At 43.7% G+C, this 141,688-nt stretch overlaps 5 protein-coding genes and 3 long non-coding RNA genes across 11 annotated transcripts in view; 3 read left to right on the forward strand and 5 right to left on the reverse strand.

Annotated features, from left to right (window-relative positions):
* Positions 1–6,893: 6,893 nt before the first annotated feature.
* Positions 6,894–10,036, reverse strand: LOC140002161 (uncharacterized). The gene is made up of 2 exons (XR_011808287.1): positions 8,635–10,036; positions 6,894–7,247 (listed from the first exon to the last, which is right to left on the reverse strand). It is a non-coding gene; the product is annotated as an uncharacterized lncRNA (long non-coding RNA).
* Positions 10,037–11,531: 1,495 nt separating this feature from the next.
* On the reverse strand, positions 11,532–13,856 carry ACTA1 (actin alpha 1, skeletal muscle). The gene is made up of 7 exons (XM_027454169.3): positions 13,711–13,856; positions 13,481–13,621; positions 13,067–13,391; positions 12,780–12,941; positions 12,357–12,548; positions 12,061–12,242; positions 11,532–11,942 (listed from the first exon to the last, which is right to left on the reverse strand). Exons 2-7 carry the CDS (start codon positions 13,607–13,609, stop codon positions 11,799–11,801), a joined length of 1,134 nt encoding a protein of 377 aa, XP_027309970.1. The 5' UTR covers positions 13,610–13,621; positions 13,711–13,856; the 3' UTR covers positions 11,532–11,798.
* On the forward strand, positions 13,801–14,661 carry LOC113843184 (uncharacterized). Its single transcript, XR_005264711.2, has 2 exons — positions 13,801–13,939; positions 14,432–14,661. It is a non-coding gene; the product is annotated as an uncharacterized lncRNA (long non-coding RNA).
* Positions 14,662–17,540: 2,879 nt separating this feature from the next.
* Positions 17,541–50,269, reverse strand: NUP133 (nucleoporin 133). 3 transcript variants are annotated; one of them, XM_072035795.1, is made up of 26 exons: positions 49,403–50,269; positions 45,087–45,205; positions 44,279–44,382; positions 43,127–43,234; positions 41,274–41,405; positions 39,970–40,140; positions 39,187–39,342; positions 38,986–39,056; positions 38,240–38,387; positions 37,236–37,383; positions 36,413–36,570; positions 35,231–35,322; positions 34,272–34,435; positions 32,624–32,718; positions 32,276–32,500; positions 32,021–32,143; positions 31,527–31,626; positions 30,917–31,159; positions 29,650–29,783; positions 27,890–28,048; positions 26,521–26,656; positions 24,606–24,724; positions 23,071–23,151; positions 20,880–20,944; positions 18,828–18,916; positions 17,541–17,795 (listed from the first exon to the last, which is right to left on the reverse strand). In XM_072035795.1, exons 2-26 carry the CDS (start codon positions 45,109–45,111, stop codon positions 17,659–17,661), a joined length of 3,183 nt encoding a protein of 1,060 aa, XP_071891896.1. In that variant the 5' UTR covers positions 45,112–45,205; positions 49,403–50,269; the 3' UTR covers positions 17,541–17,658. The 3 variants fall into 3 exon arrangements, with proteins under 3 accessions (XP_071891896.1, XP_027309972.2, XP_071891895.1); XM_027454171.3 differs by lacking the exon at positions 49,403–50,269 and adding an exon at positions 46,196–46,474; XM_072035794.1 differs by lacking the exon at positions 49,403–50,269 and adding an exon at positions 45,896–46,132.
* A 152-nt stretch (positions 50,270–50,421) lies between these two features.
* ABCB10 (ATP binding cassette subfamily B member 10) lies at positions 50,422–77,164 on the reverse strand. Its single transcript, XM_027454174.3, has 13 exons — positions 76,649–77,164; positions 66,821–67,021; positions 66,281–66,483; positions 64,404–64,538; positions 63,244–63,390; positions 62,304–62,439; positions 59,301–59,396; positions 54,560–54,769; positions 54,183–54,262; positions 52,890–53,070; positions 52,593–52,636; positions 51,633–51,667; positions 50,422–51,029 (listed from the first exon to the last, which is right to left on the reverse strand). The coding sequence occupies exons 1-13, from the start codon at positions 76,971–76,973 to the stop codon at positions 50,726–50,728; spliced, it is 2,097 nt and encodes a 698-aa protein (XP_027309975.3). The 5' UTR covers positions 76,974–77,164; the 3' UTR covers positions 50,422–50,725.
* Positions 77,165–82,851: 5,687 nt separating this feature from the next.
* TAF5L (TATA-box binding protein associated factor 5 like) lies at positions 82,852–101,200 on the reverse strand. Of its 2 annotated transcripts, none has more exons than XM_027454177.3 (5): positions 100,957–101,200; positions 96,749–96,893; positions 92,565–92,669; positions 90,195–90,919; positions 82,852–84,869 (listed from the first exon to the last, which is right to left on the reverse strand). In XM_027454177.3, the coding sequence occupies exons 2-5, from the start codon at positions 96,888–96,890 to the stop codon at positions 84,072–84,074; spliced, it is 1,770 nt and encodes a 589-aa protein (XP_027309978.1). In that variant the 5' UTR covers positions 96,891–96,893; positions 100,957–101,200; the 3' UTR covers positions 82,852–84,071. The 2 variants fall into 2 exon arrangements, with proteins under 2 accessions (XP_027309978.1, XP_027309979.1); XM_027454178.3 differs by lacking the exon at positions 100,957–101,200 and adding an exon at positions 98,018–98,131.
* Positions 101,201–101,280: 80 nt separating this feature from the next.
* On the forward strand, positions 101,281–119,142 carry URB2 (URB2 ribosome biogenesis homolog). Its single transcript, XM_027454175.3, has 9 exons — positions 101,281–101,473; positions 102,595–102,771; positions 104,708–108,092; positions 109,153–109,313; positions 110,590–110,700; positions 111,630–111,872; positions 112,622–112,712; positions 114,058–114,197; positions 118,421–119,142. The coding sequence occupies exons 1-9, from the start codon at positions 101,348–101,350 to the stop codon at positions 118,616–118,618; spliced, it is 4,632 nt and encodes a 1,543-aa protein (XP_027309976.3). The 5' UTR covers positions 101,281–101,347; the 3' UTR covers positions 118,619–119,142.
* A 537-nt stretch (positions 119,143–119,679) lies between these two features.
* Positions 119,680–141,688, forward strand: part of LOC119716534 (uncharacterized) — a 22,248-nt gene continuing 239 nt past the window's right edge. Inside the window, exons 1-2 of the long non-coding RNA XR_005264712.2 lie at positions 119,680–119,920; positions 139,485–141,688. The exon at positions 139,485–141,688 is cut by the window's right edge and continues 239 nt beyond it. This is a non-coding gene — a long non-coding RNA (uncharacterized lncRNA). The remainder of the gene's footprint in view (positions 119,921–139,484) is intronic.

Raw genomic sequence — 141,688 nt, forward strand, 5'->3', positions numbered from 1 at the left:
GCCTTCCGCAAGCCCGTGTGGGCGCCAGGGGTCAGCTCCGAGCAACGTTTGTGCACTGAATTTTTCCTTATTCCTCCCCAAAAAGGCTCTGTCCCCAGTTGAGGCAAGCACAGCTGCGTCAGAGCCGAGCTCCCCACAAGGCTGCCCCCAGCCATTAACACAGTGCCTCATACACAAAACACCAGAACTCAAGCTCCCATCTTCTGCGTTTTCTCCCCAAACTGCGCCCTTCAGAGCTGCTCCTCATACCGGCCCACGGGATGTTAGCTCATCATAAGCAACACAGGGTTGTCAGCTGCCCCCGCCCCTCCCTCCATTGTACCAGCCTTGTTTTGGGGCCATTTGCCCTTGCTGGCATGAAAACAAGCACCCAGCCACATGTATGCCATGAGGTAAGCCCTGTCCTCACGCTCCCGCCCCGCTTTCAGCACATCCCTTTCATTCCTCGCACACACACCCCGCAGTGATGGGCAGATTGGCCGCAGCCAGACTTGGGGAAATAACCCCGGACGATTTGTATCAAAAGACCTGTAACAGAAGCTTGTGGAGACACCCAACAACACCGAAGCCAAAAGCCACACCTTACCCAAGGCACATCCTGCACGGCTTGCCGCTATCAATCTTCAGGCCTTAGCACTGCAGAAGCCACCAGGCAATAGGGCCCGGTGTCCCTCCAGGCAGCCCCCATCCAAAACCAGCCCTGGAGCACATCCAGTGGCTCTGGGGGAGGATGCTGAACCTGTGCTGGATGAAGGAGGCGAAGGACAGCTCTTCCTAGGGCTGGAGCTGAACAGCTCCATGTGCCCCAGCCAGGAATCGCTCCCAGTCCTCAGCACAGCAGCTCTGGATGATCTCAGCGTAGCTATATAAACATTTACTTTTTTAATCCTAATGAGTTTTGGCTTCAGCACATCAGGGCAGAGACCTCCATGGGCTGAGAGTAGCCAGTCATTAAGCAACTGCAGCTCCACAGATGCCTGAATGAGGAACTACAATATTTACAAGCCTGAGAATTTCCTCCCTTACAAATTTTGCTGTTTATTTTGCTGTTTTTTTTTTTTTCCTTCATTAAAAAAAACAAGTAAAGACACTATTCAAACCAAAACAGAAATTTGAATCCTGCTTTTAAATCCCTTTTCTCCCGAGGATCTTATTTCTGCCTCTTAATCCTTATTATTGTTCTCCTGCAGGTAGCACACCAGGTGGCCAGGTAAGTCAGGAGTTTCACACCAGATCAATGGCACAGCTGGAACCAAGCCCCAGAGCCCTGATTTCTTCCACCTCTCCGTGGCAGTAGGCACCAGGGGAGGAGAGGTGGAAGCAGGGCTGGAAAATTACATGTCAACATTGCTTTCACATCAGCAGGCTGACTCCCAGCCGAAACAGGAGCAGTCATCATCTGAAATGGGGCTGCTGAGAGACCTCTTGGGTAAAGTCTGAGGGAGGGAGGAAACAGGGAAAAGAAAGAAGCATTTTCTTATAAATGAATGTAATTTTTAAAGTATTTAACAGCATAAAATCCAAATCAGCAAGGCTTCCCCTGCCAGAGAAAGAAAATAACACTCTGACACAGGCTTCCTAGGTCTGTATCTGCTGGTGAAACTGCCAAGTCCTGGGGGTGGCTGTCCCAGCCACCTCACAAAACAAGCCCCCACGCTGCTCACAGAAGCCTGCTTAATCCAGCAGATGCAGGGGCTTTGGTTTCACAGGCTATTATCCCTTTTAGGTTTGTACCAGCTGCCCCCAGAATAAAGCCATCACGGAGAAGGATCAGAAGCCCCAGCAGCTCCCCTGCAGAGCATCCCCCAGGCTGAGGGGCTCCCCAGAACCAGGTGCCATCAAATTAAACACCGAGTCAGACACTCTGAGGGTGCAAATCACCGCGCATGGAGACACAGACCACAACGCAGTCAATTGCAATATGTGCAAGGCGTTTTTGAGCTCGTGGTCCCGAGAACATGTGTAGGAGGCCACTGCAAGGAGCCAGCAGCAGCAGCACGCCGGGGGCCGGGTGACGGCTCCCCCTTCCCTCCCTGCTGCCTCTTCGCTTGTTGTCACCTCCACCTAATGGGGAAGAGCGTCGGCGGGGAGGATTAGCGGCTGGCCACTAATCCCCAGTGGCCACGATGCCCTGGGCACGCGTCTCGCCTGCTCCACTGCCCTGGCTACGTCTTTAAGCCAGCACAGAGGGGACCTCGCGGAGAGCCCTGCTGGGGGGACGCCAATGGGGGCACGCGGCCGGGGTTTGGTGAGCGGTGTCCCTAATATGGTCTCAGCCACGCTGACTGGCTGGGGGCTCCCCCGGGAGGAATGCAGCCCCTTATAAAAGCCCCCACGAAGGCAAACCCTCCCGGGTTTTAGTGCAGAGAGAGCGAGGCGGGTTCAATATGGGAATTTCGCCTGCCTCCTGGAGACCGTCCAGGCTCTATTGGGTTTCACGCGGTGCGCAGCGGCTGCCTGGGCTGGGTAAGACCCGACAGCGACCGGGACGTGGTGGACATCAGCAGAAAAAGCCCGTTTTCGTGCAGCGTTGCTTGGGGAGGGGACACCTGCCCCCAGCCAGCCCCCTGCCCTGAGCTCCCTGCTCCACTCCAGCCACAGAAGCAGCATGGCCACACTGGACTCCCAGCCTGTGCTCTGCTCTGACTGCTTTTCTGTTAAATCCTTGCTTTATTACGCCTGCCAGCTTTGTTCTGCTCCTAGTTTCTGTTGTCTTCTGCTGGCAAAACTGGAAAAAAAAAAAGACAGAGGAAGAGAAGTCCCCCACAAAGTCTCTGCAGAAGTGGGCACTCAGGCAAGGAGCTTTGTCCCTCTCTGTGTGGTGGGGAAGGGGCTCTCTGAATTCATCCCTCTTCGCATTTCCCACATCTGTCAGCTTGCCTGCCCCTTCCCTCCTCCCCCCTTCCCCCTTAAGCACAGAAGGGTCAGCAGCAGCCTCCCCAGAGCATGCAGGGGGCTGCCATGGTGCCAGCCCCTTCCTCCAACAACCTCAGCTGCTCCCCGCCGCGGCAGGACCCACAGCACCACTGCTTCAGTTTTTCATCTTCTACATCCACCCAAGTGTTACATTCATCCCTTTAACCCATCCTCATCCCAAACAGCCTCCCCTGCCCCACAAACTGTGGGTCCAGACCCAGCTGTTCTCTCGGGCACAGCTCCTCCTGCACAGGACACGCTCGCTGGGACATCCCAGGAAGCAAACGGTAAGAAAGGCGGACGCTCGGAGTAATGCACGTGCTGGTAGGAGAGATGGTGCTCCTCTGAACAAACCAAACCAGCACCGAGGTTAGAAAAAAATGAAGAAGAAAAGCAATGGGAAGTGTTTTACCCATTCCAACGACCAAGCCCCCGTTTTGCTGAGAAACACAAAAAGGATCGCCAGCTGCTGACCGTGCGCCGGGGCAGCCACCGCCCCGGCAGTGGCAGAGAGAGCCACAAACATGTGAGCAAACATGTTGTAGCGCTCAGTTTAGAACAAGGCACGTAGATGGCGAATGCACTCCTGGTGAAATAATACTTCAGAGGGGAGCTAGCCCAGATAGCCATAGTTTAAAAAAAAAAAACAAAAAAAAAAAAACACATACAACCCTGCCTTGAACAAAATGTCACCACTGTGAAGGCATTTTCTCAGGTCTCACACGGGAGTATGAGAATGGAAATGCATGAAAAGCATGGCACACCTCTAAATGGACATGAAACGAGCCATCAGCAGGGGGGGGGTTATTTTTAACCCCTCAGAACCTGCGGATGTGCAAATCCCATCTGTGCAAGTCTCTGCAGCTAGCGAGAGGCACGTAATCGGCCGCTTGGCTATTGGGCTGGAAAATGCCAGTGCAGTCAGGGTTAATTTAGCCTCCAGATAGGAGGGAGATTAAAGTCTTAGGGTGTCTCTTCCTTTGGCTTCCTAGCAATCCCAGCCAGCAGCCTGAATGCACACACATGTGCTAAGCGCTGCCGACCGCACAGCAGCTTTGCAGTTTGGGCAGAGCCTGGCCCGGCTCGCAGCCTCTGCTCCAAACGGGACAGAGCTGGTACAGCCACAAGGAGCATGGTGCTGCCCTGCGGCTCAGCCCCTCTGTTAGCATCACGGCACTGGGTGCCGGCCCTCGCACATGGGCAGCAGGCAGCATGGACCCAGAGCTCTGGGCTTGCTCCATCCCCAAAACTGTCTGCAGCCTCTCACGCCACTCAGCATTTAATTGGAGATTTCCCATCGGGTCTTAAAGGCTTCCTGGAGGATTGCTGCTCAGCGAAGCACAGTGCCTGTTTTAAATAAAAGCAATCATTACAGTGAGTTTCTCCAGTTTAAGTTGTCAATACATTTGTCTCTGGATGCCTTTTTGCCCTCTCCAGTACTCTCTATCCTAAAATCCTCCACCAAAGTAGCCTTCTTACACAGGCAGTCACCAAAAAGTCCAGCCACTCTCAAACAGCAGCTACAGACACAGCAGCATCCTTACAAAAAGAGTATTTCAGATCCATAACCAGACAGGTTGGTGCTGGGATTTTGATTTTCGGAGAAAGGGGACCAAGCACAGCCGTGCACCTGGTGACAAAAGCCAGCATGTGAAGCACCGCATCCCCGTGGAGCACCAGCAATTATCCCCAGAACGGTTTTGACAAATGGGTGTCCATGAAAAAAAACGCACACCACTTGTGAGTGCCTCGCTCAGAGAGCGTTGACATCTGCACGCATTGTTTACAATGGATTATCTGCTCGGCGCGAGGGACCTGTTGGCTCTGGAAAGCGCTGTTCAGATGACTTTCATCTCCCGAGCTCACTGGTTTCCATCCAGAACCAGCTGCCAGCGAACCAAAGCCCACACAGATCGTGCCCCGAGTGCACGGTGGCACAGGGCAGGGGGCAGGCAGCTGCCCCACCTTGTCCCCGTGCCCCGCACAAAGCCAGCATCAGTTCAGCTTGCAGGGAAGCTGGGCACCAGCTTCACACTCACTGAGAGGAAACACCAGCATGACCCACAAGCCCTGTGTTTTGCTAGCAGTTGCTGACCAGCTGGGTAGCTTTATGCTGGAGAGAGAAAAGAGGGATTTGGGGACTCTGGGTGGTGATCCCACAGTCAGGTGGGCATCCCTGCCTTCCCCATACTGCTGTTCCCACCATCCACCCGAGGGCAGAGCCACCTCTTCCTCAGGCTGGGAAACACTTGTTTATTTGCAGCAGCACCATTCAGCCTGGCCAGCCTCACATGGCTGCTCCTTATGCTGTCCTGGCAGGGCTCAGAGCTCTCTGCCCTGCGAAGGAGAACTGCAGGTGATGCTGGATGGACACTACTGCACCCTGCCTTGCTATGCTGGGCCAGAGAGAAATTGCCTTTCTGTAAAGTCCTTCAGTATCAATGTCCATCAAAGAGCAGTTAGCTCCGTGTGACACGCAGAAAAAGGCAAACAGGAATAAAATCAGTCACTTTCATCACAAATGTGTGGCAGCTCTGCTTTCCAAGGAAGATTATGAACACGCCAGACTTGCCTACACTGATACTCTTAATTTTACAGCCAAGGAAGATGGGCAGGTAGGTCTCCCTGTCAGGATCAAGGGTACACAAACCCCAGACTCTCCCCACCCATGTCCCAGGGGACAGGTTTGGCCAAGAAATAAAAGTAGGAGACACCATTAAATATAGCAAACAGTGAGTGTCCTTTCCCAAAGCATAGCAGCTGTGCAAAGGCAGAGCTCTGTGGTCAACAGGCAGAGTGGCGCTGAGCCTGGCTACCTGTGTGTGCCCACACCCAGCCCTGGCCTCATTTGCCCAGTCCACCAGCAGACTGGAAGGCCACCACTTAAAAATAACCAAAAGGGAAAAAGATGATCGTGCACTCATCCAAACCACTCTTTAAAAACTCTTTGAATGCCTTTGTCCCTCTTTGCCCTTTGCCTGTGAAGAGGAGACAGGCAGAAAGGGTCAGGATCCTTCTCCTGTATCCCAGAGGGCTGGAGATGTTTTCTTGGTTTCTGGCGGAGAAACTACAACGCCAGGCATCTGACAAATCCCACAGAGAAACATTCCTTCAATGTGCTACCATGCTTTCCTTCGTGAAGAAGGTATTTGCTCCTAACTCATCGAGGTTTCCCTTCAAGGAAGGTGTAAAACCATTTAAATAAAAATGTTTTGGACAGAGCCAAACAGCAGATCATGGCCTGGAAATTTGCTGTAGGAGGACAACCCTAAAACCCTTATATTTGCTTACTTATCTATGAAAGCTGATCTAAAAATAATAATAAATAGTAATAATTCAATAGATAAGCCAACTCAAAGCCTTAATTTAGTTTGTCATTTTAATCAAAAAAATCTTTCTGGAAAATCCATTTTTCCATCTTTTTTTTTTTAGATTTTTCATCCCCAAGTCAACTTTGTCCGTTCACCTCTATTTCTTTAGATTGTTTAAGGTGCCTGGATGTTAAGGTCACAGCGACTTCACCTCACGGCAGCCTGCTTTCCCTTCCAGACCCAATGCTGTCTCTCCCTGTTCTGTGTAAAATAGAGTCAGAGAAATTGGTGAGAAAGTGTCTGAGGGGATATGAAGCGCAGTGTTCCCAAAATAATACTGGGTAATACCAGGGTTTGCAGCCCCCTGCCTCTGCTGGTCTCTGCCCACCCTGCACCCAGCAGGCCGGGGCCACCACGCGTGCCCTCCCCTCGCTCCTCTGAATTATTGCCTGCGTCCCATAGTACGCCCCCAGAATCCCTTCCGCAGTTTGGAAGGGTTATTTAGCGAGTCAGATATAGCAAGGCATGAACTTATAAATAGAGAAGGGGCATGGCTGGGGACTGTGCAACGTGACCCACGGCTCAAACTGACAGCGAAGAACTTATCAGACATTTGCTTTAAATATTCATTTAGCAACACCAGCCCCTGCTCACGGTTACACTTACCATATAAAAACGCCGTGCCCATGTGTGGCCGGTGTATCTGCGGCCATTTCTCCAAAACGGGCCTCTTGCTGGCCAGGGGCAAACCAGGGTCCCAAAGGGAAAAGCCACCGCAGGCCCGCAGCGCGCCCAGAGCCCAACCTCAGCACGGCCAGGGCAAAGCCGATGTGACCGCTGAGAGTGTCGGACCCTACGGTTGTGTCACGACACATTTCTCTCCTTAAATGCTTCTTTTCCACCCGTGTATCTTAATTGCTAAAGCTGCTGCTTCTGAGGAATATCTGCGCTCCGGACGTAGGCCTCGCTGCTGTGGATTTCCTTCTACACCCCTCATCTCTTCCTCAGCTCGGACTGATTCTTCCACACAAAATGGTGAAAAATAAGTGTCAGTCATGAAATCAGCAATACAACACCCTACAGAACAGGCAATAGGTTAAATACATTCACTTTACAATTTTCAGGAACATATAAATATATATATATATATATATATATATTAACGGTTTACTTCCAGCCAGTGATTTCATAGTCTCAAGCCATTTTTCTGGACTTTCAGAAATAAAATTAATTGTTCTCTCTCTCCCTTTCAGATTCCTCATGTTATTGCCTTTATTGTTATGGCTTTGTTTCTTAATCTGGGACCGCATTGTGCCAACACTTAGACTTTAACCAAATCCCTTGTCCTCTCAGTGGCTTCAGTGAGGATCACTTGCATAAGTCAATTCCAGCACGTCTGCCAAAAGTTAAACTGAGAGTTTGTCTAACCCAGTGTCTGAGACCTGATAAATGGGCAGACATTTTGCTGCAAGGTGTGATCAGGCAAATCTAACCTGCACAGATGGTCGAAATTGAGTGCCATGTCAATACAGGGCCCCTGGGAGCCCGCATTAATTTGTATTAATCTGGGATCACATCATTAATGCGATCATCTCAGATGATCCCATACGATCACCCCAGCCCCCATCTCCTTCCATGGCCACCCCTCCACGTCCACAGCTTCCACTGCTTGCTCTGTCCCTGCCCGGAGACCCCTGCCCCGGCAAGAGCACTCTCCACGCCATGTGCTGACCCTGCAATATTTTCCGTGTTATTCTTTGCTCTCCCCTCTCAGCAACCTACTCCTTTTATTTTTAAACAATGATGCACGTCCAGCAGGTGTGCCCCATGGGCTGCCTGCGCTTCTGGGTCAGCCTTTGCCCATGCAAGCTGCCGACTGTAACGAAACCCACCATTGCCAGTTTGGGCAGAGCTACGCTTGGTTTCTGGAGCCTGGTCAGGATTTGACAGGAGTTATCACAGGATCACAGAGTGGCTGAGGTGGGCAGGGCCCTCTGGAGCCCACCAGGCCCAACCCCTGCTCCAGCAGGGACACCCAGAGCAGGCTGCCCAGCCCCACGTCCAGGCGGCTTTTGGAGATCTCCCAGGAGGAGACCCCACAGCCTCTCTGGGCAGCCTGTGCCAGGGCTCTGTTACTCCACAGCACAGAAGTGAGAGCCATGGCACAACATCACCACGGAGTTGCTTCAGGTTGCTGGTGCCTCCTGCCCGCAGCAGGAGAGCGGAGGCAGAGCAGCACAGCCCGTGGCACCGGCATCTCTGGTGGCCACCACAGCCTCCGGGCTGCGGCCACGCTTGGAAGACGTTCAGACTTCAAGACTTTCTCTGGTATTTGTGCCAGGAAACTGGATTGCATGACTTTCAGAGCTAAATTTAGGATCCCAAGTATTTCCCGTTCCCCGAATACCTTCGATGACAACACCTCAAAACCCTCCACGAACACTAGCTGTTCCTCATCATCTTCCCCTGAGGCAGAAAACAGAAAAGCCACTTTGCTGGTAACAAACAGAGCCATGACCTGTTCATGGTCACAGGGCAAAAGCATGATGGGCTTGGGGTGGGAGAGGAAAAGAGGGAGAGAAAAGCAATGCACCTGTGCAACCACTCCCTCCCTGCATGAAACACGATGCATCACCTGGAGCAGGGCTGCTTGGACTGGGGTGAAGCAGCACCACCACTGGTTGGGATCAGGGCATTGTGGAAGCTTTCTGTTGTTTTGTTTTGCTTACATATCCTTCAACAAAAGAAAAACATATAGTCATAAAGCTGGTTATTAAAATACAGGCTCAATGTGGGGGTGCCCAGGAAAGCAGCATCCCATTCTGCAGCTTTCTGGCTGGTTAGTGGCAATGTAAAGCGGTCGTACTTTGCACACAGGTAGACGAGGTGACCTCTGTGTCTGGGCTGAGGGATCAGGAGGTGTCATTTGAAGGCATGTTCACCTCCACAGGTACAGCTCAGGCCCTCAGGGAGAAGCTGCTGGAAGCTGAGAGCGAGGCAGCAGGGGACAGGGCAGGCGGGCTTGCAGGGTATTACGGGCTGCAGGGGTGTGCCAAGGAGGAAAGCTGCTTCCAGGGATCTATATATACGCAGCTCTGCGAGGTGGGGTTACAGAAGAGCCTCATTCCCTGGCCGCCTGAGGCATTCCCTGAGCAGCCGGGGCCATGGCAGCCTCCAGGCCACCGGCATCAGCTTCAGAGCACGGCCGGGACAAGAGCCTGGCTGCAGTCCCTGCAAGCACTTCAGGATAAGCTACATGGGGTGGCCGGTGCTAGAAGTCTGGGCGTCACTGGCCCCAGCTCTGCTTCTGGCTGTGGGCTTTTGAGGCTGATGATGAGCCCTGCATGGGGAAGGAGGAAATCCATGGGGACATCAAGTGTTCCTCCAAGTGTCCACTTGGCCCTATTACACACAGTGTGCCTGCGATACCCCTGGCTTCCCCCAATGCACAGAGATCAGAAGCTTTTTTATTTTTCAGGTGCTGAAAAGCCAAAAACCAGGGTCTCCTACAGATCTGCAGCTGCTCATTTTGGGCAGCCACAGCATGGGAGATGCCTGCAGGTAGACAGGGCTGCCCCACTGCTGGCCAGGCAGCACTGCGCTTACCCGCTCCCTGTGCCCCCACCCCAAAGAGGGGAGCGTATCCCTGCACTCAGCACTGGGCAACAGGTGGTGGTCACCCTGATGTGCTCCTTTTCCAGCCCCAGGAGACGTACTATGGAAATCTATACATCTGAACAGTTATTTCAGCTGGTTTTTAAATTAAAAAAAATGCCTGTTCCATTCAAAAACAAAGAAAGAAACCCTAGCAGGCAATGTTCCATTTGTTTATTTTATTTTTTTTCCCTGAGGATTAGTTAATAGATGCAGCAAATCTGTAAGATATCCAGAATTTTGAACAACTGTGTTTTGAAGGCATCCTGGGAGAAAAAAGTAATTTGCAAGCAAGCTCTATTTATCCTTTTACTCAATCTTTACTCCTCCCTGGTCAGATTTAATGCTTTCCCTCTCTCAAAACAGAGGATGCTTGTCCTGACAATCCATAGCCTCCTGCCAACAACAGAGGGGGACAATGAAATTCTTGTTAGATGCACAATGAGGACCAGACCCAGGCTGGTGTCACTGTGAATTTTCACCCATGTGAAAACGCAGCTCTGCTGTTTCCAAACAATCTTTGTCTGCGATTTCTGAAAATCCCAAGCCCGGGTGAAAGGCTAGTTTCAGGTCAAAGAAAGTGTTGTGTTTTGAAACCTGGAAAGGTGAGGTTTTAGGTTGGGTTGGGTTGGGTTAGGTTGGCACTGCTCCCCCCCAGCCCCTCTTGTTGGGGGATTAGGACCCTGACTGCGATGACAGATGTGGAGGAGCTGTGCCCCTACCCCACAGCAAGCACTAATCCATGAGGCTGCTTTTCCAACTTTTATCTGCACTTCCAGAGCAGCCTTTTCATCAAGTAAACAGAAGCAGGCCCTAAAATCCATCTCATAGCACCACTTAAGCCACGCCTGAACCCTGGATCGGGGGTCAAGCAGTGAGGATTTGCCGTGGGGCGAGCAGCTCCCCACATCCCGCAGTGCTGCCGGCGAGGCACGTGCCGCCACAGCAGCCTGTAAACACGGCAAGTGCAAGGTCACCGACTGCCTCCTGCTTGTATTTTTTTTGTCTCCAAGACCCTGGGATCTTCCTCAGGGCTCGCACGGAGCAGGGAAGCCCCCTAGGAGGCATCCAGCCCCACGAGGGGCTGAGGTTGCAGGCAGACCCCAGCGCATGAGCAGGGGAAGGGCGAGGGTGTCAGGCAGGGTGAGGAAGTGGCCCTGGGTGCCCTCAGCCCCCCGGGGATGGGGTGAGCCGGGCGGGTTTCCCATAAGCGGAGTGGAAAGCTCTTTATTTAACCTGCACCCGCCACCTGCCCTCAGCCCCAGCCTTGCCTCTGTCCATCAGGGCTTGGGGCTGCGAAGGCATGCCTGGGCTACTTCTGCCGCAGGCCGAGCCAAATAAAATCCTCCGCGAGCCACCGCGGGTGAGGAAAGCTCCAGGGTTGGAAAGCTCCAGGTAACCCTTTCCCCCTGGGGCTGGGAGGAGCACGGTGCAGCGCAGCAAGCACCCACCCTGCAGCAGCACGCAGCCACCCCAGGGCTGCTCTCTGCACAATTGAGCTTTTTGTGACCCAAAATTGGACCAGGGGGTCCTGCCAGCGCTTGGAGAGCCCCCAGCCCACCGCCCCCCCGCCCTGCTCCCACCCCCGAGGTGCCACGGCGGCGAGCGATGGAAGAAGCCAAGGAAATGACGACAGAACTGCGTTAGGGGTATGACAGAATGACTGATGATTTAATGCTTCTTGAAGTTTTTTGTTTCCTTCCACAGGGCATTGGTTTTAAAAACAAACAAAACGAGGTAAAATAAATTAATTTATGTACACTTTACATACACTGTGTCACATGGAGCTTTGCAGCAACAGTAACCAGAAATTGTTACAAAATAGGAAGTTACATGGCTGGTGCAGGTCCTCAGCAGGCTGGAACCTACAAGGTTGTCATCCTGAGAGTGGTTGGCAAAGTGATCATGTAAACATGTTTAGAAGCATTTACGGTGGACAATGGATGGGCCAGCTTCATCATACTCCTGCTTTGTGATCCACATCTGCTGGAAGGTGGACAGGGAGGCCAGGATGGAGCCACCGATCCAGACGGAGTACTTGCGCTCAGGCGGGGCAATGATCTAGAAAAAGCCGAGAGAGATGAGATCAGTGCACGTAAATGCTGCAGGCGCTGCAGGAAGGCAAAAAGAAGGCTGTGCTCGGAGACCTGTGCCTGGATCCGTTATGCTGTAGCCTTACCTTGATCTTCATTGTGCTGGGGGCCAGGGCTGTGATCTCCTTTTGCATGCGGTCAGCAATACCTGGGTACATGGTGGTACCCCCAGACATGACGTTGTTGGCGTACAGGTCCTTCCTGATGTCAATGTCGCACTTCATGATGCTGTTGTAGGTCGTCTCATGGATGCCCGCGGACTCCATGCCTGGGGGCAGGGTGAAGAGCAGGGACAAGGTCAGCGCCAAGCAGGAGCTCTGTGCCAGGGCTCAGCAGAGAGGGGGGAGCTGCTGGGGAGGGGAGAGGGAAGGGGGGCACGCACCGATGAAGGAAGGCTGGAAGAGGGTTTCTGGGCAACGGAAACGTTCATTGCCGATGGTGATGACCTGCCCATCAGGCAACTCGTAGCTCTTCTCGAGGGAGGAGGAGGAGGCGGCAGTGGCCATCTCGTTCTCAAAGTCCAGCGCCACATAGCACAGCTTCTCCTTGATGTCACGGACAATCTCACGTTCAGCTGTCAGGGGGAGCAAAGGCATCAGTGATTGCAACAAAGGGAGAAACAGAAGAGAAACAGAACACCTGCAGCTCCTACACGGGTCTGCTGGGTCTCCAGACCCCTAACCACACGCAAATGCCCAACAGGGAGCACTCCCCGGGCTTGCAACGGGGCAAGAGGCTACAGCATCCCCAGAGGTGCAAGGGCTGGAAACGAGGGAGGACGTTTTTGGGCAGGAGCGGTGCTTACCCGTGGTGACGAAGGAATAGCCACGCTCAGTCAGGATCTTCATCAGGTAGTCAGTGAGGTCGCGGCCGGCCAGATCCAAGCGCATGATGGCATGGGGCAGGGCGTACCCTTCATAGATGGGGACGTTGTGTGTCACACCATCGCCGGAGTCCAGCACGATACCTGGGAACACAAAGAGCAGACACCTGAGACACGGCCCGGGAACAGCCCTGAGCCGGGGGGCAGCCACAGGGGACACGTCCTGGGTGTCCCTGGGGACGAGGGGCCATCGGGGCGCTGGCACTCACCAGTGGTACGGCCGGAGGCATACAGGGAGAGCACAGCCTGGATGGCCACGTACATGGCGGGCACGTTGAAGGTCTCAAACATGATCTGGGTCATCTTCTCACGGTTGGCCTTGGGGTTGAGGGGGGCCTCGGTGAGCAGGGTGGGGTGCTCCTCGGGGGCCACGCGCAGCTCGTTGTAGAAGGTGTGGTGCCAGATCTTCTCCATGTCGTCCCAGTTGGTGATGATGCCGTGCTCGATGGGGTACTTCAGGGTCAGGATACCCCTCTTGCTCTGGGCCTCGTCTCCTACGTAGGAGTCCTTCTGACCCATACCCACCATCACGCCCTGCGGGGGAAGGAAGAAAGGGGCTCAGTGACCTCAAAACGCCTCCACACACAGGGTCCAAGGGCCAGCTGCGGGACCCCTCACGATACCTGGTGGCGCGGGCGGCCCACGATGGAGGGGAACACGGCCCTGGGGGCGTCATCCCCGGCGAATCCAGCCTTCACCAGGCCGGAGCCGTTGTCGCACACGAGCGCGGTGGTCTCGTCCTCGTCGCACATGGCGGGGGCGGGCTGCGGGGGCGGGCAGGGCACGGCTCAGCCTCAGCCTCACGCCTCAGCCGTGCGGGGCCGGCTGCCGCCCCGAGCCCTCCCCGACTTACCGGTGGTGCTGGCTGCGGGCGGTGCTGCGCGTGGGGCGGCGGAGAAGCCTCCCGGGGGCCGTGCCGGGGCCGGGGCTGCGCTGTGCCGGGTGGGCGCCCCGCCGCCCCGCCGCCCTTTTATCGCGGCGCTGAGGAATGCGGCCCCGGCCGTCGCCATATTTGGGCCGCGGGGCCCGGCGCGGCCCCGGCCCGGCGCTGCCCAAAGAAGGCGCTGCTGGACGCGGCCCAGGTGAGCCCGGCCCGGCCGTAAAAGGAGCGGCCGCAGGGGGCTCCCCCCCGGCCGGCACCGGGCTCCGAGCAGCCCCCGGGGACGGCACCGGGCAGGGCAGGGCAGGGCGGTGGCGAGGAGGTGGCACCCGGGGGGAGCCGCCTCAGGGCTGAGGGTGAGGGTGCTGCGCCGGGAGCAGCGCCTCAGCGCCACGTTGAATTAATGTTTGGGCAGAGATTGCCTGCGAGGCTTCACAGAGCGGCTCTGCTCTTCGCTGGTGGCCAGTGAGGCCACACAGATCACAGAATTATCACAGAATTATCACAGAATTATCACAGAATTATCTAGGTTGGAAGAGACCTCAAGATCATCGAGCCCAACCTCTGACCTAACGCTAACAGTCCCCACTAAACCATATCCCTGAGCTCTCAAAACTGTGCTCTAAAGGCACAACTTGCCAAGGCAAATCCTAAACCCTTCTAAATTCTAAAATCCCTTTACACTCTAACACAGGGGAGGCAGGAGAGGAGGAAGAAAGAGTAAACCAGAAGTGTTCCCATTGTGAGGAGTCGCCTGAAAGCAAGGCAGTGCTGGAGTTACTGCCTCCCCTGCGATGCAGCACGAGAAGGGTCAGTGCAGAAGCGAGCAGCTCTTCGTCTCCGTGCCCGCATCCTCTGGCTTGGCAGCGTGCTTTACCTCTGGCAGCTCCCTGTCTCCTTCTGCTATACATTTTCATTCCCTGTCATGTTATTGTGTTAAATTATACGGGGGATAAAAGATGCTGTTCCCTCACGCTATTTTTCAACTCGCGTTATTATTCTTCAGTTCTGTCATCTACAGCTGGCAGTACACAAACCAGAAGCCCGGAAGCACTTAAGGGAATCACAGCCATCACATTTATTTGCAGAGCTGTGAGACTCCCGGCTTCCAAAATACAGTCAGTCGTGTTGATTAGGCTGTGACTCTGAAATCAAGTTGTGTTTGTAACAGAAATCCCGCCTAAAACATTAACGCTGCTGAAAGATAAACATTCTCAATGGTCCTTCAGGGAAAGCGGACACAAGCCTAAACTTACTCTTTACCCGTGGTTTCTCTTTATTTTCTCTTTACCTAAATACAGTTCAAAGCAAAACAGTGGAAGTGTTGGCCTCACTAAATCAATCTGATTTAGGCTGTGAGTCAGAAAACATTTTAGTTTCCGAAAGAGAGCACAAAGAAAACCATTGTACACAACGACCAACTAATAAAACCTACCACAAATGGCAATTGCCAAACTTTCCTGCTACTCTTATGACAACAGAGGATAGAAGCATGAGCATTTTGTACCGTGTGTATTGCCCATCAATGAAGAAGTAACTATTTAAGAAACAAAACACACCACCTTATTCTAAAGGAGCTGTCCACACTCCTTTAGCTGTTTCAGTCAAAAACTGCTGTTTTACGTTCCAGCTTTCCTAATTGTTTCCAAGTGTGGCAAAACCAGAGCTCCTGCATGACCTTTGATATGCAGTGGTAAATGAAGGCATCCTCCCCATACAGTAACCCGAGACAAGAGTTCTGTGTAAGAGCGACTTATTACATAATGAAACGGGGCTATTCCTCCTTGCCATTTCCAAATCCCCGACTTTTCAAGCTCCTTAACACAACAGCGAACCAATTTAACATTCCTAGCACGAGAGAACACTTAACTTCAGTTTAGGCATGGAAGTTATTTTAATGAGGTTTTATTTAAGTAAACCCATTGCCCGTAGCCTTCTGTTTTGGCAATAGACAGATGAAAGGCATTGTACAAATGCCAAATACCTCCTAACCCTGCAGTAGAATAAAACATTAATTGTGAAGACTACATGGCTGATCGCTTCCTGAGAACTTGCAGAGTGCTTTTACACCAACCGGAATAAACACATCTCACAAAGGAAGCCAAGAGCTTTGAAGCAGACTGATAGCTACGGGTGGACAGAAACGCGTCCTTCTCGAGGAAGCTTTCCTGGGCTTACCCTGTCAGTCCTAACAGAATACAGGCAGCCGACAGTCTAGGAAGGCATGACATATCCCTGAAGGATTTTACTGCGGACAGTCAATTAAAGAAATTCCTCCTCAAGCAAAACGTGTCTAGTAAAAGTTCAGGTAGAACATATTTCAGCAGGGGATGTCAATCATCTGTTACAGTATTCCCTTTCCCTTAAAACGTTACGTTTATCAATAACATGAAACCACCTTTAAAGTGATATTTAAACAAAGAGGTGGGATTTTTCTAATGGCTTAAATGACCCACTTCCTTGAAACCACAGCTAGGAGCTGGACCCACACTTCATAATCAACCACGTAAGACAGCAGAAGAGCAGAGTTCGTTTCTTAGAACAATCTTAGAAGATGACTGCTAATGCATTTCTTTCCCATATTAGTTAGAACCTCTCTAGATAAAGCTATTCTTCCAAACATGTTCAGACTCTCAGCCCAGCTTACTGTATTAGTACAGGGAGGAGGGGAAGCAACGGAAGGGGAGCTGCGCTTTTAAAACTAGAAACTGGATTCTCTTCAACCGATTTAACTTCTGACCTTCTCAGCTGTTGGATCAAGTTGTTGCAGCAGGCATCTCGCCAGACAAGTAAAACATAAGGGCATGCAACTTGCTCTGCATTCATTCTCTTCATGTTAAGCTACTTGCAAAGGAAAGGTGCAACGTGACAGATTAAAGTAACACTGATTTAATTTAAAAATTAAAATCTGCTACCACCCAGAATAACGAAAATGGATTTATTGATTTTGTCCTCCCACATTAGAGATAACAGGGACAATGTGGTGGTAAAAAAAAAAGAAAAAAGAAAAAAAAAAAAAAGAAAAAAAGGAGACTCTCAGTAGCATCAACTAGTAAGAAACAAGTCGCCGAGTAAGGACAATCATGCTGGACTCTCACTTCCATTAACTGCTCTCTAGGTTTCTTGCCAGTCGAGCCGTTACAGTGAATGACTGCCCGGTGAGCTCTTAAATTTCATTTTTAACATGTGTTCTAGAAATACAGATATAATTTATGTGAAAGTTGCAAGGTTTTTATCCATCCGTTTTTTTCAAAACACTGTAAAAAATATTATAAAACATAAAACCAGGAATACTGAAAGAAAGGCATTCCTACTGGAGCAGGGGATTTCCAATGAGAACTGTGCTTTATGGCTGTCACTGACAAGCTGAGTGACAAACGACAAGCCAGCTTTCCTTACAGTAATCTTGCAAAATTGAAATTACCTAGTTTCTACAGCAGAAGGTGTATCCACACATTGCACAATGCACAAAGAGTGTTGGGAATAAAGCTATTTTATATAATTGTCGCTTCAGCAAGCTATACAGTCATCCAGTGTTAATGTTTTCAGTATGTTTTCTGAACTGAAATCGCAGCCCCTGTGAAGTGAGAGCAAGAGTTAACACCTCCTTCGGTGGGTTCCACATTTCACCCCGCGTGCCTGTGTATCTGACTGTCAGGTAGGACTCATGCTAATCAAGATATAAAATGAAATAGCAAGTTTACAAGATGTATGGAAAATGAAAACTTTATTTTTCTTTTGCCTGAAAATGCACCCCTGCCTCTCCTGAGTGATGTGTCAATGTTTATAAAACTAAGACCAAGTATATTACTCTCCATAGCCTTTATTACAAAGTTTTAGCAAAATAACAGAATGTAAAAAAAAACGTAGACATGAATTCGACAGTACTTTAGAAAAAAATATTTTTAAAAGTGTCAATCATCATGCTTGCCCCTGAACGTAGAGTTCATAGTTTGCCTTTAACACAAACGCAAAGTAAGGATTATTTTTCAAGTGGTCAAGTTCGTTTGCTTGCAGGAAGTCCTTCACCTCTGGTAAATATTCACTTAGCTGAACTCCTGCAAAACAAAACCTTAAGTTACCGAACTGATAAAAGTACTTTGCAGTAGCATTTAAGATCATTTTAAGTAAACACCCACTTCTGCCTTTTTTGGGATTGGGAGGATCAAATTCTAGCATGCACGTTAAGAAATGCAATAACAATTAGGTATCTTGTAAAACTAAGTCCAAAAAATACTTCCTGCTCAAACAGAGCTCCCCAGTGATTTTCTCCCTAAATTCATTAATAAACCTAAAATTCTTAAACATGAAATCTACATCATTACGTATCATTTCACAAAGGAAATAAAAAAATCAGTCATCTAATAAATACTTCCAGTTAACATTTCAGCCCAAGCTGTAAGAATCTCACAAGAAGGGTAGAAATTGATAGGATTGAACTGTTCTGAAGAACATAATTCTTGTATTTCTGGTGTGGTGCTTTCTTGAATCTGGAAAGAGGGCATTTGTAGTAGTATTAAAATCTGATTTATTTATTTTTAAAACTTTAAAGTTGCTTATTCCTTGTCCTCCCTGCCATTCCCTCCCCAAAGCTGTAACTTCTATGACCATAGCTTCCTATGGGCATTTTTAGCTTAATGGCCATCATGGTGGCACGCATCTTGATTTTGCTTTTTGGAAGAAATACATGAAAAACATTTAAGCTAAAATAGTTCACACTCTTCCAAGTGACAGATGATTAAATATTAATCCTTTATCTTACAGAAGATACGCATTTGACTGCAGAAGATAAGCTTTACTATGCAATAAAAAACCATGCAAAATCTGACAGCTGCCCTACTAAGCCAATAATTTGAGGGCACTGAAATTGTAACCAAGAAATTAGCTCATCTCTTTCATGTCCTCAGCATTTCACAGACAGAATTATAATAATACGGGAATTAGTTATCTAGTGGAATGCATATGGAGGTTTGTATTACTCTAAGAATCCACTTATGCTACTTTTCATATAGCGTTCATTTTAAGTAGTTTTTGAAACACTAAATTTCAAGAAGTTAATCTTTTCAAGTTCACACTGAAGTACTCTTTACCTTCTTTCAATAGTTTTTGTAATATTTTCACAAATATACTATCTTTAGATGCTTCAATTGGATCATCTCTACCTTCTGAGCTGGACCATCTGCAAGTCAAAGAATAATTTGTTAAGAGAATTGCATAGGTAAAAATCAAATGCAAATAAGAAAAAATATACAGGAAATCCATGCAGTCCTGTAACAGCAGGCAAACAAGAATACGAGTTTCATTTGTGATTAAATGCGAAAAACTTACAAATGCAAGTCTCATCTGTGATAAGAAAGCTCCAAACGTTTTTCTAAGAGAAACATTATTTCAAGGAACACGTTCATTTTTACAGAGCTCTACATGTACCAGCTTTAAGTCAACATTGACTTCACTTCCTTTTCTGTGGTTCTGCCCTTTCAGTTGTTAAAACTCCTTGTTCCCTGTGTTAAACCACCACATGAGAACAGTCATGTCAGTTCCTAAACTAACATGGATTTTCCTTTGGCTAAGAGAACATGGCTCGGATGTGGACCTGTCTCCCAGACTCTCACTGCCAAATCCTCCGTACTTCACTGACACCACAGTTTTACCCTGGCTGTCACTTTCACTCCAATATTTCTACATCTTCATCATTAACTCTACTGGGAAGAGTCTGAGGGAAGGAGGCAGCGAAGGGGAAAAGGGTGATGACGGTTTCCTTCTCCTAGGCACTGAGGAGGAGGGATAATGAGAGCCCTACCAGAACAGCAGGAACACGTTCAACCAAGGCCCTCCATTCCACCCAAGAAACTTATCACCATTTTTGGTTGTTATGGTAGAAAACAGATGCTGCCCTTAAAGGAAGGTTCTGTAATACATCAAATACTTCATTTCAGACACTAATGAAAATTAACAGTGCCTCTTTTGAAACAGTGACTGACCTCTTTGTAAGACTTTGTGAGCCTTGCTGGGCAGGAAACTCAACTGGGAGATCAAGCTTTCCAAACACTAACTAGTACAAAGTGATCTCAAATTGTACCTGTTTAGCTAGAGGAGCAGGCAACATGTTGTCAGCACTGTACATAATTTGAATGGTTTGAATATTGCATCCAAATCTGTTCTTGGTTCAGGGTAGACAGGACACAAACCAATTACTGGCTTGGTGCCATGCAGGGATTCTAGATACCTCTGTCTTGAAATTAACAGGAAAGAATTTACAGGAAAGGAAGAAAACAGAATAGCATAAACCTATTTCTGCATATGTTTGTGTGGTGTGACAATAACTTAGTCATGCAGCTATGAGTTTATTTTCTACAGACAACTGTCCTTTGGAATCTATCCTATGTATACGTGTGAATGTAAATGGTGCTTATTTCCACGCCCATCACAAATAGCTCAGTGCATTTGGAATGTGTTGTCCCCTCATCTTTTCTTCCTAAGAACATGGATGGGAGTTAGTAAAGCTGAATAGTTTCTGGAAATTAGTAAAGAAGGGGAGGGAATACCATTTGAATTATTTACCCTAGGAAAGAACAGTTGCATTGCTTGATGAGAAGATTTTTCTGACCAGTTGGACACAGCCTGTATTCAGTGCTGGAGACCCAGAAGAATGGCTTTTAAGCAGTATCTGGGGCTTTGGTCTCTTAGGGTTAAGAATGCAGCTTAATATAAAAAAGTCATGAAATTGACAAAGTGGTTCAGCGGTCAAAAATAAGTGAAATAGAAATTTGTAGAAGTAATATCTGCACGTGTTGCTCTTAAAAAGCTTGATCTTGAGATGCTTCAAAGGGGACAAAAAGTTTCAGCATTGATCGCTGCTTTTACTTTTGCACAGGGTTCAAGAATGAAAGCTGTATGGCTACATCTCTGCTTCTTGAGTGTTGAAAATGCATAGGAGGTTGCCAGTGAGCTACGCAAAGTATTACATTTTTTTTTTTTTAATGGAGGTTTCCACACACTTTATAACCAGTTATGTTATACTGTATAAAACTCACACTATGAAATTCAATCTTTTCAATGAGCTGAAGAATAGTACACCAATGTGTAATTCTGGAAAAACCATCACAAATGCTCCTGGTAATTTTTATTCACATTGCACTCACCCATCTCTTCGGAGAGCCATGCAGAGAATTTTAAGTTTCAGATCATTTACATCCACTTCCTCTTCCTTGACATCATGTAAGGAAAAAAAGAGGTAATTTTAAGATTTGTTTAAAAAGTAATCACTGTGTCATACAGATTACACCAATCAATCAGATTCTTCAAGTACTGCACTTTTTTTTTTTTTTTAAAAACACCTCCTGTTTTAACAGATGAGCTGCTGATACTGTTGAACCACTCAAGACAGTTCGTTTCCATTTGAAGACATGGCTCTGGCTTTCTACATCCCCACACAATTGCTTTAGACCAACTACCAACTATTTGAAAAAAGGGTATATTCCAAAGCACAATCAACTACCTGTATGTAAAAGTTTATTCTAGGCAAGTTTTATTTTAACATTTCTTAAATGGTGACTGAACTCAAGGCTCTTTTCTTGGTGTGGCCAAGCTAATTGACGTGCATTAGCACACACCATTAGGATATGTATTTTATGACTACATTAATAAATGTCTTCAAAAAATATACACTTGTCTTGGAAAGGTCAGTCCATTCTTTGCAGAGAAACTTTGAGATAATTGGTCTCAGAGACCCTTTTAAGATTTAATGACAGAAGAGACCATGCATTTTTTTTTCACCTCCCAATGTCCTAAAGCATCACAGGTATTTTAAATTCCCCTCTTAAAGGCAAGAGATTTTAGCTTTATGAGTCTGGAAGCAAGAGGATGGGCCTTGTCTTTAAACTTTTGCTGGAGAAAAGCTAGGAAAACTGGTGAACACATATGCTTTCTAAAGTGCTGTAAATTGCACTTGTATCCATTATGGATAACCAAATCAAAGCCTACGTTTAGCTGAACTCATCTCTGCAAAAACTAGGCTAAGCCATCATTTGCTGAATGGTTCTGCCTAAGTTATGAGACTTAAATATCAGAGCAAAAAAATAATTTTGAGATCTCATGTTCCTTTTTCCTTCTTCAAAGACATAAAAAAGCCAATATAGTTGTCTTGATGTTGGTGAAATGGGGAGTCAAAATTTAAGAGGAAAATTAGTTTGAGTTAAAATTAAAGACTGAACCAAAATGAGTTTACTCAGATATATTTTACTGCAAAAAAATTATGTTTTAATTATTTAATGCAAAATTTGAATTCTACTTTGTAAAATTGAAGGGAAAAGTCAAAAAATTATACTGAATATTCTTCTTAATCTACTTTCTCTTTAAAGCAACTCAATGTAAATGACAAAGCACTAATACTCCATGGTACAAAATACAGTATAGTAGTGAACACAAGAAAAATGAACAGATTCATATATAAATAAATACTAGTTAATAAATAGTAAATAAATGTTATTCAAAAGAAAATTCGATTAAAAAATTAAATTAAAAGCAGCTAAAAAAAATCAAAGTTAGAGATGTTTATATTCATCAAACCAAAATTACTGAAGTTCCATTACTGAAATGGAACAATGGTTTTATAAAGCACTAATAAAATTAGTTATTTTTTTTCAACTTGGATTCCTTCTACCCAGACAAACACGAGCCGGGATAATCAGAAAAAAGCTCTCATTTTCAATTACCAAGGAATACAGCCCAACTGATCAATAAGAGAAATCTGAAATAGTTTGCTGAAATAATACAGCTGCTGCTTTTTAGTGAAGGTTGCTTTTAATTCTGGTTTGATGTTTCTCAGAAGTTGATTTATTCATGCTTACTGGAAAGTTTCTCCTGGCAAGTTACCAGATCATACAGTGAGATGCAGCAAGCACTTCGAGCTTAGGATAACAAATCTGTGGTTCAGTGCTATTTATGTGTTAAAAAGTTGGTGTCCTTTATTCTGTGTTATCTCAAACAATCAGAGAAGCTGCCACTAGGGATGATGCATGAACTGAACAACTGAAAACAGATAATTTTTGTCCTGTTTGCAGGAAGCCTGTAGGGAAGCAAGGCTCTAAAAAAGAAACTAGACTATAAATGGGAACTGAAGAAGAGGAGTGTCATTTTTCTTCAATGATCTAAACCACACTTGGCATTAAGTCTCCAGTGACTTAAAAACAAACCAAAAAACACATTAGGGACTATTTTTAACTACCGTACACTAAGCCAATATGTTCTTAACTAACTACAGATGCAACATCCTCGCTTAAATGATCAAAAAAAAGGTCTCTGGATTAGAAACTCTTCAAAACCTTTTCCTACCTCATCAATGTATTCCAGTAGATCAAGCGCTTTCTTGAAGTCATACTCGTTGGCCCTTCTGTTCTCATCACATATGTACATCTACGACATGAAAGATTAACGTAGAGAATTATTTTTAGCCTACACACTAATGTAACTGATATCATGAACTACTCATTGTGGGAAGACCACCATGTATTTTCCACTTACATGACCTTCTCATGAAAATATGCCTTGATTCAATTGCAAGTATTTTTATAGTAAGGAATATACTTAAGGTTTTAGAGCAGCATTCCACGTACATGACAATGGTCTGTGGACAAATGACATTGGATATAAGGCTGCTAGGTTTCAAATTTAAGTGCCATTTAAGGCTGTAACATTCCTGGACTACTGGAGCTAGAGCTCAGCTCCACAAATAAAATGAGCTCTCAGAAACACTTTGGCAATTAAAGCTGAAAGCAGTACATAAGCACGTACTGCCTTTCACCTTTTACAAACAGGTATGTTTGCTGTTCACATTTCATTTACCTCCCTCCCCATAAACAACGTTTTAAATTAGTACTTGAAAGCAAAACTAATATTAATGCACTGTTTGCTTACACTTTCCAAGTTTCACTCTAGCATTGCAAGTAGCAAGTAAGAACATGGGTTTGACAGAGACAATTCGGAAGGAACGCTGGCACGGTGCCAGCACTTGTCAAAACATGACACTTCTTACTCTTCTGTAATACCACAGAGAAGCTTCACTGAAAGACAGAGGTAACGACTTCAGAATCTATTGACTCTTCACATTGTTCTAAGAAAACAGGGAAGATTCTAACAGGTGCAATACCAGCTCCTAATTTTCCACAAGATTACAGAAAATTAATGAGTTGCTAAATTAACAGACAAGGCGTGGTTGGTTTTACACCGTATTGTTGCTATTCAACAAATATTTTTGTATGCATCACTGGATGATAAAATAAGGCTACTGGCTCCCAGCTCCCACCAGAAAGGAGGGTGGAGGAGCAGTCAGCTCTATTGACAGCAGAATTGGAACAAGTTGTTTTTTTGTTGCTGTTGTTCTTTGTTTTTAAAGACAGAAAGACTGTGAGTGCTCTTTGCAACAGGTGACCAAAAGCCCCTTCTTGCTTCCAGCCCTTTCTTTTTGTAGACTGTAGCATCTTTCTTCATTAAGTTGGAATTCTTTGTTCCCTCTGCCTTTCAAGTTTTGCCCTGCTGAGGATGTGACAGAAGGTAAAAATTATCTCATTTCCAAAAACTGGTTTAGACCAGAAAGACAGCTTCTGGCACTGATTTGATCTGCAGCTTCTCCTAGCAGCACTCAAAACCACATGTGCAACAAGGAAATTTTGCACTAAAAAATATTTTGAAATTTGCTGTAGGTAAACAAAACAAACAAAGGAAAATATAAACAATTTCATACGTCAGATCTTTAGGCAGTTAGCAAGTCAAATAAGACATAAAAACAGCCATGATCTCATTTATTTTATAACACCAGAGTAGAAAATATACTGAAACTTTATGTAATGGAGAAAACAGGAGATACTTACATCAATGAGCTGAGATGCAGACAGCACTGGCATATCATTGAGATTCAACTGTTTCTCTAGCAGTAACTGCTCAGGGAGTGTCTCCTGATGTAACAGAAAGCGTTCCTGTTCCGATATTTCTTGTAGTCATTTAAGGAAATAAATGTTTCATGTTATTAAAATGTGATAATAAATCCTATGGCACAGCAACAACTGCCAAGTCACAATATTTTTCAGGTCTACAAATATTTCTTATGAATTTGGACACTTACATGTTACTTATGCACAGAAATACTTCTACTGCACTACTGTCATCCCAGCAAACTAGTTGTTACTTTCCAGTCAGGTTCCCAGTGCAAAGCTGACTGATAGCTTTTTTTTTTTTTCCCTCAAAACCAAAAAAACAGATACATAGGCTTGGAGGGATGCTATGGCACTAGGCAGGAAAGCAAGCTGGCTATGATTTATATGAGTCACATTCTGGCTGAATATCTGTGCAATGGAGTTGCTGCATCCCATGAATTATTCCTTTCTGAATTGATTTATTTGCCAGTACAGCCTGAAACCTATTAGGCTGAAACAGAATCAACACAGAGTAACTTCACCTACAGTACATGAATTCCACTCCCAGGTCCACTGCGTGATAAAAATGGAAAAATAATTCTGAAGGAGTATTTTAGCTGTTCAAGTGGATGAGCAGAATGTGGCAAACAGAATTACTCCTTCTTTATAAATACAAAGTGTATACACAAAGAGCATAAATTTAAAAAGCTATGCCTTCTGTCATACAGAAGTGTGTACCAGAATAAAGCCCACACCAAATTTTGATAGTCAGTCTTGAAATAAAGCTTTGCTTTCCCCATTTTTCTAAGGTTTTCCTATTTAAAGATGAGACTGTTCACATCAACATTTTGAAGTTGAATTCATACAGAAATTAGATGCAACGTTTTATAATTTAAAAGCCAAGCAATAAATTATTATTACAATCTAAAAATAAATTTGTGACACCTACTTAGCTATCAATTATTCTAGGCCTTTTTCTACAAGACCTCATTCAAGAATTGTACCTAACAGCCGTAGATAAACACGCAGTTTCATAGAAGCAAGCTTGAGATACAATCTTCAGTAATACTTTAAAGCTTCCCCCTGGTGGCCAGTATTAGTTTAACTATTAGTGTAGAATATTTGCTTTTTCACAAACTCACAGCAGGAAAGGGGTATTGTCAAGCATGACAGTGAGGGCAGAGCAGTGGAACTGCTGTATTTGGTAATGAAGCAGGACAGGAATTCCCAATTTTTCCATTAATATATTTTCAGTTAGATCATAATAAAACGCTGCCGCTAGCCATTCTAGAAAGTACTGAGGAAGCACTTCTTGATCACAAATTTACGTATTTGCAGGTAACACTATTACAATAGAACATATACACACCATTTCCTTAGAGCCTAAGGGTCTCAGGACCTGAGTGGAATTCAAAATTGATAACTCCTCAATAATTAGGCTTTAAGAAGTTGATGTATTTTTACCTTGCATATGAAATATAAAATGCAGCTTCATAAAAAAATGCTGTGAATGGTTTAGAAGCTTCATCTGCTTCAGAACTCTCTAATGACTTTTCCAAAAACAAAAAAACAAACAAAAAAAACACTTTGCAGCCTGCTATTTATGGTAATAGCATATTATCAGGAAAAGTGAAAAGGTCAAAGTTTCCCAATGTCACAGTCCTAACTCACAGGGGAAGGTGAATACTGAGGTTAGTGCCTTATGCTGTTTTCCTCACCATTCCCACAATGAGCAAAGTCATCAGCCCAATGTAACCTTACCACATTAAGCCAGAGCCCTCATGCTCAGAAAATGAGCTATGAACAAAAATGTGGCTTTAATTCAGTAACTTCATTAATCTATTCTTCACATTATTCTGTTTTTATTTCTTACCTTCTATCTTTTCTTGCAGTATTTCTTCTGAGAAGTCAGATGCCAGTGCAGCTAATTTGCTCAAGCCAAGAAGCGTTTTCTTCTTTGCAAAATACCTGGTCTCTGTGTTTGCTAAAGTCTGCAATGTTCTGTGAGCCTGAAATTAATAAACATGTGAGAGATCAGCTGTAGAAGTTAACATCAGAAGGCTAACAGGCAAGAAGGATCTAACTTGAACTGCAGTCTCGGCTATTTATGATTTGTAGTACTATAACATGTTATTTCTTAGAAGTCATGCAACCTGCAAATTAAAATGTTGCATTACACTATTTAGGAAGACATACAGGTCTCTCTTTCTGTAACACCTCTCAAAACATGATTATGATTAAAGATAAACTGCAACTTCACATATTGTTCCTCTGGGATTTTATTAAAGACTTCACCATAAAATCCAGGCAAATATGCCTTGACAGAACAACTTTGCATGCAGATTATTTATTTGTTAATTCAGAAATTTGGCATACATCTAACTATTTTTCAACCACTGTAGTAACACAACAGATGTGCAAGAATTTACTTGTACATCTGACAAAGGAACAAAAATATTCTGAGCACCTACTCCAAAATGAGCAATCCAGACTGAATTACTTCTAGAATCCTGGCCTCCTCCTTCGTAGTGCTTTGCTATAAAAAAACTCAGTCTATACCAATTGAGTAAGTAATAGATTCCCAAACACTTCACTTACTTGTAATATATATAGATTCCTTCCTGATCAAACTCTTATATTTTGTGTTTTCCTATTTATTTATTTTAAAGGGGTATATGATTCTCAACCTATAATTTATAATAGGATGTTACTATCCTTTGCATATTTAATGAATGTGCATATGAATTGGAAAAATAATTGGCCATTTTCTTTAGATTGTTTATTTGCTAAAGTGAAAAGTATTCATACATCTAGCAGAAGGAAGAAGGAAGACTGACCAACAGGAAGTAGGAGATGAATGGTGCAGCCTACAAGGCTGCGAAAGAACCAAGTTGAAAACCAAAACAACATTAATCTATCCACATACTCCTCTAAAAATAAACTGCTTTCAAATTATGAATATACATGAATGTATTTTTTGTTACTTTTTACTGCATGGTTGAAAAGCAGCCCTAATTTCCATCACATGATGCAGTGGCTTATATGATGCACCAGATGGTGCCTGGAGGGGGGCTTTTGGTACTCCATTAATAATCTGTGACATTTCTCCCCTTGCTCACCTAGTTAAGCATCATTCCTTTGTTCAAGAATTAGGTAACCTGCATACTCGAACATATACCTGACACAGTGGTTGAAAGTTTTACCATATGATGTTTCTGTTTGGTTGTATTAAGAAAGCCTACCTTTTGCAAATCCTGACTATTGATTTCATGTAACCAGCTCAGATGCTCATGCGCTTGCAAGAAACTGGCCAGCTGTCCATGCTGAGCAATAGGCTGGGATAACAGCTTCCCTCGCTTCCCTTTTTCTAAGTACCAGCGAAACAGGAAATCTGAAAAATTCTGAATAGGAAAACAAACAGATAATAACATTTACCTTTAAATATTTTGTTTGTCTTTAAAGGCAAAATACATTCTGTGAAGCAATAGGTTACAACAAGGGATAACTTGCTTGAAAAAAAAAAAAAGACTGAAAAAAAATACTGTTGATGAAAAAGGAGTTAAGTCCTGTTAGAAACACAATCTTTAAAGAATTCATCTGCTATGGATGCTGATACATGCATCCAAGTTTGTCCTTAAACGGAAATAAAGGAAATGCCAAGCAAATTCTTTGGTAACCCTCAAGATTGAAAACAGGTATCACCTCACTCACAAATTCAAACTAATGTCTTCACCTGTTCCTTTCCACCACTCAGAACTCTGTGCTAACTACTTCGTTTCATACTTGAAAGCTTATTTTTCTATCACTGTTTTGAAACATTCCCTCCTATCTCCAGCTGAACCTGCAACCTTACTTCTCCTAGCCATTGTTAGAAAAAATAAATCTTGTTCTGTAACCAAAAACATCCCTCAAAACTATTTTATCCTCAAGAACTTCAGTGTGAGATAACTCATCAGGATTTATGTTTATGATTTAATTTTGACTTCTCACAGTAATCTCAGAATAATGCTAAGCTTTAACGGCATTAACAATTAAAAAAAATAGTCTGAAGACTTTATCCATTGATCTATTCTGCTCTACGTTTGTCATGTTAACTTTTCAGAAAGTTGTTTTTTTTTAAGTAATAAAAAAACAAAACAAATACTGGTGGTGCTATGGATTTTTTGAGACAACTAATGAGAACAAATGGAGAATTCTTCAGCAGTTTGTGTATTTGATTCTTGCAACTAAAAATGCTTGCTTTCATTTCTGTCCACTACTGATACTTTACATGGTTCTTATTAAACACCCTTTTTGTACTCTCTTCATTAGGAAACCTAATACTGAGCATTCTTCATTCCATAACTGTTATGGAAAGCTAAACAAAAATTGATGTCACTAATTCTCAAATTTGGAAACCTTTTTCCCCAACCCCCCTGACCTCAAGTAGTCTTTTTTCCTTTTTCCTTCCATTTTCCAAATTTTTAGTACATGTAAAAATGTTTACACTGAATTTTGACAGATATTGGAAAAATTGCCCAAGAAGCAACGGACATGACAACAAAAATGAACACAGCGACACTTCTGCTTCCTACTCTTCTCAACTCTATTTATACATTTAACAATCTCCTCTCCTCTTTTGGAAGTTATCCTTAAATTTGTATTACATTAGTTTAATAAAACAACATTTTTGACTATAATACTTCAGCAAACAAGTTACAAAATGTTGAAAGATGTCAAGAGTGACACAATGTAAGTGACACACAAAGGTCCCAAAAACCCTCTTGTCTATACAGCTAACATCCATATTTCTGTTGACTTTTTTTTTTTAAGCTCAGGTCCAAATACTCCATTAAGTTCAGCAAGATGAATTTCAGTCCCAATTTTCCACATTTCATTCTGTATGTACACGTAAATACACATAAAATTATTTTTTTTTTTTTCAAAACAGAAGGCACAAAATTATCATCAAACACTATCTAAAGGAAACATGGGAAAAAAAAAAAAAAAAAAAAAAGGGTACCTGATCTGCAAACTGACTCATGTAACGTTGTAATCTGGCCTGGTTGTCTGTCTGCTCACACATTTGCACCAGGATGTCAAAGTCACAGTACTTCTCTGCTAAAGCAGCCACCATCTGATACTGTCCCAGGGAAACTACGTAACCAAGAAGAAAAAGAACTTATATCACACATGCTCATCTTCAGCTGTTACAGGGTGTCTGAGTAAAATGAAAACAAATTTCAGGTGTTCACATTAAGGAAATATTTCATACATCCCCTGCACACATGCAAGTTTACACACCTACCACCTCTGTCCCACAGTACAAGGGGGGAGAAGAGAAGTTTAAAATACAAAATCTTTTTTAGGGCTGGACGTCAACAAGTGACTTAGTATCTTGATTAATAACCATTTAATTACACAAAGCAAAAAAGGAGCTGGCAAAAGCTTTTGATAACAGATAGAACAACTAAAGACTATGGGACCTGTATTCAAAATATATTGCTTGAACTTACTTTTTGGTTCTATTAAATACATTTTAATCTTATGTTCAATCAAAAGTTCATATTTCCTCTCAAACAAAACTAAGTGTTCTGTTAACTTATGTATTTACAAACTAACATAGCCCATGAATGTCAGTAAAACTGAGACAGTTAAGAGATTTTTCTTGAAGTTTAGTCTAATAATCACTGACTGTTAACATATTTAATCTTATTTATAGCGTATTATTCATTATTAGTTAAAAAAATAAAGTCTAAGTTTACTAAAGTACATTTTCTTCGAGTTATTTCCACTCAACAAGAGGGGCTTTGCTGTCAGTTACTCATTAAAGACTTGACCACATCTGACATGTTAAACAAGCCTAGCTACATAATCAGGTTTCTAAAATTAACACTTTTTCTGATAAACACTAAAAAAGGTTTCAGATGTTTATAATTTTTGTTTCCAACTATCAACAATATAAACATTCAAAAGTCTATTACATTTTCAGTCATCTAGCACAGAACATAAATCCTGCCAGAAAAATGTAACAAGTCAGCAGAACTAAAAAATTAAAACAGGGATGCTTTATTAGAGGTATGGGCATGGATGCAATCTTGTATGGAATTCTGCCATCTGTTTTGCAAATATCCCATTAAATCAGAAAAACTAGTCATTAATACTCTGAAGGCAAATGTGAAACAAATTGAATTCATACACAAATACCATTTACTCTATCAGGTTTGCATCGTTTCCTCATGAAATGGAACATTTAATCCTTGCATTAAAGGAAAACAAACATTACTTACGGAAAGGAGACAAGAGTTCTGATCTTTTCTGCACATACTCCATTTCCAAATTGCTGTATCTCTCTTGATCAGCAGGTCGGTCCACAGATTTCAGCTGAGAAACATAGCCATCTAGAAAGCAATCCAGCAGTGCCACCAACTGTTCGGCCACAATGCTACGTAAGTTACTGTCCACCTGAGGATACACCATCTTCAGAATGATCCCATGCTGGCGTGTTATTGCTGCACGTAGGCTGCTAGACGCTTGGAAAGAAAACACAGTAAATATTAAAACAACTATCTCACCACCAAAGGAATCCATCCTGAAGTATAAAAAAATTGCTAGGTACAATTAAAAAGAAAAATAAAAGCTAATAAGTATCTTAAGGTCAAAATCAGAACAATACTAGAATAACCCTGCAGGTCACATACTCCCATCTTCCTTCTAATGTTAAACGTATCCATTTAGTCACTCAGTTTCATTGATCAAACCTCCAGTTTCTCCCATTCTTACTGACAAAATTTAAGAATAAGTTAATATTCAGACTGGAATTCACGTTTTCCAGAACACACCTCTACTAAACAAAAAATATTTTTCATATTTACTAAATAAGTAATTGAAATTTCTCACCTGTCCATGGAATATATTCAGGTTCTCTCTCTGGAAGCTCTCCTGTTTTATATAAAGAGGCTCTAGATTGACGATACTGGCAGGCAGCTTGCAGCATATCCTGTTTAAAGGTAAGGAAATAAATATTTTAGTTCATCTGCATATACATGGCTATAAAATATGCTGTCTTTTATAATCCTGAAGCATTATTTTAATAGCCCCTTCTTTCTCAGTTATACAAAAAGGTACACGCTGTCTGAGTAAGAAACTTCTGTTCTGAAGCACAAGTTCTTCACTCTTTGCTACGTACACATGCTTTCACAGCTTCTCAAACTCTCTTCTTCAGTGGTTCAGGAGGAAAAGGCCCCTAATTCCACAGAGGACCATCTCTTTTTTCCTAATATATTCAGGCATGCAAAATTTGTATTCACTTTTCTCATGTCAGTAGCTCAAACGAATTCTTTAACATTTGACCCTCCCTTCCCAAAACCATTTTAGTTAATGCAGTTCAGTACCTTAATAATGTTGTTCACATTGACAACTATCTGGGCCCACTCAACTGATTCAATATGCGTATCTTTCAAGATTTGCTCCTCCTCTTCTAGTAAGCATTCAAAGATGGAATCTATCTGGGACACCTTAAAACAGAAAGAAAAATTGAAAATAAAAAATCAAAGTATATGTCAAAGTACTCCACCTTCTACTACATGTTATACTACACAGTAATTCAGAAATAAAAGGGTTTGTTCTGCTCAGTCTGTTGTTCTTACCTCTCGAAAGAAAACATCTGCAGGAGTAAGACTTGGAGGAATGTCGCACTCCCTTTTGTTTAAGGCAATCAGAATAGCAGCATTCACTAAATCAGGCAGCCTGGAGTGATGATTCTTGAGAATAATGGCAGCTGCTAGTTTTTCTGCGTGCTCACAGAGCAACAATCGAGTTGCCATTGGCATCCCTCGGACTGGAAAACTGCCCAGTCGTTCAAATACGCCAACCTTTTAAAAATAAAACAGAACAAAAAAAAAACATGACATACACTTTCAACAATGAACTAGAAAGAATTATTTTTTTCTTAAGAATTCTTGTGTGTGCTGATACAAGAACAGTAAAAATTTTACCTGATGAAGAAACTCAATGAAGAAGGAATGAGCTTTTGTCTTATCCTCTAACTGATGAAGAAGAATGAGGGATGTGTTGCTGAACCCAGCTGCTTCTAGAAAGGAAAAAAAATAAATCATAGAATATTTTATATCTTCATTTGTTTGACCACTATCTTTGCCTCTGAGATAAACATATTTCTGTAAATTTCTATATTGCTACCACACTGGTATTTTTCTTTAAATATATGAACAAACATTTACATATTGCTTACCATGCTCTTTAATGTGGCTGTTGAGCTCTGCCATATTTCAAGTAAAGCCTTCAGAAGTCAAATATCTTTAGATCAGCACGACTATTCTGAAGTGCTCATTAATTCATTACGCTGCTAAAACAGCAGCTTACTCAAGTTTTAGTATAATTAAGATTTTTATCATCATGGTGGGCTCGCTATTGCTAAATTTATTATGCCCTAGACCACAGCTACTACAAAAGAAAGCGTGCAGCAAGAGGTACTCAGGCCTAATGCCTAATTGCCCAAACAATTCCACTGTACAACATAAGTAGCTACCCAACACCATGCTACTTTTCTTCCTCCTCAAATGAGATTGCTTCTGAGAAGTGTTTTACAGAAATATTCTTCTGTCCAAAAATTAGGTCTTCTAAGGAGTCAGTAAGGGCGATGGAAGCTTTTCCATGAGCATCCCCACAGGTAGCTCACCTCAGTGGAGCTTTCCAGAAGTGAAATTATTTTCTCATTTTAAAATTTTCTTATATTCCACATATGCTTTAAGCCAAAGACTACTAAGATAGAAAACTCAGAAGAACTATCACTATGAGCAAAATTAGCAAAACTGTTTTCAAGAAGCAGTGAACTTTCCCGTCTTCCTCTAGCCAGGAATAAATGCAGATAAATTGCCAAGTTAAAGATGAAATTAAGATTCAGAAAATACTAAAGACTTGATGCCTGACAATTTCTAACTAGCTGCCAGGAAGCAGCAACAGCAGGAAGCATCATCCATCTGCATACGCAGATTTCAAATGTTAGTATTTCCACTTCCAATCTAAGTCTCTGCTCAGAAACCAGGAACTGCTGCCTAGAGGTCTTGGGGACAGCTTCAAGTACATGCTGTTCTAAGGAACAGGGAAGCATGAACAAAGATGTTTCTTTCTGAAAAGGTGTCTACTTTAATCTTTTATGTACAGCAGAAGTTTCCAAAATAAATTTCTCTTGTGGCAGACATTAATACCAACACAAGACATGAGCTCACTCTACCCAGGATCTAAACCTTTCTGAGGTTGTGCAGCCATGCTGACAAACGTGTTAATCATGAGCAAATAAAACCCTTCTCTTAACATACCTATCTGCAGGAATTAATTTAGATCTATCCAAATAATCCTGGAAACACTAAAGTGGCACCACTTGCACCCTGCAGAAGGTACCATCCTCAGAAATGCACGTTTCCTTTGCTGTTTCTGTTGTTCTATGAAGTCAAACTAACCACAGTAGACTGAAAGTATAGCTGGCAGTCTCGTAAGATGCCTTTCTGGAAATATACCTAGTGATGGAGAAGGATATGAAACTGCTATGCCTTCTTTTCAAATTTAAAATCTGATTTTATCTAGAGTACTAAGAGCAGTTTTTCACAAACCAACTGTTATGCTTACCTTCAGGTACAGATTCAGCCCACCGTGGATCAGAGGCAGGGAAATCATCCATTAAGTCCACACTGATCTGAGTCACTGCCCTATCCAGTTCAGCATCAGAATCCAAATCTGCACTGCTTGGAAAGAGTTCCACTACCATGCTTTGTGCATTGACTATATCTTTCCTGAAATAAAAGAAACAATGTACGTGAAATAAAAACAACCGATAGGATTATAGGAACAAGAGCTACTCAATCTGTAGCATTTTCTGATACTCTTTCAGGACTGCAGCCTTCTTCAGCAGCTGTTGTGTTTACACAGAGCACCAAATGAATACACATAGACTTTCTTTCTTAGTCCTGTGCAAGTTTACATCTTGTCCTGGCATTCTTTATTCTGTGCACTAAATCTCCTTCATAATCTCCTATCTAACATGTAGCTCTATGCAAAAAGAAAACAAAAACCACCTTACTTAATGTTATTTTAAATTGTTTTTTTAAATTGTTTTGTTTCAAATCTTAAGACTCTTTAAGGAGATTAGTCTGAATATATTGTTTGTCTGCTAGTGATGAATATATATTGAAAAGAATCCCTTTTAAATGTAACTAATCCAACTCTAATCCAACTCTGCAGCTCTGTGTATCTTTTCATCTCTCTACCTCCACTTCTTACATCAGTCATCTAACCAAACAGAAAACTTTTTAGAGGCATTCCATGCATCCCAGCAATAAGGTTGCTTTAATAAGGATAATTTGAAAAGCAGTGCTTTTCCTTGCATTTCCACTCCCCAAAAACATACATTTTTTCCACTTTTATATCTATGCTTTCCTCAGAAAGAAGTGCATGTGCCATTAAAATAACTTTCAATTAAGTAGCACAATACTCACAATACTATCTTTACTCAGACAAACTCTTACTCAAGCACCAGTGTGCCTTCAAGAACAGCAAACAAAGGCTCAAACATCAAGTGCAATTTCTACCTGCAGTACTGGAGAAAAGCAGCTTTCAGTAATTTAGTCTTATCTTCTTGGGCTACGATTTCAAGCCTATTGGTTACATCAAACGCAGGACTCTGAAAATGCAAAATAAAAACTTCAGCTGGAAGAAAAATATCAGACTTCATTATGAAATTAAAACTCTTTTTCTACCTAACTGTATAGAGTCAAAACACAAATGCCACCTGGAAGCAGTTGTGTTTATTAAGCCAAACATTAGCCAAAGAGATACGTTACAATTAAAGTAGCAGTTTGACCTCAAGCATGCATATATTTATATAATATTCTGGTATATTAGACATTCAAAACCAACAGTTTTGATGGAATTTCAAAAGGTATTCATGAGTTCTATCTCCCAGAAAAAAAAGTGCATACAAATCTAACTACAGATTAATTAAGTAAAAGTATAGATCCATCTGAGGTATCACCACAAAGGTCTTCTACTAAAATACTAGTTCACAATAATTAATCTAAAAAGGGGATTTAATTGGAATAAAAATTCTAACTATTAGCCCACAGAAATATTCTCTATTTTCTATTTTAACAAATTTTCTGTTCTTCCCATTTACTTCAGGGACATGTTGGCAACAAATTCTATGCACATTTTAAAGAAAACATGTTTGATGTAATTAAGAGCTTACCAAACACACACTACAGAAAATATCAATAAAAATACTTTCACGTGTTTTAGTAGGATTGTGTTAAAGCGAAAACGGGTACCAGAGCAGAAACAATACTCAGCCACTGTAAGGGACTTCTTAGACTCAAAGCTTTCCATGGTGCAGTAAGAAAGCGGTGTTTATTATAAAGGAACAGACAAAAGACTGAAGAGACCACCCTGATCGAAAAGTGACAACAAAATCTCAGTCTCTGCAGTTCCATCTGAGTTATCTATAAGGCCTAGTGACATCTAGTAATGTACCTACATGAAAAATTATATTATTTCATTGAAATTGCTACTTCAGAACAAGGGGTGGGAGGAAGAACCACCTTACACAAAATGATATGTATTGTAAAAATGCTTGGGTTTTGAAAACTGCCTTCATTGAAAGTGTTCAAATCTATTAAAAAAAACTTCCAAAACCTTAAACAAGCTAGGATTTCCACAGTGAAAATACAAAACTGACAGAAAAAAAAATATTTCTATCCTCAGTTTTTAACTATTACCTCACTTCTTGGTCCAGCAACAGAAGAGGACAGAGAATCTTCAAGGTCTTCAGGAAGCACAGAAACATTTTCTCTGGACAAGATAGTGACGAGTCCACTTTTTTTGGCAAAGAAAATGGGGAGGCTTGTACAGGAGCCTGCTCCTAAAATGCTATCTCCTAAAATGGTGAAAAAACAAAAAAGCATGTAAATGCAACTGTAAGGACAAGGTGAAACACAGTTCCATAGAGAGTGATCAAATTTTGTGAAGAACCAACAGCAATTCTGACAACTGCACCTGGCTTAACAGAAATCATGGATACTGTTTGCTACCTATGATGTAAATCTCCAGGTACTGCAAGGTTAAAAAAATAAAAAGTACAATTACGATTCATGTGTTTCAAACTCTGCCTAGGGAGCAATTTCTTACCAGAGAACACCTCTGAAAGGTCAAGGACAATATACTTAGAGGCACCTAACACAAGGACCTAGGATGAACATTAAGCTGAGACTCAAAACGAAATTATTTTCAAGAAAACAAAATAATCCACAGTGAACACTGGAAGAAATAAAAAAAGTGTCAAATTCTAAGCATCCACTCAGGCTTTCATATATCAAAAGCACAGATTTACTTCATTTTCATCCAAAATGCTCTTAGAGTAAGCAATATCAATGCCAGAGGTCACTTCAGCATTTTTCTGTACACCTACAAAAAAAATCAGTTTGAAAAACTTACAGAGAAAAAGAAACATAAAAATGATTCTACAATCTAAGAAATAAAACAATGTAAATACATTCCATTTTTAATTGAACGAAACCTGACTTTTTTCCCCCCATATATTACCTTGTATGCCAAATACAATTTTCTCCTGTGGTAAAGAAATTCTTCCAGTTCCGGTGGAACAAGCAAACACTTCATCGTCTTTATAAAGGTAAGCAGCATGGCTAAAGAAATCTGGGACTACCAGACAGCACATCACTTCGTCTTCTGACTGAAAGCATTACATATCAACAATCACACATATATTCAGAACCTTAAAAAACATATAACATTTTAAAGGCTGATCTAGAGTTGCATAAAGTTTAATTTCTTAATAAGACAGGAATAAAATGACAAAGAAAATTCTACACCCAAAAAAACACTTTTCATTTGCCCTAAAATTTAAGATCACTCTTGTTACTTTTTTTAAACTTCCATACACATTAAGTTCTTGCTGATTTCAATGAAGAGGTGAAGTAAACAAATAAATTACTCTACCACTTTCACACTCACTCTCCTTCCATTTTCAAATTCAAACGTCCCAGTAGAAGGGGTTGGGAGAGTGTGAGAAGTTTACCAAAGAAAAGTTAATGCCAAAGCCTGTGCTTCCAGAAGAGAAATCACAACTGAGGTTCTGTAAGGACAACCAATTTGCCCTTCCTTCCCACCAAACCAGCTGCTGTCCAGTAAGGACCAAGGTACAGGACTCCTGACTCCTTGTCCTGCTGCAAGAGTCTCTGCAAAGTCTGTTCTAAATGGATTGCAAGAGTATACTATGAAACTACTCTGTAGAAGCTTTCGCAGACAGTACAAACATTAAAACAGGTCAGTAATAATCTGATATTTAGACTTCCGTTTGTGAGACACTTTTCTTAATACTATACTTTAAATATCATAAACTTCACATAAAGTTACTATTAAACAGTAATACATATTTTCCTCAGAACATTACAAATTCCAAGAGCTACCTTAAGACAGAATTTGAGTTTCCTTTAGAGAAAATCTGACAGCTGATGTATGTACAGGAACATTCTGAAACGCTGTGCTTTCTTTGCTCAGAAGTAGTTTTAGAGCCTTCATTTGCATACCTGAAAAGATGGATTATACTGTGTAACTTCCACCACAACATCATCAGACATCTGGTAGCCTTTATCTTCTACTGTTATCAGAGTGTAGTAGACAAGACACGGATGGTCTCCAGGATGCCATGCTGCAGCAAGTATCACCAGCCCGTCACTGTTCAAGAAGAGAGATCACCCCTTTGTGAGATGATTATTACAGATTTCACTTGCTTGAGCTCTAGCACTCAAAACAAGGTATCTAAATACGATCACAAATAACTGCTTTCTGATGTTGTAGGTTTTTTATAAAAAAAAAAAAAAAAAAAGCAAAGACTAGCCTATTTGTTCATGATTTTCTTAAAATATGCAGTATGCATATTGCAGTACAAAACTGAACCAATCCAGCTGTTGCAATTTATTGTAATTAAACAAAATACAAGAGATACAGAAAGAATTCTCTGCATTTGCTGGTACAAATGCTACATATGCTTACTTACTGTCTTTTTAATATCAAGAAAATGCAATTACCCAAGTCTGATAGAAATGACATTACAAAATGAAAGGAATAATTCTTAGGTAAAGAATTGATAATACTAAATAGCATGAAGCATAGGATAACCTATGAGTATCTAGTTATCTGACATGCTTATTTTATCAATAGTGGCTAGCAGTCAAGTAAAACTGACTTTCAGTGTCTTTCAAAAAGGTTTTGCAGGAAGACAGAACATACCTCATTAATCTAAGTTTTACCAGAAGCAAGTGTACTTTCTTACCGATTCTGCTGCAAATCCATATACTGTATATTTACTCCTCCTTTAATATCTTCATAGTTACTTTCAGAACCCTAAAAAACAAAACAAACAAAAAAAAAACAACATGGAATCTGGTTTGTAACTATACATAGTTACTTATTAAGGTACAATAAAGCAAAAGGAAAAAAAAAAAAAACACTTTTCAGGTGAGCATGCTCTTACCCAAATTGCATCTGAAATGTGTTCCTTGAGGATTCTGTTGACATCCCAGCTGAGAATGTAACGTTCTGACGTATCTTCAATCTCCCATTTGTTTAGATTTGAACTCGTTAGCATATAAAAACTCGATCTCTCTTTATCCCAAAGCACACTAGAAATCTGCATTTAAAAAAGAAAGATCTTTAAAGGTTAAATGACAGCGTTGCTGTGAGGATACAAAAATCTATACCACTCTCAGTTCATATAAAAATCACTTCCTCGGGCAACATGCAGAAGCTATATTGGTCAGCGTATTATGATAATTTCTAAAAGAAGTTTTATTTTATAGATTTAAGAGCATCTATAATGAGTACGTTTCTCACACCTTCTGTGGAATTCATTGCCAAAGGTCAACCTAATCCTCAACCTTGCACAGCCCTTTATCAGAAAAGTGTATTTACAGGTAACTGCTAGTTTCTTCAAGTAGCAGTGAAGCTATCACTAGGAACAGTCAAGATTTTGATGCTTTGCAAAATTGCCCAAGAGATGTTACTACTTTAAAACCTACTTTTATTCAGATCTAAAGAACAAGTCAGTGTTCTCCATTACATAATATACGTACTAAGTTAGTTTTTGCCTGCCTTTTTAATTTCCAGAAAATATAAATAACATAAATCAGTTAAGAGGCCTGTATTTGTTTTGTCATTGTACATCCTTCCACAGAATTTTCTTTTTCCTTTCCAAAAGGCTGAGACCAGAAATTACAGAAATTAAAGTAGATTACTATCTAAGCTTTTTCAAGCTTACCACAGCATCATTTCCAGGTGACAATATTCCCAGAAGAGAAGAAACCTTTCGTCCAATTCCAGAAAACATGCCCTGACCTTGTGGCAGGGCATGCTGATGAATCTTGCCAGAACTATCTGGAATCAGTCGAACTAGCTGGCCCCTAGATGATGATAAAATAAAGCTTCCTCCCTAACAAAAAGAAAAAGCAATTATGTTAAAAAATTAAAAGCACGTTCCTGAAGCCATCTTATAGTCACATAAAATTCTTTGTTAAAATGATAATGGGCTGAAGGTTGCTGAAAGAACAAACTGCTTACCTCTACAAGAAACATTCATAGAATAAAAGAACAGACTAATTTTCATAATCATACCAAGTTACGCTAAAGGTTTGATCTGTTTAGGAACAGGATGACTAATTATGTAAAGTTGTCATATATGTAATAATTGAGTTTTTAAATCATCACTTATTACTAAAACGGTTCTGCTCTGAAAACTATGTTCCTCTAGCTCTAAATTCTCGTAGTTTTAACATTGACATCAATGTCAAGTCTTCGCTTTCCTCAACTTGATACCTGAAAACTGCACACAACTCAGTTCTAAGACGGTAGATACCCATTAGTATTTCTTAACCCCTTGAAACTCTCAACAAAATCACCAGTAAGATCACTGGCTTATGATTAGGTTTACAAATGTTTATGAGGTGTTGATGCCCTAAAATATTTAGGATATAGGATATAAACACTGAACATTATCCTGCCTTGTTGAAAAGGTCATGAAACAATATAATTAAGAATAATTAGTTTTTAAGATATCAAATATTGTAACATTTGCTGATTTTTTTTGGAATATATTCTATTTGGAGAGTTTCTTCCCCATTTAAACACATCACCAGCAGAAAATGGAATTCACAGTACAGTTTTTCTTTACTTCCCTACTAAAATTTCTCGAATGCAGCCACTAGTGAGCTTTACCACAAGACACTGAGTACGTAGACTGTGAGTTCAGATGAAGCAGTCCCCTCTTTTTTTCTGATAGAGAGGGGTATCACAAGCTGAGACCAGGCTTGATAACCCTGTAGTTCAGTCCTGCATGCCTCTCTGACTTTCATGACCTCACAACCTCTCCAGCAGAAATCTATGACTGCCACTCATCTCTGCCACTTAATATCACCAACAATCTCTGAAACTCATCCTCAGAGCATCTGATGGCTTGCTTTGTGACATTCATTGGAGATTTAGTGGTGAAAACAAGGAACATTTGATCTTTGATGTTTAGGTTAGGAAGTAAAGCAATATTATTTCATAAATCACATTGCACTGTACCTTCACTGCTGTTAGGAAACTGCACAGGGAGCCTCCAAAGTCTGTGAATGTCTCTGTATAGGAACCTTCGTGTGCAATGTTGGGCCAGTAGCGCACAGAACCTTCGCTGGTAGCAACCATGATTGCCAGAGACTTGAAGGGAGAAAATAATTATCAGAACATGCAAAATCAGAAAAGAATCACACCATAGCTTTAAAAGATAACATGATTGTGAACGACTAACACACAAATAAGTAATAAATACGTATGCTCATTGACAAGCAGAGAACTGAACAGCAAAATGATTCTGCAGCATAACTTAGCAAGTATAACATTCCCTGCACGTGCTTATCTTGCTAACAATGCTTTGTTATGGGTTCTAGTTCCTGATAATTCAGGGTCTGCTACTGAAAATCAAACAAAATTTACAGTTGCAAGAAGAAAAGTCAGTGGATAGTTCCAGATGCCAAGAGTTACAAGCTACTATGAAAGACTTAAAAAACAGACTACAATTTAACAAAGAAATTGCTCTAGAATCATTAACAGAAGAAATAAATCAGGCAGTTGCTCTTTTCTTCAAAGACATAAAGCCACTGTGTACCTCCACTAGGGCTTCTAACTCCAGAAATCACCCAGATACCAAATTCAAAGCACAATGCAAGAGACTGTGCTCAATTCAGGATTTACACAGAAAGCACTGCACCTAAGCAACTGGTTGTTGAAAATCACAGAACAGAAGAACGGTACCTGACAGCTGTCATTGAGCTCCGTGAGATTTCTAAATGATTTTTAACTAGATGCAGATGTGCACAAAGGAGAGTGGTTGGCTAATCAACATGAGAACAATAACAAAACCTACATAATACATTGCCCTTGGTGACTCCTGCCTATTACTTAATAATTTTCATTTTACTTAAATATTTCCTACCATATTTCTATGACTATGAAATCATAGTATCCACACATAGCTCCAAAATAAAGAAAGATGAAATCAAAAAGAATAAAATAAAAGCATTGTTTAGGTGTATCATTTCTCCTGAAACTTCTTTGGGTTTGAAAAAGTCATAGGACACTTCAAGAGTTATGAGCTAATCACAAGAAATAAAGATAGCTTACATCATCTGGAAATGTAACATAATGACAATTAAGAAGAAAAATTCCCAGTACATATTTTTGCACAGCTTCTTCCTTCCAAGGACAACTGCTTATCCGGTTCTATTACGGCACTGTATGCATGAACTCTAAGCTATGCCCAAGCTGAAAATGAAAGGTTTCTTTTCTTTGTTTTTTCTTCTTCTTCCCATAAGTGATTGTGACAAACACACTTGGCACACTTTCAGAAAACCTAGCTGATCATCAAACCTCATCCTCTAACACTGTGTGGTAAGAAAATGTACGTAGCAAAACCATCAGTCAAAACATAAGCCCTCTGCCTTTCTAACATCAGCTTCGTTATGAAGATTAGATAAAGGGAGGATGCTGGTTTTTGCTTTTCAGCCACACGTACCCAGAATTAAAAGAGAGCTGAAAAACTTTTTCAGCCAGCATGCACTTAAATCATTCTTGCTTAGACTGAATATTTAAAAGCACTAGTGTTAGTTAAACACAATACTTCTTAGCTGACTTAGTTTGTTAAGAAAGCATGCTAAGTAATCCACAGGACAACTCTTAATTCAATCTGATCCTATAACAGATAGATGGCATAATTTTAAAAGTCTAGCAGGATTATATTTCAAGCATATTAACAACCCTGACTTTTGGAATATATATTGCAACACCAAGTGCACAATTTGCAAATAAATACTTGATAAAATAAAATATGTTCAAAGTTAGTCCAAAAGCATTTTTAACCCCAAACTTTTGAAGTTGAGCACCTGCAGGGAAGGTGCTTCTCCTGAGGAACTGTGACAAGATATAGCTGCTAAACTGGAACTCCACTGGAAATCACTGGGTGGCAGCTGCAGTTCCTTACACAGAGATAACTGTAAGAAAGAGATGCGATTATAACGATGAGACATGCAAGAACTCATTGAGCAGTGTCAAAAATTCTAGTGACTTTGTGACACGGGAGTATTAAACTAACTTGAACACTGTATAAAGTGGAAAAAAAAAAAAGATTTTCAGCACATTTGTCACAACAATCAAACAGCTAAAACACACTTATTTAAATATTTTTCAAACATAATTGCTTTCCTTTTGTTATTTCTGTTTCTGAAAGTACTAGCATTTTGAATTATTTCTCTTTCTGAGGTGCAATTTCTTGGACATTCCTTAAGATAATATACTAGCAGCAAAATAAAATTAAACTGAAAGTGGTTGAAAAAGCTCACTAGGTATTCACAGAGACTGGGGGGAAGGAGAAACATTACTCTCCCCCAAAACAAGGTGAATCAATCAGAAAAAAATTGATCCCTTCAAAAAACCTCCTGAAGTACCAGAATGCATATACTTGACACTTCTGCACTTCCATACCCTCAGTGCAGAATCCGTATAGTTAATAAACTTTTCATTAATTGGAAAGTACTGATTTTTCAACTACAGAGTTCCTCTGACTACACTTTCTAAATGCACTGATATGTTGCTATTAGAAAAACTTTTCTGCAGAAAAACATTTTTATTGGCATAAAACTAAATGAAACGTGTTCAGTGCTGCTAAAACTCAGATGAAAGTCACTCACAGAATTACCTAATCCAATCTGTAACATCTGTAGTTTCTAACTACTGGAATGAACTTTATTAAGGCTATCTAACATAAAAAAAAAGGAAACCTATTAAGATGCAAAGATGAAACCTTGCTGTTAAAGTGACAATTAAAATAAAGAAAGAAATATAAAACTGCCAAGCTCCCTCCAAAACTTTAATTTAGTTACTGTTGTTACCATGACTTTGTATGAAATCCTGCTTTTGGTAGAAAATGGGCAAACTTTAAGTTATAAGGAAACCCTGGATTTAAAAACAGCACAACTGGGTTGCTTGTTCAACTAGCGTAAAACACAGCAATGCCTCCATCCTGATCTTTCATTTACCTTTGCAACTGCAGACTGACCAATCTTCCAAATGATCAGCTTCTCTCTATGGACCAGCCAGGCCCATCCACTTTCATCCACTTGAACGCTCAGCTGGTCATCAGCTACAGAAAAAAGATTAATACTTTAAGACACTGCAGGAATAACCTGAAAACCAACTAGCCTTCCTTCTCATATGCAAAGAAGAAGTATCTTTTGTATTGAAATTAAATTCTGCATCTCAAATTCTACATATCCAAAGGACCAAATTACTAGATATAGTTTAAAATCCATTTGACAAACCCTCAACATTTGGGAGTGAAAAGCAAGACAATCCTAGAAGCTTTTCATTTCCATCAATTTACAGCAGATAATTAATACCTTAAAAACTGCTGAACAACTTACAAAGCTGTTACAAAGTTACACTTTGTTGGTTCCTATTATCTCTATTAGAGAAGCAAAACAAGTAATTTCTTTAATTCAGGGAACAGTTTGTATTACCGGGGCTTTTAGAAGTGAGAATAAAACCACCATTAAAAACAATAAAACCACCACTTCTGTTTCTTTATTTTCTACCTGCTGAAACATCATGAGCTGAGATTAAATTAAACTATGTATTCATTTAATGGCTTAGAGTACACGGACTAAAAAAATAAAATTAGAGCATCCAGTCCAGGAAACAAGACTCCAAACAAGCTGAATTCTAACCAAGACTCAAGCATTTCATTTTACACTGCAAAGACACCTTTTAAATACTATCATCACCATGTTAACTTTTCTCCCACCTGTCAACTTTTGCGAGGGAAATAACAGATAAAATCAATCTTACCATCAGCCTTTTTCAGGGCTTCCATCACCTTAACAGGCAGAGAGGATCCAAAAGCCTTAACATCATAGTTAATAGTATCGCTTGCTGAGGGATGCTGTATAACTCGGGTGGGAGTTGCTCTTAAAAAAACAAAACAAAAGCTGTGATTAGTTTTCTATTCTTTCTCCAGGAGTTTTAACATTTGCTTTAAATGCGTAAGCTTTGAATGTTTTTGTTTTGTTTTACATGCATAGGTTCTTGTTCGTCCTATACCACAGACATAGCTGAGTAACTCCCTAATAAGAGGTATTTCAAACATATTGAACTTGCATCGTTTAACTTTAAACTATAAAAGAACCAGAAAATTGCTCAGCTACAACAAGTTTCAGTCAGAGTTTGGTACTACGAGAACTGATGATGTCAAACAGCCTACGAAGAAGTATTTAAGAAACTACAGGCCAATAAAGTCTTATTGCTTTTATAGTAGAGTAAATGAGTATTTTACATTAGTAACATGCATACTTTTTTTGTTATTTTCATACAGGGAAGTCATGCCTAACAATTCCATACGATTTTTTGGGGAAAAAAAAAATCAATCAACACAACTGAGACATTACTAAGCACTTAGATTTCTCCCAGTCTCTCAAAAAGACCCTTTATCAAATATTTCTCAGAAAATCAAGCTTTGAAAAAGGAGGAAGTCTTAAAAGTCTGTATCAAAGAAAGAAAGAAATACAAATAATACAGAGGCTAACGTATACATTGTAGGAAAGACCCTGTCCTATAGGATCTGTGCAAGTTCTTCAGCACAACCACGATGAGCCAAGTACCAGAGTGACAGCCGGCTGACGGGGCTGTATGACCTCGGACAGGCAAACAGTAAAAAAAAAAACAACAGGCTGAGCTATTAAAAAAGGCTAAAAAGCAGAACAGAAAAGAGCATAACGAATCCACACGGCACGTCAGCTTCTCAGCACAACGGTGCCCTAGCACACACACCCCAAAAGCCTATCGCGGACTGAAAAATAAATAAATAAGTAAATAAATAAAAGGCTCAGGGATGCTCAGAGCCTAGAGAACATGCCGCAAGAGGTCCCTGGGGACCGCCGGCCGCAGGACCGGCGCCTCACCGCGCGGAGACGGAGCCGCTCCTCCGCGCCACCGGGGAGAAGAGCCCGGGGGAGACGGCGGCGGCCGCCACGGCCAGGCCCTTCCTGCCGCCAGCCCGGGACAGGGGGCTGGGGGCGGCGCTGCCGAGGTTCCTGCGGGCCTGCCCGACCGGGGTCCGCGGGGAAGCGGGAGCCGAGGGGAACATGGCTGAGGGCAGAGCGGCAGCAGCGGCCGCGGGGAGCCCGCCTCAGCACGGCCCGGCGCCGCCGACTCGCGTCACTGCCGAGCGCGGCCCGGCCCTGCGCGGAGGGCGGGGAGACCCCGCGGCAACCGCTCGCTGAGGCGGGCGCCTCACGGCGGAGCCCTAGGGCGGGCGGATGGGTGCTGAAACGTAAAGAATGCTGCTGGTTTTGTCATGTGTTGTTGAAAGATCCCAGCAAAGCACTGTTTTGGTGCTTTTGGGTGGAATTTGCGTGTTCCTGTAGTCGCCCGTTCGTTAAAATCACCTGCGATCGCCCAGTTTTCTCATTAAAAAGTACCCCCAAAGAAAGAACGCTCCGTGCGAATTTTGGTGAGGAAAACCCACAAAGCAAAAACAAAATGTACGCACAGATGTAAAAAGAAACAAACAAAAAAAAAAAGAGTAAAATTCAAGCTGCCACCCACAGTTCCCAACATCCGCGAACAGTAACATTCAGATTGTTTTAAAAACCGGTAACTCCCTTCTACGTCTCCTTTCTAAAATATTTAAGGCGATGCAGTCAGTGCAAGCAGCAGCCCTTTGCTGCCTGAAGCCTCGTCCCTCTTCCTCAGTGCATTACTCGGGTCCCTTTTGATGTACAGCCCTGTGCTGGGGCTCCATCTTCAGGAGAGAGCCTGATTAAGCGAGGACTTGAACTGGGAGAATGGAAATAGACTTTATATTAGAGCCACAACTTCAAAATATATAAGAATTTTATTTTTTTTACACTTCTACCCTTCTTTTTTTTTACACTTTTGATTGATTACTTGAAAAACTGCATGGAAAATATTGCCAAGGCAGACTGGCTGCAAATAGTTGCCTACCTATTTAGAAAGAAACTTAGTTTGAAAGGCTAGCAGCAGCTCAGGCCCTGACATCTGCAAACAACACTCCCATGAACTGGTTACAGAAAGCACACAACCATAAGTAAGGTGTTTGATGTATTTAGCAAGGTAGTTTTGAAAGCACTTGGATACAGTATTTGAGCCGTGGAAGTCATGACTGGGTAGCAAAATGTTACGAAAGGAAATAGTTCTAGCCTCCAAGATGAAGGTGAAAAAGTCTTAGTAGTAACTACATTAGTAGTAATAAGACTTTGAGATTATGCCTATAGTTATCATGTTAAATACAGATAATAATGATAGATGCTGAAAAATCATTATACCACTTGTCTCTGTGTACATGTAAATGTAATTACATTTTTTTATGTCTGGGAATCTTCATTCCTATACAGAGAAGATATGTTTAGGAAAAGGCAGAACACCAATGCATGCACCGTAGAAGTGAGGTGGTATTTTGTAATGTCCTGCAAGGCTATGAAAACACTTTAAAAACTACCAATTGTAAAATTCATTCAGGAAGTGTCAGATGAGCTTGACTTATTATATTGTATTCACCTGTGATCAAAGGCATTTCTGAGTACCATCTGGCCTTTGTAATATACTAGTAGCAACACAGCTGTGTTTTGAGCATGTTAATACCATATTAATGGAACTGAACCTCTTGCTACTAACTTAGCTTAAGTAGCTTAAACAAAACAAGCAGCAGAGAGCAGAGAAGAGTCAAGATTTAGGGCACAAATAGCAACAGCTGGCAACATGAGCTTCAAGGTTGTTTTTTGGTTTGTTTTTCACATAAAGAGTAGACCTATAGCCTCTTTAAGTCCTTTTTCTACAACCCCAAAAAACACTACCACTTTTCACTGAGTATTTTGTCTTCTTTGTACTTGTTAGGATAACCATAAAAAAACAATAGCGCTAAAATCACTAAAATGGATTGCATACATTGGAGTGAAGAGTGCTTACAGCACCTTGACAATTCATATTACAGCTGGGGATTTTTCAAGATGATATTAACTGTGTCAGCACATTTCAATGTAGCAATTACAGCCCCATTAAAGAGAGCTTCTCAACCGAGTTTAAAAGTCAAGGTGTCTGGCAAAACAGTCTCCTATCTGTGCATCGGAGCAATAAGCAGCTGTTGACATCTAGATAAATGAAGTTCTTTTTGAGAAGAGGAAGAATGATAGTTTAAAATTAGAAAAGCCTCGAGCTAGTTTCATCCACTGCTTTTATGTCAAGTGTTTACTGATCACTGAACTCCCTCCTCCCCCCCCCAAAAAAAAAGTCTTGCTTCTCAAGATTTGACTTGATGTGGAATTTGAAACTTGGGCAGTTCAGTTCTGCATTACCTGTTTTAGGTAAACCATGACCTAATGTCAAATGCTTACTAGCCAACCAAATATTTCTGTTGTGTAATACTTTATAACAACATATTCTTTCAGTTTTGTTTTTTTTTTTTTTTTAAACAAGACTTCAGAGTAAATAGTATTTTGTACATAGCACAGGTTGGATTTGAAATGTCAAGTTTTGGGTGAGGAATTTATTTTCTGAAAGATCTTTTTAATCTTTTCAGCAACAGAAGTATAGCATGAAGCAGTGAATGTTTTACACATTACCTTTATGAAACACAGCATTACTAAAACATGAAGGAAGCAATCACAAAAAAATGCAGTCACAAAGTGTAATAGAGATTGTTTTATAGTGCTTTCTGATGCAGTCAGATACTCTCACATTAAGTCTTTTCTATGACATGTGGTCCATTTTTGCCCTATGGAACACGCTGCACAAGGCAGCAGCGTGGGGTGACGGTCCTTCACAAAGAACACCCAACAGGGTTGTTAGAGATGCACCGCTGGTTTCCACCTTAGACAGGAAAACATTAAACTCTTATAACAAAAGCAGAATACAGTGCTTTAATTCATTTCTCTCTCCTTTTTACACGTTGTCTCCCTTTCCTCCAACAAAAGGATCAAATTTTCTTATTAAGCTAACAGAGCTCCTACAGTTCAAAGTGCAACCACATCCATCACTGCCTGGCACTGCTGGGGAGGTATACAGCACACCACGTGCACACAGAGGCAGTGCCACATGCATTGTAGGTGTGTAAAATAATAATCTGTACTTGTCTAGCAAAGTTTTCTCACCTTAATAAGATCTTGGTTTGGTCCAAGGAATATTATAAGGTCTGCTATCCGCTGCACCTCTTATAACAAGTATTCACCTTTCTTTGAACAAGACCTTTTCTGTAGCTTTTCTCACTTTATGGTAGACTGCAACACCTGCCCGAACAACTAATGATCAAGAGACATAAAACATTCATTCAGTTCAGCTGCAATTAATTCCCCATAATCTCACAGTTTAAACTCACAAACAAAAAGGCTCATTGCACTTGCATAAGGAGAGAGATTAAAGTTCAAGCTCCTCTAAATACAGTATCAAGGCAATTATTGTTAGTCAACACTGAAATTAAATGTTTGGTCAGTGGTATTTTTGGCATATCTTTATCATACCTATACAAAATCTGCTTCTAGTAAGACTGTATCAGAAGGCATAATTTTATCTGGAATTAATTTTATTTTCATTTTATACTGCAAGGATCTCATTAGTGTTTTCACAAAGTGCCATTATAATGGCACATTAGAGTTCTTAAATTAGAAACGTGAAGCCTACTTTATAATGCTACTATATTACCAGTTGTCATTGAGAGAGTGACAATAAAACCAAACTTGTACATGCCTTAAAGAGGACAAAAACTTACATATATAACAACTGCTTTTGGACGTCATCTCAGAAAGGGAAACGAAACTAAAGAACTGGGAAAATAGAGAAAGGAAGATGTATGCAAATTTTAGATTTCCCTATCGTGAACTAAAAACAGTAAAAAATACAATGCCTCTGTCTTCATATACAAAGTCAGCTAGTTGTTTTTTTAATAACTTTCCTCCAACTCAGGTTTCCATACTCTCTAAAAAGGAGTTCTCATTTGTAATTCTCTATATTAACTGTAGATGGTGACCATAATCAACTTAGCATTTGCTCTGAGATAGAGCAGTGAGACATGCACTTTTGAATTCCAGCATTTTAAGATTAGCAACAAACAATGAAACAAAAATTCCTTGAAAAGGGAAGAGACAATGACATGAAAATGATGTTTGACACTTAATTCCCCTTAAAATACTGATTTTACTTGAGAATGCAGCACATAATCATACAGTGCATTACAACAAACGAGTCTAAATGGTCTCAGTTAACGTAACACACAAAGCAGAAAAATCTACACACTGCAATTGTCTGAATGTGATAAGACATTTTAAAAAGTTACAATAATTATTAAAAAGCTCTCAATAAAAAGTTTAAACACATTTCAGTTTCAAAAGGATATTTTGTACATTTTGGAAAAATATAACATTTACTTTACATAACTGAAACATAAGTTATATTCTTTGTAGTTTTTAAGCTTCCATTACTCATACATTCTCTCGTACATTTTCTTTTAATAGATTATTTTCTCTGGATTGTACATCTAATGCAAAAGCATCACTATTCTGAAGAAATGCTTGTTTCTGCATTAGTTTCCTGAAAAGTCCATTTGGATTTGCAAGCAGTTCCTCATGTTTTCCGCACTCAAGGATTTTGCCCTGGCCGAGGACTGCAACAGAATCAGCATTCTGAATCGTAGACAGCCGGTGAGCAATAATTAAGACTGTCCTCCCTTCCATCAGCCGGTCCAGAGCTTCTTGCACTAGATATTCATTTTCAGCATCCAAAGCACTAATCAGAAATAAGAAACAGAAGGGGTGAGGAGAAGAGGATATTTGTTATTTTAAGAACAGGTTAGTTTTGTTTGCATTAGGCATATTTTGCTAAAACTCCAAACACTTGACATTGTTGAAGTTGAACGAATGGAACTGCAAAAACAGTTTGACGAACATGCATAGTGCACACATCCAAGTTACACGTGTTACATATTCTTATATGCAAAAATATGCAAGAAGAAATAACACAAAATTAATTAAGTGGAAAAAAGTAAGTTATGCTGCACTGCAATCATCTCTTTTATGCTATCAACTTCATCATTTAAACTAAAGATACAAAACAATTTTGAAACAGCTGTTTCAAAGCTAAGTTGCATGTTACATAGAGTTAACTGAAATATTGTAGTACAGTGTACCAGTACCTTCCACTTTGCATAAAGAAAGCTTTTATCACAGGTCTCTTAATCTATTTTACCTAAAAAACACTTTTTTGGAGGAGGATGAGGGGGTGCCAGATGCTAGATAATTTGTGCAAGGGTGTGCAGATAAAGGAAATGAATACTTCCCAAACCTCAGTTTTACAAATAGATCATTTCTAAGTTTCTATTTTCTTTCTTACCTTGTTGCTTCATCTAACAGAAGAATTTTAGGATTCTAAAGAAGAAAGTAAAATTGGTTATAATTACACTTAGATATCTGAATATTCATAACAACAGCAACAGTATTCATACAGCTGAAAACTCCAAGTACATATTTCATCCAAAGAAATGTGTGTCACTCAAAGAAAGCATTGCTTTTAAGAAGACTACATGCTTAGAGGACAAAAGAAATAACTCATCTTCAAATTTTGCAAGCTGAAGTAACAGAACATCATTAACTGATAACTATTTAAAAGATACAAACTAGTAGTACTGCTTGTAGTCAGTTGCTACAAACTAGTAGACTGCTTGTAGTCAGTCTACTACATGTAACTGTCTAGACTCAAAAAATATCAAAAATCTACCAACAAGCAGTACTTCACCATAGATTAAATACATAGTATTTAAGAACTCTTCCCAACTAAAAAGCATGGAAACATCTGCATACAAATGCCTAAGAATTCTTTTCCAAACTACAGTACACAATCCAAACTTCCTTCTCCTTCAGTTAAAATCTAAAGATTTTACTATCAATTTATTTGAGACTACATTGCACTCCCAAATGCATATATCTCAACAACTCATTTTTTACCACATAAAACAAAGTTATATTATGTAAGTTTACTCGCATGATATTCTTAAAGCCTTCCTTCATCCTTGACATGGTCTTATGAAAGAAAGCCATTATACGGTGATTTACTATCATTAGAAAAACAGGACTGAAAGACAGGAAGAAGCGCTTACGTAAGTAAATTGTCTGCATTTAAACCAATCAGCCCTTTCAAACTCCCTGATACAAAAGATGTATATATATATATATTTTAAAAAAAATAATAATATTTTTTTTTTAAAGATTGTTCCAACCCTCCCAGTGAAAGGCTTCCTCCTCTTTAATCCTCTCCCCTTCCCCACAAAGCAGTTAAGTAGCTGTGCAGTCTTACCTTGAGCAGAGCTCGAGCAATAGCAATTCGCTGCTTCTGTCCACCTGGGGGAAAAAGTCAGTAAATTCATAGATGTAAATTCATCTCAGTAAAGTCAGTAAATTCATACTTTTAGCTGAAGGCCAGAACACAATTAGGCATGTGCAATTTAGGAGGGAAATAGAAATATAGGAAGTATTTGTTAATATTTATGGTGGGCTATGAGTTGCAGAAAAGACCGATTAACAAAAACTAATAGAATTTTGGCTTCACTCTGTAGCAGCAAGATTTTTTTTTTTGAATAAAATGAAAATGTACCTGAAAGTAGAATGCCTTTTTCTCCAACTACAGTGTCAAACCCTTTTGGAAAATCTCTGATGAAACTAGCAGCATTAGCTATTTCAGCAACTTTCTGAATCTCCTCTGCAGTCACTGTAGATGGATCCTCTGCACCATATGCAATATTCTCAGCAATAGAACAGGAGAACAGAATTGGTTCCTGAAAAATTTAAAAATGTGGCATATTTGTAATTACATGCACGTATTGTCTGTATTTCAAATAACATAAATCCCACTTAGAAGACCCAGCATTGTATGTATGCTAAAGTTAATCGATTTAAAAACAAAACAAAGAACAAAACAAACAAACAAAAAAAACCACACAAACTAAACTCTCCTAACATCAAAATGGGTGGTTGAAAAAAAATAAGTTTTTTTTAACTGACAAAACATGACATAGCCCTCAATTCATAATATTTGAGAAAGAATTCAGCAAGATCTATTCATCCAAACATCAGAAAATCTCCCTTCATGTTTTATTACATATCGTCGTTTACAACAATACTGAATCTTCTTTTAGCTATCTCTACATAAATTTCATGGCATTTTGTGCATTTAATTAAAAACTTAGAGCAGAGGATTGTCAGACAGGACAAGTGATGGGGAAATAGGAAAATGTCATGGAAGAAGGTAAGTCTGCTCTGGTATAACATATAATAAACATGCTATAATCTGCAATCTACTGGTAACTCCAGCCTGGATAAAATGAAATACATACATTCAAAAAGAAAAATGTTAACATGTCCACGGGAACATCATTTTTGCACAAAAACTTTTGGTGGCATTACTACATAAAGTAGATGTTTTGAAAGGCAATGTATACCCAGTTACAGAATTGCATTTGCCAGGAAATTACACGGAGCACAGGTCATTTTTCATATGGTTGTGTAAAATATGATTGTGTAACTGCCATTAATACAAACCATGACTGAATGTCAAGTTTTGTTTTGCTTTCTTCAACAAATCATAGCAAACATCAAGGTACTCCAACCCATATAATTTGCAACAGTGTACTTCCCAGTCTCCACATGCACATTTTTCTTTTCAGCAGATAGTTTGTATCTCTAGAGTTAGACTACAGAAAAATAGGACTAGCTCTGAATACTTATTTTTAGAATAAAACGTGCATAGCAACAGTTATGGTGAGAAGGAGGAGCTTTACTGTTTTCTCTGAGATGCAAGATTGCATACTACTAAAAACAAGAAAAGTGAGGCACCACAAGTTGCTTAGACAGAATTATTTCATTCACTTAGAATTTGTTTCTTCCTTACCTGACTTACTGTTCCAATCTTTGTCCTGAACCACAGTGGATTTAACTGACGAATATCAAAGCCATCAACAGTGATAGTACCTTAAAGTAAGAAACAGTAAAGTCAAGTGTGTTCTGACATGTACTGTAAAAGAGGCGGAAAGAACAGTTGAGAACAAAGACCCCTGGGGAATCACAACCTGGCATCTTGTCAGGGCAGATCAGAAAGGCAAAGCTATGCAGGCACCACCACAAGGTAATCGCACACCCCAGAGGGAAGCACGCTACATCAGTGGGAGAGTCACAACAGGACCTCAGTGCAGGAGCTCTCCTTGTTTATAGGGTGAATCTAAGACACATAGCATCATTTGTCAAGTGAGAGCAACACTCAGAACATACCTGAGATAGGATCGTACAGCCTCAGGAGAAGGGATACAATAGTCGACTTCCCTGTACCACTTGGGCCAACCAGAGCCATGACAGAGCCAGCCGGAATGGAAAGGCTGAAGTCTTTGAAAATGGATGCTTCTGGACGTGTCGGATATGCAAACTCTACGTTCTTGAACTCCAAAGCGCCTCTGAATGTGGCTTTGCCTAGTGTGATTCCCTCTATATGACAGAATTAAATAGAAACATTTGAACAGAAGTAAAAATCAGCTCAGACCTCCTAGACCTGCTTTACAGATGCTCAGTAGAAAAATCTGTCTCCTCATTAAAACTAGGGATAGCTGCAAGCCACAGCAGCTGCCCACGGGGATTATATTTCAGCCGTGATTGAACCAGCGTGGGGCACTGCTCACACCCGACTGCAATTTCAGGTTGCTCACCAGCAGTGAAGCCTTAGGCTGCTCCAGCAACAGGAATAATGTGCATCTTGCTAATATGTAATGACTAATGGTGCTCACTTCTAGTACAATCTGAAATTTTAAACATATTATAAGCAATTTACATTTGTCAATGACAAGTAATGAAATAAAATGACACACTGTTAAAGGCCAAAGTCCTGTTGCCATAGAAGAGATGCAAAAAGATAAACATTGCAAATCCCTTACTGCCCTCTCCCCGAGCCACAGTCACCTGAAATGCCCTCCCTTTGGATAAGAGCGTTCACTCTGCACTACCCGCTAATTACTTAGCATTTAAGCAAAAGCTGTCACTAGAACAAAACTGTTGCTAGGTTTGTGCATAAATGGCTATTTTTACAACTTGCATTTTTATAAATTGGAAAATTTATAAAAAAAAATAATAAATTATAGACAAGAGAGGATTCAAAGTCCAGAATTGTAATTCTTACGCAACAGTTCGCAGAAAGCAAGGTTTCAGTTTGTGAAACACCATAACAAACCATCATGAATGAATGATTGCCGAAGTTAAATAAAAGGAACTTCTTTCTGGAACACAACATTTGACTTGACAATTATCTTAAAACAGTATCACAGTACCGGAAATGCATAAAAGTAGATAAAGAAATACAATTTCTTCAAGCCCAGGTATATCCCAACAAGACATATGCATACAAAGTCAGCTAATTTGACAGTGGTGCAGCATTATCAACAGACAGCTTCACTCATGAAGTTCCTGCCAGTTTTGGGAGAACTGGCAGCACCAGAGCAATACCCAAGAAGTGTTCAGCTGAAGCCACATCACCCCTGAGCTTTCATTCTTTTCAGATGTAACCCCCAAGTAGCCACAGCAGATGGTAGCACATGCCTGTTCGGTTAAACAGGTAACTGGGAGAGGGAGATGGAGAGGGAACACAGACACCAATCACTAACAGTCACGATTTTACTAGGGCAAGCCATTTCGACTACTTTTCTTTCTCCCAGCTGCTTCCTCTTCCCCAGCCTTTAGACTTTCAGTTTAATGGTAGCAGCATAGAAATGGCAAAGGCAAGCACATGCAATTTTACACTCCTTCCTAGACTTTAATCTATGGACATGCACATTGTAACTTGTTTGCTACCTGAAGCAAAACAACCCATAAACCCTTCACTGGGAAAAGAAATGTATTTGCTAAATCCCCTGCTAGCAGCCAAATTCTTACTATGTCAAAGCAACAAGTAATCACTTATCTTTATTCTCAGTTCCAGTTATTGCATAGTTTATTACATGGCCTGCAACACAGGAAGTCTGGTACCACAAGTCCTTCCTCTAAATAGTACTTATAAAAATATCTAAAAGCTATATGCAGGATTGTGCTTGATTTATGTTTGGATTATAGAGACGGGGGAAAGAAAGACATTATCATCAGTTCTTGAAATATTTGTTGTCACCAGAAAAAAAAAGATTGAATTCAGTGAAAACAAAACCTAAGCAGCCAAGAGAGTAGATATATCAACTATAATTGTTCCTTGAGACAAAGGTTTGTATCTTTTCTTAGGTATTTAGTTTATAGTAAAAAGAAACTTAAAAAGAAATTTTCTGTAAGCCTATGTAACGTGGATACCTGTAACTTTGTCCAATTTATTTTCACTCTATACAATAAATATCATTTTCTGGATGAAAACAATTGGTATAATTAAACAATTCAATACGTTCGGGGGAAAGCCAACTTCTTCCCCATTACTACTGCTTACTCTGCCCTGATGCCACCATAAAGATGAAGACTACCGAAATAATCCATATTTAAAAAAAAATCATGTCCAAATGATGATGAAATCAACAGTTGCACGTCTGTATAGGGCACAGCACACTGCAGTGCAACACTGCATAATACTCTGACATGGCAGAAGTTTAAGGTAACTTCCTTGGTAAAGACAAGAATGTCTAGTTTCATTAGCCAGTTGGTGGTTACCTTGCTAAAGTATATATTTTATATAGTATATATTGTTTAGACGTCATGCTAAACAATATATAGGGGTGGCTAGCTGGGGGGAGGGGGCCGGACTGCTCGGGGTTAGGCTGGGCATCGGTCAGCGGGTGGTGAGCAATTGCATTGTGCATCACTTGTTTGTACATACTATTACTTTCGTATTATCACCATTGTATCATTATTATTATTATTGTTATTATTATTTTTGTTATTATTATTTTCCTGTCTTATTAAACTGTCTTTATCTCAACTCACGGACTTCACTCTCCATTTCTCTCCCCCGTCCCAGAGAGGGAGGGGGGAGGGTGAGCGAACGGCTGCGTGGTGTTTAGCTGCCGGCCGGGTTAAACCACGACAGTGGACCAATGGGTTTTATTCTAAGTCTTTACCTCCCTCCATCCACTGGAGACAATAGTACTTCTAATTCCATAAGTAAGGCCTATATGCACTGAAAAGCATACTACAGACACAGGCTTGCAGCTGCAAAGAGAAATAAGACAAAGGCCAGACTGTGCCTTGGTGTCAGTCAAATTAAGAACCCAGTAATTCCAGCACAGGGAGACAGAAACTGAAAAAAAAAAATATATTGAAGCTTAGTATTTCAAAAATACCCCTCTGTATCAACCAACTCAAAGATAAAACTCAATTCCCTAAACCACGCATGGCTCGCTCAAAAGATCTGTTAGGTCTGTTGAATGTTCTTTTCTTCTCTTCCTCTTATGCCAGCCCCTACAAAGTTTCCAAATTAAAATTTCCAGATAAAGATTAGAGAGTAACTACAGTGCTGACGGCTCACCTAGACTCTACTATATTGCGTTTGTTATTAGCATGCAGAGCTGGACAAAACTTGTGTACGATTTCTGCTTAATGGGATGCAGCTGATGAAAGAAAACAGCAATATCACACAGAAATTATCTTCTACAAGCAGCTTAGTGAACTACTTTGAAACAGGCAAATGCTGTTTATACACTGGAGGGCATTGCGTGGCTTCTGAAAAATAGAGCCGTCAATTAAGTGTTGCTGATAAAAAAAATAAATTACAAGGGCAAAAAGGCAGGTTTATAGATGGTGTTTGCGTGTCTTCTTTTGGGAATTTGACAACTACATCAGCAAGCTATTCCTCTATAAAATCTAACACCTCTCAAAGGTGAGCACCTTTTTCTGTAAACCTACTGATAAAAACAGATGTGATTTCAGACACGCAAACCTATCTTTAGGCGTACAGCAGCCCACAAAAAGTCAGATGTGAATGACTGATTTGTCACAAAAATTGTTTTTCTTCACACTTCCAGCAATGTCAAGGACATCAAGGACATTACCTCCCCTTCAAAACTTTTTTGTTCAGGGCTTACAACACTGCAATTATATCAAAAAACACTATGCCCATGTAATCAGGTCCAACACCATGCACGCCAGGCAAGGGGACTGCCTGGTATGGAAAGCTGCTCATGCAAAGAGACCCATAACTCCCCTACCCATGGGTGAATTAGGCAAACCATGTGCCAGAATGGCTCCTTCCTCCTCTAAAGAAGAGGGAAAGGTGGGTGGTGGTACTGGGAGGAGAGGGCCGTAAATTATTCCAGAAGTCACAATTGCTGTACCTGTACATCCTACACTCTCCCAAGAAGGACTTTCCATCTCCGCTCCCCTTCCTTCTTTTCATTCCCTACTCATACCTTAGCCCCCCAACTCCTACAGCAGAAAAGCTAAAAGTTCAGTTTGGCATGCTGCTCAAGGGCCTCAAACGCTCTGTGCCTGCAAGTTGTGCTTTTCAAATTGACACGTATTACCAAGGAACCATTTTCACTGGATTGATATGAATGGTTTGCATAAACTTGATATACTCTTAATGAAAAATACCTGGTTTTGAAAGCTTCTTTTTTCAGACTGCTAATTTCTTAGCCATTAGAGATGCGCATGGTAAGCCTTTTAGTGAAAATAGGAAATACAGCCATCTCAAACAGAGCTCCTCCCTTCTTTTTCTTCCTTCCACTCTTAACTCTAAAGCTGATCCAAGAGAAAGCGGTGCTGACATCAAAGCAAGGAGCTAGAAATGAGCATGTCCTCAGTCACAGAACTCTCAAAGTAATATATTTAAAAGCATATCCTGAATCAGTTAAAAAGGAAGAAAACAAAACAAAAGAAATTTTGAGCTCAATTAAAGGAAATTTTCATCATCTGTTTCATAGTTAGGAAAAGGCAGAAATGTTACCATTTATCTTGTTTCTTTCTGAAAAATTTAAGTTAATACTACCTTTAAATATTACACACCTCTTTCTGAAGTACAGAGGAAAATCAACCTATCAACAATAACGAAACAAGGACCCACCATTAAATGGAAGTTGGGGCTTCCTCTCAATAAGTTCCCATAGACGTCCACCAGCACCTAATCCTTTCATTAGTTCAGAATAAAAGGAACTTAGACCTAAACAAAATCAGAAGAGAATTATGAATGGAAGACATTAGGAGACGTTAACTTTGTGTTACATCAACATTAAAGCATCGGAAACACATAGGGGATCTCTTACTCCAATACATTATCAGACTTGTTGATTTGAATCCTACCTAGTCTCACTTGAGAGCTACCAACAACCCTTATTTGACATTTTTTATATCTTTAAAAAAAAAATCAAAGGAAACAAATTGAAGTTAAAACATCAAAGCTTGTGTCTATTCAAAAGCAAAGCACGCTTTGCAGAGCACTATTTGAAAGGTGGCCACACAAGGCACTAGGCTTGGCAAGAAGCTGTCTGCTTGGAAGAAAAACCCAAACCTTCTGCAGTCTATAGCACAGCATGGAGGAGAAGGCATGAGTCTCACAAAGCCCCTTGAAACTGAGACACACAGGCTTGCAAATTCACAACCACTCATAAGGGAAAAAAAAAAAAAAAAAAAAAAGATTGTATAATATGGACAGCAAATACTAATTAGAAAATGTTTTCAATTTTCACCACCTGTCTTCAGCGTTTGGTAGAAAACACAGTAAACTGTTGTAAACAGAAAACACAGCAAACAAAAAAGGGGGCAATGTTCCAGATTATACAATGAACTTCACAGCTCGCTGCATGAACTCCTGTATGTACTGATGATGACATACACCAAGCAGACTTGGTGCTCAGCAGATTTCTGTTTGTAGGTGTCAAGGAGGGCAGGCACCTTGTGGCACGACAGCTTTACTTCAGAGTCCCCATGATGTACGTAATGGAGGGACTGGACTGCACAGAGCTCACAGCTGACAATGACACAGCTGAGAGTCTCTGGGTAAGTAGTAAGGGACAAGTAAATGAAGTGGATGTTGTGGGAGCCTATAGGTTACCCAGCCAGGATGATAACACTGATGATTTATTCTTCAAGGACCTGCCACCAAAACTTCAACCTTGAATATGGGGAGAGCAGACTTCAGGTTGCTCAGGGAACTAGTTAGTAGGATTCCCTGGGAAACTGATCTGAAGGCATTGGGGTCTATCAGTGCTGGTCAATTAATAAGTACCACCTCTTCAGTGCATAGGAATAGGCAGTTCCAAAATGCTGGAAGCCAAGAAGCTGGGGCAGAAGGTTGATTTGGCTGAGCAGAGATATTCTTCTAGAGCTCAGGCAGAAAAAGAAAGCGTACAGCCACTGGAATTGAGGTAGGAGGACTACAGCATTGCTGTTTGCCATTGTAGGGAGAAAATTCAAGCAGCCAAAGCTCAATTTTGGTTGAAACTAGCAAGTACTTGCAGGGGATAATATAAAGGACTTTTTAAAGCACGTTAACAGGCAGAGCCCTGAGTTGGACTTAACAGTCCTTGTGGGTTCCTTCCAACTCAGGATATTCTATGATTCTGAGAATGAGCTCTGTGCAGAACTATATTCCACAAGCACAGAGCGTCCATGGTTGGAAAGGACCTCTGAAGGTCATCTAGTCTAACCCCCCAGCCAAGCAGGATCACCTACAGCACACTGCGCAGAAGGGTGTCCAGGCGGGTTTTGAATATCTCCCGAGGAGACTCCAAAGCCTCTCTGGGCAACCTGCTCCAGTGCTCTGTCACCCTCACAGTACAGCAATGCTCCCTCATATTCAGACAGAACCTCCTATGCTTCAGTTTGTGCCTGTTGCCTCTCATCCTGTCACTGGGCACAACTGGAAAGAGACCAGCTCTATCTTCTTGACCCCCTCCCTTTAGATATTTATGCACATTGATGAGGTCTCCCCCCGGTCTTCCCTTTTGCAGGCTAAACAGGCCCAGTTCTCTCAGCCTGTCCTTGTACAACAGGTACTCCAGTACTCTAATAATCTTTGTAGCCCTCCTCTGGACTCGCTCCAGTAGTTCTATGCCCCTCTTGTACTGGAGACCCCAGAACTGGACGCAAAATAATCTTAAGTAGAATTTTAAAATATGTTTTTATTGCAGATATTAGCCAAACATATTTTTAGTGTGTCTAACACTATTTTTATATCTTTAATATTAATTTTTCCCACGTTTTCAAAGTGCCAGGTATCTGTTTGTTGACCAAACTTGAATGATTCAAACAGAAGATAGGGGTTTTGGTGGTTGGAACGGGTGCCACAGCGACTTTGATATCCACGGAAGCAGGTTTTGTGAATTTCGCCTTCAGGCACATCTTTGTGCTTCCCACGATATCAGGCTTTGTCTTAGAAAATAGGAGTACAGATGAGCTGCGCTGCCCTGCCAATCTATCAGAAGCAACACTCATTCTGAAGAAGAGCCCTTCCAATCAGTTATCAGGCTTCAAAGTACCTTATCTCCATTTTTGCCTGCATGCAGTACTGCAGACTGCTCTCTCAAAGAGACGAACAGTTTGTTTCTGGGCCAGTAGATTACAAAGTCTGAGCTTCAGAAAGGAGTCAGTAAGGTAAAACAAAAGGTTAGCACCAGAATGTAGTGTTCTGCTGGCATTTTGTTTACTTTTTCCAGCTCAAGACGCTCTTTACACTGAATTACAGGTAAATTCTACATGCCTTTCTAACTAGACTGTGTTTAACACAGGAAAACATTTTAAAACAAACAAGCAAATACTATTTCTTTACAAAACATGCCAAATATCTTAGTTTAGTTCCAAAGAAAACAAGAGCAATATTTATCTATTGCATATCTACATTGAAAAAAAATAACCTCTGTATTATTTTGGGAACATACAAAGCTTATATTAAGTTATAAATTATTATTTTCATCAACTCTTCATAAAAAAAAAGAAGTATGATTTCTTGGGAAGATCATTTTGAGAAGACGCTTTAAGTAAGCCAGATCTTTTAAAAGCTTCTTCCCTCCCGCCCCCATACTGACTGTAATGCTTTGATGTGAACAAAATCTAATTTCTTATTCCATACCTCCAATACTTATTCCAACCCAGAAGGCATACATAAGGAAAGAAGAGAGTTCACCAACTGTCATGTAGGCATTGCCCATCAGTAATCCTCCTTTGTACAAGACTGAGAGGACAATTAAGTTTCCAGAAAGACCAGTCTAAGTAAAAACAAAAAAAAACAACAACAAAAAAAAAAGTGAGATCTGTCACATACATCCTAAACTTCATCCTCTAAAATGTTGTTTCAGAATGTTCCTTCTAATAAAACAGTTCCCATACTAAGTGTACATATAGTTTTGGAGTACTGAGTTAAATTCAAACAAAACCAACTCTAACCCCAAGCGAGCTGGCAGCCCAATAGAACAGCCCAGCAGCACTACACTGTGCTATCCAACAAGTGTTCAAAGAACAACCCCACTGCCCCCTTTAAAAAAAATCAAAAAAAATCTCATTCCTCGTGATGGAAAGGAATGACAAACATTGGCATAATTCAAGGAGAAGAATTGATAGTCTGCAGTTAAGCTGTAGTTTTAACTGTTAAACAAATTCACTGCAAGCGGTATAGAAAAATGCAATCCCATCCCCCCTCCTCTATCCATGCACTCCTCACCTTCCTTGGCACGGATACTTCATCGGGAAGCCAAATCTTTAAAACACCAAAGGTGGGGGAAAGGTTTCCACTGGTTTAGTTCCCTGAATCAAAATTATGGGCTTAGATAAATAGCACCAAGGAAGGTGTGGGGCAGCAACTGAGGCTTAAACTTGCTTTATCATACCACTTCATCTTGGGGTGCAGTTTCACAGCAATTTGGACTGATTTAAGTTCAGTATTCCCACAGTTCTATGGAGGTTCAATTTACACTCAATTCATTTATTTGCAGATTTGTAAGTATCCTCATGAATTTTAAAACAATTGATGCTTAGAACAGTGTGGTTGGTTTCTTTCATCAGGGCATACTTACTGCTCCAAAGAAGCCTGCCCGAGCTAGTGCCTCTTTTTTAGCCAACTGCAGCACATAATCAACTTTATTGGTGTATTTCGCCATTTCAGCCATTTCTTGCCCAAAGGCTCGAACTGTTCGTATGTTTCCAATACGCTCTTCAGCTAACTAGATAAAAGCAAAAACCAAAAATACACACAGACACACAATTTTGAAAGTTCATATTATAGAACATTTGAAAGTTAAGCCAGCAGCTCCAAATACTTTCCTTCGGATAACACTGGAAATTTTCTCATGCCCTCCTTGCAGTTATTTCTTGAAACAGTTCCACTCATTTAAACAAAGCAGCACTGGGAATTAATCTAAACTACTAATGCCCCATTCCAGCTCAGTATTTTAACTTCTAAACAGTAAAGTAATAATTCTAAAATAACCTCAACTGTAACCAGTTAGACTAAGTTGTTAATAGACACTGTGATGGTCTGACAAAAATCAAGGCCCCTTTTGGAATTAAAAATAGGAGATTAAAATATAATTACTCTTCCACACCCCATTCAGCCTGAAGATTTGAATAGAACGCTAACATTGCCTGTTCATGTGAGCTCCCACACCTGGTTTTCAGAGACATCAGCTTCATTTTGATACAGGACAAGGCAGATGAATAGAAGAGAGAACTGTTGTACTGCAGAGTCAATGTATACAAGTCCTATGCAGGACATTCCAAGTTTACAACAGCTGACAACTATGGCTATTTTACCTAGGAGTTTGATGGCTTCAAGCTCATAACCATAGTCCAAGAAAAGTCTTTGTCAAACCCGGGTACTAAATTACACAGGGCTTCACAGATTGATTATTTTGACACTGTCACACAGCTCTAACCTAATCTCCTTATCCTCTTCACAATGCACATTTCTTAATTCTCAAGGCACATTAGGATGTATGGACAGTGGGTTTTTGTTTGTTTGTTTCCCCACCCCCCAAAGCACTGTTGTTTTTGAGATCAATGGGTAAGTGTTACAGTTTAGCTTTCATACTGTTCAGGTGCAAAACTACAGGCACGGCAGGCCTTAGGGCAATGAACAGTGCAATTATCTTCAGAATATCTGTAGCTGCAGAGATGCTAACTTCAAAGTTGCTCTAGTGTATTTAAGTTAGCTAGAAAGTATCTGTTACAAGATTACCTGTGTTGCTTCTGCAAGAGAATCTTGGGTCATTTTAGTAACTTTTCTCAAGTATCTTCCATAAATCACAGCCACGACAGCCAGGGGTGGCACAATGCTCAGAACAAATGCAGCAAGGCTAGGAGACACAAAAAACTAGAAGAAAAAGGTATGTATCAGGGGTTTATGTTCAAAGTAAAAATAAGCCACTGGAGTGCTGAATTGCAACTTCCTTCACTAGAGTTTTCTGAAATTATAAAATTGTAATTTAGTGTTGCCATGCTTTCATTTATCATGTTTTATTTCTTCCAGGCGAAATATCTATTCCTCCATAGCACTTGGGGAATGTATCCCATGGCTAGAACAAAGGATTAAAAGTCAAGTGGTCTGGATTTCATTTCCAGCTTTCTCAGTGGTTCGCTGTGTGGGCTCAGCCAAGTGTCTCAACCTGCCAATAAACAAACCTACCAGGAAATCTCCTGGGAATGCTGAAAGACACAAGCTATTACATAGTTTCTAAGGTGCTGTCACAACTTTTAAATAAATGGTGTAATAAAGTTTGAATAGAGAAACATCATAGGGTACTTTGGGGTAACTGAGGAACAGGTGGAGTCACCAGCAATCCTTGGCACTCATGGGCATAACCTGGAATAATGGATTTAATGTTGCAATACCTTATCACTCGTAACAGCAATCATCATTAAAGCTCATAAGTAGATTCTTTTCATGATTTAACATTATATCTAATATGTTTTGACTTCATTTTGCTTTCTGTAATCAAAACAGACAAATCTCAAAAAAAAAATCAAAATTGATTTGACAGGCTTTATAATTATTCTACAATAATCCTTCCTTCTAGGTAATCTTTTACAGTCTAATTTTAAGACTGCCTCATGGTAGCATTTTTGAGCAAGATGCCTTATATAAGGTTATTCCAGTCAATCTATGGTACGATAAACCTTAGACTTTATTGGCTTAGATAAAGACAGAAAACCAGAATTGTTATCAGCAACAAAGTATTAAAGCTTTAAAGCTTCATAATGGAAACTGTTACCCATTTCTAATAACATCACCCTTGGAAGTTTTTATTTATTTGTTTTGAGATTTTTTGCTCTCTGTTTTTATCCCTAGGTAGATGGCAGAAGCTACCATACTTTCATTTAAGGTAATTGCCACCAACTTATCTTCTCTCAGATAAGCACAACAAAACTCATACCACAGAAACCACCACGGGAAGTCAGATTTTTATGTAAACCAACTGACCGCTGAGGAATATTAACTGATGCCCTGCACAAAAGTTTTTGCTAGCATGCTTCCTACCTAAATGTAGCAGTAAGGGACGTGGTTTAGTGATGGGAGGCTGATGGTTGGTCTTCTTGAAGGTCTTTTCCAATTGAGATGATTCTAGGATCGTATTATATGATTCTATGTTCTTTATTGACAGATTAAAGCAGAAGGATTACCACTGATAAAAATCTTCCGCAGTAATTTGAAGTTCAGTGCTGTTCTTGCTCACCTAGGCTTTACCCAGAATCAACAAACTTCAACGACTTTCACATCAAGCCCCTCACACCTTATTCTACCTACAGTCGTGGGAACATTATCACTTATTTTAATATCTTCTGTAAGAACAGAGTTCAATTATTTGTCTATAATTTCACTTGATAAATTAGGGAAGCAAGAGTAATTAATTTCAAACCTTCGTTCTCCATATTTGGCTCATGAATGGCACATGATCTCTTGCAATGCAGTGCACAAACGTTAATAACCAGTGAAATACACTTGGATCCAAGAACACACGACAGTTGCTGGACTGAATGGCATTCACACGTTACCAAACAGAAGCAAAACAAAGATGAAACTGTAAGAAGCAAAAAGTAAGGAGGAGACCACCCTACCATCATTCCAACCCCCACAGATGCCTGAGCTCCTGCTCTGAGCCCATCGGAAAGGTTTTCGGTCAGCGAACGGCCCAGGAGCGCTGTATCTGAAGATAAGCGGTTTATCAGCTCTCCCGTTCTGGTCTTGTCAAAGAAAGCAGTTTCTTGCTTCAGAATAGAGGAGAACAAGGTTGTTCGCAAACGTTTCACAATTCTTTGTCCTGTCAGAAACAGAAGGCAGTCAAGCACGGCATACAAGACTTTATACACACCAGCCGTATAGAAATCACTGAACTCTACAACACCGAGCCAGTCACGTTACAGAGTTTTAACACACCACTGGAGGGGGAGCTTTGAGGTATCACATAACAGTAAACAAAAATGAACAATTATTTCAGCGTGCTTATCTTTTCACTATTCATTTACCTTTGATCTGGTAAGAAAAGCTACTGATTCCATGACAATTTCTTAGCCGGTGCCAAGAATTTATTTCAGATCGCTGGATATGCTGACTCTGTGAAAACAAGATAACTCACAGGTCCACTTCTTTGTTTTTACCTGCAGTCTGCATGAGGTAGACACGAGTAGCGTTAGCAGCAGCACCGCATAAAAAGATTCCGCTCAGCAAGGCACACAGGCTGGAGAGGCTCTCCGTGAAGTCTTCGCTGGGATTCGTGTAAATAACGTCAATAACTTTCCCCAGAAAGAAAGGGGCTGACATGGTAATGACACTGGAAACTGTCAGAAAGCCAACAGCAGCTGCAAACCAACATGGAAAGGGCAAGGAAAAAAGAGTGAATTTGCAAGATCGTTAATAATACATACAAAATACTTTTTCACTCAAAATTTCTATTAAGCCCGTAAGTGCCAGCACTAAATACTAAATAACCAACATCCTTTTTTTTTTTTTTTTTTTTAGCACCCATTCTGAATGGGATATTTTAAGTCACTGTATAAGCTAACTTAGGCAAGGCACATATTAAAATCCTGAAAACTTCTCTATATAATGACAGCCCTGGAATTGTTCCTTTTCTCTGACATTTCCCCTTACACTCGACAAAGCTAACTTTCTACATCTCATCCTTAGAGAGCCCAACAATTAGTAAGTTTTCTGTATCTCACACCCAATCCTTCACTCCGGTTTGGTTTATATTTCATTACTCGTATTTATTACCATATCATCATATTATGGCTTCCAATAGTCTGTGATAGCAATGGACTGAAGCAAAGATCCACCTGAGAACCATCTACGCCATACAGTTTTATTTGCAATTACATATGTTTTACTTTTGATAGGCAAAAATTAAAAATATATTTGTTTTGTTTTACTCTTCACTATTGCTGGTCTAAAAGAAAAACGACATTATTACAAACAGAAATCTGTTTGAATTCCTGTTGCAAGATCACCTGTGTAGCTGTTCAAAGTTGTGTCACAGTGTATGGAAACTGCACTGGGCCAAGACTTCGCCTTATGAACTTTATTCTGCAAAGGGCTTTCCTGAGCCAAAAACACAGTTTGATTCTGAGAAGGCAAGCCAAGCCTGAAAGGCTGAGAGCTAGAAAAAACTCCTCTTGATTGGAAACTGAACAAACCTGATATGAAAACCACTGAACCACAACAAACAACGCCATTTATACAGCATAATTTTCAAACAGCCAGCCCTACACTTAAAGCAACCATTCACGGGACTACGATAAAGCTACTAGCAGATAACGCCTGTAAGGGCAAAAAGGATCTCTATTGCAAATCCTGGAGCTGTCCCAGTTTTCCTTCCATTTTAATGAGCTTCTGTTATTGCTTTTATTATGACAAGAGCAGCGAGCCCCCAGCAGTGCACTGCTGTGAGCAGTATGCTTCACATCTGTCACGGAGGGTGTGATGCCCCTTACCACCTCCACACATGCAGGGAAAGCTTTGCTCCAGTTTTTACTTTAAGTGTAAATACAGCTGCGAATTTATGATGAAGAATTCAAGGTATAAAGAGCTGCATACCTGCCACCACCTGAAGCAAGCGCTTTAACTTGGAGCTACAGAAACTGTACAAAACCAGAGCAGAAGGCGAAAGACTGCTGTTGCAAACTTGTGTAAGCCATGACACAGACAAGTCTCATAAACATATTATTTAGTAGCTAAAGCTTCACACAAACAAGTGACCTTATTAGCAGGCTGGCTGCAGGGGTGTATTCAGGTTGTGAAGCAGCAGGGAAAAATCCAACAAGGCTGGGTCATCTCCTGGCAGGAAAAGATGCTCTATAAGACCGGGGAAGATGGTCAAAAGCGTTGCTTTTACAGGCACAGTGCTGTGTAGCAGTTCAGTGTCCCTTTCCTCGGTTATGGATGAACTGGACAGCTAAACACATAAATATTCAGCAAAGGAAGAGGAGCGTGCAGCTACAAATCCTGTAGGCCTGCCTAGCGGTACGGCATTCCTGGCTTGCATTTACCTTCAGCTCTTCTTCGTTTCATGAACAGCATGGATTTCACTGTAATTACCTCCAGCAGCCTTACCCGAACTAAAAGTAAATACCAGTACCTAACGCCAACTGAAGACTACTAAACGACTGCAATATTCAAGTGTCAAAAATATACAGGAACAATGCAGCCCTGAAAACGAAGGCTCGCACAATCCAGATTGTTATTTTTAATTTTCCCCTTAAGCAGTATGCACGTCTACAGCAATTTAATCACAAATCACACACAAAATGAGGTTCCATAATTGAAACTCTCACTTTGATTACACCAGCAGAATAACTAGAAAATTGCATGGATGCCAAGCTGTTCATCTTTTTTTTTTTTTTTTTTTTTTAAACTGTTGACTAATTAAAGAAAAAGTAATCAGCAAGCAGTCCTATCTCCCTGCTCAAAGAAGAGCTGTCACTGTGATAAGTGGCTAGAGGGAGGAGTACGAGGTGTTCGGCAAGCAGATAGGAAGACACTTCGGTGACACCGGAGGCTGTCAGTGACAGAAAAAAAGGTCAGAGCAAACTTTTAGTATTCATTTCACACAGCCTACTCTGTTAGCTAGCAGGTTGTGTCAGATGAAATAGTGCATTCTGGAGAAAAAAAAATAATAAAAAAAAATAAATAAAAATATATATATATATATTTAGAGTAAATCAGTTTTGCAGGCTATGAGATGAAAACAGAGAAAATGTGAAGCAAATCAATGGGACTTACAAACCTGGGGCTATGTCGGATCAACAACAGAGGCAAAGACAAGGTGACCTGGCTCCAGGAGCGGCTGAGAAGCCCTGCTGGAAATCTTAAGTGAACATTTTGCTCCTCTGCCTGCACAGAAGCCTAGCTGGCTGTGCAAAGTGATGCCTTTATCGCTGCAGAGATCAGCGTGCTCTCTATTAAAGCTGAAGTGGGCTTGCTTGTTGACAGCAGATCTGCAACTTCATTTCACTAGACACGCTCTTGGCGCAGAGGACAGGCCACCAACCGATAAACGGGCATTTACAAGCAGTAACTAGCCAGAGCTATCAGAAATCTCTCTTCAGAACAGGGACAGAGTGACTCCGAAGGGTCATAATATCCATTTTCTACAAGCAGGAACACCACCAAGAGTGCTATGAAAAGCTCTAATTTCGCTGGTCCTTACCAGAACATCCCTCTCACTGCATACAGTATGCGGAAGAGTACAAAGCAAAGAAACAGCCCTTCTCCCAGAAAGGCCTGCAAGCAATTTTATACACAGACACATCATGATTTGACCTCAGATGAATTATGATCATTCAAGTTAATCAAGGGACAAAGGACATTAAAACAAGGTAATAATGAAGCTTGGCAACACATGTTGACACAGCAAATGAATGGAGTACCTAGCTTTTCCTATTCAGTAAGGTTATAGGTGTTACCTCCCAGAATATTTCATGCATTTTCCTGGTTTCATTTGAACATCAGAGCTGGCAGGACAGAGCTCTGGATTTGCAAGAGATGCTTTTCTACTAGAAACTGAGAATACTTGTCCTTTACCTTTATCTGCACAGTTTTATTCCAGTACATATGGACTTTTTAAGCGTAACAATGAATTTCCACAAATGTATTCGGAGTGGTGAATAAAATCTCCTATGATGCACACACACAGAGATCAGGCTAGTCGTTGTTATTTTATAGTAGAAAGACCCACTGATAAATGCCATGTTTGTTGGGTAGGTGAAGCCCGTTTCTGTTTGGGGAATCCTGGCCCACAAGGAATTTGTTTTGGATTATGCAGGAAGGCCGAATGGCTGTTATCAACACTGTGAAGAGGCAGTTCTGCAAATAATGATTTCAAGATAGAAGATCTTCTTCCAGAATACAGTCAGCAATTAAGGATTTTCTAATAGTCCTCCTTAGTTTGTTAAAGAACAACTCTAATACTGTTCTCGGGAGAAATACAGAGTGTGTCTGACAGCACAGCTGTGTAGGACATATCCAGGACATTCTGGAGAGCTGTTTAGTGCAGGTGTGTTAATTCACAGGTGTGGCCAATATACTGAATCTTGCAAGCTACTATTTTCTGTGATGATTATGGGTTTTAGAAAAAATGCATAGGAGATTTCTAAAGACAGTCTGATGTGGTTATTGGATCATTGGTGTTTTGTTTGTTTGGTGTTTTGTTGGTTTTTTTTTGTAAGCACAAAAGGAACGGTTCAAGTTTCGGAATGACAAAGACTTTTTTTTTGGTGCACCAACAATACCATTGCACAACTTAAAATATCTTGAAGACAGCTCACAAAAAGGCCGGCATGCTGTGGGTCATCTGACTGACCAGAATTATACAACAACACTTTGGAGGAACTGTCAGAGAAAATTGCTGTGGAACAGCAATTAAATGAGATGTAATTTTGAAGGTACAGCCTGTCTCTCTTAGGGATAAGACCAGCATCCAGGGTCTGAGGGGCACAACGAGATAGCTGCCAGTGCTGGAGAGAGCCCCGAGGATCCCTTGTGCTCAGCACATTTACACGATGCAACCTAGGGAAGTCTATCATCTTGAAGAAAGCCTGCTCTTCCAGTCGTGACATGTTTGGGATTCACAGAAATCACCCTCAGGAGCTCCTCACTGGACTGACCTGCCAGGAGCCCTTCGCCACAGAGCAAACGAAATAACAGCAAGCCTTTGCAGAGCAGGTTACGGGGGGGTGTCAGAAGTGCTTTCAGAGAAGATACTTAATGAGAGAGACACAACACAGTGGTTTGAGGAAGCCCAAGCAAGGGAGGAGCAAGCAGGACTGCTGCTTTGCACAGGGGAGAAGGAGGAAGAGGCAGCAAGGCCCGTGGCCCTGAAGGCCCAAGCACAGCTGTGCAAAACCTGCGCCCGAGAGCAATGAGGGAGGCTGGACTCGGACGGACTCCACTATAAGGAAACGCCTGCACTTTCTTTCAAGAAGCACAGTATCTCTGTTTTACAATGGGTTGTTATCAACACGCCCAGTACCACAAGCTGGTCCCTGAAGACAGTCGCAAAGAGCCTGTCACAAACAGGCCTCCCCACAGCTTTCTGGCAGTCTGGAAAACCTTTGCCACCCCCACACAAAATGTAAAAGTGCACACACAAAATGTAAAAACCCACACACAAAGTGTAAAAGCAGTTACTTTGCTGGGGCTAGGAGGGAGGAAAAGCTTATTATCCTATCAAAACCCACTACAAAGGGATGGCCCATTTATTTACCCAGCCAGAATCCCCTGTATGTTTTCAGCACCTTCCCTGGCTGTTATTTCAGGATGCTGGGCCTGTCTGTAGTTCAGATAGAGCAGAAGCACAGAGTTTACTCAGAGAAGTAGGAAAGCAGTAGAAGTTTCCGTGTATTTACCACTACACGTTAAAATAGCTTAAACAACTAATTATGGGCTCACGGTGTTTAATCAGAGATATTTAAAAAACAGACCTCCTTCCAATAGGAAAGTATTTAAATTTTTGTTTTGTTTTCTCATGATATTGATTTTCCTCAGCTATAAAAAACAGCCAAGCTTCTAACCACCAAATGTTGGAAAGTCACAAAATAACTCGAGGTTTTCAGGAGAAGTATTTTTTTTATTTTTAATTTACCTTTGACATGTTTAAAATTAAAGCACTTATCTCTTTCATATTCATCTTGTGTAGAAGATGGTCTTTATGTCAGACCAACCTAGCAATTATTCCTTCTATCTGCACAATTCCCTCAAACAGAGAGTGCAGCAAAAACATTTCCCATAGAAACAAAGTCCCAAGCTACTCATTGATGAGGGCGGTCAGCAGTTAGTGTTTCTGCAACGTCCTGGTGAAACAGCTTCACTAACAGTTCACCACCAACTTAAGATAAGAAACTGTCACCAACTGGCCAAAGAAATGGATTTTTTTTGTGTGTGTGATAAAGCTACAAGGCTGCTCAAATCTTTTCTTAAAGCTTAATAACAAACACCAACAAAAATCAGAAGAAAAGCTGGGGGGAGAGGGAATTCGGCCTCTTTGATTTCTACAAAAGGCACACGGCACATGAGAAAACAATCAGCACGTTACCCTTATTAAGTACCATACACACATTAATTACAATTTTAAAACCACAAGAATTGCCTTCAGAAAATTCAAGTTAAGGTGCGATTGTTGAGTTGCTTTTACACAAGTAGAACTGCTTTACAGAAATGAAATGTAGTACCAAAAAACAGCGGCCACTTCCGTGGACTTGGGAAGTAAACCTAAATTTTGGCCAGGAATGTCCCAGCTACTGGATGGCAGCACGAAACAGCAAGATTTACAAGCGTGGGGTTCAATCCAAGTTCCAAAGAGAAGAGCGTTCTGGTGCCTGTCAGCCTTGGCTCCCACCAGCTTCCTTCCTGTTACAGAATTAATTTGACTCGCCATCAAGGTTTCAGTGAGTGCAGGAAAACTGATTTGTTTCAAAGTCTTGTAGTTAATTTTTCAGTGGAGAGGCAAAAATATATCTTTAAAACAGTGCATGGATTGCCTGCTGGTGTTCAAAATCACGCTGCAAAACTTGGAAGAGCAAAAGTTTCAAAATTTAACCATGCGAGTGTTACTACAAGCTAAATACGTATTATTTGCCTGATTTCATTTCCTAAAATAACTAAAAATGTAAGTTTTCAAAGATACTCCTACTCAAGTACTAAACATTAAAAAAGTCATCTTGTAAGTATTAATAACTAGAAGTCTGGTCTTCCAGTAGTAATACTGGGAACTGATGCGCTCCACATTTCTATCTGCATTCTGTACAAGAAAAAATAAATAAAAAGTTGTTCACTACTCCAATCAAATGAACAAGTAAATTATTCAAATAGTTTCTGAACTACGTAACAAAGAAATGAAAAAACATCAGGTACGCTTAGGTAAAATACTTTGATCCTATTTTTTTAAAATCACCTTTCTTTAAGAATTGTTTTTTATAGCGATTTATTCCTAATTAAAAATTACAAAAGGAAAAATTACAGCAATTCAAGTATTCCTCGTTCAAGTATGAGAAAGTGCATCGCCTGGCATAACTTCAAAGTACAGAAAAACCAGATTACGAACAAGGCAGGGTTCCTCTGATTTCATGGCAACCCTAACTCATAGGGGAAAAGCTGTTAAAAAGATGCCCAAAATTCTAAAATAAAACTTATAAAATAACATTTCGTGCACATCTTTAGAGAAGACCTGAGTACAAACCAAACCTTCTTTCTTCGATTCAGTCCGTGTTATACAGGAAAAGGGCACACTTTGCTGCTGGATTAAAAATTTCAGAATTTCTTGTGCTTACCCTGCAGTTCAATAGAGCCATTGTTTACTCGGCGTGCGGTTTGGATGAAGCGCAACAGACAGATTCTCACAGGGAGAAACAAGGAGGTGGGAATAAATAAAAAGGATCGTTTTGAGAAGGCATTTTTGTGGCCTCGCAAACACAGCGGGATTTAGTAATTTCAGCAATGGCTATATCCTGCTCCCTGGGAACTGAGTGTAGCTGAAGACACCAGTTTACCTGACTGACTGCACAACGTTAGATGGAGAATTCTTGAAATGACTCTCCACATTTGTTAAATCTGGGAGGTATTACAGAATTTAAAAACTTGTAATTTCACTGCACAAAAATGCGGCCACTAATGGAGTAAATTCCCATCGTAGTATTTAGTCATCTTTTTAGCCCTGTTAATAAGAACTACTAAATTTAACAGACATGCCCTGTTTAAGCTGTAACCAGCTCTAGGAGTAACTGAAGACAAAAGATAGGATGTATCACACTGAGATAAGTGTGTGTGTGTATTTTTGGCAGTACGATATTTGGTAATTTTCACTTCTGTTTTCCCTTCTAATGGACCCTGAAGGGCCAGAACCTCCTTCTGGGAAGGAAGCATTGCAGGGGGTGCTGCATGCCAGTGCACAGCAACTCCTGACCAGAGCACACCACTTCTTCCTCAGCCCGCAGCCAGGGAAGAGGCCGTGTAAAACAAGATGAAAACACCTCCTCTGGTGCCAGCCAGGGCAGGTCACCTTCCCCTTTGCCTCTGCACCTCCTCAGCTGACATCACGTCCCCCCTGCACCCATCCAGGTGAACCTAGCCTTGCACAAGCTGCTCTTCCTCACAAATCATCCTCCTCTGCTCCCTAGCCCTGATATTAACGTGAGGGCTCCATCTTCTGTGACTGTGAACATCAAGGAGCAATGACAGGGAGCAGAACATCACAACTACCTGGTACCATGGAAGAGGTACATGACTCCACGGGGCAATGCCATAAGCTGCAGCCACGGGCTGCGTAATCTGCAGAAGGTCTGGAAGAGCTCAATTTTCTTGCAAAACAAAACTGCACCTGTAAGCTTCTTAGGAAATCCCATGGCATTTGTTACACGGGCTTGAGGTGGAAATTAAATGTTTCACCCTAGATTCATTGTCTTGCACTGTGAAACCATTAACCTTTCTCTTTCCTTAGAGAACAGAGGTAAAGATGCTGAGTTTGTAAGGACTAGTGTTGTAGTACAGAGATATTACAGGAACAGGAGAAAATGTATTTTAACATATTTTAGATACAACACACATATGTGATTTCCCTACAACCACCTACAAGAGCATTTTTACACATACTTTTTATTCCTGCTCTCTGAAAGGTACCCAAGGTACCTTCCTTGTTTGCTTTTCTATCTTCCCACTCTATTACAACTTAACAACAGAAGTTTTGCTTAATTAATGTGTCAATAAGGAAGAAAAGTTTTACACAAACTCACTTTGTTCCCAGAATGAAGACAAATAAAAAAGTAGTTGTTGCTTTTGCATGCATCCCCCACCCTATTCTCATGGATTAGTATTATCAGGTTATTATTATTTTTTTTAATAATTCAGGCCATTTTGTTATCTCAAAAAATAAAACTGCATGTAGCTGATTTTCAGTAACTGTGACAGTCAATTTAATTAGATAAAAACACCAGGGTACTGCACAGGTGATGGACACTTAGCCCTATTTTAGAACACAATTGCACACAATTGTACCTAACTGTAAATTGAGTTCTCAGCTCTGAGCCCCTGAATCCTAAAACCCATCTTTTAAGCAAGTGATCTCTTTGTTTTTGCAGGTTTTGCATGGAAACAAGTAAGAACCTCACTGAAAGTCAGCAGGCAATCTCTGATCAATTCTTCACCAGAATCTGAATAGGCTGGACATCAGTTACTGGCAAAGGGATTTTAACTTTTAGTTAATAAGCCAGCAAAGAAAAGTAACTGTGAGGAAGGCTGAAGCCTTACTGCACACCACTTTTACTCTCTCCATCCACCCATTTTTCCTTGCTTTCACTCCACACACACAAGACAGCTGCGCTAGCCGCACGAAGCAGGCACTCATGGCACAGAAATACTACTAGTTTTTAAATAATCCTTTGGATCCAAGTTATTTTGGCTGCGCTAACACGTCAAGAGGCTCTGTAGCTACACACTGAATAAAAGCTTGCACAGGAGCATTTCACACACTGCACAGACACATCTTCGAAGAAGCCTCCCCGCCGCCCCTCGTTGCTGCTACCAAATAAAGGTAAGGGAGAGGAAGGCAGCTTGTCCACGGTGGGAAGGAGCCCCAACGCTGCCACACAGCACACATGCCCCACGAAATTAAGGTGTTTTGCAGCCCTACAGGGCTAACGCCATCATGTAGCCGTACACCACTAAGGTGTTTAATAAATAAATAATTAATTAAAACCCACAACCGCTGATGTTTCCTGATTACGGGGAGCTATTTATGCCCTGATCCCTGCGAGCAGAGGACCTGTTCCTGCTCGGAGCAGAGGTGCACGAGTTCACCCTGGAGAAAGCCCGAAGCAGCACAGCGCTCTACAAACACCTCCACAAGCCTCAGACGAGAAATCACCCGCAAACATCACCCCAGCTACTGCCACACGGCTCCCCCTCGCCTCCCCCTGCAGCCCAGGGCCGGGGGCCGGTACCTGTCAGCCTCCAGCGCTCGGGCCGCGCCAGGGCCAGCAGCCTGCTGGCGGGCAGCCTCGGGGGGGCACCGGCAGCCGCCCCCCGCCGCGGCTCCGTACTGAGGGGCCGCGGGGCGCCGCCGGCCGCCCGCGGCGGGGCGAGGAGGAGGAGGCGGCGGCGGCCCGGCGGGCATGGAGGCGGCGGTGTCGGCGGCCCGGGGGGAGCCCCGCAGGCGCTGGCGGAGCGCGGCGGGGCGCTGAAGGCGGCGGCCCGAGCCCACGGGGGCGGCGCCGCCCGGCGCAGCAGCGGCAGCAGCCAGGGCAGGCGCGGCGCGTAGCCCGACATGGCGCTGCCGGCCCGGCCGCGCTCGGTGCGGTGCCGGTGCCGCTGCGGCGGGAGGAGGCGCCTCACGGCCGCCGCCGCCGCCTCCACCGCCCATGGGCCGGGGGCCGGGACCCCCGCGGCGGCCGCCCGGGTCGGGGCCGGGCTGCGGCGCGCTGATAAGGCTGCGGGGGGCCGCCCGCTGCCAGCGCCCTCTGCCGCCGCCCGCACGGAGAGAGGGAGGCAGGGAGGGAGGGACACGGCGAGATGGCGGCCGGGCAGGGCGGCTCTGCCCCGGGCGGGTCCTTCAGGATCGCCTCGGCGGCCGCTCTGCTCTGTCCTGCGGGTCCCACACGAGAAACGGCGGCTGCTGTGCCCGAGCCCGGCTGTGGCGTCCCTGGGGATTTATCATCCTGATGGGAACAATCCCGTGCTTGGACCTCTGCATGGGATACATTCAAATAAGCCTCCATTCTCTTTTATTTATGTATTTATGTATTTATTTATTTATTTTTAATACGTATTGCTGCACACAGCACACACCGCTTCCCAACGAACTTCCCAAGACCCCACCACACGCCCCCCACACCTACCCCCGAGGCCCGGCCGCCGGGGGCCCTGAGGCGCTTTTTGACGCCGCTCCCCCCCGGCGGCCGCCCCCGGGACTTTTGTGGCGCTCGCGGCCCGCGGGCGGGGAGCGGGGCGGGGCGCGGCCTGGGCGGGAAGCGGCCGCCGGCTGCCTGCGGGCCCGCTGCCCTGAGGCGGGGAACCCTGAGCCGCGTTGAGGCAGTGTTTAAAGCGAAATAAAGCGTCCAGAGCCCGCAATACCAACTCGTCTGCAGAGCCAGCTGAAGGCACATGCAGTAGAGCTTTACATTACAACTTGTCCTAAGCTTGGGTTCTGAAAAAAAAAGAAAAAAAAAGTGTTAAAACAAACACATCATCCCCCAAACTCACAGATGGTTATCCAGTCAGCCTAGGCGGTCATGAGATATTCGCACTAGTGGAGTTGCCAGGAGGGAAGAGGGTGCCTAAAATTCTGGCTATTCTCTTCCAGTTTGTTTACCCCACACGCAGATTGCCCCACTACTGCCTTCAGCACAAACGGCAGCAGCAGCGGCGCAGCACGCAAGTCTCCAGCTAAGCTGCTCACCAGCACAAAAATGAGCAAAAGCTGTGCAAACAGCCTTGCTTCAACTCCTGCCACGGACTGAAGTGATGTATTAACCTAAAAAACCTCCAAACCTCGGGATGTCAGAGCTAATAGCTTGGGGTTGGCTGTTTTTTTTGTTTGTTTGTTTGTTTTTGAACTATGTGCAGCTCAGGAAGGATTTGTGCTAGTCTTAAAGGACAAAATATCAGTATATGAGCTCTGCTGTGCTTTTCTGGATGCTGGGCCATCCTCAACACGCAGTCAGCACTAACTTTTGTCTGGGGTTGTCTTGCAGCTCCCAGTCTACCACGGCAGTAAGCACACATCAGTTTCGGCACTTACCTTTACCCTCTCCGTGACCTGTGAAGCATCGCTAGCTATCACAAAGCCAGGTCCAGCGCTGGCCAAAGGCAGACATCACAGGCTGTGCTTATGGACATGGTGAATATGGAACAAACCACCCCTACTCACACTGTGGAGGGGGTGCAGTCGGAGGAGGAACAGCCTTCTTTCTCTGCTTCCAATAATCGATTCGTCTGTGTTTTATCATGAAGTTCTCACAGGAAAGTTGTTTAAAAATAATAAAAGAGGAAATGGAGATTCTCCATTGAAGATTTTTGCTTTCCAGGGCAGACAGGTACTATCGCTACTGCCCAGGGCCCCAAAGTATCAGGTGTAAGTAGTAAGAGTAATCTAGCAACCTTGTTTCCCTCATTGTCCACCTACCCCTCCTCTACTGAACACTTACAGGAACACCCTGAGATGTGTGTGTCTCATGCTTCAGTGGGAGCACTGCTGTGCCACTGAGCAGAAGCAGGGAGTGCCATGGCTCTGGGCAGCCTGCTTGCCTAAGCAAAAGTCTGATGTGGCACCTTCCAAATTAAGGGTGTGGGGAAGTGGGATATCCCCCAAATATCCAAAAGAATATCACAAAATCAAAGGCTTTTGTCAGACAGAAACATGTACATTACCACTTAACTGTGCTAAACTATTTTAAGCCACAGTTAAAAAACAAAACAAAACAAAAACAAAAAACATAAAAATAAAAAAAATCAGGGTTTCTTCCTTCCATCAGAGAAGCACTGCCCATGGGCCTGGGGCATGTCCGGAGATGAAGACCTGCTGGGGTCAGGAGGTATCATGCTGGGCTCTCCTCCACAACGCGGAGTTTCCCAGGGACAGGCTGTCCCTAAAATTTGAGGCCTGAGGGGGAAAAGCGCACAGAGAGAAGAGAGTCGGGCTCTTCCTTCTATACGTGCCAAACCTTGACAGTGATTCCAAAATGATCACAGTACTGTGAAAGAACGAGGAAGACTTGCCTGTCAACTAACTGAAAGACAGGGTGAATTCACCCTTTCAAAATTATTTCTATTTTTATTTATTAATCCTGCAGCAAATTGACAATGCAAACTCCTACAGCTCACTCTGCTGACCCCTATTGCTCTTTGAACTGGGGTAACCAATGTGCTTATACACTACCAAACACCATAAAGTCCTATTCTTAGCTGATGCTAAAAGTAGCGCTGTTATCAGGCCTGTCATCAACAGAGGATCGTGACTTCACAGAAGATTACAAACCTACACAAAGAGGAGACAACTCTATCCTAAACTGAACTGTGAAGATCTGAAGTAAAGAAAGCAGGGCTGCTGATAAAGAAAGCAAGTCTTCCTCCTTTTCTGAACCTCAGGCTAATGCAGCTGACCCCTTCTCGTGTTTGAAGATAGGATGCATGTTTTAGTTGCAGGGCAACACCTATGATAATTAAGTTATTGAAATAGCTTCTACAGCTACCTCATTCAAGAATTTCACAGTCCCGAGAGAACATTTCTGCAGGAAGATAGATGCAGTGGGCAACACGGTGTCTTAAACCAGGCACTTAATAGGGAATATGCCATATTCTCTGTGTAGCTGCCGCTGAATACTGCTGCATAACAGCACCCAGGAAACAGAAAGCCAGATTCAAGCTTAAGATTGTTAAAAAATTAAAAAATATCAGTCCTGAGACAATTTTGTACTTGAAATGCACTGAGCTTGGTGAGCATTGTTGAGTTATTTCAGTCAGTTCTGGCTCCTATCCAGTACTTAAAAAAAATAAAAATATAAATCATAGCTAACGTGCAGCATGATGGGATAGTCTTTGGCTAGGGACATCCAGGCAGTTAATTTAACTGTCACATTGGTGTCTTGTAATGGTACGGTTTTAGACCCTGGCTCAGTGCTGGCAACAAGACACCGCTCACAAGGAAGGCCATTTCAGGACTTAGCTGAGGAACATACCGAGCCTGGAGGACGAGCAGTCGGCAGCAGTTAGAAAACGAGGTTAGCAGAATTGCCCGGAGCCCTCTTTATTTTTCTTGGCAAACCCAAAGGTTCTGCTAATGGAAATATCACTTCTGTAACACGTTCTTAGACTTACAAGACATTTGTAGGAGACAGCTTTTTAACAAAAGAACCTGAATGGGGAGAAATATAAACTCCACTGCCAAGGGAGCGAAAACTAAGACTGAACAGTGAGGCGGGACGCTAATCAGAGAAGCAAATGTAAGAAGTGGGAAGGGCAGCTCTAAGATAGACCCGTGAATAGGCACAGCACTTTGTTTATTAGAGCAAATAGCCTTTCCTTTCACCAGCATTCAGTGACTCAGCATGGACTTCTACCTCACTTCATCTATATTTATTTTGTGCTGGACTACCTGACACCTGAAAGGGTGTCTCGCTGTTCAAGGCCTTTATCAGTTCAAGAGGTTAGGGAACAGAGTACCAGTCAAGGGATGCCAAAAAACAGGGAAATAGGCTCCCACCCACAAAAATCAAGGTGTAGAACTTGTTGCTGCAGAGAACTGCAGAAGCTAGAAGTATGTGGCCAATTAATAAATGGGCTGAGACAAAATTAATGGGAGACCAAATCCATCAGCAGCTATTGCTGATACAGAGCCTACAGCTCGAGAGGCCTATTAAAAACAAAAGTAATAACTGCAAGAAGGCCCAAGTATATAAACCACGGAGGGGTTGTGTCTATACAACCTCTCCCACCTTCCTTCTCTGAGCACCTGCTTCTAGCCACTGTCTGATACCATGCGGTGCCTCATGCAGCATCCAGGCTGCAAACGAAGCGAGCAGAGCTAAGCCCGCTTAAATGCTTTCATGTGTTTTATCATGTATTTAAAATGCAGTAAGGAAGAGGTCTGTGCAAATGCAGTTACTTGAAATACACAGCTAACAAATTACCGCCCAATTTTTGCCAGACTTAAAGGTACTTCTTCCTCCCACTCAAACTTCCCTCCTAATTCTGCCTTGAAATTCAGGCTGTCAATCATTTGCAGATTTTTTTTTTTTATTTTACTTTAAACAGTCTAGATTGTTTCCTGGCTTCCTGCCTTCAAAATGTTTAGATTCTGTGAGCACCAAAACAAAAGCTGTCCACACAGTGAGTAGAAACTGATAGGTTGGAAGCACCTCGTTAGTGGTGCCATTTTCCTAACACCTCAGAAAGTCACTTTTGCTTGTTTTTCCTATGTGTGTATGCAATGATTGGCTTCCTAACTCTCTTCACTCTCACATCACTTTTGTATGCAAAATGCCTTGGAATAACCCAACTAATAAAAAGCCCAATTCCATTAGAAAAGTAAAAATGTTAAAAGGAAGCTTTGTTCACTGCCCACCTTACCTTATTTTTTTTTTTTTTCCCTCATTTTGGTTGCTGTTGGATCTGCCTTTGGACCAAAAGCCCAACTGTCCTAAAGCTCAACACTGCTAAGGATGTGGCAACAAACAGCAAATGAGTTTCAGTGAACACTGATGAGCCACCGTCTTCCTAGGTATTCACCCAGCTATCAAACCAACCGCTTTGATACTTTGCTAAGATCCAAGAGTAATCATTTCATAGTGAAATATTTGGGCTAGAATCAACAGAATCTAGCAAGAAATGCTCTAAACAACCCCAGGCATTACTGCAGGGTTGAAGATAAAACAAGCTTGGTCTGGTGAGCAGCCTCAGCTCAGTGAATCTGGATGAGATCTCTCCAGAAGACCTGTACAGCACAACACATCAGCAATACAACTGTTTCCTGTATTGTTTTTTCAAAAATCCCTGGCCCTGGACTGGGACTGCTGAGCTGCTGCATGCTTTGATACCCAGCTGCCAGAAGACCAGCAGTGCCATTCAACTCACACATACAGAGGAGTTTCTGGTACTCTCAGAGCAGAGCTGCAGCACACACAGTTACTCGTCTCAGAAAGGCCACACACCTTTCTGATAAAAGGTTTTTGTTGTTTACCAACCTAAGAAGACTTATTTTTAAAAGACAGTTGTGAGGCGTCATGTCATCTAAACTCTTAGGCTGTTTGATGTTCTCAAAAGGATTTGCTCATGAAGGTCCAGAAAGTCTGAGGGAAGCCAAATTACTGGCTTCATACAGACCGTCTAGGTGATATTAGGATTTGCTTGGAGGAAGAGTTTCAGAACATCAAGCCACAAACCAAAAATGCAGCCCTATAGAATGAAGCCTTGCGGTGCAGTGTTGACCTCAGGTGGGACTGAGCTCCTTCACGCGCATCTCAGCTGACCTACAAAGCTGTGTCAGGAACACCACGACCTGCTGGGTCAGCTCTGAGGAAAACAAGCAGGGGGATATAAAAAACAAGTCACCAAGACCACCAGATTCAGCCTCCAAGCAGCCTCAAGCAGTGCAAAAACATGCTCCTGCCCTTTCCTTCCCACGCAAGTTCCCCAGAAAGGGACCAAAACATTTTTTTTTTTTTAAACTAAATGCTTTTAATAGAAAACAAAATACAAAATAACTCTTTCCAGAAAGCAGAAATATTTAATCTCTCCAAATGACAAATTAGAACGTGCTTTTTCTGCAGATCCTTGCTTTAAATGCTGATGATTTATTTCACAAAGTGTTCATGAAACTGATATTGCAACATTTTGAGAAAAATCCAACACTGGCAAAGCTGCCTCTGCGTATGCACAATAATTTAGTAATACTATTTTTTCCCATGTCACTTTGTGTGTGCCTCTCTCTCTCTCCCCGTCTCCCTCTTCCTAGATTGCCAACTTCCATTTACGGAAATATTTCTGTGAGGTGCCGTGGTGGATTGACAAGCCCTGTTCCAAACAGGAGTCCAAACGTAGCCTCTTCAGTCCTATCATGCCCTCCTCCAGCCAAGGCAAGTCACTTATCACCCCTAAAGCCACCACTCTAGCCCTCACCGTCCTCTCCCACCCTCAAAACACAGTGCAACCAGATTCAGAAAGATCCCTAATTAATGGAACATAAATACAAGTATCACAGCTAGTACCAGGAACCAAACCCAAATGACAATGCAGAGATGGGCCCCAACTGAGGTCAGATTTCCATCCCCTTATGCAAAAAGAAAGATGGTATTTTCTACTTAGCTCGTCCAAAATATTGCAGAAGTGCTATAGGGAGCTGTAATATTTGGACCCACAATCGGCGTAGAAAATACAGAATGTTCTTTTAATATAAGGGTCTTCAAATGCTGGTCCTCTGCAATACCAGGAAAACAAAACAAAACAAAAAACACTGGGCCAGTAGTTCTCCACACGCTCAAGCCTCAGTTAACAGTAGGTAAGGTGTGCCCATCGATCAACGCAGGATATTTAAGTGCAGGTCAGCAGCTTATCTGGCTGGCAGCTTCGCTTGTCTGGACCAGGCTTTTGGTTTCCCCAAGCTACTGGACTTCCTCTCCCCTTTTCCCCATCCCTACAAATACAGGATTAGAACGTGTACAGATTTCCATCGCTCCGCCTCCCCCCTTACTCCGTTCAACAGCACAGGCCTTTTTGTGGGCAAGAAATTGCAAAGCATTAGCATCACTCTGAACGCGCCTTCCAAGGGGGCAGAGGAAGAAAGTGTTTCACAGTCAGTAATCTCAGCTTGTAATGGACTCTGGCATTCACCACACCCACCCGCTTCCCTAAGAAAAAAAAAAAACACAATGATTAATGTTCCTGATTTTCTTGTGCAATTCCAGTCACTAGAAGAAGGTTACAGGCCATAAACTGTACGCTCAGTACGTTATTCATCTGCCCGGTATATACACCAACCAGTTCACTGGAAGACCCATCGGCAGGGGCGTTGCAGTACGTGTTCCGGATGTCCCAGACCCGGACGGAGTTGTCCATGGAGGCCGAAGCGATTAAACTGCTGTCGGGGCTGAAAGTAAGGCTGGTTATGTTGTCCGTGTGCCCCCTCAGTTCTTTGTAGAGGGTTCCCGAAGCCAAGTCCCACAGCTTTAGCCGCTGGTCTTCGCCCGCCGAGGCCAGGTACTTACCGTTGGGGGAGAAGGCGAGTGCCAGCACGGGGCCGCGGTGCCCGGTGAAGAGGCGCACCGAGTTGCCCTGCTGGGTGCTCCACAAGCGCACGGTTTTGTCCGTGGAGCCCGTGGCCAAGTAGTTGGAGTTGGGGTGGAACTTGACGCAGTCCACGTCCGCCAAGTGGCCCGCGTATATCCGCAGCGGGTACGTCCGATCGAACGACCAGAGCCTCGCCGTGCGGTCGTGGGAGCCGCTGGCGAAGTACAGGCTGCAGGGGCTGATGTCCAAATCCCAGACGGGGTAGGCATGGCCTTGGTACAACACAGTGTTTGTAAAGCTTCCCAGGTCCCAGTATCTGATGGACATGTCCTCTGAGCAAGACAAGAGTCCCGAGCTGTCCGAAAGGAACCTCGTGCTGTACACAGGCCCGCAGTGTCCTCGCAGGATCTTCATTTCTGTGCCGGCGCTGTCATCCTCTTCCTCCTGGTCGGGGAGGAGGAAAAAAGAAAAACAAACAAAGAAGAAGCATGTTTATCTGTTCTGCGAATACAGGAACCGCCGTGAGGAAAGCAGGCTGGCGTTACGACAGCAGAATTTATTTCAGACGTGGCGCATTTCTGTGCAACTCTGAGACACGCTCCTGGCGCGCCCGCTACATCTAAGCAATGCTGAAAATGATGTGGAGATCAGACTTCTTAAATAAAGGTTTTACCCTTACTTTATGCAACCTCATGCCCACTTAAGAAGGCACCTTAACCTGGGACTGTGTGCAAATAAGGGAAAAGAAAGAGTAGCAGCATTTTAAGGTATTTTTCCAGATGTCTTTTGCTTTAAAACACTTGCTAAGAACATCTGCTTATTCCCTGCCCGCTCTCTGCTAAACTTTTGGCTAAGATGTTAAAACAGATCTTGGCATCTGCTCTTTCAGTGTGGTCATTATTGGAAGCGAAACTCACAGCAGAGAAAAAGAAACCCAGATGTCTTCAACAAAAGGCAGGAGATGGAAGGACAAGGCGTATCCGACAAGCTGCCTGCTAATTCCTTCCCTACCCCACACCTGATGCAGCAAGGCTGTGATATCCATTTCCCTGTGCCAGCTCCACCAGGACACTTTTACATCCCCACCCTTCAAGAACAGAAAATATATGCGGCTTATTTAGGTCAAATGATCTATTTTGGGGTAGGAGAGGATGAATAATCACAAAAAGGACGGCAGTGGAAACCTTTTCATCCCGTAATTCTCCAATTCAAGCACCAGGGCAGATGATCACCAAGTAAAGGCCTCCAGGTTTAAAGGCCTTTCGGTGAGCTGTGCTGAAGGAATCTGAACGTTTGGCTCCTCCTTTCAGAGGGCATCAACCCCAGAGCCTGCTCAAGCAGCACCTCCTGATAATCCAAGGCTACAGACTGCACAGGTTGCAACACATTTCAACCCAAAAAAGCGTCCTCACCCAGCAAGTTGGGGTCTCATGGCAGAGTACAGGAAGGTAACCACAGCTTGGGATGCATCTGCGTGGTCTCCCGAGCCCACCCCTCCTCAGGACTGTCACGCTGACCCCTTCCAGCAGCACTGACCCCACAGTTTCACACCCTGCAGCTCTGCCAGCTCACTGCCCTCCTCCCTGCTGGCCGTGTGCTCGGGGGCAGGTGGCGAGCCGCGCTCAGCAGCGCTAACTCTCCGCAGTGATCGCTGCGCATGGGAGCTCCGTGGCATGGCTTGGAGCCAGCTCCATCCCCGCCATGGAGGTGAGGCACCGAGGCACTGCAGGCTCCAGCACGCAGAGCCCCATTCTTATTCAAATGGATTTTTTTTTCTGCCTCCGATAGAGTGCTGCCTGCTGGGATCCACGGCATCTCCAGGCTACCTTACCGCATTAAAAGAGACACTGGGACCTGCAGCGTTTTGTACTCCCTAATTACGGCCAAAAGATTCCTGACAAGTTAGCAGAGGAGGCCCTACACTTTTTCCTCTTACAAGCACATGCTCTTCTTCCCTTACATTACAGTAGCAGCTTATTTAAAAATGCCCACAGAAGCATTCAAAACCACACTCCTGTAAGGTCGCAGGTAGCAAGTCTCATCTTCCTCTTCTGTTGGAATCACTTAGCAGAAACACTGCACACTCGTGTCAGAGCTCACTGAAAATGCAGCACCGATAATGCTTCTGAGTCACCGCATTTTTCGGCTTCCTCCCCGTCCAAGTCGGTCTGCTGACCAGATCAATGCAGCAGCTGGAAGTGCAGCTGCCGAACTGCTGCCTCGCAGAGCCCATCTTCCTTTCTTTGTCAGGTCAAGCACGTTCCTCCTTGCATCCTGCCACTACCACGACGTAGGCAAGCAATTACAGCAGCTACGGAAAGGTTACAGCCTGTGCTATTAGTCAGCAGGGGGGGCAGGGAAACCCTCTTCGTAGTATTTTTTCCAGGATTCCCATTGCATGCACTGAGTATGTTTCCTGGGTATAACACACCGCTGGACACTACCAAGACATCCATTAGCTCCTTCTGAAGTGGTTGCTGCTGCTGGTCAGCACAAACAGTCTGTAATTCCTTGGAATGGTCAAGAAATTAAGTTATATACACCTATTTTAATCAATAACCTACAGACACACCTAGAAGCTGCTTTTATGATTTGTACTCCCCACTTTGAAAAGACTGACTATCGAAACAGACTTTAAGTAATCGAAGAGAGCTGGAAAGCCAACACTATTAAAATGAGCTCAAAAAAATCTACTCCTCAACAGTGAGTAGGAAATCTTCCTGAGCAAGTACAAGACTTCCCAGAGTTACATTATTAAGAAACTGGAAAAAAAAAATAAAATATTGCCATGTTTTGTTACATAGGACACCTTCTGAACGAGCTGCCCGTGAACAGGCTACCCCAACTCCTCAGCTATTGCTGAAATCAGCAATGGATGTTACATGGCAATCATCTGGACTCAGCAAACTTACATGCTTTACTGCATTTGACTCTGTGAGCAAACATTACCTAGCTGACAGAAATTATCTTGATCCTTCCACCCGGCATAAGCCGCAAGGGAATATGTGAGCCCCCAAACCAAATAAACCACAGAACAAAAAGCCCTTCCCTACCCACCCCAAAATAAGCTTTATTTTGCTCTAACCAGTAACAAGTTTCCATCTTCTCTCTCATCCTGCAGCATTCTTAAGGTGTGAAAAGGAAAGCCCCATTACCTGCCTACAGCAGGGATCTCCGAGCAGGGAAGGGTGGGAGGGCAGCCACCCTGGCTTTCTTTGCAGGACGTTTTCACTCCTTCCTCCCAAACTCCCTCCCCTCTGCCACATGAGCTGTCAGCATCATCCCTGCGCACCGCCACCTGAAGGACCGCTGCCACTCAGCGCCCTAAAAGTGAGGCCAAATGGGGTCGAGTCTGGCTCCCCAGAATTTAAAGGGCTGCCACAACTACGGCTTGGAACAAAGATGATTTTCTGCTGTTGATTTATGTAGTACCAGCAACAACCACGGCAATGTTGCAAAGAGACAAATGGTAAGGCCGGTAAGCACACCAGGGCATCACGCTGAGCAAAATTCACTAAAAATACATCTGGTAACACCCAGAAGACAACTCTGACTTCACTGACTCAAGGGCCTTACGTCAACTAGGAAAAACTGTTATCTCTAACACTTTTGTCAAACTACAACCTCATCTATATATATACATACACACACAAAAAGAGCTAATAAACCCAACAGTGTAATTTTAGTGCCATCCTGAAAGAGATTCACTGAAACTGGCACAGTCCCAGACACCTGTTAACTTATCCATAAACAGAATGACTTACTCATCTGCAGCAGGTCAGAAACTGAGCTAAAGATTGATCATTTGGGGCTCTACTTGAATGTAACACTGCATCCAAATCTAATTACACCATACAGGAATCAAACAGAATGAAAAAACCCTACAAAAATCAGCCAAGTGGAACACCCTCACAAGCTATTCTACAGAACTCACTGAAGTAATGTCAAAGCACATCAGAATTTTTTGTCATCGCAGTTTCCATCAAATTTATGGCTGTGGCCAGGGTGGTTTTGTTTGCTCTGTCTTGACACCTGTGGCTTCTGCTCCAGTGCTACCCATGCAGCTAGTGGTCTGCTCCCACCCGTGACCCCACAGGTGCCTGGATATATTCACTCAGTGCTCCCAGACACCAGCATTTATTTCCTTTATAGTCCTCAGGCTTTCATTTGCACTCAGGACACACAACAGCGCATTCAGGCTGGTATTCCCCCTTCACTCCTAACTCCTGGTCAGGTCACTGTTTGTTTAGCTAGTGGTGAAACTGTTCAGAGTAAAAACAACTTTGACTTGTGCTTGTCTTTGACCGTGTTTTTAGACCTGTGCATAAATGCTGCGGGATACACAAGGTATTAAATAACCAACGGCAGCCATTTGTACTTAAGCCCCTGCAGCTGTTTCCTAACGCATGTAAGATATGCAAATATGTGCCAACAAAAAGCTCGTACACGCTCCTGATAACCTGGCGATCTCTCTTCTCTCTAGTCTGGAGCCAAAGAAGGTGACCTGTTGGTTTACCAGAGAAATCCTCCTCTGTCACAGGTTATGTACATTTGGTTTCCATGACATGCAATCCACTGTCACGTGTCCCATGAACTCTTGCAGCTTGTAACGAAAACAAACCCAGAGCTTCACCTTGGGTTGGCCTGACCCACTTACCTCAGCAGAAGGGGTTAAGCTGGGCAGTGGCGAGCTCTGCTATCTCACCTGGCTGCCTGCCTCTAGGTCTGCAGCTGACTAATAAAGCAATCCCTAACCAGACACCTCGGTACTCCAAGCTCTCTGCATTCTTCCAAGACAAACAGAACCTTGCCACCAGGTATTTTTTTTTACGGGTAGAAAATAAAACAGTGGAAAACGAAAGGATGCTTCTCGTGCTAAACACTCAACAGAAGAACAAATGCATTTTTTCTTCTTTTTCCCTTCAAGATGGGAGTGATTAAACAAAGGAGGAGTCATAAATTCTGATCTCTAACCAGATATAAGACACTACGTGGGCAGCTGTGACGAGAGGGGTGGAAGGGTGTGACTAGGAGGTAAAAAGAAAAAAAAAGAGAACACTAGAAGATGCTATCTAATCCAGCACGCAAAGGCAGATATCCCTGTCCTCATCTCCAGCACTCGAGAAAGTGAGAATCCTCTGAAGTTTCTACCCTGCTGACTTTTTAACACAATTAGTATGAAAAAATTATGCAAAATAACTCTTCACCTCTGTTACGGTGACTAGGGTGAAAAAAAAATACAGTTTTTCACTTCGGTGTGCTTTGTTCTGAGCCCTCAGACCATTCTTACTTTGTTTTTCTCTTCCTGTTTCTCTCTCCTTTTCTCCATCCTTCTGACTGCTTGTTCTGAATTGCTTGTCTTCCAGTTTCCATTCACTACAATGTGTTTTTTACTGCCCACATCTCCTTGTTTCACCCTCCCACCCATAAGAAGGCTCCACACTCCCTAGGGAAGGGAACCTTCCCAAGTGACCTCTCCTTAATGGGCTGCCGGCATAATGGGATCTGTTCAAGGTCAAGAGAAAGAAGGAAATCAGGACCTAGGACTATAACTGTGACCTGAGAACATCTTCACTACACCTCAGTGCAGTGTTTACAACCATGGCAGGGAAGAATAGGGAAAAGAGCAGGCTATGAAAACTGTATGTCGAGGCAGACAGGCTGTGAACGGCCTCGCAGTCCCCTAAGACACTCAACATGCACGTCAGAAATGCCTCAACAGGAGGGGTATGTGTGTGGGGTGGGGAATTGGGGAAGGGGTATCCAGACCTCCTCATCCAGGATGTCACAAGCCAGGCGGATGCGGGACACATCGACGAGGTGGGGCTCAGATTTTAACTTCCTGGAGCGCAGGCTCCACAGCTTGACGCACGAGTTATCGAAGCCGGCAGCGAGCAGCTTGCTGTTGGGCGAGATCTCGGCCGTGTTCAGCAACTGCTCCGTGTTATAGAAGGCATAGAAACAGATGGTGGTTAGGGAAGGGGGCCCGTCCTTGACGCGCTTGATGCTGTCCTGCAGTAGGTCCAGCGCCGCCTCGTTCTGCAGGATGGCGGCCGGCACCTCGCTGGGCTCCAGCCCGTTGCTCTCGCTGCGCGAGGAGCTCCCGCCGGCGTAGAGCTGGTAGTCGGTCCTCTTGGCGGGCTGCACGTCCAGGTGGATGTGCAGGGTCAGGACTTTGCACAGGGCGTTGTTGTTGTCACTTTGGAGGTAGCGAAGAAGGTAGTTGTAGCTGTCCTCTTGAAGGCGGACGACGTACTTGTTGTCCAGAAAAGCCCGGAGCTTCAAGTTGGACAGGATATCTTGAATAGTCATGGTAGTCTGCAACTGCTCAATGATATCCTTCTGGCTGGCGTTCTGCAAGAACATGCCATGGAAGCGGCTGTAAAAACTGTCCACTGTGCTTTTCAGGCCATTCTGGACCATGTTCAGGTGGAGGTAGACGAAGAGGGGATACAGAAGAGGCATCACTTCATGGCTGTGCTGAGAATCTGAATCTATATATATAAAAAAAATGAAGCAACAAGCTTTGAATGATTTCTCAATCTACTTTATTCTAGGAATAAAACAGAGCAAGGTCAATTACTGCACAAAGTCTCAATGGTGGCATAAGAGAGCAAGGCTCTGGAGACTTTTGTAGGTGCATCTACCTGAACCCCTTCAGCCGCTTAGAGGGGACACCCCGTATCTGTTACAGATTTCACCAGAGATTTAAAAGTGAGGTACATTATCAGAATAAAAGGCAGAGATTTCAAAATCCCTTTAGGTGTGGGTCACTTAGTAAAATAGCACCTCGAGCTACGTGACAACTAGATTTCCCCCATGTATTTAAGAAAAAAATGTGTACAGTGTTTATTGCAGTAAACTCTAAAATATATTCATTAAACATATTAAATGCTATTTTAAGTAGAAGTCAAAATTATTTATCTGGCTTGTGTGGGCCTGAACTTTGGTGGCTTTTTTTTTTTCTTCAGCTTCAATAAAGCTCGCATGTGGTGCTTTGGATGGAACTGATTTGTCTCCAGGGGAAAGGAAGCTGCAGCTTCCAAAACGTACTGCAGAACGCCGGGCTGGTTTTATTTCTGTGCCTGCTCATGAGCACGCTCCCTCTCTCTCTGCCAAGGCAAATCCCAGCAGTAATTCCTTGTACACAGTGTAACCAACTCCTGATTAGGCTATGCTGTACCTTGCAGAGACTGATCTGGGCAACAGCTCCACCCCTCCTTCTCGGGGCTGCACGCAGCTGAGCCCTGCTGCCCAACGCTGTGGCACCACATGGGGCCACAACAACGATTTACTGGGGGCCCAGATGTGCAAGTACAACATCTGAATTACTGTGGTAATTCTGAAATCTGTGGTCTATATGTAATAAAAGCACAAAGCAGCTGCTCTTTTCCTGCTATGTCAGCAGGTGCTCGAGTCCTGAAACGCAACTAGGGAAGGACTTCACTCTGCAACAGGAGCAACGGGGAAGATGTAGGAAGCTGGCAGAGATGGGACTGATGAAAATGTTCCAAGACACCAGTAGAGGTTGAGGGACCTGGCTCTGTCTAGCTTGGAGAAGACAAAGTAGGTATCTAACTCCTGCCTTCAGTACCCAGTGGGATGTTATGGAGGAAACGGAGCCAGCCCCTTCTCAGAGGTGCACAGGGGAAGGATAACAGACAAGCTGCAGCAAGGGAAATTCTCACCAAATTGCTCAGCCTTGAGAACAGGGGCAAGGCTAAGACTTTTTTGCCTCTCTCTTCCTGCCTACTTCCCTCCCTTTCTATTTTCTATGTACTATTCTCAATAATCTTGTCTGCTTTCTTAGTCCCACCTCTGGCACTCATAAGGGTATTTCCAGGAGCAATTTTATTTTTTATTTTTAAATTAAAACCAACTAACAAAACCAAACCCAACACAACATGATTGTCCTCTGCACCACACTACAGAATGATAGTATTTTCCTTTTCTGTCACATACATCTAGTCTCAAAGCCAAGACAATCCTTATTTTTTCTAATTGTAGTAACTGAAATCTCAAAACTAGAAATCAAAAGTTTCAGTTCGAAAAAAAAAGACTTTAAATTTTATTGCTCTGTCATTTACTCATTGAAATTACTAAAAATTCACATACTTTTCCTTGCTTCCTGATATTTACCTGTGAGAAAATTGCGTAATCGTCCAAACTGTACTTCATATTGCTGTGGCTCCGCCAGGCAGGGAGCTGCAGACACAACGTTGGCACAACCAGATTCAGATTGGACTGCAAAACGAAATAAAATAAGATTAGGATTTAAGGAGTTCTGCATGTGTGTCTTGAAACAAAGCTTCTCATAAAACCCCAGGTAATGCAGCCACCAAGATGATGTTTTATATTTCATATTGTCCAGGGAAGACACAGTCTGAAGCACCTAAGCACAGCATTTATTAAATTTAATCTAAAGTCACACAATCTAGACATATCACGAATGGAGAACTATACTGAAGGTTGTTTTTTTTTATTTAAAAAAAGCTTAGCTTCTGCTTGCTCCCCCACTGCCCCAGCCACATTTCTAAGCTTTCAGATATAACACTGAATTTACAAGAAACAGAGTAATGTTGTCACAGATCCCTTTAGAGTTTTACGAGATAATTACAGCTTTATTGCTTCACAGTCAAAAGATGAGGAAAGCAAACAACATCTTCCTCCAAGACAAAGTCTGTTCTTCAGCTAGACCCAGCACCCATCGAGGACATCAGGTGTGCAGCAACACCACCTCCGAGTACTATGGTCACCTGAGATGGTATTAAACTGTTTTTCTGAGTCAGGATCAGCTCTCGTAAACGTCTTTCTGAACTATCTAGAAAGGAAAACAGCTTTTCTTCCTCTGGCACAAAACCTTTGCTCTTCTGTTAAACACTCACAACCTGACAGGGGACTTAGTGCAAGTTTACAATACCCACCAACGTCAACTAGTACACAAGTACTAATGACTAGAAACTGAAATAACATTTACATTTCTAAATTGTAACTGATATATTTAGTTCTTCTACTCTTCTAAAAACATGACAAATCAAAGAGTTTAATCTTGTTTTCATCTTCCCCTCACTCCGTATTCCCAGAGCTTACAGAAGTACAGGAGGTGTACGTACCAACCCTGAACTCAGCTTCAGAAACAGAGCTGGGCTGTGCTCATCATCCCCCCATGGGAAAAGAAATACAGATTCCAGTACCAACACCTTATCTTCTATCCAGTCAGTTTCAAAACAAACACAACCCATTCAAAGACACAGACACACCACACTTTCTGTGGCCTGGCTGCTTCATACACTCAGTGCTGGTAACAGTCCCAGGCTCAGGGCTTTGCATGAAAACTCAGAGCAGCAATTCATAAAAGTAGCAACATTTTTTCTTTAACTTTTCTGTAACGCAGCGTACTGGTATTAATTAATTCAAGAATCTTTTCTATTTGGGCTGACAATTGAATATATTCTCTCATGATGAATACTGATTAAACTCTGCACTGCACACAAACGCGGCAACTCCAGAACAATTAACAACAGCTTTTAATGTCACCCCTATCACTCGTGGCAAAGGACGCCAGAAAGTCAGAAATACGAGGGCTTGACTTTTGTGCTGTCACAGGGCTGCATGCAACAGCCAACTCTTCACGGCGTGTTGGTGGCCTCATTTCAGCACGAACATGCATGACTTGCCACCCTGCCTGTGCCACACAAACACGAGCCATGCTTCTTTGGTTTTATAACGTGCTCCCTCCTTGCCACCTCCTTAATTTTCCCTGTAGAAATAATGTAATTCCAAAATGCAGAAGGACTTCTTGCCTTTTTTTTTTTTTTTTTTTTGGATCAACTGATCCCAAAACAAGAGAGTAAATTTTAAAGGATTTTTTTTTCTCCTGCTGGAAGTAAAACACTGACCGTATCCTTCTTGCACATTAACAGATTCACTCTAGTTTCTTTTCCAGTTTCCCCAGTGGCCCTAAGAACACTTACTGGAAACATCTGCTCCTTGACTGCACTTCCTGTAATTGCAACTCGAGAGCAAATTCCAAGGAACCCGTTCCTAGTTCAGGGACACCGACAGCACCCTCCTGGTCTCCTGCTGCGGCAGGAGCAGCGCTGCTCCTCTGCTACTGTCAACACCGTTTCACAGCAACTGACTCCTCTTTTATGTGAGCAAGATCAAGTGGAATTTTACATTAATTCCAACAGTCCTACGTGTTGCCAGAATCCTGCGGACAACATCAGAGAAACCTGTTCCTCTGCCACTTATTCTGTCCCTCAGACACCCTTCCGCTTCTTTAAAGAAGTATGGAACTGTCACGAGGAAGCTCTGAGCTGTGTTTTAGTGCAAAAACTAGAGTTGTACAAATATAGCAAGTGTGGAGAAGGGCTGAACTGAGGCGGCTCTGGGGTAAGACAAAATGAAACGCCAAGGTAAAACGGAAAAAGAAAACTATTCAAAACACCCAAACCAGTGGACACTTTTCACTTTGAAAGAAGAAATCACAGAATTAAAGACAGAAGTAGGCAACTCTCCCATTTATAGAGTCTGACTAATTTCAAAGGCAAAAATAAATAAATAAATAAAATATGTGAACAGAAAAAGCAAGGTGAGTTTTGTTAACAAACAATCAAAGACGTCTTCAGAAAAAAAAAAAAAAAAAAAAAACTTAATTGCTCTCCCTGAAATAAAGCAACACAGGCTTCAGAATCTGGTCAGCTTTCCTTCAGCTGCCTCTTTTATCAGGATACGTACATGCTGGGATTTTCTTTTGCGGCACATTCATTCACGGAACTGCAGCATATTCACTGGTAGCTTACTACCAGCATGTCTGACATGGAAAAGTAGTCAGCAGCAGCAGAATACATGATAGCAGGCCATTTTCAGTTCTAATGAAAACTGATGACTAAGTTCTGAATCACCAGCCACAAAGCCCTTACGCTAGCATGAAGATACAGACTAATTATAAGAAATTTACTAATAACGTTTGTTGGAAGATTAGTAAAAAGACAAAAATCAATCACACACTCATTCACACTTCACTGACGTTCTTTTCCTGCATGATGCCGTATGTGAATGAAAGAATTTGCAATCCAATCCAGCTCTCATTGAGATATTTTGCTTCCTTCTGGTATTGATTGGTCTCAAGTTCTAATCTCATTCCAACACTGTCCCTTCTTCACAACTCTCCCCTAAAACCTCTTACCAAAACCAGTCCAAAACAATTTGTCATTTTATTTTGGTTCAATTTCTCCCCCAGCTTGCCCCAGTATTACTTCAGGGAGTTGCAGCACGTGTCTGACTGTTAACTCTGAAAACAGCAAGGAAATCAGAAGTACTAAGAAGGGGCAAGTCACCTCTAGTAACAAAATATTACTCAATTTCCTTCAGGTCCCCAGAAGAGTCAGCCTATACATTTACCTATCTACCACTCATCTTTGGATCGTGATTACAGCAAAATATGGGCAGAAAAAGCCATTTTGACATCTGGTCTTATCTAGCTACAATCACAGAGTTATACAGCAACTGATGTTGTGTCAAATCAAGTTACATCACAAATAAGTAAGGTCCCTACCAGTCTTAGCCTGGGATACAGTCACAAACCAAGCAGGTTCATTAAAAGAAAACACTTTCTCCTTGTTCTCTCACCCAGAGTTTGGCCTAGTATTTTCTACTACTTTTAAATGTAATTTTAATCTTTATATCCTCCACATTGCTTGCATCCATTCAACATTTGTACCTGCTCAAGTACTAGCACAGTTTTTTATAACAAAGATAATAATCCCTATGAAGATAGTCACAGGCAGAATTTGGACCAGCTGGTAGCGTAGCAGGATCCAGAAGCCTTTAAGAAAGAGGAGAAAGGGCACACAGGGAAATAAACTGTCTCATCCACTGAAGGTTTTTTTTTTTTTTTTCCTCCAAGTGACACATAGGAGCTTTCACAACTTGAAACTGACAAAGCCAGAAAATGAAACAGCCTGCATCACTCCTGTTTTACGTGATACCCCTCTCCTTCAGCGCAAAGGTACATCTTCTTGCTTCTACTTCAGTCATCTAGGTTCTTCTCACCTCTGTCCCAAAGCACCATTACTCACCAGACTTCACACTTTTTGGGATATAACAAGTATTTTCCACTATCCAAACCTGCTGTTTCACTGCCCATGCCTCTCGTTCCACTTCCATCCATATTTTCATTCTTTAAAGGCTCACAACTCACACCATCTTCAGACTGGGAAATTTCTTTATTTCAAAAGGAAAGCTGTCCAGGTGTACAAATTCACCTAGTTACCAACATATCTGCTCACACTTGCACGCACAGAAAACATCAGGATTACCTGTGAGATTAGCTGCCATCTCTTCAGCAGTCTGACACAGCCTCAGCCCTTGTTTTAGGGGACCTTCTGAGTCCACATACTGACGGCGCTTGAGGTAGCAGGACACCGCCATCTGAATCTGTTCTGTGCGTACGCGTTTCATGACCTAAAAGACAAGAAAGAGATGATGGTTTGTTACTGTGTAGGTATCTGTTAAGACCAACATACACCAGAGCTGTATGAAAAACAACAGAGAACAAACAGCTCAGCATTTTCATTGCTGAAGTCAAAAAACTTCATCACTGAAATATGAAATAAAGCCTGCAGGCTCGGTACTAAGGCATAACCAGACACTTTGAACCAGATCCCTGAAGATATTTTGCTGCCTAATTCTACTAATTTCACTGAGGAATCCAGAATACCATTGAGGATTCTGGACTAAAACTGTAGTGATCAGCTGAAGTGTTTGATTTTGTTAAAAACAATTCTTAAAAAAGTGAAGGTTTTTCCTCTACAAAATGATACCGAGAGTCAAGGAAATGAGAAATTAAGATACAAAGAAGAAAATTTCAGAATCATAATGCTTTAAATAGCACACCTATTTGAACTGTTTGGGGAGCAATAGGTTATAGCCAGACTTCTGGTGCTTCAGTCAGGTAAGCTCCCAGAAAAAACAAGGAAATTAAAATCAAAAGCAAAACCACCTTCTGCCTTTTACACCTGTCCCAATATACGTACATTTCCCTCATATATATATATATTTATATTTAAATCTTTTGAAGGTTCTGCTAAATAGATTTTGAAAGCCATCCTTACAAACACCACCTGGTAGCATCTCCAAGCCAAAAGGAGCCTGGTGCTCGCTTTTAGCCTCTGCCTTGTACTGAGCGCCTCGGGAAGATGAATGCAACAGCTCCCCTGCTATTTGAGCAGCTACCAGTAGTCAGTGGCCTGGCAATCCTTAGGCAATAGCTATCGATTCTACAGAGAACTTCAGACAACTTGAAAGGCTTTAAAACAAAAAGAACTAAGAGACAGTTTTATTCTACTAGAACAACACGGTACTGGCTGCCTCAAAATAGTTCCACACCTTGCAGCACTGCTACTGAAGACCAGCACACATTTTGCACATGCTCTTGCTTTCTGGTTTGAGCAGCTAAATCCTACAAAACACAGCTTCTGAGAGAAGCAGACAGGGATGCCTTCTCTTTTCCCTCTCAAGAAGGGAATTTCTAAAAGCATGACTGGAACCAAGCCTTCTACAGTACCCATGCATGCTCTAGTGCTTACCCCAGGTGTTAGAGCAATAAATTCTCTATGAAGTTCCAGGCAGATGGGATGCAAGGTTTTAGCAAAACTCGCTTCAAACAGATACCTGGAATTGCAAACCCATATGCTCTGGGGAAAACCTTAAAAAGCTTTCCATTTGTTCTCACAGGTGAAGTAACTGTTGAGGGTGGGGAAGGGGCACCAACAGGTGTGGAGTTTGGAAAGCACTTCCAGATAGACCTATTAAAATCATCAGCTTCAACCACAGCTTATTCCACTCCAAAAACAAATTTCCTTTTAATCTTCCTTGCAATTAAAATAAATTACATCGACTTACCCTGTTTCAAATCCAACACTTTTTCTGCTGCACAAAACAGCAGAAGACACAACACCAGTGAAATCTACAAAGGAGGGTGGACACGGGGGTTGACCAGCAGCAGAGCACCCTCCCAAAAAACAGCTCTTATCTAAGCCTCACCATGTGTTACACTGACATTCTGCATTTCAGCCAGCAGCATGGGCTCGTGTACAAATTTCCCACCCAGGTCCACCCTAATGCCTCTGCATGCAGTCTGCCACACAGCTCGGGTTAGGGCAGCAACCTAACTGAATTTGTGATGCTCTCCTAGTTGTGCATTTCAGCTCTAGAAACTGTTTTGGAGGGTTTGTGTCTAACATTGCTAGATTTGGATTATAGTCCAAAGAAACTTGCTCCCAAAATAGCACTGAACAGACTTAACTCCTTGTTTCTGAAGTGGTTTAGCAATCAAAACTGGGTAAATCAGCCTCAGGTCTGTGGCTCAGAAACAAAGAGAATCTAGAAATATCCTTGCCTGTGCATTTTTCTGTAGTTACAGGACCAATCTGCACTAGACTTGGCGAGAAAGCCCTTATCCATTAGGGGACACCGAGCATAGACGGATCATTCCTCATTAACTCCTCGTGGAGCAGAGAAACTGAAAACTGATCTGTGAGAAGCGCAGAAGTGCAGGGCAGCCTTTGGAGTGACAAACAAGAGGAGCACCGAAATCAGTCTTCAACTGCTGAGCAGAGGCAGGTGAGCAACAGCAGAAATGGATCATTTGAAAACAGAGGGAAAAAAATACACAACTGATTGACCTGTAGCCTCAAATTCCAACACCAGGATTTAAGTATTTCAGCAGCAAGAGAGAAGGGCCCGGGAAAGGAGCAGTGACTGGTTCAGAGCTGATTCAAGTCCGAGCTTTTGCAGAGCTTTGGGGATAACAGGGAAGCCCCAGGTTCTTCAACTATGATCAGCAAGGTGACATTTGCTTTGTGCAATCTGTCCATTCTCTTGCTCCATTCGCAGACTCTGTGCGCTCCTCCTAGCTGCCAGAGTACTGAGAGCTAAAGCGGCATCTCAAGGAGGTCTTCTTCCCTATTCCCAGGTGACAGAGCAGCAACTGCCTTCCAGGAAACAAGGCTTCACCGGACCCACACCGCCACCCCTACTTTCATTTCAGGTTTCTTTCACCTTCCCATTAGCTCTCACCCTCAGCATGTCATAAGGAAACATCACAGGAGCAGGGAAACGCGCTCACAGTGAAAGATATAAAATAAAAAGTGGCAGAAGAGCAAAACCCAACATTCCTGCAAATGTTCGTTAGCGAGCCCTCGAAACTAGAGTTTATCGTAAAATAAACAGGAGAAAGGCCTGCCAAAACGCCTTTAACGGGTTCAAGCTGAGCCAGTTCACAACAGGTCAATGATGCAGAATTTAAAGACAAAAAAAAAAAGACAGCTTTGCTGTTTTAACCTCTGCATCACTTTTGAGACTAGACCTCATAGCTGAAGATAACCTTCAAAATACGCACGGAGCAACCCCTGCCTGCGTCTGCAGAAAGCGTGAAATGATCGTGCACGAGTCCGAGCTGCCTCACTCTTCTCAAACACCCAGAGAGAGCGATAAATGCTAACACCACTCATTATTTCTACCGATAAGCCAAACACGTAAGGAAAGAGAGAAGAAATATCCCATCAAGGGTCTGCCCAGCCACAATGCTGGAGCGTCACAAGTCAGAGCAGCCAGAAAAGGGTACGGGGTTACTTTTCTTTGAGGAACCAAAAACAGAGAAGAAACCCAGCAGAGAGACCAATCATACAAAATTTAAGTTCCTCTTTCCTAGAAGATGAGTTGAGCACCAAGCATTAGGCCACGGAAGTTCATTTCCTGCCTGTTCTACCTCTTGGATACAGGTTTAGGCAGATTCCCCGGCCCTGAAACATCACCAGCACAGACGTACAGGGGGGGAAAAAAAAAAAAAAAAAAAAAAAAAGCTTGAAAACCAGTGTTGGAAACGCTGCTTTTTGGGACTCTGCCTTCCTGTCCTGCCTCTGGGACAGCCCGCTCTTGCTCTCAGGAAGACCTGTGGGCAGAGAGCCACCAGGAGCACGCAACCCTAATGCAAACAAACAGCGAGCCACCAGCAGGAAAGCCCATTTCGAGTGTCCTCCACTAAAAATAGCGTCCCGGGCCTCAGCTAAGGAATCCCCCTGGCTTTCAGCTTGGCGATGCTCAGCTCACCTCGGGGCTGCAAAACTTCAGCAGCCAGCCCGGTGCCGATCACCCCGCGCTGCACGGCCGGGGGGCGCCGAGCAGCAGGGCGTGAAGCCGAGGGGCGCTCCCCACAGCCCCAGCAGCCGGGCAGCGGCGTCTCGGGGGAGCCCCCCCGGCTGCCCGGTTCCCCCTTTGGACCCTCCGGAGGGCGGATTCCGCCCCCCCACCCCCCCCGCGCCCCCGCGCCCGGCTCCCGGCGCCCAGCCCCGGCCCTGCCCTGCCCGCGGCCGCCGCCGCCGCCTCCTCCTGCCGGGGCCGGGCCGGGCCTGCGGGGCCTCGCCACGAGGCTGCCGCCGGCCCCCGCCGCCTCCTCCCGCCGCCGGGCGGCGCCGCCGCCCGTCCCCGTGTCCCCGCCGCGTCCCCGCGGGGTCCCCGCACTCACTGAGCATCGCAGGCGGCGGCGGCAGGCGGGCGGGCGGCTGCGGGCTGCGGGCTGCAGGAGGCGGGGGGCGGGCGGCGCTGTCACTGCGCCCGGCGGCACCGAGCGGGGGCGACGCCGCCGCTGCCGCCCGGGCTGGCGGGGGCGGCCGGGGCTGCCCGGGGACCGGCGGCCGGCGGCGGCCGCTCCATGGCTGCTGCTGCGGCTGCGGCTGGGGAGGGAGCGGGGAGCGGGGAGCGGGGAGCGGGGCGGCCCCCGCGCAGGCGCCCTCCGGCCGGCAACGATGGGCGCCGCCTCCCGGGGAGGGACCGGGGGGGAGGCAGCGAGGGACGGGACGGGACGGGGCGAGGGAGCCGGGGAGGGACCGCGAGGAGGAGGAGGAGGGAGCGGTGAAATGGCGGCCGTGTACTCCGGCGTGCACCTGAAGCTGAAGAGCGGCCGCACGCCGTGGGGGGAGAAGGTGAAGCTCGCCCGCTTCGCCTGGGTGTCGCAGCAGTGCGTGCTGCCCAACAAGGAGCAGGTAGGGCTGCCCGGCTGAAAGGGGGAACCGCCGCCTCCTCCTCCTCCTCCTCCTCCAGGAGCAGCTCCCGGCACCCAGCTGGCCGCCACGGGGGGTGGGTGCCGGGTGGCAGCGCGCAGGCAGCTGCTGGTGCTGCGGGGCAATGCCCCGGCGGGGCTTATCGGCAGGAAGGTTTGCGATAAGGCACGGGGGGGAGCCCCTCGGGCAGCACGTGTGTGGTGCCTCGTGGATCCGGGGGAAGCCGCTGCCTGCAGGGCTGCCCTGGGGGATGTGCCCTGTGAGCCCCTGCATAGCCTGCCGCTGGGTCGGAGCTGGGTGAGAGCAGAGCTTCAGGGTGCCAGAGCTGACCGGAGCTCTGCGTGCTGCCAGCAGCTCCAGACCTCTCCCCTCAGCTCTCTGGTTTGCACCCTAAAGGTCGGTGTTTCCCTTAAACAAGGGCGTCTTGTGCTGCGCCTCCAGCCCGGTGGTCTTGTGGGAACCCAAGGTTTGCACCGTCTGACACCAGTGTTTGGCATTCCCGTCCTTTAAGCTACTTAGATAATACGTGTAGCCACACACCCTATTTTGAAATCAACAATACAAATCAGTAGCCTTCAACCTTTTTCATTTTGCACCTCTAAATTCCCAGGCCTGGATTTCTATATGGTAAATCTGAACCTGCCCAAAGGAAGATACAAGAGGCACACCAAGTGTCAGAAAGCAAAGGTCATCTCAGATTTCTTTAAGGTCTCCTCCAACCTGAGCCCTTCTGTGACTCTATTCCATGATTTCAAGCCTTTGATTCAAAAGATCGCCCTTGCTCATTGATAACAACAATCATTAATAACAACAATCAGACTTGCAGCCTCTGCTGAAGAAGCTGATGCAAGGCCATTAGGATGTTGGCTCCTGGAAGCTGTCTTCAGAAGGTTCAGGGGAGCACGGGGCCAACGCTGGATTAAGAATTAAAGGTTTTAGGAATTTAGGCCTTGACTGAAACCTTCAAAAGTGAAGTTTTCTGCTTATTCAGTGCCTGTTTTACTCAGATATAAAGCAGCTCTCATGGCCCAAGTGCTGCGGTTGTGAAAAGGTACTGCTTTTGTCATGTTTTCACTTTTTTTTTCCTTCTCTTTTGTTAACAGGTATTACTTGATTGGGTAAGCCATACATTGGTTTCATACTACAATAAGAAGCTTGATCTGGAGGATGAAATTGTTGAGAAGCTCTGGGCGTATCTAGATGATGTTATCCGCAGTAGAAGACTACAGAATCTATTAAAGAGTGGGAAGACGATCACTCTCAGCTTTTCAATTGCACAGGTAACTAAAACTATGGGTATTTTGTAATATGTTGAATAGCAGTGCCTGTCTTCTACAATATGTGACCTTTCCTTGCAGTGTAGGGTGTTGTATGAAATAAATAATAATAAAGCTGATGGTTTTTAGGACCTTTACTACAAACTTTCGTATTTCTGTTCTGCAATACAGTTTGTGTTTGTGCAGAACTAAGACTGAAAATGGCAGAGCATTCTAATAGTAACCTCCAAGTTAATCTGCCCCTCTGTCTTTAACTTCTCCAAACTCTCCGAGAAGGAACTGGTTTAAGTATTTCAATAGGTAAGCAAAGGCTCATTGACGTATGTTATTATTGTATGTTAATAACTGTTTATATTATTATTCTGCCTGGGAAGGAGAGATTTTTCCCTGAACGTGAGGCTCATCAGTGTGTTTGGCATGAGTACTTATGCAGAGTGACATGCTCTTCAGCAGGCCCTGTCTAGGAACTTGCAACTTTTTATGATAATTCTGAACGAAATGCCTTTTTGATTTCCCCTTCTCCTCTGAGCTAAGAACCCTCTCTCTCCCCAGCAGACCAACTTTGTGCACTGCCACATCCACATCTGTGCTTCTCTGGGCTCCTTCTTTATGTGTGTGGGAGATCAAAAAGGGCTTTAACCCATACTCATTGGTACACATCTTGCACATGTTGGGTTTCTGGCACAGTTCTCCCCAGTTTCTGTTCATCTGAAGAACCCTGCATGAATCTGGGTACATGTTATTGTGCTGTACTGGAAATAAGAGTCACGTTCCCAGATGAAAGGCTGGCTGTGAAGCAGGAGACCAGGGAGCAGGAGACTTTTTTTTTTTTTTTTGTCAGCTGAAACCCTGTTCTGTCTCACAGCTTTCCCATTTAAAGTATTATGTTGCTCACTAAGTTAAACCAATTTAGTAGTGACATCAAATCATTATTGATCTTAATCATCATTATTCTAGTCTCAGATGAAAATAGATGGGGGGACTTCAGTTACAATTGAACTTTGTTCAAAATTGAACCCGATAGTTTTATTCAGCTGCGTGATTACAGAGATGATAAAATTAATGGATGCCTGTGTTGGCAGTCAAAATGGCTGGAAAAAATGACCTTTTCAGTTGTGCTCTGGTTGGAAGGAAACAGGAGAAGACTGTCTACCTGCAGAAATTGAGTTGCAAACTACAGAAAATTGGTTTGATGAGAGGGGCTGTGCTCCAGAGAAGTTACAGTGCAAGTGTGCAAATTTAAACATGTCTGTCTGATTGGGTAGTAGGCTGGAGTAGCTTAAAGACAAAACTATTTGGAGATGAGAAAAGGGAGCAGATAAAAAGGAAATTAAAGGAGAAAAGTGTAGGGAAATCAACACAAAGTTTGAGAAGAGGAAGGGACATGAAAGTTCGATTAAACTTCAGTTCTTTAGAACTGTGAATCTCTCAAAGAAGAGAGAGGACGCTCATCTTCCAGGTATCAGTATAGGAAACTTTGGGTTTTATTAGAAGGGAACAATGGTATTTAGTCATAGACATGCTTGCTTATGGTAGACTTCTTGGATCAAAAGTTGGAATTTTTTTCTTTGTTTTAATTTGTTCGGAACACAATCTGGGGGACCTTGCAAGAAGGGAGGGAATTTTCTCTCTCCTCCCTTTCTGCAAGATTATTTATTAGGATCAAATATGTCCAGTTTGGCGTGTTGTTGGTAATGCTCATACTGAACGAGTGGTTCCGCATACATCCTGTTTAGCAAACAAATGAGGGGACACAGTTTTGGACAGAGGAGTTTCTAGTTTGAGATGTATAATATGAGAGGCCCAGCAGCAACTGTTAGCAGGTCCCTGGTGCTTCCTGCTTGCAGCCAGAGTTCCTAGAAGATGACATCGGTTCGTTATAGTGAGCTTTGTCTTTGTGTACAAAATCAACTTTTTTTTCTTTTCTTTCAACCTTCAGGTCATCAATGAAAGGTTATCAGAGGCCTGTTCCCAAAAAACACAGCAAAACATTGGCACGGTGCTGAGTTGCTCCAGTGGCATTCTTTCTACTCCCTCGCTCTCCATCATTTACACAGCAAAGTGTGAGCTCTTGGTTGATCTCCTCAGCAAGCTCACTGAGCTGGCGTGTCAGCAGCTGGCTTCTGATGACGCTGTGGACTCCCAGTTGTTCAGCATCCTCCACCTCACCTTTGCTCAGTACCTCCTGATCCAGAGGCAGCAAACCAACCCAAATCGGGTGTTTGGGCAAGTGGCAAGTCACTTGCTCCAGCCAAGCCTGCTCCTGAGGCACCTGCTGACCACGAGGAGCTGGACGCAGGCCGATGACAGCCACGTGCGTCAGCACTTAAGCAGGGAAATCCGAAATCAAGTGGAAACGCTGCTGCGGGCTGGGTTATTCCAGCCTGAGCTCTTCTCATCCTACAAGGAGGAGCTGCTGCCGGAACGGGAGCCCCAGGAGAAGAAGAAAGGAGCTCTGAAAAGCCTCTTGCTACCAGTAAACACCGTGCAGACCAAGCTGGCCAGTGGCTTTTGTGAACCTGCCATCCATGGAGCGGTGGTGGCTGGTTCAGTGTCCCTGCTGTATAAACTCTTTCTGGACTCCTACTGCAAAGCAGAAAACCACCTGGTGTGCTTCCACATGCTCAGCAGGCTGTATGGCTGCCTCAGGCTCTCGGGCCTGCAGCAAGGAGTGAGAGAGGATGCGCTGACCCCTGCGGACTGGAGCACGGAGCTGCTTGCTTTGGAGCAGCTTCTGAGCTTGGTGCTGAGCAGCGATATCTACAACGTTGCCAGCGACCGCATCCGACACAAGGAGGTGCAGTTTGGGTTTTACCGCGAGCTGGCGCAGATGTTGTTGAGTCACTCCCAAGCTTCCATCCCGGCTTGGTTCAGGTGTCTCAAGCTCTTGATATCCTTAAACCACCTCATAATAGAGCCAGACCTGGTTGACTTGGTGGCCTCTGCTTGGGTGGATGCCAAGGTCGCTGAGCTACGTACGAAGAAGCCCCAGGAGGCTCTCCTTCATGCCGTGTTTCAGACGTACTCCAAGCTGCGGCAGTTTCCACGGCTCTTTGAAGAGGTGCTGACAGTCATCTGCTGGCCCGCTGTCGATGAACTGAGGCTGCCCGTCTTGTCTGCTGGCTTGACAGTAAAGCTTCGTGAGTGCCTCCTTGAGCTGCCGCCCAACCAGGTTCTGGACATTGTGGGTCTCTTAGTGGAGAAGTGCCAGATCCTGGTTCCTGCTGTTGAAGGGTCTGCCGACATGGCCTTGAAGCTGATGTCAGTGAGCTCGGTGCTGCACGCTTTTCTCTTCAACATGGGGAGCCTAGATGATATCACTCCTGCCCCTGTGGTCCTTCGCACCCAGAGTCTGCTGGCCAAGATGCAGGAGGGAGTAATTCAGCCGCTGATAGAGCTGCTGCAGGCTCCTGGGAGAGAGGAAGAGGAGCCAGACCTTTGGCTAAGAAAGGCCAGTGACTCTGCTCTCCTCCTCATTTACACCTGGATTGAGGTAGATGCTTTGTTTGCTATTAGCTGCACCAAATATGAGTCTCCATTGCCTGAAAATGCCGGTGCTGCTGCTATGTCTGCTGCAAAGCCCTGGGATGTTTCAGCTTTCTTCCCTGGGGTGGAAGAGCAGTGTTGGGAGAGCGTCGTGGAACTTGCAAGTAGTTTTGCCTCCACTGGTAAATACTGCTTAGAGCTGCTCACGCTTCAGAAAATGAAGATGATTTTAATGCAGGCTCAAGGTGATGTACAGGCCTTGCAGTGTGCTGCAGCTTTCATCCTGGACGCTGGCAGAGCCGCCATGAACAGGGAAGCATCCCAACCATGGGATGGAGATATCAGCACAATAAATGAGCTTACTTACCCCACAGCACACTGGCACCTCGTCATCTCCAACCTGACTATCCTGTTGCCATATATTTCCCTGAAAGATGTACAGTACATTGCAGATGTGCTTCTGGAGGCGTTAGTATTGACCAGAGCTCAGGAAGCTGCTGCAGACCAGGAGCCTTCTATCAGCATCGGAAAGATCTGTCTCAGTTTCATGCACAGTCCCTTTCTCCCAGAAATGAAGGTCCTGCATTGTGCTTTTGTGACCAGACTTATTCATCAGTTCACTCGGGTGCTGCCCTCTGCTGCTAGGGATTCAGTAGGTCTGCCACTTCAGCAGCTGTCTGCAGGTAATATCTCCTGGCATGAAGAAATCCTGGCTCCTTCCAAACCTTTTGGTGTGGTAGAAGCACCACCAGGAAACAATCAGCTGAAGGAGGAGCTCAGTTTGTTGTGGAAAACCCTGGAGAAAGTTGCCCAGTGTATCTTACAGTTGACAAAAACTGGTTCCCCTGTCATCCTGAAGGAAAGCCAGCTAGAAAGCTGCCTGGGCTTGCTAGAAATTACTTCTCTTCTGAAGCTGGACAGCCTTTTTCCCTCTGACTGTAACCGGTGTTTTCTGGTGCTGCTGTCCCTGGTAGCCAATACCAGGGCCAGCGCCTCCTGCAGCAAGCAGTTATCTCTGAAATTTTTACGTACCTGCTTCCACCTCCTGAGGTGCCTGCAAGCTGGCAGGAATGCCAACTCTGTTTTTAAGGTTTTTCATGCCAGCGATGTTCTGGAAGCCGTCATAACCTCCCAGCTTACAGTTAGCAAATTCTTCAGTGATACTTTGACTGATCCTCTCTGGGCAGAGTATCTCCAGGAAGTCCAAGCCTCTTTGGAGCACTTTCTCCACATGATTGTTGAAAGAAGGCAAAGTACGAGGCTTAACTTGGAAAAATTCATGTCTTTCCTAGTGAGCTGCAAGCCAGGTGTTGGTGCGGCCAAAAGCATATGCTGTAAAAGCTGGAATCCTGCAGCTGAGCAGTTACTGCTCGTGTCATTCACCACTCTGTGTCATGTCCTCACGCTCTACCTTCAGCAGCAGCCAGAGAAGAAGCTGCAGTCTACAGACATACTGTCTGCTTTGCTGGAGCCAGTAGTCCAGCAGATGGGAAGAACTGTTGAACACGGTGTTCAGAGTAACACCCAAAACCAGCCTTTGCCTGTAGCATTTATACCATCTGTCACCACTCTTCTCAAGGCAGATCTGAGCCATGCTGTCACAAAAGGCTGGCAGAAGAATCCCGAGGAGCCCAGTGGGTTTCTGGAGCCGTCCCGTGTTGAACTGTACCAGAAGTTTTACTCTCAGATACTGAGAGAGCTGCCCTCTGCAGGAGGCCACTTGCAGTTCCTTCAGTTTGCGTTGCGGTTCCTGACTGTCTTCTGCTCGGTGCCGGAGCTGTGTCCTGGGAAAGAAACTGCAGTCACTGTTGTTTTCGCTATAAACAAGCTTCTTGCTGGTATGAAAACTTATTTTCTTCACTTCCTTTGCTAATTTTGCAGGATAGAGGCAAGTTTAAAAAACAAAAACAAACAAACAAAAAAAAAACCAACAAACTTTTGCAAAATATACAGCTTTTTAAAAAATCTGCTTGTGTTAAATCAGTAAGCTATCCTTTTTTTTTTTTTTTAAAATACATAACAAGAAAATTTTCAAGGAGGCAGTGTTGTGGTACCTGGGCCACAGCAGCCATCTAATCTGGTAAGGATCTTCTGGACATTGTAGACGTGAATGGCTTCTGCATCTCACAGTTCCTTATTGTGTGTTGCACTGAAGAGAAGGATAACTTTAGCTTGTTTATTTTAGAAATCTTCAAACAGTACTGGCTTACTGGCAGAAATACTGGATTTTAAGGTTGCTGAACACCGGTAATTCTGATAAAATCAGGGGGAGTTTGGCAAATCAGACCCTTTATCCCCATCAAATAAAGAGCTGGGGCTAGAAATGGCAGGAAAATCTGTTCTTGCTCTGTGAGGGCAGGGGTTTCACACCAGGACTAGGGACCATGAGGAGGTGTCAATTGCTGTAATCGTTCTGCTGACTTCTCTCTTTTTTTTCTGCTGACTTCTCTCTCTCATCCTGTGCCTAACTTTACTGAACATTGGTGAAGTGTTCTAGCCTGGAGGGATAATTAATCACTGTAAAAGCTATAAGAATCTTTAATAAATGTGTAAAGCATTAAGTAATTTGAAATACAGATTCCTGGTGAAGAAGGCTCTTTCAGCATTGACGCAAATCCAGTGGATACTTGTAGAATTAAGAAGCCTTTCCATGCTGCCGAGGGCTTTTTATTGGTATGATGACTGCTCTGTAAACTCCAGGATAGTAAATTCCGGAAAATGGTAATGCATTGCACTTGTGTGTGTGTGAGAAGGGAATTCATGGGGTTCTCTGTGCCTTCAGGTGGTGAAAAAGCACTCACAGAGCTGTTTAAAGGTTTGATTTCCCCTGTTCTAACCTGTGGAGGTCCCTGTCTTGGCGGATTGGTTGAGCCATGCTTGTGTCTCTTGAATGTGCAGGTCCTGCAATCACAATCCAGGTGATGAAAAGCATAGAGCCGGAGCTGACGGAGGTGCTTGCCCAGCTGCTGGGAAGCTGCTCTGCCGAGGAGTTTTATGCCATCATGAGGCTGGTGCTGCAGGGGCTTGAGGTGAAGACCATTTGGCAACAGAAGGCTAAAGTAAGGAATGAGCTCAGTTTATTCTCAAGTTCTTTCTTCAGTTTTCTCTAACTTGAAGAAATGTGTTAGCTGAATGACATCTGGTTAAAGATTTTTTCCTCTTTCTGCTTTATGGTTGAGTCAAGTCTACATGATTAAGGGCTTGGTAAGTGGGTTGTGTGGCGTTCTGGACATAAACTGAGAGAGGTGGAAGGGTCATGGAAATTTCGTGGAAAATCTTTCCGTCTAGTTTAAGGACTCAATAGCCTTAATTCCTCGTATTGTCAGCAGAAATTGTCTGTGATGCTATATGCAATGCTGAATCTTTTTTTATTAACTTGCTGATCAGAGCTGTAGCACAGCAGACACTGGCAGTCAGTGAGGTTAACCACTGTTTGTCTATGGCTCTTCTTAACAGGGCTAAAAGCATGCCATTCTTAAATATGTTAGTAGTTTTAAATAAAACCAAAACTGTGCTCATGCTTTCAGCATTTGTCTCTGTAATGACTTTTACTCTGTAATAACAAGATACTGCTCAGTAGCTTTTTAAATACTTTGCCTTTCTCCAGAGAAGCTTAGGCAATACTGGTAATACACAGAACACTTGAGGTTAAAAAGCCAGCTGCTCCCTTCATAGAAGGCCCAGTGACCTGAGATCAAAACTGGGATTAAAATCAGGGTTTATCTGATTCAGTCGTACTTGTCAGAAATAGATGTGACTATGCCACCTTGATTCTTGATACCTGTTTTTTCAAAGTGTATCTGGAATTCCTGTGTATGCCTCTAAGTCCAGCCACCATAAGCATTGGAATATGTATGTGTGCACTCTGGGGTCGATACACACTGATAAGACCTATTTGTTTTGGCTTGTACTATGTTTCTTTAATCAGTCTGGCTTAATGGTCAGAATTACTTTTTTAAACAAAACCAAACCCACCTTGCTGCTGAGTGCAGCATTCTTAGTGTACCAGTATCCCTGTACTCCCCCTGCTTCCCTCTCTTGTGTAGTGGCAGTTAAAAAAGACTTTCCTTTCTTAAAAAACACTTCAAACCTTTTTGACTCTAAAATAAATGCAGTGTCAGGACATTTGGGCCAGTGCTGCCCTCAGCACGCCGAATTTCATTGAGCTGCTGATTACATCACGATTTCTAAAGAGATGTGTTGGTAGGAGGACTTCCATGTATCAAGGCTCTGGTAATGCTCAAAACTGTCACTGCCCTTGAAAGGGCTCTTCTGTACTTGAGAGGAGCCCGTGCGTCTTGTACCTGTGACTGATTGTCAATCTGCTTTCTGCAGGAAGTATTGTCAGCTATTATGCTAATCAAATTGGTGCTCAGCTGCCCATTAAGTGGAGACAAAGAGAAAGCTTTCTGGTTTGCCAGCCCGCAGATAATCACAGCTTTAGCTGTAAGTATCTATTTATTGTAACTTCATTACCTATCCCTTTTATTTGTTGGAGTCTGTAGTGATTGCATCTGTAACTCGCACGGAGGAATACGGGAGGAAAACAACTGTGAATGCTAGACAAACCCCTATCAGATGCATCAGCACTATGGCACTGTCTCGTGTAGATCTTTCCTCTCCTTCTTGAAGTGAGTCTCCCCCTGTGGGTGCAATGTGTAGGTCAGACATTTCTTATCAGTAATTTTTGGGGGCTGAACTGTGTAATCTGGAGTTTGGGAGAGGCTTGTTAGGCTGCAGATACGTCTGGGTCTCCTGTCCTCCTCCTTCCTGTCCAAAAGAGAAGGAAACCATCAGCCATGTGTTACAGCAGAAAGTAATGGCAGCAAAACAAAGAAAAAAACTGCTTGTATTAAAAAATCACTGACTTCAGAATAGGAAACTTAATTTGCAGTAACCAAATCCAGTTTTTGTGTCCTTGATTGTCCAGCATGCAAACCTAGTGATGCAGGTTTTTCTTCTGTCTTGGTGATGGTGTCTCTAGACCAGGATTTGTCAGATCCTGGCTCTGCAGTACCAGAAAATTGAGTTTGTAATTTCTGCCCTTTTTGTTAGATTGGCATGCTTGGGCAAGAGAGAACTGGACTGGTACACTTGTGGGGAGGTGCGGGTTGCTGTAGCCTTTCCACCTTGTCAGGGGGCTGGGGAACAGTTACAGTTCCACACTCAGAGCAGTGCCTGCTTGAAACGCATCACGTGCATCCTCTGCCCAGGGTGCAGTTATACCAAAACTACTGAAATGAAGGAGTCTCCCTGCAGCCCGGCTTGCACCAGTCTTGTCCTGTTGACTCAAGTCAGAGCATTATAGTGCCTGGTGTTTGAATGCTTGCAATGGGTGGCTAATGCACTCCCTCTCTGTGTCCTGTCCTTGGTAGATGCAAACCAAAGAGGCCTGCCAGGACCAGTCACTGACTGCCACCATAGTTGTGCCTATTCTGGAGACTGCAGCAGCTCTGCTAAGACAAGGAGAAAGAGTTCTCCTGAATCCGCACCACGTAGCATTGGCATTCAACATTCTCCTCACCATCCCTCTGGATCATCTGAAGACCGAAGACTATGGCAGTGTCTTTCTGGGAGTCCATGAAGTGCTGTTCTCTGTCGTGCAGTGCCATCCAAAGGTATATCTCTGGGGTGGTAGGAGAAGGGGAAAAAGGTCAAAAGAACCAAGACAGAAGCTGGTGATGAGAAACTTTTAAAGAGTGGTTTTGATGTAATTTCCATTTGTAGTATGTAAGTGCTTTGTACAACCTGTTCTTTAAAAGCTTCAAAATCACCTCATGTCACTTGCTCTCCTCCTTTGTTTTAGGCCTGCTTTGTTAGTCTTTGGCAGCAGATTGCTTATAAACCTGATGCTAGATTAAAATGAAACGTCCCATGCAGTCTGACTTCTGGAAGCAAAAATAGCGCAGGGTCCAGCAAATCAGTCTCATGGGAGACCAAGATTTTTTCAGGCCTTTGAAAACGGGGCTTAGGCATGTTAGAAGTTGGTGACCTTCAGACTTTGTACCATCTGGGTGTTCTTGTCAGCCTTCTGGCATGGGAAGGTGAAAGCATGCCAGGGCTTGCACAGGGGCAAGGGTGTTCATGCAAAGAAGAGGCAGATAGGGGTGAAAGCAAAAGGGAAATATGACGTTTACTTGTTACTTATATTTAAATACACTCAGGAGTGTAGTTTTCCAGGATTCTCATGTGCTAGGTTCTGTACAGATGCAGAATGAAAAGATAGTCTGTGCTCCTGACACCTGTGTAAGCTTTATAGTCTCCTTCACAGGAATTGATTTCTCCCTGACTATGGGGTAGTGTGCATCTGCCCTCTCCACTGCCTTTACTACGTAATCTCAGGTGTTTTTATTTCACGTCTTTGCAGGTGATGTTGAAAGCTGCACCATCTTTTCTGAACAGTTTTCATCGCTTGGTTGCTTCTGTCATGCATGAAGGACGGCAGAGAGGAGACAGAGGTACCATATCTTTTCCATTTTCACACTGTATATACACATAATAATTTTGTGTGTTCTGCAAGAGGAGTTGCAGAAGAAGGCAGTCTGACACCAAAAGGAAAGTCCTTGAAACCTAGCTGTGGCATGGAAACCGTCAGTCCCAAATTTACATGTCCTGCATGTAAATTTGAGGATGAGCTTTGTAGCATCCTCATGTAGCATCTTGGACTTCAAAAGATAACTTGGCCTCCTTTGGAGTAGCATCCAGACAACACTGCTTTTGGGGGAGTAAGGTATTCTTCGCTAACTGGCTTGCAAGTGGTCAGGAATCAGTAAGGCTTCCTGTGTCCAATTTCAGCTCTTCCTATCAACTTTTGCTCCTGAAAGTAGTGTAGACATTTATAGCAGGGTGGCTGTGAGCTCTGCTGATACATGTTAGCACACCTGAGTGATAACCCCAAATTGGTCGTGCTGAATGGAGTTTCTGGAGCTTCTTGAGACTGAAACCATTTACTTCAGGCCTGAATATTCACTAGTCTATGCTAAGCATAAAGCCAAGGCATTACATAGCTTTAGTATATATTGGAATTAGATGATAGATCTGTGTGGTCAAGGATTTCAAGTTACTGGCTTAAGTATCTCAAAAAAAAAAAAAAAAAAAAAGGACTCTACTGGAAGTTATTAGAGAATTTGCATTCTGTAATGTGTTTATGTGAGACAATAGTCACAGAAAATGTATCATTACATGACGTCCTCAAAATAAAAATCACGCTGTTTATCTTGGCAGAATTGTTTTATTTGCATAAAAAATAACACGAAAATGACTTCTAGATTTCCCTTCTTGTTTGTGTTGATTCTCCTCATTCACTGCCTACTGAAAGAGTGAATTCAAGTGCTCTCTCCAGTGATGTGGCTTCTACTCTTGTACTGCACATAGTAAATGCCATTAGAAAGCTTTTTTACTATGCTGTTTCTAAGAGACGTCTTCTGATATTCTGTCAGGTAGAGAATACGATTTTCCAGTTTCCTTGGTTTCACCTCCACAGTGCTAGCTGGGACTGAATTATGGCAGGGACCATAGCTGCTGCTTTCACTTCTCAGCATGTCTAACAAATACTTCTAGCATTGCAGTGTGTATGAAGTTGGAATTAGTGTGCTCTTACAAACTAGCCATTGTAAGAGATGTGTATGGTGTGTTGTGAGCATGGGAGGGGGTCTCTCAGCTGTGGCTTGATAAGAAAATAAGATAAAATGGGCAAGCAGATGTTGGCTTTGTGTAGTTAAAGAATCATGGAAGATTGCCTAATTTTTTTAAGTAGTATTTTAAAGCCTCAAATACCAGACTGCAACTTGCTCTCTGTTTTAGGCAACACAGAAGACTTTGAAGTTATACTGAAGTGTGCACACCTAGTGGAACGGATGTATAGTCACATTGCTGCAAAAACAGAGGAATTCACTGTGTTTTCTGCTTTCATTGTGGCTCAGTACGTGACCGAATTGCAGAAGGTAATACATTCTCATCGGCTTTAAAAGCGCCATGGTATTGGCATGTGCCTCATGGGGATACCGTTTTGGTCCAAATCCCTGAGAATCCACTTATTTACAGAACTTTTGCTTTTTCTATCATGTTTTGAGTCTTGGTTTTTTCTTCATGTGGTAGTTCAGGTTCTTCTCCCAGGTAGTGTCAGTTGTCCAGGCCTGTCTCTTAGAGCCCTATCTAGGCAAAGTAATGAAGGAAAATCCTTCATGAAACTCTCTTTTAGTCTGAGTTAAATGAATGAGTGAAAGGAAAAAAGTTACCAAGCTGGGGAATTGTTAGCTCTTCAGTAATTCTCCTTCCACACCAAAGGTATCATTAGTATCCTTACTGAAAACAGCTATTCCTGCTATTATTGATGCCAGAGCCTGTCAGCAGCCTCTCACATCCAGGCTTAAATTCAACTTGTCATTCTCTCCAACCTAATGGTTTAAATTTCACAAGGATTTGAATGCTGCCTGCATTGTCAGCACCTGCAAACTGATTATTTGTGGCTCAGGCCTGGACATGGGCCAAAAATAGAGAAATTAATTGTAGTCTTCTTTAGGCCTTCCACAAAAATATCCTAACTGGTTCTATGTTTCTAAAGGATTATGTTAAGCAGTGTAAGTAATGAAAACTGAAGCTTAAACTCAGCTGCCTTCTCTGTTGCCTGCCTGGCTTTTTTCAGAGGTTTGGGAGTAAAACAATAGGATATGTCAGTTACTTACTGTTCCTGGTGAGTTGGTTATTAAAATGGAAGGGACCTAAAAAATAGGGTCCGACTGCCTGACCCTTCAGGTTTAACCAAAAGTTAAAGCATATTATTAAGGGCATTACCTGAATGCCTCTTGAAAATTGACAGGCATGCGGCATCAGCCACTCAATAAAAAGTCTGCTCCAGTGTAAAGCCTATTCCTAATACCTAGTCTGAAGCTCACCTGAAAGCTGTTTGAATATCCAGTTTGAACCTCACCTTCTTCTGTAAGTTGGTTTTGCCATAAAACAAAATATGGTCCAAGGACCTGCACTGGAGAACTAGTTTTTAAGAATAAAATAGCAAGATGGGTGCCATCAGATCCCAGTGGATATGATTAGTAAGTAACAGCTGTCTCTACCAACTAACAGCAAACAAGCACAAGCTTTCTTAGGTGTTGTGGGTTTTTGGAAAATGGATTTTCCAAGTTACAGTCTGAATGCATATTCCAAGTTACAGTCTGGTTGTAATTCCTCTCTGTCAAGTGACCTGGAAGGAGAATGATTTCAAAGGGAGCCCTGAACAGCCAGCCACAAGCCTATGAGCAAATTAAACCAGGCAATTCATGCAGTAGCCCTTGAGCCAGTCTGGACAGGACAAGATGTAAAAAATGTGCTTTGCACCATAGCCAAGGAGCATGACCCTACCTGGAGCCTCTGGCAGACAGCACCTGGAGAGAACAGAAGAAAATACCCATAATGGAAGGGACTCCCAAGGTCCATTCCTTGGCTCCACCCAGAACTACCTAAAAATTAAACCATATGTCTGAGAGCATTGTCCCAATGCTTCTTGAACTCCAGCAGGCTGGGTGCCATGACTACTGTCCTGGTAGCCTGTTTCAGTGCCACAGTATATTCAGAAGTCCAGCAAAACTAGGGATAAATTAAGGCTACTGCTTTATATAACTTGCTCTGAACTTCTCTGAAGTCTGTTCGTCACTGAATATGGAGCCTTTCCTCAAATGGGGCCTGGCTTAAATTATCAAATGACCTTTTGAGTTACGTTGACTTTTTCAAGTCAGAAGGAGACTTATTCAGTGTTAAGACTGAGTACAAAGTCTCACAAGATTTTAGGAAAATTTTGTGTAATGCTTTCGCTGATAAATGGAAAATGATGGATGATAGTTGAAACCGCAGATAGGTAATGTATGCGTGGAGCATTTGAGTGTGGAAAGGTGAATTTGTGTAGTGAGCTGTGAGAAGCTGTAACAAAGGGGTGTTTTCTGTCTCTGACAGAATAGATGGATCACAAGTAGGTGGTGATTTATTTCACCATTAGCCTGGTGAGAGTTGGTGGGTATCAGAGGAAGGAGAGGACTCAGTGTGTTGGTCCTAAAGGGGCATATACATATCATACATATCTTTTATGTTGCTCTGCAGATGGAGAGAGAAACTCTAGCCATTTATTTCATCCGAGTCCAGATCAGTGACTTTCTGCCTATGGTCCAAAGACCTTGGGTGTCTGTGAAATATCACTGAGAAAAACATGCTGTTGATAAATTTAAATCTTCACGTAGGCATCTGCACACTTACTGGATCCCTTTTTAAGGGTCTGCAGACTAAAACCATTGGCCTAAACAGTTATTTGCTCCTAATGCAGTTGTGTAATAGTTCCCTCAGTGCGTCCTTTTTATACCAGGAAATAAATATACTTGCAAATTGTTTTGTGATAACCTAGAAAGATTTCTTGCTGAAGTGGGTGGCATCTCTAGCTTCCTTCATACTCTTGACAGCGCTCTTTCCTTGTTGTGTATGAGCTGTTGCTTGGTTCAGCAGTAGTGAAATATCTCTTCGCACACTTAATGTCGCACATCAAGAGCTCTGTAATGCTTGACAAATTGTTTGTGCTAACTATATAGACCATAAAACACTTAGAAGCATAATTAAGTGCCAGCTAGTAGTGGCAGCTGTTTAAATCTTTGCTTTTGCTTCCCATGGTGTTATTGGCGGGTGTTTATAGGAAACTGCACTGCAAAGCAGGAATGGCCCAAATAAGGCACGGGTGCAGGCTGGTTTGCAATGTGAAGGATGTAATTCCATTAACTGTAGCTCTGAGGTATCTGCTCATCCCAAGTGGGCCATCTATTCCATATCGTCAATAGCTGTGTCTCCCTCACCTTATTCCCTGCAATCCCTTCTCTGCTCTGTGGAGGGAGAAGCAAGCCCAGTGCATTCGCTGGGAGCTGTGATGCTCAGCTGTTCTGTTCCTTTAGTGCATGGCAGGGTGAAATAACATCTTTTACAAACCTGCTAATAGATCGGCTGACAAACTTTTGGTCAAGCAAACTCTTCAGGGTCAGAGATCAAAAGAAAGGCTTATGTGCTTTAATGCCTGTTATATGTTCTTCCAAGTTATGTTAGCAGCCCTAATAAAATATATTCTCTCTTTTGTGTTTAGGGCAGAAGGAGAGCAGGAGCTTGTCACAGTGATTAGGAGTGCACTTCATTAGGGGAAAGTTTATTAGTTGCCTGAGGAAGAAAGAACTCTGAATTTTAATGGCAGCCTTTTATGTAATTTTCATCAGGCCTGGAGTGCAGAGGCTTAGGTCTGGAGGCATAAAGCTAATTTTGGGATTCAGCAAAGATAAGATGTGGTTCTGCAGCAAAAATAATGTGATTATGCCAGAGGCCAGCACTGCCTAAGGCAGTGAAGCATTTAGCAAGTGATTTGTGTGCACAGGACAAATTCCAGTTTATGTGGAGCACCAGAGGACTCCAGGGTTGTCCACCACCTCCAGTGGCCTGGTTAACTAGCCTGGTTAGTGGCTGGTTAGCAGGCTGTGGGGTTGGGCAGGGGTAATGGCAGGAGCAGGGCTCTGAGTCTGGCGTCTTTGTTTGTATTCCCAGTTCTGCCGTCAGCTTTCTGCGTGACTTCAGGTGAGGTACTTGATTTCCAATGTCAGATCAAGGAAATGCACATCTCCTGAGCTTTCAGAAAGCTTCTTTCACTAAACCTTACACGTTCAAATCCTCAGACACAAATTGTTAGATAAATATCAAGTTGTTAAGTGATTGATTACCCAGTGTGAACAATAGACTAGCTTCAAGTCGGTGCTTGTTTGAAACCACGATTTCAGAGCATACAGCTAACGATACGTACGGAATCTATAGAAATGTGTAATCCAGGGCAAATATTTTAGTTACAGTTTTCCTGCTGAGGACTTTTCACTTGGTTCTAAAGATGATCAGTGTCTTTGTCTTTGCAGCAGTGTGTGTAGTAGCACTCACATGCACTTTATTGCAAGGAACATGCTTGTTCTGCAAAATATATTTGCAAAAATCAGGAAAATGCTAGACAAGATGGCATGCTGGATTTTATCTAATGGATTATTCCAGGTGGTCTCATGCATTCAATAACATGTTGTCAGCACTTTTAATGTACACTGGCCGTGGAAAGGGTGTTTTCATGCTTTTTTTTTTTGTCTTCAAGTTTAATGCAGTTTTGTTCTTCCTGTAGGTGACTTTGCACCCAGCTGTGAAGAAGCATCTCACAGAAGGGATATATCACATCCTTGACCTTTGCATTGAGCGGGATGTCAAGTTCTTAAATGCGTCGCTACCAGCAGGTGTAAGGGAGGTCTTTAAGGATCTGTACAATGATTACAACCGCTACCACAAAGCAAAAAAGCAGGGGGAGGAAAAATATACTGCGTGATGAATTCTGCCTGGTGCTGCATGGTCAGCTATGAGTTGATCCAGCAGTGCTCAGAAGACCCTCAGTTCTGTTTGCTTTGGGATGACGAGTAAGATCAAATCTGAAGAGGGTCCTTTAAGCATGGGTTGCGTGTTTTCTGTACAACCAACCTTCATAATGGGGAAAAGGGGATCAGGGAGGAAGTGTCCTGCTCCGTGCCACTAATGGCAGAACTGCTGCACCTGTGCAGCCCCCAAGCGAACTTTCTGGGAGCTTGCTGCAGTCTTGGCAGCAGATGCTGGGTTTCAGGCTTTGGCACATCACGGTGCTTTCTGTGGAAGCAATAACCTAGTGTAAAAGCCTCTGAGGGTTGTAACTCACTTACATGGGAAGCAGAATTAAAGCAATTAGATGCATATTTTTATATGGTGTTACTTCGTATCTGTTACTGAGGAACTATCACACAGCTGTGTGGTAGGCTACTGTCACAATACCATGGAAATATAGTAAAAAATAAATAAATAAATAAAAAATGAAAACTCTTATATTTTTACTTGGTTGTTTTTGCTGCTGAGTCCAATCCTGAGCAACCCGACCTGACCTATTGAGTTTCCTTCTCGACTGACTTATCTTGCGATCCTCCTGATAATCAGAAAGACTGATTACTTAAAGCTCTGGTCGATTTACTGTCATTAAGCAATTACACTTGGTTATCTGAACTCTGCTAGCTCTCACATTGCATTTTTAGCTTGTGATAAATGCTAGGTACCGAGGCCTATCTGAGACCTCTTTGGTCTAAGCCGAGCCTTGTTGCTTTGCTTTCACTCTAGGTTAAGAGCAAACCAGCTGACGGTAATAAGTTGTGGTAAATTAACCACACTTGAGCCTGTAGAAGCTTCATCAAATAACTGTCTTTCATTAGCCAAACTACTGAAGATTATTGTGTTGAGAATGGTAGAGAGTAAAGATCCAAACTTTTTCCTAAGTGTTGGAACTCCTCGCATGTGCACACAGTTAGTAGCTAGGCCTCGTTACTCTAACGTGATCAGCTGTGTTAAAATATATGTGGAGGAAGGCTGGAATGTACCGTGTCAGGCTGGGATGGAGTTAATTTTCTTTATAGCAGTTCTTTTGGTGGCAGCCTTTGCATTTGTGGTTAAAAGTTGGTAACATGCCAGTGTTTCGGCTGTTGCTGAATGGTCTTTGCACAGCATCCAGGCTTTTTCTCCAAGCTTCTTGTTGGGGACATGAGGAGTGCCATCACCAGTCCAGAGGATGAAGTTTGGCTGCCACAAGAGTCTCCACATGGCAAAGATGGAAAAAGTGAGCGGTGCTGTGGGGCAGCTAGACCTGGGTGCCTGATGTTGTAAAGCCTTGGAGCTCCTCCTGCTCTGCCTGCTGGCTGCAGCCCTGGCTGGGTGCTTCTGGCACACCACAAACCTCTGCTGGGACCCTGGCTGCAGAGCAGAGGCAGGTCCCTGGCGGGTGGCTCCAAGCACTGCCTGGGGCAGCTTCCTGGTGCCTGCCACTGTTGGCTTGTCCTGTGCCACTTCTCTGTTTTATTTCAAAGCTGAAACACTGCTGTGGGGCAGAACTGGAAGAACAATTCCAGCTGCATCAAGCCCCCGGGGCTGTGGGGCAGTGAAGTACCTGGTAGGTTTCAGAAGGGAAATGTGTGTGAGCTGGGCGCAGCCTCTGTGCTGAAGGGAAGGCTGCTGATACACTAGTAAAAGGAGGGTTATGGACAGTGGGAGAGGATCTGGAAAGAGTAGTGAAAAAAGAGCTAGGTTTAAAGCGTGGGAGGAAGGAAGTGAGGTAGCAGCTCTGGCTTGTAAGTGTCAGGGCTCCCCCGATATAGCCATATGGTTGCAAGCCACACACGCAGCTCAAAAGCTCCCTGAGTGTAGACCACAGCGTAAATAACATCTTACTCATCACTTTACAGGAGGTAAAGTGCTGGTATCAGTTTTATTTCATCAGTATTAACTCCTTAATCTTTCTCAGCTTTAACTTGGCTCGGAAATGAAAACATGTAAGTGCCTTTTACGGCCAGCGGTGGTGGAAGGAACAAACTCTCGCTGTAAAAAGGACGCGGAGCTTGAATGAATGCGAAATTGAAACCCTGCCACAAATAAACCTTTATTTCAAGCGGTCTATGCAACCGCTGCTTATCCCTTAGCCCTCTCCCTTCTCCAGACCAACCATCCCAATTTGCCAGCACAAAGCCGCGTTTCAGCGTGGAAGCTACAGAGGGGTTAAAAATAAGGCTGCATTTCACTTGCTAATCCTAGGTCTTTGTCCAAGAGCTGCTCTGGGCTTTTTAGCTCGCATAAATTAAATCACTGGCATAGGACCACCTGCTGAGAAAGCAGGCTTTGTTTTCTCCAGCGCGTTCCCACTGGGCTGCAGAGCTCCTCTGCTGTCGCACGATGGAGCCATCCTGCAGAGGTACAGAAGCAGCTCGGGAGCTCCTGCTTTTGGGGTCCTCTCTGCCAGGCTGGGTTAGCTGAAAGCTCGGAGCACCAGGCGGGCAGGGGGCTTGGCAGAAGCCCCGTCTCATGACTAAAGGATGGGATTACCACCTGCCTCCCAGCTGAGCTTCAGTTGCCTTAGGGGCTTTTGGGACTTCAATTTGGCCAGAGCTCCAGCTGTGACGCAGTGCATCCCTTCCGAGGGCTTCTCTCCGTGCTACCATGCCTGCAGAAATGCCTCACATAGGTATTGCTGACAGGCTGATGTTTTTAGGGTCCTGATGGCTGCACCCCAGGCTGAGCCTGTGACGTGGGGTTGCTGGTTTTATTTAGGTCTGGGCAGCACCTGAACCTGGCTGCCCTATGCCCAAATCAGCCCAGGTATGAAGTAAGAGACAGGATGGGTGAGAAAAACAGTCACAACTGGCAGGCATCACATTGGTTTTCCTTACCCCTTATTTTTATGTAGCTGCTGTGAAAATCGTCAGACTTTTCCACTTATTGAGGGTGGAGCTTGATTCCTAGTTTATCTTGCTTTATAGGATAGAAATACCCGAAAAGATGATAGTGCAAGATGGTTTATTTTGCTCATTTACAAATAAGTTATTTGTCCTTTTCTTACCTGGTGGGAGGAGACAACGTACCGAGTACTTTGCTTTGAGTTTGAAATGGGTCCAGAAATGTCAGATTTGATTTTCTTCTTGCTGCGGGGCTGTGGCTTGGATAAGAGACGTCTCCTTCCAAAGCTTCACTTTTGGGTTAAAACAAAATGGCACGAGCAAAGGAGGACTCTGACAGATTCGCCTGTCATTGTTACTGAACCAATAAATGTTGGCAGTGATGGTAGCCGTAGTGGGACTGAAGGGGCTTTTGTGTTGTACTGACTTGTGAGGACACTTGCCTTGAGCTGCCATAATTGCTTTTCTACTCAAAGTGGATTTTAGCCATTCAGATGGGGACTGCATTTGTGTCTTGAGCAGTGTTTGCAAGTGAGGAAAAATGATATATTTTTTTTAATTATCTTCAGCAAAATGACTTAATAATAAGCATAGAAGTGCCACTGTATCACTTTCTGGCGGGGCTGTTTTCCCATTGTAGGATGATTAGTGAGGTATCCGGCAAATGGTTCAAGTTCCCAAAAAGGAGGATGCTTGTGTTACTGCATCTGCACTGTACGATTTGTCAGATGTGAGTGAGAGTATATGAAAAAAGGGGGGTTGGTAAATTTCAAGCCTGGAAAATTTGTGAAACTGTGTGTCCTTTTGACCTTCTCACAGCTTTTAGTCTAGGAGAGCCCTCTAGCAAACTCTTCATCAGTTCTTCATGAGAATTTGGGAAGAATAAATTAAGGTACTCCAGGTGCTGATGCCGTATTGCCAGCCCTTTCTTCATGCAGAAGAACGCTGACTTTTTGTGTACTTATTTCTAAAGACAGTAAGGAGAGAAAATGGCAAAATTCACTTGGTCTTTTGCAGCATCTTCTTACGCAAGGATGGGGTGGCAAGAGGTACAGGCCTGCAGCAGTTTGGCAGCAGCAGCTGCTTGGTTCTTGCTAGGTATAGGAGAGCCCGATTCTGACACAGTCCTGGCATTTTTAAGGTTGATGGAGACCAGCTTATGCCCCAAAGCAATTGGCATCGGTTTGATTGCTTCCTGCTGAGGTTAGATTCAGAACTGCTTCCCGGAGGGAAATGTTCCACAGATCTCCTGCCCTCTAGTAGATGTCATTTAGGGAGGATGCCACAGATCCTGGGCCATCTCTCTCCAGATGTAACATCTTTTCAACTCTTCCCCCACAGCCAGAGGAGAGGAGTCTTTCTGCTGATAGCCAGTGGAGAGGAGAGGATTTGGAAAGCAAGCAAAGAGGAAAAGGAGAGGGAAGCCAGGGACGTGTCCCCTGCTAATTCATGCAGCAGCTGAGTTTTGTGCTAAGTTCAGGCAGCCTTTGCTTTATTTCTCTAGCCCCAGCTTGAGGGACTCGTTCTGCAGACATTCACAGAGCTGTGCTGGGGCTTCTCGGGAACAGGGACAAAGCTGAGCATCACTGTCCTACGGATGAGGGCCATGGGCTGCTTCTGCTGCCAGAAAGGAGAGAAGAAAAAGAGCAGGGAAGGAGGCTCAGGATGCAGTCACACTATTACCAGGGTTCTCTGCTGATGAGCTGACCTTATTAACAATCTGGTTTCGGGTAGGAAATCAGCAGCTTAAAAATAAAGAAAGAAGCTTCTGGTAAGCAGAAAGCAGAGCAGCTTTGAAAACCAGGCTGTTTCTGGTTCTCAGAGCATCTCAGACATCCGCTGCTTTATTTGTGGTATTGCAAGCACCTAGAAACCTCTTTTGGTCACAGACCTCCATCGTGTGCTGCGGTGTGAACTGTGAGCGGGCACTCGCTGTCCTAGCACACCACCAGGTGTGAGAGACAGTGGGTGGGAGAAGCAACAACATTGCAGGGAGGAGAGGCTGGTTTCTGTTCAGTTTGTCGTGCCAGTTTTAGAGCAGCTTGTGGGAGTTCCCTTCAGTAACCTCAGGGAATCGTATTGCTGGGTTTGTTTTTTTTTCTTTGTTAATTTCCCGGGAAAAGGAGTGAAAAGTAAATGCCAACGTTACAAAATAATCAACTTTTCATGTTATGACACAGACGGAAAAATCCATAAAAACGAATCTGATCAGCTGCTGCCATTGGGTGAATTACACGGCCTGCACGGGGGAAGCCTCAGCTTTATCGGGCAGGGCATTAACTCAGGAGGGAGGGCTGACTCAGTGGCTGTCAGCCCAAAAGGGAAAGTACCCGTCCTTACTCATCGCTTGAGGAGAAGCACTAGAGCAAACAGGTGCTGATTTTAGCCTGGTTAAAAAAATAAAAATAAATAATTGTCTGTCCCAACAAAGGGACTGCTGCTTGTTCCTGCCAACAGGGCACAGAGATGCAGCTGATTCTCAGCTCTCTGTTGGGAGGAAAGCTCAAAGCTTTTGTTTGGCTTCGCTCCTGGGATCTGCTGCAGGTCACTTGTGTTGCCTAGGCTGTGCTTTCTATGGCCCTTGCACAGACGAGAGTCTTCCCTAGAAAGGACTTGGGAGGTTTGCACAACGTGCTCCACGGGTTCCCAGCTGAATCGAGCTCCTTTGTTTTGTTTTGTGCTAGAGGTGAGCAGTACAGCATCCCTGCGTTTATTCACCATATCCCAAGTGATTATCAGAAAATGTGTAGACTGACAGCCTAATTCCTGCCCCTTTTGTCCTCCCGCTAGCCGTGCATGAAACTTGCTGTTCTCTTAATGTGTGCTTTACTTTCTTTTCTCAGACTTGTCGAGACCGCTCGGTGTTTTCAGGAGATGGCTATGCAAATGTGTGCTGCCGGTACCTGATTCTTTCAAACTGACATTTTCAAGTACGTTCATTAATGGTTTCATAACCCAAGCCCGTAACAGGGAGAGCCTAGAGTGTGTGCCTCCTGGTAGCACATCCAAAAGAAATGTGTGTCTAAGAAACCTGTTATTAGCAGCTCATATTTTGTTTGTGCAGTGACATCTGAGAGACTTCCTAAGCTACTTATTTTTCCCTTGCTTCAGAGGCAGATTTCTTACTGCAGCAAGGGGCAAATCTGTTCTTCAGATCTCAGCCTGTGCTGTATTGTCTGGGTGAGGAGAAATACTTTTGTTCCTAAACCATGGAAACTTCACCAGCTGGAAATCTCCTTTGACCCAAACGCTCTCTCCTTGCAATAGCTAGGGATTATCATCTCTCACGGTATTACTGCCCTCGCTTTTGCCTTAAGCTGCTGTTGCTGTAGGAGCAGCACCAGATCTTTCGCTTCTCACCTACTAGCAAGGGGACTGTGCCCCAGCAGCACGTGTTTGAGGAGAGGCTGAGCACACATGGGTGGGGAAAATCCATTAGTGAGTGGTAGTGTTGAACTTCAATGCCTTGAGGTTTCGACTTGTTCTTTCTGGGTAAGTATAATGGTATTACAGCTGGGCCATGTGTCCACAAAGCGTGGATAAATTGCATTAAATGGTTCCTCCTAGCACTCTTTCATTCCTGGTTTTGGAGATGAATATAAAGCAATGTTGTCTTAACACAGAGGCAGTACCTGAAAAATGGTTCAACTTCTACACATAGGTCCAGGGCCCTGAGAAGCAGTTGTACGTGCATCTTTTTTTCCCTGCCAGAGTGCAGTAGTGGTAATGTTCAGAATTAACTTCTGCACACGATTCCCAGGGACTTCTGAGGGCGGAAACATGCCCTTAGAACTCATGGCACTTCTCATCTTCAAAGTGCATTATAATCATTAATACATTAATTAGGCATTCTCCCCTTCCTTCCTGCTAAGAAGGTTTATTAAGTGGAATGTATTTATTTTGGGCAGCTTCTACAAGCAATCGAATGAATAATTTTCCTAATATCGTTAATAGCCAAGACATGAAAGGGAACAGGGATGATGGGAAGAACAAGGGACAAAGGTAAATAAAGCTCCACTGCGAAAAGAGAGGAGCAATTTCATTCTAGGTGTAATTCCACCTACCCCTGCAACTCCCACCTGGCATCTGTGCAGCCTTTGTTGCTTCTGTCTCCCCTAACCTCCGTGTCATCACACATCTATCCAACCTTTATGTCAGCACACACAACTTCAGAAAAGGAGGTCATGTATGTTGGGGACCTGCAGGAAAGGAAAATGTAGAAATAGCTTGCAGTTGCAAGGTGAAGAAAGCCTATTTAAATGTTTGAATTACGTATGCTTTCAATGCCTGAAGTGTTTCTATGAGAACTAGTGTATAATCTAGCACGTTATTTCACAGTGGGTGAGTTGCAGGACTCAGGGGGTGGAGGAAGGTCATGAAAGAAGATCGTGGCAGGTCACCTTTCTATTCAGGTTGAAAATTTTAATCTAAAACGAATGAAATCTTGCTTTCCATCCCCATCTTTACCCCTCAAATATTATTATATCCTCAAAGCACATACAAATGCACGGTATATAGATGTTACCATACATATGTTGGTTTTGCTCCTACTATTATAGTAAACGTTGGGGGAAGGACATAAAATGTTTGCTCCGAATAAGGGCATACCCCCACAAAAGCGCTGAGGCCCTGTGATTTAGAGGTTTGAGTGCTGCACTGTGAGTTCAGTGATTTGTATATTGGGCAGTGCTCTGCTGGTTGCTAAATGATTTCACCTCTGTCTTCTTCCTGTCCTGTTTATGTAGATCCAGAAGCTTATAAGCAGGGGGGGACTACAAACTAGATCGTCTGGCTAGACCTCTCGTGTACCACATTGCAGTCCATTGAGCTTAATATAGTTAGGGCTGTAGTGAGCCCAATAACCTGTGGGTAGTTGCAGCATGTCTTCCACCAAGCCCAATGTTTGACATTAAGCTCTTCAGGCCAGGAGGTGTGTTCTGAGTAGTTATTAAACCAACATCAACACCGTGAAAAACAAGGGTGATATCAATAATTTTAATTAGAAAAATCTATTAATATTTTATTGGTTAAGCTTGCAAAGACTTTAAAACTGTGAAGCCAGCTACTATATATCATCTGTAGCCTTCAGAATTATAAACTGAATCGCTGCAGAAAGGAGACTAAGAGATGTTTTTTTCAGTTCTGGTATGCAAATACTTCTGTAGGGCAACAGACCAGGTATTTGAGTGTTGTTTAATACAGTAGAGAAGGATGTAACAACAACAACAAATTCACAAAAAAAAAACATAGCTAGGAGCTGTGTTCCAGCAAATGTAAATTTGCAGTTAGGCGCAAATAGTTACTGAGCTCCATAAAGTAGTAAGGGAGTAAAATGCTACAGCTGGTGGCATCCAGGATAAATGTTATGAGTCTGATTGTAGATTTTTATTAAACAACATAAACAATCAGCCCTATCCTTATACATCTTAATGCCTAATTTAAAGTTCAAGTCGTATGCCTGTGCTGCTTTGATGGAGAGTGGCTTGCCAAATGGAGCAATTTTTTGGAGGGTAAGAGTTCTTTTGGCTAATGTGCATTTGACACTTTGACAGCTTCACTCAAACTCTGTCAGACCAAGACATGTTTGTCGTCATCTTTTTTTTTACTGAAAAAGCTAAGCTTGTCTGAAATCTTGAAGGAAAAAAATGCTGACTTAAAATCGTGTCAGGGCAGGAATGGAAGGATCCTTTTTAACCACCTGCCTGGTTGTAACAGGAGCTCATCTCCTCCCTTCTGCACTTCTGGCTGTGGAGAGTTTGCCACTGCCTGCCTGCCATCTGCAGGAGTGGGGGAAACAAACAAATAGGCTGAGAAGTGACTTCAGTCACTTGGAGGCACTCACAACACCAGCAGGCAAACAAGATCTCAGCTGATGTCCCACATGCTGAAGTGCTGAAAAGTCAGGCTTCAGTCCTGGCTACCTGATAGCCTTGGCTGTGGGTGCAACCTTTGCTTTAGCCCTTATAGCCCTAGCACCACAGGTGCTGCCACTACAGCTACCTTGATTAAAGCTGGCCAAAGCATAGCCAGAAGTGCTGCAGCCGTATTTCTGACGGCAGAGCATACTTTGGCTTTAAAACCTGGCCATGGGCACAAGAACAGATTCTCTTTCTTGCAGCAGCATGGGAGTGTTCTGACTGTGCAGCAGAGTGAGGGGAAGAAAAAGAGTGCAATGGAAAAAAAAGGAGTGAAATGAAGTTTGTGGTTGTAGGGCTTGTTGTGCAGCTTCTTCTCTGTAGCTAGAACTGAGCTTTCACCCTGGTTCAGTGAATGAGAAGAAAATGAGACACTGAGGCTTCCCTGCTTAAAGATGCAATGATAACACTTGTTTGGGAACCAGATAGATTGGGAATCCATCCTTTCGAGTCAGTCTTAAAATGAAACTTGTAGGGATTCAAACACAAGTATGTTTCTGGATTTTGTTTTGAAGCCAGTAGGAAATGTTCAAGTCACACACAGACAGCAGAAGTAGAAATTCCCAGTGCAGCCCAGTTCAAAGCATGGCCTGCCCTGCTGTTCCTATTTTTAGTATTTCAAGAATGCTTTTATTTTATTGGTATGAGAGACAGCTGGGATGGGAATTGCAGCATAGAGTGGGACAGGTTGAAACAAAAAGGCAGTTCAGGGGCAGCCCCTTTTTCCTGTTCCTTTAGAGCCGATGCAGAATGCAGGTGAGTAACAGAGGGACTAATTTCTTGCAGCTGACAGATGTTAGCTGGAGCTGTGGTTTCCCGAGCTTTGAAAAGCAGCTCTTGAAGGCTGCATGGCATGCGTTACGGTGTGGGTGGTTCCACTTTCCTTGCCCTGGATTCCCACAGGACACGCTGCTCTTCCCTGTCAAGATGTTTAGCACTGGACACGAGCCCTGCGTGGCTGTGGCCTGTTAGCAACTGCAGCATGAGCTGGGATATGGTGAGTGTGGGCTCCTTGTGTTGTGGCCTTGTACAAGGTAATGTCTGTTGTTGCTCTTTGACCAAAGCTTGAGATGGTTTTGTGCTCAGCTTTTGTGGATACCTTGGCTCATGAGCCTTTATCTTGTCCTGGTTCTACTCTTTGGAGCTGGGCACGGTCATCTCTGGCAGGCCGCTTATCTTCCCTGCGAAGGGCTGTATCGCAGCATCTGCAGTATTTCACCCCTTCGTGCACTTCCTCTGTTTGCATACCAATTACAGAAATAATTTTTGCCTGCTGTACAACATTCCATGGGTTCCAGAAATGCAGGCTATTGTGTTTGTTAAAGAAAAGAAAAGCTGTAGCTTGGTATTTCGTGTGAAATGCTCCTCAGTACGATGTGGCAACTGTGTCAATAGCTCTCAGGTTTCTGAGATGTTAAATTGAGAAATTAATGTGGTGCATCAGGGCACTTGAGGGGAAGGCAGGCTCTATAGCAGATCACTGAGCCGCTTAACTTGCTCTAAATGTCCCACATATTTTCAACTTGTGTTTTCAATGCACATCTTCTGAAATGCCCTCACCTTCTTCGATTCCAGTGACAACAGTTCCCATGGGTCTTCTGCAGCATCATGCAAAGCATAAGCCCTGCCACTTGTCAGTCTGGTGACAGCTTTTCTTGCACATGCCAGCTGCATGAAGCCATGCTACTGTGCTGATCATCTTGCTCCTCCTGTCTTGGGTTGGGTGTTTCTGCATCTAAGCATTGAACAAATGGACTAATCCACATCTTGGAGGCCAAGAGATTTTCAACATCTGCAAGAACCCTGCCCTACCCTAACAGAGGGAGGGTAATGGACCCCAACAGTTTGATGCCATATGGTTTTGGCTGATTTATGGCTTTAATCATTTCCTTTTGGCAAGGGAGTATCCAGCTCTGTGCTTTCCCTACAGGAACTGACTCATGGAAATGGAGTTTTCCCCCAGTGTGCTGGGAGAGTGAATCTCTGTGTGTGAGGAAGCCAATAAGCTAATGTGCAGATTTCTAAATGTGGGGGAAAACCCATATTTGGCCATTTTAAATAAAGCTAATTTTATGCATCAGCCAATTGCAGGTTCATCTATTCTATATCACATATTACTCTGCCTCATTGCTCACAAATTGCATAACTGGTGACCTGAATGTTGGTGCTGTGCAGAGGCACATGCTGGCTGGTGGTGGATAGAGCTGATCAGATATGTGCTGATAATCCTGATGTAACCATGCAAGTGGTGGCCTAGCTGACAGGTCTGTGCAGGTCATGTGCCCTGTGTTGATAAAACATCATGGCCTTCAGCACTATCATCATCTAGGCTCCAACCTGCAATTTGTGGGTCTGAAAACACAAACCACTGTGAGCTGGAGGCTCAGATGGGCAAGCGCATAGTGACCAAATACAAAGTAAAGTGTATTTACTTAAGCCTCAATGAAAATGATTTAAGCAAATACATTTTATCTCACTTCTGCGATAGGCCAGGAGTGTATGCGGCCTGCCAGTGCAGCTCAGCAGCTATGTTTTGTGAGCTATAGCAACTCACCTATCTGAACTGGAGCCTGAGAGGCTCATCCTTGCTATTGCAAGACTGAACTGTTGCAATACTATCTGTGATCCAGCCAAAAGAAGGAGAGGGCGCTGTGGTAGGGTGTACTTCAGGTTGTGTTTGAAGGAGATCCAGCTGATCATGGTAGAGCTCTCTGTGGGTCCTGGGGTCTGTGTATTCTGGGTCCTCACGGGATGGGTGCCTCTGCTTTGTTAGAAGTGTCTTGGTAAACTGGGTACTGTCTCACCTGTACCATCAGAAAGGTTTTTCCTTCTGTGTTGTTTTCCTCTGTCCTAGGATTAAGTGCTCCAAACGATGGAGCATTCTCAGTATCCTCAGCAAGTTGTTTCCCACCTTTGAAGACTAATGCAATGGAAATTTTTCTTTGAGCTTCAGCCTGACTTTCACTGGATCAATTCTATCTTCTTATTCCTGGATACAAGAGGCAGTGGCAGGAGATGCAGGATTTCTTGCATCAGGATTTGGAGGCACAGCATCAGCCTTTCCCCAGCTGTGGAGCAGCTGTAGATGGTCAGGCTTTGAAGCAGCGATGCCTTTCCCTCACGAACAGGAAACCTCCTGCGTTTACCCATGTTGCTTGCTGACCCCCTGGTTGAGATTATTTTTTTTTTTAATTATTTTGAAACATTCCCATTGTACACAATACATACGCAGCTACAGCCCTAAGAGAGTATCTATGCTGTTACACACAACCAGGCTGTGCCCATGGCTAAATCCACAGCCTAGCAGAGCATTAGCTGACAAGCAGGTGATACGCCGAGAACAAATGGGGAGCACAGAGGGTGTTTGTTAGGCTCCTGGGGCTGAAGAAGTGGGGATCTGTGCTTGGGAACAACGACAATTTGCATCTAATTTCTCTGGGCTGCAGTCCTGGCGACAATGGTAGATGTTCATCTGTAGCATGAAACCGCTGTGCGGCTGGGGCTGAATGGCTGCCTTTGTTCAGGGCCGGAGCAGCAGGAGCACTGCAAATCGGGACCAAAGCACCGTGTCACACAGCTTTGCCACGAGCACCAGAGGGGGGAGGGAGAGAAAATACACGCTGGTAAGGCCTACCCCGGCCTACCCTGTGTCTCCTGTGCCCCAGGGGAGGTGCTCCTGACACCGAGAAGCCCTCCTCCTGCCAGAAAGCAAAGGGAAGCCAGCGCCATCCTCAAGCGACTCTCCCGTGGGGCTGCGGTCAGAGCCTGCCCATGCTGGGGTCGCCTCAGCTCTGTGCTGAGAAGGGAAGGAGAAACTGTCTGGTGCTTCTCCCAGGGGAATTTGGGAGGGAAGGTCAGGCAGGGGTGAGCCGAGCCACGCAGGAGATCCTCCTCTTGCAGCTAGCTGGGATGCCAGGGAGAGGCTGAGCAGCACTAGGTGTTAGGTGGCTGGGGCAGGGTCTCCTCCCTAGGTGAGGCCACAGTAGGGTGGTGAGGAGGAGTGTGAAGTGTAGATGCAGGGCCCTGTGCCTCCATCAGACACCTAATTCCAACCAGGTGAAATTACAGATGGCTGGCATTTCCCTCCTGACTTTGCTGAGGCATGCTCAGCACTGGGCCCAGCGTTCACTTCAACACCCTTTGCAGGGGGTCCAGAAAGTCCCTCTCCAGGCAGCTCAAGGTTCACATTGGGCTGTGAAAACCGTGTCCCCTAAGGCTTTAGAGACTGGAGGCAACAGCCACAGAACAAGTTACTGTAGACAGCAGCAACGTAACCTTCCCCACGGTCCCAGGCTGATGTACCATGTCTCATAGCTGGTCAGCCCCTGGTTGTCCTCCTGCCCCTTCTCCTGGCTAATTGCAGTAGCTGCATTCCTGATACATGCACCAAAAGAGCAGGCAGCAGATAATCAATGGGGTCTTCTCCTGGTCTCTTACCAGGCATGATTTGTAGGCTGCTGTTAACTGCAGCAGGAGGGAGGGAAGTGTGGGGAGCGGGAGCCTATTCTCTCTCCCCATGGAGAAATAATGCTTGGCTTGGGGATTAACTGTGCCAAGCACTGTCGCAGAGACCTGGGTTTCTCCCGCCTCACCCACCCCATTGTACTGTGATCACCATGCCAGCTAAATTAGAAGTACTGTTAATTGCACCGTGTGCTCCTAAGCTCCTTTCCATGGCTTTCTGGAGGCTGATTAAGAGAGAGAAAGTGAAGTGGGGATTATTGGGATCCTGGAGAGTTAGTGGGGGGGGGGGGGAAAAAGGAAATTCCTTGGAGGGGAAAAGGAGGGATTTGAACAGCTGATGGCAAGCCTCTGCAAACAAACCGGGAGAGTTAGGCAGCAGATGGACTAACACTCGCTGGGCTTGTGCCAATGCATCAGATTGATTTTAAAGATGAAGCACCCACTGCCTGGGAAAGAAAGCCAGTAGCCCTGTGAGTAGGAGCGCTTCCTGGCAGCTGTTCAAACACTAGCTGCCTTACAGTTCACTTTCAGTGTACCAGGAGTCAGTGAGAAGTGCTGGGGGCTTGGGATATGAAATACGACCAGTGGGGACTACAGACCCATAAAGGGATTATTTTTGCATGGAAGATTGCATGGAAAATAATGTCCATTTGCTCAGGAAAACCAGAAACTCACAGTGCACAATTAAAGTACCAGAACAGAGCAAATGGCCATCGAGTCAAACTCCTTGTCTTCTGACTGCATTTCAAGGGAAGGTGCAGAGTTCTCTGGAGTTCAGTTCCAGAGGGAATTTTCTTGCTGGACCTTGGCTGTAGACCTGCTTACATGCTGAGGTACGACTGCTGTCCCTTATGATGTTAGCTGTGTTACAGACATCTACTGCAATGTCTCTGAGCTGAACTCACAGAGCTACGTACCTCGGTGATGGGTTTGGATACATCCACTGACAAATGCCTCCTTTTCCCGCACCATCCATTTCCTTCTACAGGAACAATATGGACTGAAGTGGTTTATTATTCCCTCCTGCATTTTTCTCAAAATGAAATGAAAACCCCCCTGTTGGTGAAATAAGACTACTGAATAATAAAACACATGAAGGCTGTGTTCAGTAAAATAAGCATTTTCACAGCGGTTCATTCCATCACACTATACGTACATATATACGTGTATGTAATACAGCCTGATGGTCTACTTAATTTATGAAGGCTATTCCATGGTTGTTCATCTTAATTTCCCATTATATATAATTTGGTTCTCTTTAAGCATGCAGTACACTGTTTTTATGGGATGAGCAGCGTAGAGACACCAACTCAGGCCCTGAACCGGTGCCAGCTCCCACATCTTGAATTGCCCCTTGAACATAAGCTTATGTAAAAGTTAATCAGTTTTGGGGCTGATCGTACAGCATGTGCAGTTGTGATTAGAATCTATATTTAAGACTTGGCTGCCAAAAAGCCTTCAGCAATGACAAGCTTAGTTTTTCAGTGAAAGGCTCACGCAAGCACAGGGTGGGCCAGCAGTGCCACGCAGCTTAGGCTCTGCCGTGAGGAAATGTCACCCCCGTCCTGCCTCTACCCATGCCAGCCCTCCAGCGAAGGGCGCTCGTGTTTGGCACCTGCCTCCTCCTCCTCCGGCGTCCTGCGGATTCTGGTGCAATCGGGACGGGGTGAGAAAACAAATAGGCTGCAGCAGGCGTGGTGAAACGCAGCCGTGGCAGATGGAAGAAGGCCAGCAGAGGTCTGTAATTGTGAGGGTCAAGGGCAGAGGTGGGAAAAGGTACAGAAGGAGCAGCATTGGCTGCTGGCTGCCATCGGTGGAGAGCTTCCTATGTTCCCTGTGCTGTGTTTGCAGAGAGGTTTGGAGGAAACAAACACCCAGCTGTCGCTCAGCGCTCAGACGGGGCTCTGTCTCCATGGCTGGAGCAGTGTGTTTTGACTTTTGAGTAGCTGTGGCCTCACTGAAGCCAGAGAACCTGACTGGAGAGGATTTTCAGTCAGGTTGTCAGCTTTCAGTTAACTAAGGCTCTTATCTGCCTGCTTCGCAGTGACAACTGTTGCTCAGGGGCTAGGTGCCTTAGCCTTTCACTGCTGGCATGTCTGATGTGAATTGTGTGGCAGGTTCTGCTGGCTGCCTGGCTGTTCATTGCTTTGTGTAAAATAGACCTGGTGGTCCACAGAGAGCCAGCAGGAATCTGGCACAGGGACTGCCGGGCCCAGGTGACACTGCATTCACTGAATGACAGGGTATCCAGATGTACCCAGTCCAATAGGAGCTCTCTCTTCTGCTTCCCCAAAATAGCATTCCATTAACTGCAGCCCTCTCTTGGTCTGCTTTACTAAAAGACTAATTAAAACATTAAAGCAAAAGTTCCTTCCTCCTGTCACCCTGGGAGACTGCATCGCCCTTTGCAAAGCTGAGATATTCCACCCAAAATACACAATCTGTCCCTTGGGTTCCCCCAGACTTACTGCTCCTGAATTTGGTGCTCTGTCCTTGTTCTGCTTTAGCCACATCTGGTCCTGGCCCCAAACACACCACCTCAGCCTCATCCTGTTGGTCACAGACACGGCTTGTCCCTCACCCCTCCCTGCCTTTCTCCTCTCAGTCAGGAAGGTTTGGGGTCTGGAGGCAGGGATGTTCCCCCTCTGACAGCATTAGGCACCCTTTTATGCCTTGTACCAGGTACCTGGTCCACTGGGTCACTGGGACATGAAGTCTGCACCGTGCCAAGCTTGGCCCTGCACCCAGGCAGCCTTAGGCACCAAAAGGGACCAGCGCTCACTGTGACATGTGTGATGCAAGTGTGGTTCCCCGTTGTACCCCACCAGTATTATACCACTGGCTTCAGCTGGCAACACCGGCATAAAACAGAGCTTGATGGGGAGTCTGGTTCAGGGTTTGCCTCAGCAAACTCATTTAATGGGTTTCTAGAAGGAGGAAAGTCACGGTAACTGATGGGGAATGCATCAGGTAAGAAATGACAGGTGTCTGACTGATAGCCAGGCATGTTAAGGATATGGGTATTTACTGGCAGGGAGAGTTACTGGAGCAAAATATTTTGTGATTCATGGAAAAGAAATGTAAACATATAATTATTTTGTTTTACTTTCTCCTTTCCCGGTCACTGAGGACACTTGATTTAAAACGTTAGCTACCTGCCTGGAGAACAGAAATGTTCTCTGGGCAGATTCTGAGGCTGGTAGCACCAAAGTAAACCTGCAATCGTGCTCCAGCATAGTCAGCGGAGTTCCTCTGCATTTACACCAGTGTTGTGGATGAGCTTCTGGCTCATGAGAGCAATCAAAGCTAATCGACGTGGCTGGAATTTGAAATTTCAAATGCTTCCCCTGAATGGTTGGTGAGCAATCTGCTGGCTAGGAATTATTTCCGGAAAGTATCCAGCAGTTAATTTCAAATCCCATATACATTTGAGATGTTCATAAGCTACTCGCAGACAATTTGCAAACAGAAAAAGAGGCTAAAATTCATCAAAATAAATGATCTGCCATGAATTATTCATTTGGCTCCCATCAATCATGCCAAATGTCTCCCTTGTTGTTAGTCTCTGCAAAGAGATCAGGGATTGAATTTAGCTTAGAGACAGAAGTATGCTTTCACCCCTAGAGGTGCCTCTTCAAAGCAGACTCGCGGCATGTAGGTGATGTGAATAAGAAAGCTTCAGCAGCACAAACCGCTCCTGCTCTGTGGATAAACAGCAGATTTCAGTCAGCAAGGCTGTCAGGCAGACTGCTTCCACAAGGGCCGTGATTACAACGACCGAACCCCAACCCCAAAAAAACAAAAAACAAACCTTGAACTTGAAGGGGATGGGAAAGGAGAGTTTGATGTGTTTCTGGATGTGCCGTGCATGGGTGTTTGTTGTGAGCAGGAAAGGTGCCTGTCAGCCCGTCCTAACAGCAGGCTGGGGGTAGCTTTGCTGAACACACAGGTGAAGCAAAGCCTGGATGACTGAGAAATCAAAGAAGGGATCACTCCTTCAGAGTATTTCAGGCCCCAGCACCGCTTCCTTTCCTTGTGTATGCCATCGGTATCCAGTCGTGCTGCAGCAAGGAGCACCGTGGGCAGCCAGAAGTGGTGTCCGTACAGCCTGGGGAGAGGGGCTGCCGCGGGAAGGCTCCGCAGCTCGGTCAGTATAGCGGGAAGCACATCCAGGCAGAGTGTTCGTGGGAACAAAGGTGGCTAATTGAAGGGAGAGGGCCTAATTCACTGCTATTTTCCTCAGGTTGACACCGGAGAAATACAGCGGACACCAGCTGCATTTTGATAGATGACAGTGGCATTAGCACAAATAAGAGCGCTAAGAATAAATAAGCTGTCATGTTGAAAGAAAGCTGAATTTGATTCAAAGGCAATACATGCAGCAGCATAAGCCCTCGGCACTTAAAGGGCCCACACAAGAGGATCTCATAAGCTGGCTTTGGTTGCAGCAGGGATGTATTATCCCTGATTTTTGGATAAAGGCATTGCTATGGCTGCATACGCAGTGACAAGCCAGACCCAACTCTTCAAAGCCTCAGCCCAGTGCCCGAGGTGCTAGGTTACAGCTTTTACCATTCAGAAAATGGATATAAATAGGGCATAATAGAGTTTCGGGAGCCGAAATGCCACATCGCTGAAAGACAGGCACTGAATAGCAAAACTGATAAGAATTTGTGTTGAAGTAATCTCTTTGCTCTTCTGTTTACATCCTCTGCCTTGCCACAGCCCCCTTGCTGTGCTTTAGGCCCCCCCCAGCAGCATTTAGTGCAGACAAACGGGCTCTGCGAGAGGGGTCGTGTAGAGGAAATTCGGGTTTCTTTTTTAATTTTCTTTTTTCCTTGCAGTGGATTAGGAACAGGTTCATCAACAGGTAGACATATCTGAGTGCGTTTCCTCGCTATTTTCAGCTTTTATCTCAGCCAATTTGACCTAAGAATGAATTCTAATTTACTTGTCAATTTATACGCAAAGTAACGCGGTTTGTTTTATGGCACATTACGCGCACACAGCCTCACAGCCCCAGCAAGTGCCTGCCTCAGGTCTCAGGCAGGAGAAAGAGGGGGCTCAGCAGGTGACACCAGTCCCACTCAGAGGCTGGCCCCATCCCGTGAGGATCCCCTGGGGACTGGCTGAAGCTGCCGAGTTGACACCTCAGGTACACACATGGGAAAGGGGCCTCCAGGGCTGTGTATTTTGTTTTTTTTTTGAGGGGTGGGTGAGAAAGAGGCAGGGTGGCTTTTCCTGGCGAGGATCGAGGAGCAGCCTGGCCACCTGAGCTGTGGGGCCACCGCCACAAGTCCCCCAGCCGAGCTGTGGTGGCCGTGCTCTCGTGTTGCAGCCGGTGGGAAGGGAAGGGGACGCTGGAGGCTCACTGCTGCTAAAGTGCTTTGCCATCAGTGACACAGGCTCTGTTACCTCAGTTACCTCATGTTTCATTTTAAATACATTTGCTTGCAGACAGCAGTTTTGCAGTCTTTCTTACATTGCCATAGAAACAATCTTTTGCATTCCTCTATTTGTTGTGCATTTTTGTTAAAGGCTCTTTCTTCTTTACTTATCCACTCCATCTTTTCATTTGCTGCCGTTCTCTTCATTACGTTGCTCCAATTCCCTCGTCTTCTATCTTGAAACGCCGCAGCTAAATATTTTCTCCATACAGATTCTCAGCTCACAGCCCCTACCTGTATAGCTGTCAAAATCCAGTGGTGATATATCACGTAGATAAGGAAATTGGGCTAAGTGTGTGTGTGAGAGAGAGAGAGAGGAGTGTGTACGTGTATATACACCCACAAGTGGCAGGCCGAGGAGAGGAGCGGGAGGTGGGAAGGAGTCTGATAATCTGGTGTCAGGCTGCTTGCCCTTGGCGGCAATGACACCGAATTTAATTTCAGCTTTGTGACTAGGGAATGAGGCTGCCGGTCAGATACGGGGCGTGGGACTCCAAGGGATTCCTCTCCCGGTTCACTCGGACTGGGAGGGAGCACGGCTTCGAACTTATGTGCTCCACGTAATTATAAGAAGACGACAATCTTCTTGGGCATGCTGATTAAACAGAGAGATTTTATGGTGAATCACTCTCCCCGGTGGATTGCATGTGATTGTTTGCTTAGAAGAGAAGAGGAAGAAAAAGGGAAAAGGACGATGTTTATGGCTTTTCTGGTTGCAAAGGGTGACTTTTGCTAACACCCGGATTAAATTTGTTTCCCTTCACCTCTGCTCCAGTTGGCAGGAAGTACCCAAGAAGAAATAAAAGCCATTCATGAGAAAAGAAAAAAAGCAGATACATTCAGTAAGCGATCGCATGTAAACAAATATGTCTTTTTTTTCCCCCCACTCCTCATGGGAGGCTGCTCTACTCCCAGCAAAAGGACCGGCAGTGGCACAGCCAGGATCCCATTGCACTGCGAGGTGGGCACAGAGCCAGGGCCGGGGTGGGCTCTCCGAGGACAGAAACCAGCCCAGGGTGTGCCAGGCTGCTCGGCTTCTCCTGAGCCGCCCAAAACGTCTCCCGGCACTCAGCTGCCACTGCCGGCTGCGGGACCTGGGAGATGTTTTGTCTGGCATTTCGTATGCTGTGTGGTGGGCAAGGGAACGAGGGATGTAACCTGTACCTCCCTGCTAACGCCGTCTTTTCCCTTCTTTTTTTTCTTTTTTCTTTCCTTTTTTCCTATTCAGAAGAAGGGTTAACTACCTTGCATTAACTCCTCAGTGATACCTCTTCTAATTTAAATCCCCCTTTTTCGGGGATGCAGCTATTCTGCATGTCCAGGCAAAGAAACCGTGACAAGTGGCCAGAGCATATAGGAATCCTAAAGTCCCGCTTGCCTCGTGTGACAAGAAGGTAAACAAAACCAGAACTGCTCCCGTAAACAGGGCAGGAGAAGAAGAATTAACAGCTGTAACAATGTTGGATTCACACGCAGCACAAACTATGTGCCTTCCTTCCCTTGCATTTAGCAGAGCCTCTAGGAGTACCAAGCACTGCGATGATGGGGGTGGAGGGAGAGGACGAAAGGGGGAGAATGGGACAGGATTTAATGTGATTCTTCTCACCCATCATAGTCTTCTCTCAACAGGAGCATGCTCAGGGGGCTCGATTCCTGCTGTGTACAGATGCACTGGGCTTCTCTTAGTTGTTGTTTTTAGTATTTTTTTTTCTCCTTGAAGAAGCCCGGCACCAAAATCTGCTTATAGTACGTAGTTATTAAGATCAAATGTAACGGTAATAGCACATGGCAGTCTTCACTTTTCTGAATCAATTTGTGCTGTGTACGAATCTTAGTCCTGTCAGATGAAGTGAACTGTGACACTGTCTATCCATCCATCAGGACAAATTGAGCTCTTCGTACATTTACTCCTAGGACAGCTTGCTGCACTTGTGATTTATTCCTGTGGCAGAGTTTCTCTGTTTTGTAGGGCCAAATGCAAGAACTGTGGGGCCACTAGGTCCTTCAAAATTGAGAGGGCTGCATTGGCCACCCTGGTGTCACCTCATCACTTGTATTTCTCGTATTTCATTTCTCTTTAGTGTTGCTTGTTCTTTCATGTTTTTTTTTTTTTTCTTTAATTGTATTTGCAGGGACCTCCTCTCCCATGCCACGCGTAAATGTCATGTGCACAAACTCACAGCTGACCCACAAAGATGATTCAAGCGCTATTAGCTAATGGGAGCAATTAGTGCTGCCGGGCTACTTGTGTGGCAGAGCAGGGTTTGTTAGGGTAGAAATGCACACAGATTTCAAGCCTGGTGGTGATGCAGTCAGAGCTCATTATTGGAAGAAATTTACAGTAGTGGAAAACTGTGAGAAGCCCAAGAACTTCAGCTCGGTGGGTCTGAAACGTGTCCTAGTGCTGGAGCAGAGCCCCTTCGCCCTTCCCAGGAGAGCAGGGCCACCCATGGCCATGGGCTGCTGCTGTGTGTGGTGAAATTTCAGTATTTCCCCAGCAAAAGCCAGCATTTCTGAAGATATGCCCAAAGGCTGAACTTCAGGGTATGAGCTCCTCTCGTTTACAACTCCATTTGAAATGGCTGGGACCATAATCTGACCTCTGGGTGTTGGCTGTGTGTGTGTGTGTGTGTGTCAGAAATGTCTGTTTCTCCATAAGAGAAGCTCACGGTGCTTGTTCCTGCATCCTGAATCCATAAAACCCTTTAACTTCTCAGCTGCGGCTATTGATACTTTTCTTTTCCCAAGTTATTTTTCTCCCTTATCCGCTCTGGGGACTTAATTACACGAGCAGCAGCTATGTGATGGATCGATACCTGACGCAGAGCAAGAGATGCTTCCTCACGGCACTTCCTGATGCTTGGACCATACGGGAGCATCCCGACCAACTCTGACCTCCGCTGCCGTCTGCACAGCATTGACACAGCAACGATGCCTCCACCAACACAGGCGCCCTGCTGCCCTCGAAGGACCCAGCCCCGTGACCAGAGGCTTCTGAGCGAAGTGTTTGCTTCCCTCAGCAGATGTGGTGGGGCTGCCGTGGACCTCCTGGAGATGGTGACCGAGGTCTGGGCTTGGAGCTGGGTAACAAAGCAGGGAAGTCTGCATGACCTGCTAAGTACCCAGATGTGCAGAAGGAGGCTATGGGATCAGTTGCTTACACTCTTTTAGGATGTTCTGCGCCACCCCAACGAAGCAATGAGCTGTGGTAAATCACCCTTACGTACCCTGATGCTTTAGTTAAAATGTTTCATTAAGCAGCTCGAGTTGAATGTCTGGAAAAGTTTACACCTCCCACAAATTCTCCTCTGCTAATGGAAAAGTCATGTAAACAAGTATCGCTTTATTATATCCATTGTTCCAGTAATGCCCCTTTCCAAATGGGAACGGCTTAAATCAAAACAATTTAGTCCTTGTCTCAATGTAATTGCTCTTCTGGCCAATTTTATTGAGGGGAAAAAAAAAAAAAAAAAAAGAAAGAGACCATGAAAATACATTCACAGTCGCATGTCAGTGGGGAATAATGGCCCCAGCCCTCACGCTGAGCGCTCTTGGGAAGCCTCCTGTGTGGCACGTTTAAGGAGCACTTGCAGAGCTCGCATTGGCCCTGCAGCCGCTGAGCTTTCTGCCCCGTGCCTGCTCAGCCTGGTGGATGTGTGCAGTGACTCTTACCCCATGGGCACGGCTCTGGGGGTCTTTGTGGGGCTGGGACCCCGCTGATGCTCTGCTCGGATCCTCTCCCACAACTGGCCCGAGCTTTTTGCTGCAGAGCTCTTGGGCCTGAGGTGCGGACAGCCCTCCAGCCCTAACAGCGCTGTTTCCCTGACACTTTTATTCCCACCTGCTCTTTGCACCACCTACACTGCTGGTGGGGGATGCTCTCACACGTCTCCCTTGAAGCTGTGCTGGGACGGCGGGGCAGGACCCGCAGGCTCAGCTCCTTCTGCATGTGTCAGGGCAGGGCAAAAGGCTCCGGCGAGCATCGCTTTCTATTCAGCCGTCTGAACCCTGAAAGCTTGCAGACAATTTCCCTGTGGGGTCTTGCACTCAGAGCTTTTAAACTCTGTCCCCAGCCCTGCTTTTCAGCTTTCTCAGCGACCTTGCATGAATTGCTCAGCTTCCTGGGCCCTGGAGCAACCCTCCTGTGAGAGCGGCACCGACCTGACCCCGCGCAGCGGCTGGGAGCCTGCGGGGTGCCCCGTCCTACACGCAGGCCATTATTTCCTACAGATCACCAGGCAAAGCTATTTCAAGAGACGGCGTTAGTGCAAGCACTCCTTCTGCATCTTTGATCGCTTGTCTGACATCGAGTAAGGAGAACCAGATGCTGTACCAT

The sequence above is a fragment of the Anas platyrhynchos genome, chromosome 3 (assembly GCF_047663525.1).
Source record: "Anas platyrhynchos isolate ZD024472 breed Pekin duck chromosome 3, IASCAAS_PekinDuck_T2T, whole genome shotgun sequence".
Taxonomy (NCBI): domain Eukaryota; kingdom Metazoa; phylum Chordata; class Aves; order Anseriformes; family Anatidae; genus Anas; species Anas platyrhynchos.

Bases quoted from the DNA above. Each gene is read 5' to 3' on its own strand.
- URB2 (XM_027454175.3), top strand. From the start codon at position 101,348: ATGGCGGCCGTGTACTCCGGCGTGCACCTGAAGCTGAAGAGCGGCCGC. The intron at 101,474-102,594 runs GTAGGGCTGCCC...TTTTGTTAACAG, and splicing joins TGCTGCCCAACAAGGAGCAG to GTATTACTTGATTGGGTAAG. The intron at 102,772-104,707 runs GTAACTAAAACT...TTCAACCTTCAG, and splicing joins TCAGCTTTTCAATTGCACAG to GTCATCAATGAAAGGTTATC.
- NUP133 (XM_027454171.3), bottom strand. From the start codon at position 46,380: ATGTTCCCCTCGGCTCCCGCTTCCCCGCGGACCCCGGTCGGGCAGGCC. The intron at 40,141-41,273 runs GTACAGTGCAAT...TCTTTTTGTTAG, and splicing joins GTTTCCTAACAGCAGTGAAG to GGAGGAAGCTTTATTTTATC. The intron at 31,627-32,020 runs GTACTGAACTGC...ACCTTTAAACAG, and splicing joins ATGTGAACAACATTATTAAG to GATATGCTGCAAGCTGCCTG.
- ACTA1 (XM_027454169.3), bottom strand. From the start codon at position 13,609: ATGTGCGACGAGGACGAGACCACCGCGCTCGTGTGCGACAACGGCTCC. The intron at 12,243-12,356 runs GTGCGTGCCCCC...CCCTGCCCCCAG, and splicing joins CTTCCAGCCTTCCTTCATCG to GCATGGAGTCCGCGGGCATC. The intron at 11,943-12,060 runs GTAAGGCTACAG...GGCTTTTTCTAG, and splicing joins CCAGCACAATGAAGATCAAG to ATCATTGCCCCGCCTGAGCG.
- TAF5L (XM_027454177.3), bottom strand. From the start codon at position 96,890: ATGAAACGCGTACGCACAGAACAGATTCAGATGGCGGTGTCCTGCTAC. The intron at 90,920-92,564 runs GTAAATATCAGG...TTATATATATAG, and splicing joins ATTACGCAATTTTCTCACAG to ATTCAGATTCTCAGCACAGC. The intron at 84,870-90,194 runs GTCTGGATACCC...CTCCCCGACCAG, and splicing joins GTGACATCCTGGATGAGGAG to GAGGAAGAGGATGACAGCGC.
- ABCB10 (XM_027454174.3), bottom strand. From the start codon at position 76,973: ATGTCGGGCTACGCGCCGCGCCTGCCCTGGCTGCTGCCGCTGCTGCGC. The intron at 67,022-76,648 runs GTACCGGCCCCC...GTTGGTTTGCAG, and splicing joins CGAGCGCTGGAGGCTGACAG to CTGCTGTTGGCTTTCTGACA. The intron at 51,030-51,632 runs GTAAGAAAGAAA...ATTTCTGATTAG, and splicing joins CTGTTAGATGAAGCAACAAG to TGCTTTGGATGCTGAAAATG.